Source organism: Pipra filicauda, unplaced genomic scaffold (genome assembly GCF_003945595.2).
Source record: "Pipra filicauda isolate LSUMZ 115617 unplaced genomic scaffold, ASM394559v2 scaffold33_size4404698_pilon, whole genome shotgun sequence".
Lineage (NCBI taxonomy): Eukaryota > Metazoa > Chordata > Aves > Passeriformes > Pipridae > Pipra > Pipra filicauda.
This window is the reverse complement of record NW_024104465.1, coordinates 459,292-578,956: the sequence shown is the minus strand read 5'-3', so window position 1 is coordinate 578,956 and position 119,665 is coordinate 459,292. Positions and strand designations below refer to the sequence as shown.

Sequence of the window (119,665 nt, the reverse complement as noted above, 5' to 3'; positions counted from 1 at the left end):
TTTCTGTCCCCTGGAATGTGCATGACTGTTATGTCTAGGTTGGATACTTTGTGATAGTTTGGGTAAAGAAAGTGGAACAAAATGTGCCAGGGACTTAAGGATTGTTTAGGTCCCATTAAGTGAAGGTGAGAGCTACCATTAGCAAGGGTTTATGACAGCATTTGAGTCAGCCAAATTTATTTGATTTTATTTGACTTGATTTGTTTTGATACAGAAAGTGGTAACCCAGCTGTGCTCAGAGTTAGGGCTGGGGAAAAAAACCAACAGAAGAACAGAAGAACAACAGAAGATCTTTTAAATACTGGTGAGTTAGAGAAAGGCATAGAGCTGATAAAAGATAATTAATTTTTTGTTTTTATAGAGAATTATAGACTAGCTATAGATTAACTGTGGTAAAGGCCAGCCATTACATTCAAGCAAAGAACTGCTGAAGTACTTGATGTATTTCTGGGGTCCACATGCTCTGGAAGCCTGGGTTGCAGACCCCAGTCTGCATGGGTAGATCAGATAGCACAAAAAAATAGTTTCTTTGGTCATGCTTAGCTCTCAGCACTGTGGTAGCACAAGCCCTGTTTATTACTTCCTGGCCACACAGAAATCCATTGGCATCCTGGGAGCAGCCACGGGTGTCTCACTGCTCCACAGATGAAGATATTTCGGAGTGATGCTGCTGTAAATACAGAAGTTCCCAGCCAGATGGTGTTGGGGGGGACTTGGCAGCTCTCTGCCCATTAAAATATGGTGAGGTGAATTTGAATGAGGATCTCAGTGCCAGGTCCTTGGCAAAAATCTGGTGTACCTGCGTGCCTGGTCTTTTACATTTAGTGTCTTATACCTCAGGCAAGCCTGAAGGGTGTTACAGTGACAAGTAATTTTGGGAACACAGTCACCTTGGAGCACAATCCAACAGCATGAGGGAGGAGAATTTGGGCCAAGGAAATAAAGGGAAACCCCTACTCTTATAATAAAAAAATGCCAAACAGATGGTAACCAATTCAATGCATGGTGAGATGTCAAAAACATGTTGAGCACCATATTGAGACCTGTTTAGGGAAAATCACAGAGCTATTTATTCTGTTATGCTTTTGAATGACCTGTTAATTTAATAGTAGGAATAAACCCTTGCTTTGTACAATTGCAGGTCTGCTGCAGATCCTTCAAGTTAAGTGAGGTTATTCTCAGGAGCAGCTGTCAAGATCAAGAAGTGATATGTAATTTGACTGTTACAAAGAACTGGTGTACTATGATTGCTCTTGATAAAAATATCAAAAGTATGAAGGAATCATCACTTTCACTCTGAAGACTTCAGATCACCAATTTAAAGAAAAGCAAAACACATGTTCTTCTGAACAGGTATGTTTTGGTTTTTTTTTACCTGAGACATAAGAAATGGGTACTGAGGTGTTATCACTGACACTGTACAGCCTTTCTCTCTCTCCTCTCCTCCCCTCATCTGCCACTTCAGCTTTTTTTCTTACATTAGATAACAGTTCTGGTGCAACTGTATTTTTATGCTACTCTTTCATTTTGCTGGTAGACATTCTTGTTGATGTGAGTCTTTTTACACAGCAACAGAGAAGAAAAAAACAGTAAGTGATCTTTTACTACGTGGCTGCTTCTAGAAAAATATGTATTTAAGGGCCTTTTTAAAGGGAGCTAATCTAACTTGAACCCCCATCTAAATTATGAGGAAAACCGTATCTGTCCCAAACAACAGTTTTAACAGCCAGCTTCCCTCCTTGCAAACACCCAACAGTATGCAAACAAAGAAATCTTTATTTGGAAAGAATGAATTATAAACCCAAAAATCATAGAACTAAACTGATGCCATTGCTGAAGCTGTTGGGCAGCTGAGAGAGGCCCATGGTCCAGCCAAGGCAGACTTGGTAGCCAAGCAGCTCACCTGGCTGGTCAAATTTGGGATATTGTGTGGGAGACCCAGAGCTGTTCATGTTGTAGAAGGGAAAGGGTGGCCTAATGTGTACGAGATGAAACCTTTAATGACCCATCTCCTCTCCCAGTTTGTGGATCAGCTATTCCACAGTGTCCTGCAGAGAAGAGGGAACAGCCACACCTTGTGATTTGAACACAACATAGAAATGAGCTCTCAAAAGGAGAACCCAGCTCTTCTGCTGCACTCATTTTCTACATCTAAACTAATGTATAGATATGGTGATTTCCCCAATGGAATTAGAAACTATGTGGATATTTAACAGTAATTTTGGCAGTTAAAAGAGAGAGGGTTAATGGCATCTGCTGAGGAGGAGATGGGTTGGAGAAAGCAAAAGGCAGAGGAGCCTGTAATTCTCTTCTTAATTTGGATGGCAGATAATAAGACTTGTCCAAAATATAGGAAAGGGCACCTTTAGACAGGATAAGGTTTCAAATGTCAGTGCAGGATGTGGTATTTTACTAATTTGCACTAGCATGAAAAGTGATCAGTTTATGCACAGGAAGCTCTTTACTGCCCTTCTTTTAAGAGCTGACCTCTCCCGGGCAATGTGGTTGTGGATGAGACACAGCCAATGACAGTGTTCTGAGTGGAATCCAAAAACCAAATTGGCAGTGCAGGTGGCGGACAATAAATTAGATTTTAAAAACTCTTTCAGGTTCAATAACTTGAAATGAGCCCAGATATATAAGTTTGAGACAAGAAATAGACCAAAAATATGTCAGTGTTCCAGAGGTGGTCTGAAAAAGGTGGAAGGAAGCACAAATCTGTAAAATGATTTGCACTTTAGCAGCCAGATGCCAAGCCAGTATTAGCGTCACTAAAATGAATGTTGGAGAGCAAAATATTTTATATCACTACACAGCAACATGGTTATTTTTGAGGACCCCACCACCGAGCATTTCTGTTACCAGCTCAAATCCTGCCAAGACACCGTGTAACAACGGGCTGTGCTTTGACGCTGCACCCCGTGTTTAACATTCACTGTGGTGCCTGCAGATCCCATGAGTGCTTTGTGCCCATGTTCTCCACGGGCATCTCATGGATCCGTCCTTAAACAAGGTCACGCTGCATCCCACTGACCGTCCCCATGGAGGCGCTTCGGAGGAGATGCCGAGCTGGAAGCTTTTCAGCTCGCAAGCTAATCACCCCGTATGTGACTAAAACGGCCATACAAAGAGGGTCGTACAGGTCAGACAGGGGGTTTACAGAAAGGAAATTTAAAGCTTCTGAAAACCTTTCCGTTTCCCCTCTGGCTGCCCGACCTGGCAGCGGCTGCTGCCAACTATGACGTGCAGGGCAGGGTCGAGCCAGCTCCAGTTCAGGACTGTTGGGAATGAGTAATTTTGTGCGCTCTAAGATTTGGCAAAGCAAAAACCAGACAGGAAAAAAAAATATAAAGAGGTAAAACACATTTCAAGCGGCGTGAGCGCTGTACGGGAGCAAACCGGCGAGAGCAGGTCCGCAGCAGCTCAGCGACAGCTCCCTGCAGGCTGCGCGGGTTCGCCGTCGCTTCCCCCGGGGAGGCCGAGCCGGGGCGGTGCCAGCCCCGCATCCGCCGGGTCCCCTCAGCGGCGCTTCCGGCCCGCCATTGGCGCGCGCCCCGTCACGGGAAGTGATGGCGGGCGGGCCCCGCCCCGCGCGCGCCGTTCAAACGCGGGCGGCGGTAAAGGCGGGAGCGCGCGGGGCCGCGGGGAGGGGGCTCTGAGGGGACCCGGAGGGGACCTCAGGGGGGGGGGGTGTGGGGGACTGAGGCCACCCTGAGGCCACCCTGAGGCCACCGGGGGCTCGGGGGGGCTCCGCACCGTCCCGCCTGCGGCCGTTCCCTCTCCGCCCCAGGGAGGTGGTGGAGCCGCCGTGCCTGGAGGTGTTTAAGGAAAGACTGGATCTTGCTCTGAGCGCCCTGGTGTAGCTGACACGGTGGTGTTCGGCCACAGGTTGGGCTCGATGATCTCAGAGTTTTCCAACCTTATTGGTTGGGTGATTCTCCACTCCTCAAACCCCCCCGTTCCCCAAATTGCCGCGACGCGCCAGGCGCGTTCAAACTTACCACTATTCGTAAATTTATTCCCCGAAGGAATATAAATGTTGCTCAGATTACGTCCGCCCTCATCTCCTTATTTTTAATTTAAAGTCAGCCATTCAAGTTCCTGCTGAATGTCCCTGTTCTGTTTTTCAGGTGATTGTTTATACGGGATAAGCTCGTACAAGTAAGGATGTTGAAGTTTAAATGCGGTGCCCGAAATCCGGTCGAGGCAGGAGCGATGGAGCCCATCACCAGCCGAGCTTCTCGGCTGAATCTGCTCTTTCAGGTAAAGAACATCTGGCCTGGGAGTAGCTGATCTTGGTTTTGTTCATGTCCACTCCCTGCATGTCAAAATACAGTCTTACTTGTTTGTTTGGATGCTCAAAGCGTGCCTGTGTCATTGTTTGGGGGAAGGGGTAAAAGAAGTGGATAAATAAGTGAAGTTCAAAGTGTATCTGCTTTGCACAAAGTTCAGTGGATAGTATCAGGTCTGATGTTTTGTGCATGTGTCAATGCTTTAACCTGATGGATTTTTCCGTGCAAAGATGAAATATTGCATTCTGTGCCCTGTAATCTTCATTTTTTCCATGGGTGATGTAGCTGTGGGTTTGTCCTGAGATGAATTTACCTAACCAGCTGCTATTTGATCATCTGAGGTTCAGCAGCTTTTCCCCTAGGGTTAGTATTGATACCGATTGCTTAAACCATTTGTACCATGAAAAAAACACACATGATACAATGTCAAAGAAAAATCCAGTCAGATCAGAGTCATCAGGAGGGTGTAGGTAGTTTCAAGAAAGCCGAGACTTGAACTTTAAAAATCATTAAGATTGCTTTGTCTAAAAGTAAAATACCTGTGACAGCTATTACAGATAGACACAGTGAGTTGATATATTTACCTCACACTTCTGTATCATTTGCCTAATTTCTGAAGAAGTGATTTTAAAATGAATAATATATAATCTGCTCTATACATCTGTTATTGATTTGAGGCTTTTCATTGTTGTCTGAGACTCCATCTGCTGTTGCTGCTTTTTTTTTCCAGGGGAAGCCACTCTTTGTGACTCAACAGCAGATGTCTCCTCTCTCCCGGGAAGGCATCCTTGATTCCTTATTTGTTCTTTTTGAAGAGTGCAGAAATCCTGCTTTAATGAAAATTAAACACGTTGGCAACTTTGTCAAGAAGTGTAAGTTTGTTTAAACTAATTTTCAGGTGTCATTTTAAAAGACAGTTCTTAGTAATCTGGATGTTTAAGTAATGCTTTAGTTGCTTTGATCCATTAATGAATGTAACCCAGGACTTTGAGCATCTGACTTTTTGTGGGCAGACTCAACATTGCAAAGGGGATCTTGGCAGTCTTAGTAAAGCTTTGTTCAGGTCCAAGATCAAATGCAAGTGGCTTTTGAAGTGCTGTGACTCGAATGTGCATCCTCCTTAGTCTGTACTATATTTACATCTGAGGAGGCACTTTCTTGGAAAGTGTCTGAGCACTTGATACAGCAAAGCTCCAAATGCACACAATAGAAGGATGTCAGAAGTTGAGAGCAGGGTAGTGACTAGAGGGATGAGAAAAAAAATTCAAGAAAGGAACTTAATAATCCTTGGCTCTTTCATGTTTTGGATTCCTTCTGTTACCTGAGTTTTACACTTGTAAATAGTGTTTCTGTTCTTTAAAGATCTAATTTCTAAAGGAGTAAATATGTTACTGATAATGTGCTCGGGTTCCTTTCAGGGAAGAGAGAAAATAAAAGGTTCATCAATTTTTCTGTTAAGATTTAGCAGAAAGCCATTTGGTTACAAGCAACGTGTCATGCCCTCTGTAACAGCTCCATCCAATGATTTCTAGATATTGTTATTGGACAGTAATTTTCTGTTGGTCTGAAGAATTTTTAGAACAGTTTCCCATGAGCAACTGAGTATCACCCTGCATGCTGGTCAGTGGAAAACTTGAGCTGAATATCTGCAATAAATGCTTGTTGGTTGTTTGACAATGGACTAGTGCCTCCCTCAGGCAGAGGAGCAAACCCTGCCCCTGGACTCCAGAGAAGCCCTCGTATTTAGGGAATACACTTTGTGTTGGTAAAGGGTGGCTGGAAAGAAGTTGGAAACCAAAGAGGCTCTCAGCCTCTGATGTTATGAATGGGACAGAATTATGGTTGCTATGAGAACTGTCTTAGCATTTCCTGATTCCTTTGTATGTACCATATTTCAGACTTAACTCTGCATCGATACATCCTTTTTCTAGTTCTTATGCATACTGTTATTTTTAAGAAGCATATTCTGGAAAGATTTAACATTTCTTGAGAATCTGGAACTGAATGTCTTTTTTTTTTTTAATTTTTTTTTAAATTTAATTTTATTCCCCAGTTTTGATGTCTTTTTTTTATGAAATGCCAGTTGGCCAATGTAAAAATAAGTATTTTATTTTTATAGATGCAGAGGCTATAGCTGAACTAAAGGAACTGCAACCCAATGTGAAGGATTTTGAAGTAAAGAGTGTGGTTGGCTGTGGTCACTTTGCAGAGGTCAAAGTAGTAAGAGAGAAAGTTACTGGTGATATATATGCTATGAAGGTGATGAGCAAGGAGTCCTTGCTGGCACAGGAGCACGTATGTATATTTGTGTTATTACAGTAGGAGGATAAATTGCAATTTGTTAAACACTTCCTTTTTGTCACTACTATTAGAATAAAGCTAAAAATGTATCTTGAGAAGGTTCATCTTACATTTCGGTAGAGCAATAAATCTGTGTGTAGTTTTGCTGTGTTTAAAAGCCATTGTCAAAGTCCATGGACTGGCTGAAGTGCCATCCTCAGGTGCTAAAACATGGCCCGTGTCTCCAAGAGCTTAACATCAATTGTAAGGCAAGAAAAAACAGATGAAGGGAACACTGAATCACTATTGATCTGCTTGTTGATGGCTTGCATTTTCAGGCAATCTATTCATTAAGGGTTTTTTTATTTTAAAGAGTGACGTAGAATGTCAAGAGTGGGTGTGAAGGCAAACTGGTGATTGGGATTTTATGGAGAGCCTCTTGCTACCTTGGGCAATGGGGTAATAGAGGTTGTTATCATAGTTTAGTGAGAAACAGAAGTTAATTCTTTTACTGACTTGAGATGACAAGCAGGACAGAGACACTCCATGAAAGACCTCTTGAATTTATGCAGCAATATCTGCATTAGTTGATCCCCATACGTGGTGCAGTTAGGTTGCTCCTGAGATTCCTTATAATTTTTTGTAGCTACTAAAAATGAAGCTAAACTAAAATTGTTCTTTCTATTGCATAGAATAACAAGAAAGCAAAGTAGGATACTACCCTTATATGGCATTTGCTCATTCTTGTTCATTGTGGGTCAGTGAAAGTAGGGAATGTTGGTCTAAAGAAATTTACAGTATTCTGTAATAAAATTAATTTCTTGTTGTCTGGCTGAACATCCGAACAATTAAATAGTTGCTAGAGGAGGATTTCATCAAAGCCTTGTATTTTAATGCCTTACAATGAATGTATTACTAAATTGGCTGTAAGATGCTACCCCATAATTGGTCCAGCTTCTTTTCTGCTTGTCTGATTCTTTTGAGATTAGTTTTATTTTATTGGGGCCAGTCCAGATGAAGTCAACCAGGACTGCACTCCAGACTGGTGGATGCTTCAACAGATTGAGAGGGAAGCTGGCCTTTGCTGCAGGGACTGTTCAGCTGAAAGCAAGCTAGACAACAGAGATTGGGAGGGGAACAGAAAACAAAAAGAAGTAAAATGAAATTACTTTTTTGAAGGTGTATATCACAAGGAAATAGCACTTAAAATTTCTGTGTAATTTTTTTGCGATGTGTGCCTTTGGCACAGACTCAAACTTTTCTCAAACTAGGGGATTCTAATGTATTCTAACTCCCTCTCATCATGATATAACTGAACACTTCTTTTTGTAGGTGTCATTTTTTGAGGAAGAACGCAGCATATTAGCTCAGAGCACCAGTCCATGGATTCCACAGTTACAATATGCATTTCAAGACAGGAAAAATCTCTACTTGGTAATGCCTGCTGTTTGTTTTTCTCCTCTGTTGAGCACTACTGCTGTTATACTAAAGAACAACGTGATGGTTGAAATGTGCTCATTTTCTGTTAGTTTTCCTGCACTACATGCCACTGTTTGATATGTGTCCAGTGTAATATGGAGGAGTTGAATGGAATATCTTTTGTGTGCGTGAAATATGTGTTCTTTTAAAATTTAATGTAGGTTATGGAGTATGAGCCTGGAGGGGACTTGCTGTCACTCTTAAACCGATATGAGGACCAACTGGATGAGAATATGGTGCAGTTTTATCTTGCAGAGTTGGTCTTGGCCATTCACAGTGTCCATCAGATGGGTTATGTACACAGGTAGGTAAAGTTTGCTTTGCAGAGCACAGATATGTTTAATCAGTATCATTCCAGAAAAGGTGTTCTGGAATGATGCATTCTTGTGTGATTTCTTTTATTTTATATTCTGTCCTCTTTCAGGACAGTATTTCACAAGCTGTATTGGAAGACAAAATTAGAAAATTAATCAGACTCCCAACTATAATTGTAGCTAAAGGCATTAACTTTGATGTAAAGTTCAGCCTAATATCAAGAAAGGATTGTTACATATATTTTTCTGGAGGCTCAGTAAAAAGAAGCCTTAATGTTGCACTATAAAAAATTTAAATCTTTTCCAGAGATTGCTGCTTTTGGCACCAAAGAGTGTGGGAAATCAGTGTAATTGTTAAAAATTGTTGTGTGCTGACTGGCGAACAGGGCAGTATAGGATGTTGGAGTAGTTAAATATCACAGTTTTCTCTCCAGGCTTGGAGGCTGATGTGTACATTTTCAAATCATATTGGTATTTAATAAATTTATTCCATTCTGAGGGTGTGGAAATTATTAGGAATTATTTTATGTTCCAGGAGGTGCAGTGGCTGCACTTAGAGCACAGACTGTGGCCTTCTAATGCAAGGTCACTGCCTGGATTTGGAAGATGAGCAGAATAAGTTGCAAGGGAATTTGGGAAGAAAGCTACCTCATACTTTACTGTAACTCACAGTGTGATGAGGGTGCAAAACCACCTTTCCATCTTCTATCAATAATTATTAACCTTCCATGAAATAAGGGGAACTTTAATACTTTCCTATTTGGTTGGAAACAGAACAGCAGTTGGAAATAAGGCTCCCACTTGAAAGTGCAGCTGAGCACAGGGTTGAGTGTAGCTGAATAGGGCTATCCTGTTATCTGGATGTGATAGTAGGGAATAGCATGGAAAGGTACTGATGGCTTTCTTCTTGCTTACAGAGATATCAAACCAGAGAATGTTCTTATTGACCGAACAGGACACATTAAACTGGTGGACTTTGGGTCAGCTGCCAAGATGACAGTAAACAAAATGGTAATAATGTGGATTTAAACTTTGTCTGGGGCTTGTTTGGATAGTCCAGTCAAAAGGGGAAAACTAACCTGGTATTTATTCCTGGACTGCACCTTGCTCTTCTGCCTCTCTTGTCCAAGAATCTGCTCTCAATCATAGTTTTCTATTTATGAAAGGCTTTTCAAACATGAGCTCGAGTATCTTTTGCAGCCCTCAGTAGATATATGTTAGCTTATTAAATACATATAAATACACAAGTAGGTTTAGACAAGACTACTGACTCATGGTGCTGCACTGTGATACAAAATCCTACTTTTAGAGGTTCTTACAGCTGTTCAATGGACATGGATTTATAATGGTTCATAATTTGAAGGGAAATCGTGTCTGTTGTAACTAAGGTGGCATAGCTTTGAAGACTGGGGGTCTCTTGGTTAAAATGGGTCACATTCCAGTGTTCTGGGCTTCACTCATCAGAAAGCACTACATTGAAATCTGAATCAGTGGAGTTTTTTATAAGTTCCTTGTAAGTTTTGGTAACTGCAAACAACTTTAAGTGAAAATTTAAAATTAAAATATATCTAAGTGAGAACATGAAGTTCTGCACCAGATTCCGGTCTTGTTTTACAGTTTTTCTTTCTTCATAGCATTTTCTTTTTGATGTGATTCTTACCATTCTCTTTTCCCTGTTCTTGCATTTTCAGTGCTTTCTGCATTGCATTTTCCTTTTAAGTGTTTTCTTCACATTACCTTTTCAGTCACCCTCAGGTTTTTAGCCTGCCTGCTGTTCTGTTTCATTCTTTATGCCACTCAGTGCAAAAATGATTGCAGTTTTGACTCCTGAATTACCTTTTCTAAGCAGTCCAGAAATTCAGATATTAGTACTCTGCTGATCATGAACATAAGGTAAAAAAGTAGGGGTGAGAGAGGAATGAGGGCAGGGAATATTTATGTCTAAATTTGACTGGTTTTGAAATTTCAGCTACGATATCCCTTTTAATACTACTTGAAGCAGTAGAGCTAGACTGTATTTTCTGCTTAAAACATCAGTTTAGTAATCCTGTGCTTTTTGAAATGGAGCTTTTCTACTTTAGGAGTTTGTACTTTCTAATAACAGTTGGCTCTGATGATTTGACTCCTTTTATACCAAATAGCTTGCTTTGTTTGTTTATCAGCAGTGTCCTTAATGTTGCACTTATTTGCCAAACAGCCTTGCTTAAAATTACTTACTTAAAATTCACTTGGAGGGCTGAAAATTATGCCTCATTAAAGAAATAAAAAAAAAAAGAAAGAAAGAAAGAAACAAGATGAAAATGAACAGAAAGTGCTGTAATATCACTTGGTATATCTTTGCTTCTAGGTGAGTGCCAGGCTGCCTGTTGGCACACCTGACTACATGGCACCAGAAATGCTGACGGGGTTGAGTGGGGATGGCAAAGCCTCTTATGGTCCAGAATGTGACTGGTGGTCCCTCGGAGTCATTGCCTATGAAATGGTTTATGGAAGAACTCCCTTCACTGAAGGGACTTCAGCAAAAACTTTCAATAACATCATGAACTTCCAGGTAGAGAGAACTCCTTCCCTGTTCTCGAGTAAAAAGGGTGTAACTAAAGGCTGTTTTTACAGTTGAGAAAAGAAGCTTTTGGATGTCTCTTACTTTATATTGTATTTACATGTCTCTGTAGTGTAGATATCAAGTAACTTTTTGTAACAGGTGTCATAGTCCCTGATTCAGAAAATCCTAAGCCACAAACCCTTGGAAGTTTGGGAGAATTTTCGGGGAAAGTGTCTTGTTTTACTCTTCCATCTGTGTGTGCCATTGGCCATTGCTCAGCATAAGATGGTGACCTGGGATACCATTGGCCTGGGTGGGAACAATTGTTCCTATGTTCTTATCTTTGCTGCAGTAAATGCATATAAAAGCCTATTTGGATAAAAAGCACCCTGCTTTTATTTGTGTGCTATAAATATTCATCCTTTGTGCCTGACATATCTCAGAATAATGAAACTTAATCTTACTGTTCTGAGCCTGTTTTCCTACTGAGCAGAAATCCATTTCTTTCTAATGCAGAGATTTCTGAAGTTCCCAGAGGATGTGAAAGTTAGCAGTGAATTTCTTGACCTGATCCAGAGCCTGCTTTGTGGGCAGAAGGAAAGGCTGGGTTATGAGGGTCTCTGCTGCCACCCATTTTTTTCTAAAATTGACTGGAATAATATCCGTAACAGTAAGTAGAATAAAGCTGTATTTATAAAGAATTTCTGATTCTTTGGTTAGTGGGAAAATTGGTACAATGTGAGTATTTGTGTGTTTGATTTGAATTATTCATTATGAAACAGGACTGTGTCCTGGAGCAGGTGCTTTTAACAAAACAGCTCATTTTGGTTTTTGAATAGGCTATGTTAACATCTCAGGTGAAAACTGTAAGGTGAGATGAGTTTAATAAAACTCCATATGAATTTCTGATGCAATTGCCATATTACTGCAGGCACTAGACTGGAAAATCAAAATGGTCCTTTCCATGTCCTTTCTCAGATTAAAATGCATCAGTAGGTTCATTCAGGCCTCTGCCACCTCAGTTTGCTTAATTTGGGCTTCATCTGCTTTTTTTTTGTTGTATCTTCAGCTTTCTCCTTCCTTGCTCGTGAACCAACTTCACTTTAAGGTTGGTTTATTTTTTGTAGTTTCTGTAGGTGATGAAATGTTCATGGCTGTAGGGCCATTGAGGTTTTCCTCAAAGTCAATGGGGGTAATATATCACTGGGGGTTTTTTGGTCAAAAATCTGTTCATTCAGCTAGGAGTAGAATAAAACCACTGAGGCAGATAATTTTCTGTGCAGAAAACTGTTTATAATACTATGTAAACAATGGAATTTTGTGTTTGGAAGTACTGAGGCTCCAGCTCCATGGCAAAAGCAAATATTTCACAGATCATCAGTGATCTCTATATGGGCGTCTGACTTGTGTTGGATAGTATTTGAAATTATTTGGACTGTAAGATTATCTGGGCAGGCAACATGCCTGCCTTATATTTTTTTATCAAATATACTGTAAGGGAATGATTGTGCTCCATTTTCCATGATAAATTGCTAAGCCCAGTGCTTCTCCATTTGATGACTATCTCAGCACTTCAGCTGTCAGCTCCACAGACTGTTTGCTCACTTTTCTGTTGATTCATTAATTTTGAACTTGTGGAGTTGCTGTTCTGTTAAATTCCATTGTTTCTGCCCTTTGAGAGCCATTGAGCCTCGAGCCCTTTTCATCATTTTAGCATACATTTCCCAGCTCACTCTGCCTTCTTTCCCCAGAGCCCTGCCTAAGCCACCAGTGTCTGAAATTTTTCTATAACATTTATATCATATTATCTCAGATCTAGAAAAAAAATAGTGCCATGTGAGCATCTGTTCTGGTGTTTCCTTACCAACTGCCTGTCTAGGATTCACACAACTGCACGAGTTCATTGGGCATTTTTGCCACTTCATGTAGCAGTGGTGATGCTGATGGGCAAGCTGGTAGGCAGCCCTGCTTGTCATTACAACGCTGAAATAATCATTTGGGATTTTAAAAAAATCCCATTTCTGCCTGCAGCTGGCCAGTGGATTGAATCACTCCCTTTAATATCCGGACCTACCTACTGTGCCAATTCGTGCAGTTTTGACCCCTGACTTCGATGTTGTGCCTCATGGTTGATAAACCCCTGCTGGAACTAGCACAAAACACAGCAGTCTTCTTGCTTTAAGCAGCAGATTCAATGTATCACCTCTTGCTTTGCTCTCGGCAGTGGCTCTCCTTGTGCTGGTTTTTGGGACAGTGGTGCTGTCATTCTGTCCAAAACCTCTGTCAGGTTTGACCTGGGCTATCTAAAGGCTAAAGATCTCTTTCTAATCTTGACCTCTGCTGATAGTACTGTTTGACTGGAGCAGTGGCAGCCTGAGAAAATTAGGAAACTAGTGAGTGCTGGAAGAGGTCAGAGGATTTAGGTTTGTATTAAAGAATCTCACTGCCTCAAGTTAATCTGGTCAAAGATTTTGGGGTTATGGAGTGTTGGATTTGGTGAGCTTAAGGCCTTTGCCACCTGAAATGGTTCTACGATTCTACGACTGTTAAACAAATTCTGTATCAGTACAATCAGACTTTTCTCTAGTCCATAAGAGCAATGATGTAATTTCTGTTTCAAACTGAGCAAGGTAGAGAAAAAATTGGTACCTTTGCCTTGCAGGTATTTAATTATCATGCTGAGAGCTCCAGGATAGCCATTCTTAATGCACTGATTTTAGTTAAGAATGTGTCATTAAGGGGTTTTTCAGTGTTACATTTTGTTGTTATGGTAACCTATGAAACACTTGACTTTTTAGTAAACCCCTTTCCTAAAGATTGTTGCCTCTAAAACAAGCTCTCAACTTCCTTGGGTTCAAGTAATGTGTGTCTGCAGAAGCAGCTCTTAAGTTAGAGAAAAAAGATCAAACCATTAAACCTAAGGTCAGTTTTAACTGAATTAGTCTCAACAGGTAATCTTCCCTTTCATTGGAGTATTATACTGAAACACACTTATGGATTTTGCTCTCTGTTGACTTCTGCTTTTTAATGACTTCTAAAGCTTATTAAAAAAAAAAAGGCACCCCAAAACAGACAACACCACACTTCCCCTCACAAATAAACCAACCCAAAACTTTCAAAAGTTTGTGTTGATTTACTTGACAGAATTTTCTGAAAATAGTTTGGAATTTATTTACCTGGAATAAGCATATTTCTACCTGTGTTTCAGCTAAATGATCAAGTATTTCACTGGAAAGTTGATAACAGAATTATTTGAGTACTTAATAATTATCTAAAATTAGAGATAGAGAATGGGGGGATGACATACTTGAGTTATCAGCAACAAGGCTACATTCTTTATAATTTGTGGATTTTGTTAGTTACCTTCTGTAATTTCAAATCCATAAACTGCATCAGCTTTTTAATTTGGAACCAACAAACTGCTTTGCCGAAGCCTAACTGGGAGATGGTCAGAAGACTTTTATTATTAACTAAGCAATATATATGTATAGCATAAAGAACCTTTCATTTTAAGAATTGCTTAGTAACTGCAGTCCAAGAGGTCTTTGAAAATGGAATGGCATGTTTGGACTTGCATGAGGAAACTGTATATATGAGAAGAAAAGAATTAATGTCTTGTGCAAACACAAGAACTTGTGAAAGTGTTGAAGACTGATTTTTAGGCTGTTTTCTGCTATTGAACAAGCAGGAACCCAACTCTCATTATTCATAAGTCTAAGACACTTCCTTATCCTTTTGAACCCCAAGCTGATGTTCAACATGTTAACAGTTAAACACTGGTGTTTCATGCTTGTCTTCAGAGAAATTTATTGACTTGTTTCTTGGAGCTCACTTTCATTTCTGCTTGGAGATCACTTCTGCTAACAGAAATGTATGTGTTGGATCCTTGTCTTGACAGAACAGTAGAAATGTTAAGACAATATTGTATAGATTGGTTGGAACTAGTACAGTGCCTTTTTTATAAGTGGTCTTAGAGAAAACATCCTTAAATTACATCACTGGGATTTTCTATTTTTCTTCCATAACACCTTCTCAAATAGGGCTGTTAGAGCCCCAGGAACAGTAATGCCTAACCTACTTAAAAAGGCTGTGGGGATGCTTTTCCTCGGGAAGCATTTATAGATCACCTTGTAGATCAAGAAAAGACACATTTTTATTCTTAAGAAACATTCTGTATTGCTTTTAAGTCTCCTATTTCAGTTGAGTCTCTCACTGTCCCAGGGGAAATGCAGTCTCTCTTTTCTGAATTTGCATGAAAATATTTTGAAATGATGGAAAGACCTGGTTAAAGCAATGTTCCTTGAACTAGTCATAAATACACACACTAACGCAGTGTTAAAAAAATTATTTCCATAAGAGACACTTTATCTAATCTTAATGATAAAGTGGTTAAAGTACTTGAGAGTGTGTGTGTGGTGGTTTTGGCTTTTTCTTTTTTTTTTTCCTTTTTTTTTTTTTTTTTTTTTTTTTAAACTAAGCAACCTACAACACCCCCTTTTCCTCTGAAAGTCATCCTTTGGAACAGATGGAAGAGGGTTACATCCTTCCACAAGTGGGGAGGTATCTAGGCAAGCAATTGGCTTTTTTAAAACATGCAGTTCTCTACAAGATACTTTAAATGGTAAACAGAACATGTGCCTTCGTCGTAACCTGTCAGAGACAAAAAGAGGTCTTTATACCCGACCAGTTTGCAGGAGTAGAAACATCAGGTTTTAGTGTCTTTTTGAGTAATAGTTTTGCCTCCCTTTTGAGTGAGCCTGAAAAAAGTGCAAATTTTTCACCTTGTCAGATGTGATGGCACCGTGTTCACATTTAGCTCTCAGAGGCTTGTCTTGACCTCTGCTAAAGGATTCTTCCCTTAAAGAAGCAACTGATAAGCACATCAGTGTATTTGCATTCCCCAGTCTTCATCTTGTGCTGAAAATATTACAGCTGTGTGACAACTTTCTGATTTTAAGCAAGAAATAATAATTTAACTAGAGATTATGTCATCATGGGACCCACATTTGAGAACAAAATTGCTTGTCTGTTTTAGCTTGTTTTTACAAGACTACTCTGTTTATTCTGTGGGTATTTTGGACTTCTGACAGAGGACTCAGTCTTGGACATAAAAGACTGTGAAGAAGCTACCAAATAATTAACAAAATCAGACAGAGTGGATCTAACCTTTTCTTTTTTTTTTGAAGTTACTCCCAGTTATTACTCTGGAGTGATTTTTTTTCTCCTGTGTTGAAACTCCTGAAGAAGTTCTGCTTCTCATTTTCAGTCACTATTGACAATTTCAGAACTACTTGACATCTAAGGGTGTTTTTGTTGAATGACTGTTCCAAGTCTCCTCTTCAGTTGCTACTGTTTCTTGAACAAATATTAGTGTTAGTATCAATACAAATATTATTAGCATCAAAGTTATACTGCAGAGTTGCAGAGTTTTTGGACTTTTAGTGATGGATTTTAGTGAATGCAACATAGAGGACAAAGGATTTTTTCATTCTTTTTTACTCTAGTGTTCACAATTTCTCTTCTTTGTTCTCATATTTTATTAAGCATTAGAAGAAGCTGCAGTGTAAAACACTGTGCTCTTTAAACTAGTTCCCCACCAGCCCCAAAGGTTTACTCTGTCTCACATTCAGTTTTATCTCTGTGCATCCATTGTGCCCCCACTGAGCCCTTTTCATCTTTTTATGTGCATGCATAGTTAAATGATATTTTCTTTTATGCATGTGGTTTGAGTAAGAATTCTTACTGTTGGTAAGAGGAAGGACTTTCTTTTTAATTGCAAGGCCTTCAAGATGACTCCTAAGATCTTCTTTGCTGATTTCTGATGAGAAGTAAGGCTCTAGGTCTCTCTTTTGAAGATGAAGTTATCTGTCAGGCTCTGGGAAGTGCATAACAGGGGGCTTATACTGTTATAAAAAGGCAACCAAGTTGGATTTTGGTACCTCTTTAAGAAAGATTCTAGACTTCCCGGATGAAGTGAAGAGTTTGCTGTTTTCCCTATTACTTTACCTCGTCTGTCTTCAGAAACAATGTTAAAAACCTCACAGCAGCCCCTTCCTGTAAGAGGATGTGCAGAGTTCTTTCAGCAAATGCCCTGAACTAAAAAATTCTAATCCTAAATTAATCCTCCTCTGCTGTGAATTAACTGTAACTTGAGGCTTATATTTGCATTAAAAATGAAATACTTACAAATTGTTTCCCGTTACTTCTCTGTTTTTAATCATTAAGAGGATATGGAAGAGTAGCTGGACGTTATTCTGACATTAAGTGATTTAAAAAAACCATACACAGCCTAACCAGCAATCTGTATTTCAAAATTATATTTATGTACATAAATATCAGCATTATATTGGATCTAAATTTGTATTATAACCAATAAAACAGAAGAAATTAATAAATTCATGATATTGACAGAAATTTTAAATCTTCTGCTGCCAGTAAATAAAACTGCTACTTACAGAACCTATTTAATTTCTGTATTTTCCCCATTTATCTCATTCTAATGGACTTGGAACTAGTGTACGTGAGCAGCATCCTATCTGGCTTCATGGAATTTCTTCTCACTCCCCTGCTTGGGAGCAGCGTCAGGATGGCTCCTTAGGGAGCTGCTACCAAAGCCTGTGTGTGGAGTTGGGATTTGGCAGTTCGTACAGACACAGTTCTTTTTTTTTTTTTTTTTGTCTTTTGGCTGTTCCTGCTGGTCTGGTGGGTACTTTCAGCTACATTTGTGTAGAGAACGAAGAGTTAACAGTGGGCAGTGAAGGGCTTTGGCAGCCTAGAGGGAGCCAGCAAGCTCCAGCCGCGCCTGGTTCTGCCCCTGTCAGTCCCGTCGGCAGCAGCATCTGTCACGATGCAGGCAGGTAGGGTTAAACCCCGAGCATGCAGGGAGTGAGGAGCAGGGAGCCTGCACTGCAGGGGTTGGAGTGTTTGTTCCCGGTTCTTCAATCCTCACCAGCCCTTCAGCTCCAGGAGATCCATACTGGATCCATGGTAACGGGTTTAGCACACTCCACTTCCATCAGCTGGTGACAATGGGCTCTTCTGGTTGCTGACAGAAGAGCTGTCTCCTTTGCTAATCTCTTTTTTAGCTCTGTGGAGTTGCAGTGAGTGGGGACCTAAGTGATGAAATAAATAAATAAATAAATAAATAAATAAATGTTAGAAAACGTGATTTAATGAGGCAGGAATTGCCCAGCAGGCTCTTGCATTCATTCCTTTCCCACATGTAGCCAAGCCAGCAGGTAGCTCGGGTGCTGCACATCACTGAGGAGAACTTGTCCTTTTGTTCCTTGGGTTAATTAAACTGAAGCTAATGTAAGAAAATCGGCTGAAATTAAACAACTGCTTGACAAGTTAAGTGGTACCAATTTAGAAATTATACTAAGAAATACATTGTAATTCCTGCTATTTATACCTCTCTTCAGAGCTGATTGTATCAGAGCCAGACTGCAGTGGTGTCCCGACAAGAGTTCCAGATCTTCAGCAAGCTCTTTCAGAGAAATAAAATCTTACTTTCTTCCTTTCCTAAACACCAGTGAATTTCTAGTAGCTGTAGTTTATTAGAACCTTCCAGGAGAAAGACCAGTTTGCTCTTGATTAGAAGCCCATGCTGGGAAGATTCTTGTTAGTGCTGAAGGGTAAGATATATCCCTCAGCTGACTGGCACAGGATCAGGCTTCATTCTCAGGTAGTGTCACTAATTGGACAGGTTGAAGACATTTTCCTTTTCAAGATGAATCAGAATTGACTGACTTTTAGCTGTATTACAGCAATGTTTTACTTAGCCTGGTGCTTTGATTTTATTCAATGTATGTGTTTAAAAAACCCAACATCCTAACCTGAAACAAAAAACCCCAAGCCCCCCAGTCTCAAATGCCCAAGCTAAAGCCCAGTTTGATGAGTGTGGGAGACGTTGTGCCTGCAGAGTGGTAGCCATGTTGGTGGCTCAAGGGTTAATCTCTTGTTGCTGTAATACGCTTTGAGAGCAGCAGCTCAGTCTGCTTGTGTTAGCAAGATTAAAAGCAGGAGCTGCAGTGCCATTGCAAGCACTGAATGAGTGGGACTGTTGCAGAGTGAACTGTAGCTGAATTTTGTCTTTTCTTCTTGCTTTTTTTTCACCAGCTCCTCCCCCCTTCGTTCCTACTCTCAAGTCTGATGATGACACCTCAAATTTTGATGAACCAGAGAAGAATTCGCGGGTTTTATCCTCTACGCGCCAGTTGAGCCCAGCAGGATTCTCGGGGGAAGATTTGCCATTTGTGGGGTTTTCATTCATCAAGGCATTGGGGATCCTCAGACCAGAGTAAGTAGGAATTATTGCTTAGGTGGATAGGACCACTGGAAAATGGGCAGGTTTGTTACAGTGAGGATGGTGTGTGTGGGGAAAAGCTGTTTTAACTGCTGTACTCTGCTGTAGGGAAGCTGCCAGATTCGGGCTTGATCTGTTGCTGCTGTGCCTTGTGCATGTCCTACCGTTCTGTGATTATTTCTGGGATGAAGGGGAGGGAATGGGATGGAAAGATTGATTTTAAAGCAGTTATTGTTGAAATTGTTGCTGAAATACTCTGAATTAGTTGTTGCTGTTAAGCAGGGAGCAGCAGATGATTGCATTTCTGGTACTGCAGATCCCTGCAAGAGGGAGAATACTGAGTTCGGAGATGGAAAAGGGGGGTGGTGTTATTTTATTGGGTCAGAGAGTGGGCACCAAGTGCTGGGGATGTGTAAGGCTGAATCAGTGATCCACAGAAATGGAGCTCCACTAACCTGGGAACGTGCAGCAATGGGTCAGTGAGCAAGAGAAGGAGCTGATGGCAGCTGGCTGTGTGCTGCTGGGTCAAGTTAAATAGGAGGACTGGGCATTGCTGTACTGTGTTAGGAGACTGGAGATTCAGGTGAAATATTCAGTGTGTGTGTGTGTGTGTGTGTAGGGATGTGAAGATCTAGAAGAAATGGTTTTCCATGGAAAGAAAACATGCTTTCTGAGGGAATGGAGTCAGAGAAAAAGAAGAATATAAGTAATGTGTTATAAACCATCTGATGTGGTGGGTGGTTAGTTTCTGATGACAGAGCTATTGAAAAAGTATTAGTGCAGTGCATTAAGTTGGGAAGTCCTTACCTTGGGATCTGGAGGCCTCTCAGGAACGCAGTGGCTTTAGCTGTGTTAGTGATTCAGTGCACTGAGGTGCTGTGTTTTCGTGTCAACCATCGTTCACTCCTGCTAGGTTAGTTCCCTTCAGGGACTTGGTTGTCAATCTGTCTTAATCAAGTTTCATTTTTTGTCATACTCGTTGTGATAGTTGCTCTGCAGTAAACGTGTCACCAAATCTGGTGATACTGTTGACATCTTTGATCTTGCCCACGCCGTGAATCAAGGTTATATGATGGTTATGCCAGTAATAAGAAGGGAATCTTTGGCTGTTCCTCCTCAGCAGAGTTGCTCTTATGGCAAAAGGGAGACAACATAAAAACCCAAAAAGTGTTCTTTTGGTGAAATGATCTAATATTGTCAGCAGAATTAGAAAAAGGGATTGTTAGATCTGTAGATACCTGGGGTTAAAATCTGTCTTAATTCAGGAGTGATGAGTTTAACTTAGGGTATTATCTTTTCTGCCTGGGGAACTGCAATCCATGTACCAAGGCTAAATGGCCATTCAGGTGACAGAAGAGCCTCAATAGTGACCACATATGTGTGGTAAAAATCTGTATGTAATCGGGCCCAGGACTAGAACTGAAGAGGAGTGTGAGGTGAAGTCTCAGAACAGTGGTGTAACTGTACTGGAGGCTGAGACAGCTGTAGCAGATGGATTGATGTGCTTCTTTTTTGGAGATGGTACTGAAAATGCATATGGAAGTTATATTTGAATTTTGGTAATAGATAGGAAAAGGTATAGCAAAAGAGTATAGGGATTAATGTCCTCTGGAGAAATTTTGACTGAAGTAAAATTTCTGTTTTGTGTGGCCTGTTTTTTCCCTGTACTGGAACAGAAAGACATCATATATTTAATTTTACCCCAAATAATTTTAATTTAGGTAGGTCTTATTGGCTTCTTTTTTTGAATGAGATCTTGATAAATGCACTTTGTTATTTTTAGCAGTTAATATTTGCATTTTGTTCTGAGAAGGTGATTTAAATATGGCAAAGAGCTTGCGGAGACTTGAAAATATATCTGTATTTAAATAATGCGGTGATTAGTTTATTCTCAATATCACTGCAGTTGGGTCCTAAAGATAACTTCTTACTTATGAGATGTTGTCTAGTGTGTGTTTTACTTGAGGAAATACAGTACTGTTTCTGTCCACACCAGCTTGAACATCAAATTCTAGATGCAGAACGGTAAATGGAGGGGGGGAGGCTTATCTCTTGTGACTCTCAGGACATCTTCTCTGGAAGGTCCTAAGTCAGGAAGTTGATCAGTGCAGAATTTTTGTTCTTAAAATCTTTCCTCTGAAAGTCCAACCTTATGGTTGCTAAGTGATGCAGATCTGTTTTCCTGTCTGCAGCACGAGCCCTCCAGTGCTGCTCGCAGTGAGCCCCGGCAGCTGCAGGGAGCCACTAACAAGGTCCTTGAAACTTTCGTGGCTTTTAATTTGAGGGCTGTCAAGCCACGAAGTTTGACCTTGTTCACTGGACAGTAAGAAGGTATGGCTGAGCTAGGAATTTCAAATACTTCAGTAAAAAGAAAAGGAAGGTAAAAGAAGTCCTCTTTTCCATTCTTCTCTTTCTCCCAATGACTTAGTGCTAGAAGGGTTCACCTGAGTCACTTAGACCTGTTGCCAGAAATTACATAGTTGGTGTGTAGATTAAAAGGGTTCATTGAATTACAGTGTTGCCCCATACCATGAGATTTGGGATGAATTTGTGACCCTCTAACAACTGTGAAATTTAACAAAAGAGCAAAAGTCATGACATTAATGTATTGTGGGAAGCAATCAGGAGAAATCAAGGGCTTAATTGCTGCTGCCATAGGTTCCTGTCCTAGCAATCTGCTGGATGATTCTAAGAGCTGGGTTGAGGCTGCAGAGAAAGACCAGCTGAGTCCTTCTCCCATCATGGCCTCTGAATTCCTGATATGGGGGAGAAGAGCCTGTCTGACTGCAAACCTGGCTGCTGGTTTGGCTGTGAGCGTGTGACTGTGACAAGATAAGAGGCAACTGAGGGTTTAATTCCATTAAAAGCCAGCCCCACCTTCCTGTCCCTAACCATGGCTGATCTCCAGTGCTTAGAACAAGTGACAAAAACCCTTGGGTGCCAAAAATATGCATCAAGTGGTGAAGGAAAATCGTTCTTGTCCTTTGCAGGTGACTAGCAGAAGCCTGAAGGCATAAGATAAATATGTTGTAAATCCAGGGTTAACCAAATATACCAAATTGCCTAATAAAAATAAATACCTAATAAAAATAAATGCCTAGTAAAAATCAATACCAAATAAAATGTACCAAAATACCTAATGAAAAATACCTAATTAAAAAATACTTTATAATGCAAATTTTTGCCTGCCCGTGTCCTCTCTGCAAGGTCCTAAGAAGGGGTATTTTCAGGATTTCTGGGCTTTTGTTTTTTGGTTTTTTTGGGTTATTGGGATTGGTTTTTTTTTAATTTTAAAAATTTGATATGGATTCATGACTGTCATTATAAAATACTGAGGTTTAAAATGGGCCATTCTTCCAAAAAGAAGGACTACTGATTTCTTCCAACAGTTTGTCGGTTCTGGTGAGCTCTTTCACCAAAGATAGATTAAAGAGGAAGCACAGGATGAGCATACCAAAAATATGCTTTGCTTCAGCAAGCTCTATTCACAGATTGATGGTATCACTGTTTGTTTTTGGTTGGTTTTTTTTTAGGCCTGAGCAAGCATTTAGGAGGGGGCGGAAGGTACAGATGAGTATAATGCTAAAAGGAATAGAGCATGAGGGATGGGGGACGAGATTATGGGCATGTTGTGTGGGGGCCAGGATTAGGACAGATGGTGCCAATCATTGTGAGAAGGAAGCAGCACAGGTGAGCTGGGGGTTTGTGAGAGTGGCACAAAAGGACCCAGGAAGTTACGAGGTGTGATGTGATGCATGGGGGGACCAAGGGACGTGTTTCATACCCCAGAGTCATCCTGGAGCTTTTCCTCTGCTAATGCTTTTTTCTTTTTCATCTCAGCCAAGTTGGAACTGGAGGAGCTTTTGCACAACCAGCACCATTTCTGATCATTCTGCTGGTTGAGGCTGCTGCTGATCTAGCTGTGAAATCACTAGTCAGCTGTAAGTTAACTTGGTTTTTAGTCATGCAGGCAGTGCTTCTTTGGAAAGTAAATTGGCACAGCCCCAGTGCTATCAGAGCTTGGTACTATAGACTTGACTTTGGGGTTTTTTTTAATCTTTTATTGCAATTTTCTTGTTGATGGATACTGGTTACCTTTTGTTAATCTATTTTTTCCCACTTCAGAGGAAACAGCAGAAACTGCTGTCGTGCTAAGAGAATTGATCCAGATGTAGCAGTTAATTAAATGAAATACTCTGAGATGGTCCTAGCCTGAATGATAGCTTTGCATCATGGCTTTTGATGTTGGATTGCGTGTGTTTAATTTCTGCAATGATGCTGACTGAGGAAGAATGTAAGTGCCCCAGAAATGTGGGTATTTTCCACCTTGTCATGCTCTGTTGAGAGCTTCTATCACCATGACAAGGCTTATTAGATTAGCCAGTATTCCATTTCTCTTGATTTCCTCTGTCTGCCCCTTTCTGATACTTTGAAGATTGTATGGATGTTCAGGAAGTTGTTCTAATACAATTTGTACACAGGAAAGAATTACTGGGAAAGCAAGTCTGTTAAAAGCTGCGTGTCCAGTGCTAACCAAAATCGGTTTCCTTGGGGATAAGATGTACTGTTTCCACGGCAGGAAAATTGTCCTGTCACCAGGACATATATTTTTAAGGAATTTCTTCCTTGCTTTGGACAGGAATGAGGAAGAAAGGTTGTAGTTCTAGTTTGTAGCCTCCTCTTCCCTTACAAAGCCAACACCAACCCTGAGGAGCAGCTCCCTCTGCAGTCACCTCGTGAAATGCAAACTTCGGTCGGTCTCCTGCTCTCTGTCCCAGCCCATCCCACCTGGCTGAACCACCTGTCCTTGCAGAGCTCTGCATCTCCTTCCCTGAATCCATCCTGTTCCTGCCTGGCTTGCAGTGCATATGGATGCTTTGAGCTGGCTTACTAGGAGAAATTTTTGAAAAGCAAAATAGTGCCTGTAACATTAGGCTCTGATTCTTTTAATAGCAAATAAAATAAATGAGCAAAAATAACAGATAAAATTAGCTCCTTTAGGGAGGTGGAATAGAAGCCACAAGTAAAACCAGGTTTGTGAGAACTGGCTGGAGTTTTCTTAGGTAATGCCTCAGGTTTGAAAAGGTGATGGCTAAGGCTGAAACTGTAATTGAAAAAAAGATTGCTTCAGCCTGTACAGTTCAGACCTGTAAAAATACATTTTTATTATAAGAAGATTTTCAGACTTGTCTCAGTACATATTTGCAGCTATTTACATATATTTGATTAACATTTGAAAGCAGATTCCTTAGTGTCTTTTTTAGTTAATGTGAGCTTTAATTTGTATTTTTAGACTGCTTTTCTCAACTATTCATTTTTAGCCTTGTTTGTACACCCAGCTGTTATGGAATTTAATATGCATCTTTCTCAGATGGTTGCCTTTTCTCTGTAGGAGTATAGACACGCTTTATAAATTGATTTTTAAATATGGTAATTAGACGGATCGGATTGATTGGACCGGGACTAAAGGAATGTTGTATAAAAGCATTAATTTTAAACATTTTTTTTTAGTAAGTCCTGATCATATCCGTATCATTGACATGCAGGATTCTTTCTTCTAAGTTTTTCCATATCAGGTTTCTGAAGAGATGATAATATTTGACCTCTCAGGGCAGAACTGGTGGATTTTGCTGTGTTTGTTTGCTGATATCAAAATGTTGTTTCCTAATGACAGCTTGGGGTGGTGGTGCTGACGATCTGTTTGACACAGAGATGTTGCTGCAGCATTTTCATCAAAATCCCCATCTCTCTGCCTGTGCCTGTGTTGCAAATCTACTTGGATTAAGGAGTAGATTTTTCTCAGAAAATGGTGGTGATGGAACGAAACTTTCCTTGGTGTTAAGAGGAGCCTGTGCTGCTGTGTGTGGGTGTGTGGCTATATGCAGAGAGCTGCTCAAAGCTCCTTTCTCTCCATGGGGATAGCTGGCTGCACACCAAACTGTGGCCAGGAGAAGCAGAAAGCAATGTGTGGGCAGCCCGTGTGATCTTTTATTAGCACCTTCATTGTGCTCCTGCGTTTTGATCTATCAGCTAACACTGGTTCCATCACTAACTGCTCAAATATCTAGTTTGAATCATTTGATGCGAGGGAGAATGTGATTTTTAAAATTATGTTTTGATTCGTGCACTTAATTTTTTGGTTGCAGATTGCATATTTAAGACTGCAAAGCACTAAAAATATGCTGCCAAACATCAGGTGGCTTCCTATCATTTTCTAGAAGGAATTTAGACTAGCAGAAACAGTAACTTCTTAAATGCTGAGTCCCAATTAGACAGAAAGCTTAAGAACAGGTAAATATTTCCCCCAGGTTTCTGGAGTCAAATTGTTTTGAACAGTACAGTTAAGTTGTGTCTCATGAAAAAGAATTACTTCTAAGTGGAACTCTGAAGTTCTGCAGTGTGACTAATCATATTGATATTGATTGAGTTTGTAGGGATCATATGAATCGGGTAAGGAAAGTTTCAATTTTGGTTCACAGAATGTAACTAAGGATATTAAACTCTTCTTCCTGTGGTGCAGATTATGAAATGTTGAAGTTTTTAGGGCTTTTGTAGTTCGATGATAATTTAAAAACCTGTTTAAAAATAAAGTACCAAATAAAAGGCATTTCTCTGGAAATTTGTTATCTTTCCAAAGGTTACTTTGGCTTTATGCTTTGGTTTTGTTGCACTTATAAATCCCTACAAATTATGCAATGCTGCTGCTGTGATTTATTGTTTTGCACTGTGACATATCCACTGATGGAAAATACTAATATTGTAAATAGAAGGTACACATGGATTCTTTAATAACGATATACTGTCATCAGCTTTTATGGTGTGTTTGATCTGAAATGATGGCTGTTAGACTGGAATTGCTGCACCTTTCTTTTATCCCGGGATAAGTAAGTACACAATGACTTTACAGAGGCTGCATGAATCAGATTTCTGTTACCTTTTGCCTATATTCATGTGCTGTTTGGCTTTGCTCTTTTAGATCTGTTTTTTCAAGTGTGGATTCTCCAGCCAAGGTCAGCTCCATGGAAAAGACACTTCTTCTCAAGAGCAAAGAACTCCAAGACGCCCAGGACAAGTGTCACAAGGTATTTATTTATGCGATTGGCCGTCTCCATTGCTCCAGGAATCTGCAACCACTGTATGTCCAGGGATCTGTCAGATGCTGCTGATCATCCAGACTCGTGGTGGGCAAAGTGCTTTTCCTTCAGAGAGGTGGCTTCCTGTCCAGTACAAAGGGAGATGAATTTAGGCCATGCTGTTGCTCTAGATACTTTTATCTTAACAAGAAGCGGCTCTGGATTTTAAACTGTCCTTTTCCCAGCGTTGACACAGACGACTGCTGCTTCCTGCAGGCCGTGCCTCTTCATCACCACAGTTACCCCAGTACTGTTCTGAGGGGCTCTTCCTCACTCATCAGCTCCTGCTTATATAACTGTTGTCACGTCACTGCTTATGGTGAACGTCTCATAACAGTTGCTGTGCTCCAATAAAGGGAACCTGGTGGAGTCTTTTAACACTTACTGCTTGTTTGAGACTTTTATGAGAGTTCCATTACTTTTCTCCCTGCTCTGTTCTGGATTTGACCATTTGCTCCTGACAAGGAGATGGGGGGAAACCATCTTCTGGTCCAGCATGGATTTGGGATAAGGTTAAAGTGACCCATCTCTGCAAGTCAGGTGAAAAATGATTGTGTCTTCTTTGCTAACTGGGGTTCGAAGAATGACTGAATATGAACAAGCAGCTTGAATGAATGGGGTGACTTAGACTTACTACTTGTCCTTAAGAAGAACTGTGCATTCCTGGAGCAGAGACAATGGTATCGGAATTTAAACACCATTTGGAGAAACATAGCTTAGAAGTCTCTTGGAGACAAATTCCTTACAAACAGAGCTCTGAATGTAGCAGTTAACAAAGCTTGTGAAGCCCCCCTTTATAACCTCTTGATATTTATTGCAGATGGAGCAGGAAATGACGCGGTTGCACCGGAGAGTGTCAGAGGTGGAGGCTGTACTTAGCCAAAAGGAGGTGGAACTGAAAGCCTCTGAGACCCAGCGATCCCTCCTGGAGCAGGACCTGGCCACCTATATCACAGAATGCAGTGTGAGCCCTTACCCCAGTCCTTCCAGAGCTGAAGGCCTGAAATTTGGTGGTCTTTGTCTTTCTCTTCCATCGTGCTTTCAGTGGGGTACTTGATGGAGAGAAAATAACGTGTGAGGGGATATCTGTTGAACATGGAGCCCTGAATTGTTTGCAAAAGCTTGCTTGGTAGTTTTATTCGAGCGCTGTTTCATGGTCATGTGCTTAGATCATGCAGGAGTGACTACTGTCCTGGTCTTGCTGAAACTATTTGTGATGTTTGTCTTACTGGCTGTGCTAGAACATGCTTGGGTTTGACTTCTTGCAGGTTTCTTAGCCAGAAGAGGAAGGGGCCTAATCAGTGCCTAGACAGAAATCTTCAGGAACAAATAGGATTAGGAAGCAGTGGTGTTGCCTCCATCTGTGGTGTCCTGAGTTCAGACTGATCCAGTTCCCCAGCACAATGTCAGGGAAGGTTGTAGGACAGGGGCTATTTTTCAGGTAGAATATAAAAATGAGACTGCAAAACCATGACTTCAAAGATCATTTGGCATTTTTCACGGGAGCTGGAATGTCTGCCCAGTTGTCCTGGCAAGATTCCAGTGAGGATATTTTCATTCTAGTCGATAGTCTCTGTATTTTCAGTTGGATATACAATTATGTTTCCTCTCTTGTACCAAGAACAGAAGTGCAGATAATACTCTCTTTCAGAGAATTGAAAACCATTTCTGATGGGTTGGTTTGTTGGGAAGCACATCTTAAAACGGGGCTGAGTTTTACCGTACCAAATGCTACTAGGTAAATAAATAAAATCCAGTTTATGTCTCTCTATTGAAGAATAATACTCAGTTGATAGGAGGACCATTCCACTGGTAGGTCCAAATTGCAGGTAAGGTATGTGGTGAGATACAGACTCAGCTCTTCTGTTCTTTGTAGAAGTTTAACAATGATTAAAGCATTTGACTCACTTAACAGCAACAAGAAAAATGTAAGTAACGTGAAGTTGAAGGATTGTGTCTAGGTTGTGAATTAATAGTCCTGGATAAAATATAGATAAATGCTGTCAATAATGGATGCCTTTTGTGATCTGTGTTTGGTTTTTGTCTCTAAACCTGATGTGAGGAAGTAGATATTTGAACCAAGATTTGAGTAAACAATGTTTGTAAAAATGGGCTGCTTCTGTTCAGATAGGAGCAGCACTGGCCATGAATTTCATTAGAGTTCCATCACTGGTGCCTCAATTTTTCTTTTTTTAATTTTTTTTTTTATTATTATTATTTTGATGCCTCGCTGCAGTCGAGGAGGCATTTGTGTAACTAAAGATCTTCATTATACAACCATTTGAAAAAACCAAAGACTGTGTATTGAACATTTTGCTTTCTGCAGAGCTTAAAGCGAAGCCTGGAGCAGGCACGGATGGAGGTGTCTCAGGAAGATGATAAGGCACTGCAGCTCCTTCATGATATCAGAGAGCAAAGCCGAAAACTGCAAGAGATCAAAGAACAGGTATTCCTGCTTCTTTGGGGAGCAGGGTGGCTGTCCACAAATAGGCATTCTTGGCATATTCTAGCTCTGGTGCCAGGATGACATTTGATGTTGGTAGGCTGGGATAACTCCCAATCTGTGTGTTTTCACATGGGTTCCTGAACAATATAGGAAGCAACAAAATTCCACTTGTGTATTTTGCAAGTAAGCACAGACTCCAAACTTCAGGTTTTTCTTTTCCTAGTCCTGAGAGGACTTTGTCTATAAAACTAGCTTAGGAGAAAGTTGCAATGCTTTACTAATATACTGCATTAGAAGTGAGCTATCCATTTAAAATGGTTAAGGTATGCAAATTTCACAACAAGTTAATGAATCTTCACCTGGGAGAGAACTGAGCTAACCTTTGTGTTGTTTTTTTTTCTTCTTTCTTGTCTGGCCATTTAAAATGCTTAATAGTCTTTCAAAATAGAATGTATGTTGCCTAACTCTTCTTTTCCTAATTTAATCTGTTTGCAAAGGAGAAATTAATAATTTTTTTGTCCACTAGAAGAATGTTCAAAATTCATTAATCCATATGGTTGTTCATAAGAAAAAAAAAAAAGTCAAAATTAAATGAAAATATGCCCAAATTTGGACATTTTTAGGATTTAAAATTATTTACAAGACAGAATGAATTCAGTTTTATGAATTAACAGCAACATGCTGCATTGAGAAAAAGAAATTGAAATTTGCTGTAGCATTCAAATAATTCTTTGCAACTATCTGTTGGTTTTCATCTTCAAAGCACTTTACAAATGGTAACTGACTCATTTCAAAGCGTTTGAGACAAGGAAGCCCAGAAACCTTGGTAATAATCCTCCAGACATAAGAAGCTCTTATGTAAAAAGTAATGAAATGCAAACTCAACCCTCTGGATGTATCAGGCCTCCATAGACTTCTCCTGCATTCTTCTGGGTGGTTGTTTTATGTAATACAAGGGATCTAAAGCTCCCTGCTCTCTGTTCTGGTGCTTTGCTTGAAAAGTTGCCTTAAATACTGAAATGTGGAACATTTTTGATGATTATAAATACCCATAAATTCTTAGGCAGTACAGACACATGTAACAGAGGAAACATAATGCAAGTAATTTTTAATCAAATGCTTTGTCCCAGAATCTCTTAATTTGGCTTGTGAAGATTCACAATGGCATAAAAATGCTGCTTAGGTCAACAAATGAATCTGTAATATCCTGCAGGCCTTCACATCTGGGGTGATCTTCTGAGCTTTCTGAAAGACAAGAGCAACAAAAAATGCTGAGATGTTTGTGCTGACTCATACGAGCAGGTGGATCTTGGCCATTAACTTGGACCATGATTTTTAAGTCAGAGGGAACTGGGAGATGAGATGAAAGAGTCCCTTTAGAGTTTTGCTGTTGAAAACCTGAAACCTGAGAGAGAACAAGTCAAATCAACAGCAAATCAGAACCTTCAAAAGTTAATACTTAGGCACATGGTATTTTCAGGGCAAGGCTGTAGGTTCAACTTGACCTCAGGTACTTGAATAGAAGAGCGTGGTGGATTCGTGGGGTCTTTTGTTTGTTTGGGGTGTGTGTTTGGTTTTTGTTTTGTTTTGTTTTTTTGTTTTAACTAAACCTGTGCTCTGGTTGTTACTTGATGAAGATCTGTATGAGCAGATGTACTTGCAACAGCTCAGAATCTCTATTTTTTTGAGAGCCCCACTCATTTGTATGTAGTTCCCTGATGTGATTTGCTTCAGGTACATGCCCTGAGCTTTGCCTGTCCACTAATATGCACTTAAGTACCTCTTGGTAGTTCTTAAACTCTGACCAGTGAATATCTGAGAGGTTTGTTCTGTGTTGCCTGGAGTGGTGTGGCCTGTTCCTCTGACCTGATCATGAGACTTATTCAAAGATAATCTTTCAAATGTGATGAAACAAGAAAACCTGAAATATCACTAACTATCTCTTCTTCTTCCTTCTTTTCTCCTTCCCCATTCTCCTCCCTTCCCAAACACTCATTGTCACAGTGGCAACTGTAGTCATACTTGTAATTCTTTGGTCAAGTGCTTACTGATATAAAAGCCCAGTATTTTAGGAAGTCTTAACAAACTGTACTTTCTGAGCAGGACATGTATTCCTTCAAACAGTTCTGCCTTTTTTATTCACAAATTTATTTGTATGAAAAGAATATTTGAGTAAATATATGCTTAGTTATTATCAAAAGGCTCTAATTCTTTCCAGCAAGAAAATAAGGTCATCCACAGGAGGCTAACTGGAAAGAACAGGTCCCTGTCTTCCTTACAAACTGGAGAACCAATTTTGGGATTACAAAGCAAAGAGCCATTCTGCCAAAGGGATAAGAAAGCAATTTGTTAAAGGCCCAGCTTCTTTAAATATCTGCATAAGCTCTCCTTGCTGGAGAGTCAGGGGCTGCCCCTGGGGTCAGTGTTCCTGCAGTCCCTTTGTAGCTGCAGGCAGTGCCTGTCTGGGGGAGCGATGACAAACCTGACTCTGTCACGAGACAGTTCCTCTTCTGCATATGGGGGTAGTCAGGCCTATTGTAAGGTATTAAAATGGAAAGAAAGAGAGACTCCCCCACTGTCAGTCCTTCATAATCTTTGTTCCTAGCTCTTGATGTGCTTGTTTTCTACTTGTTCTCAGCTTCATAAAAAATACTTTGGTTTTTTTGGTTTTTTTTTTCCTTTGCTTTAGAGTAATTTTATGAAATGTATACTTACAGGACTTAGTAAATGCTAAATAAACATGATTAAAATCTTTTTTCTCCAGTGAATATGTGAGAAGCAATCTCTTGAGCTAGTCTCAGTTTGAGTTCCCAGTGTCATTGAGATTGTCAATTCAAATTCTTTTCTTCTCCCATCTTCCCCATCCAAATGCCCTATCTTGTAGTCTCCTGCAAGGGGAATCTTTATTTCTGCCTATATAGAAAAATATCTTCTATGGGCAATGTGATTTATAGGTAGTTTTTCTAAGATGATATTTGATTTTAGGTTGTCTCCCATGCAGAGCAATGTGATCCTTTTTAACTCTGTCAAGAGAAAATAGCTGATGGCACAGTGTGCTACCCCTCTGCTTCTCCTTCTTTCCTTTTACCCAAGCTGTGCAGATCTGTGATAACTGTCATGTTATCAACCTGAGAAAATAGATCTTGAGGCAGCATCTGGGCATTTAGTAGAGACATCAACTCAAAGGCACATTTCTGTTTCAGAACTTAGAAATGTAAGTAATTTTTATCATTTGTGTGTAGATGTATCTGTGTGTTCCTGCACTCTTTAAAAAAGTCAATGCTTTGACTTTACGAGGTATTGAGTTGAAAATGGCAAGACTCAAACCAGAACACCATTGATGTTATTTTGTTTAGTTTTTACTGTTTTATTTTGTACTTTACCTTCCTTCCACATCCTCTTAAACCCATCTCTTGCCTGTAATCAATATTCTGGGATCTGCTGCTCCAAGCGTTTCCCCTCTTGCCTCTAAGACGTAATACCTTCTCCTCCCCTTCCACCCCAACTACAGGAATATCAAGCTCAAGTCGAAGAAATGAGGTTGATGATGAATCAGTTGGAAGAGGATCTGATTTCAGCTCGCAGGCGCAGTGACCTCTACGAGTCAGAGTTGAGAGAGTCCCGACTGGCAGCTGAAGAATTCAAACGTAAAGCTGCCGAATGTCACAACAAATTGCAAAAGGTAGTTTAGGCTTCGTGGGAGACACAGGGCTGATGCTTTCCTTGAATTCCTAGTGCTGTTTGACACTCACACATGAGCTGGGGAGGGGGATCCTTCAAAGATTACTGTGGTTTGTACAACTAGTGCAAAATGTTTTCCAGTTGTGCCCTCAAAATAGCGTGACTTCAACTTTGTGTAACTCCTAGTGTTTAAATACCACGATTGGATAGAAGCACAATGTACTACAGCTTTTCCTGAGATTTTTATGTATTTTATACTTAAGTTACAGGTTAAAGATCAAGGAAAAAATGAAGCAGGAGAGTTGTATTGCAAACTGGAGAAGGTATGTTCACTTCGGTGTCCTGGAGTTTGCTTGCTGGGTCTTTCATATTATGCATAGAAACCAAGAGTGCCTTTGGCTAGTCTGTGACATGCACGGCCTCTCAACCCTCCCTATTTCATCTCATTTCATTTTTTAAAATGTCTTTGTCTTGGTGTGATTCAGTGTTCTTTCTGATTTGATATAAAGCTGTCTCTGGATAACCTGTTCGTAATGGATTGTGTTCAGAAGCCAGGCAATGACAGGCCTTTATGTGTCATCCTAGTTAGGAGTGAAATTGGGGATGCATAAGGACTTTCTTTATTCATAAAGAACAGCAAATGAAAACCTAATAGAATTCTGCGTATTCTCACTCTGAACAATCTATTTGGTGACCAAAGTTTGACATCAGGCAGAAGTTAGCAAAGTGGGAATAGACTGGCCAAGGAGCATTTTGATGTGTTGGAATTTATAGGGAGAAACAAAGGTTTTTGGGAAGTGAATTAAAATAAATACAGTATCATCAGCAGAGAGCATTTTTTCCTTTTTGGTTTTATGACTGTTTCCCTCCATCTTTTTATTTAACTGCAGATCAATACAGAGCAGCAGGCCAAAATCCAGGAGCTGCAGGAAAAGCTGACAAAGGTAACATCTGGGTGGTGAAAGTGAATTTTCCACAAGACTTTCCAGTGAAACCTTAATGGAGAGGAGGGATGCACTTTGTTTTACCCTCAAAAATAGAATTAGTCATAGCATGGGGGATGATAAGGAAAGGGGGGTGGGAACTGGTATCTGAAATCACTGGTGTTTTCAATATGCTTTTGGCTCTTGAGACATGTCAACAGTGTTTATTTTTACAAATGAAGCTGAGTCAGAACTGGAGTAGTGTAGGGAAATTCTCATTTAATGGGTATGCCATGGGCTCCCCTGCTTCTGAAGACAGAGTTCAGCTGGTTTTAGCTCACTATTAAAATACATGTTGGACTTGGTTTAATTGCTTTAATTGCAAAGTCACTTAAGAGTTCAGTTATTCACAGTAAAAGTATTGAACAATAAGGATTCACAGCAGAATTTTTAAACACCTTAACAATGTATGCTGAATAATATCTAATGTTTGCTGTCATGGTCAGTCATCACTGTAAGAGCAGTCTTATTGGAATCTTTCAACAGAAGAGGAAGGGGTTGTCATAATAATCCCCTGAGCAAGCTTTTCACACTTGGCACCTCCTGAGAGGGTTATTATTCATGGAGGCCAAAACTATATAGAAACAGTACTTGTAATATTTCAAAACAATCGTGTTTTATCCTGTCTTCTTCTCTCCCTGCATTGATGCTAAGGAATTATCTTTAGGCCGACAGGTTATTCTCTTGATCTTTTAGTAAGATTATTTTGTGAGTTCTTTCCAAGAACTTGAGCTGAACTGGGGGGTAGACTTTACTGTCAAGATATAGAGTCAAGTAGAAACTTGCAGTATAGCAAGTTTCTATATAGTAGAAAGTATAGCAAGTCTTCGATAAGACAAACCTGTGCATCTCCTGGATTTTAATTTTTTTGTGTGTGTGTGAAACAGAAATTAGAATTATGTTATTGAAGTTAGAATTTGGGTTCCCACACATGTTTGTGGTTGTCTTAATTTAGACAGTTAGGCCAAAGTTCTGTAGTGGATTTATTCAGAATGTTGACCATCTTGAGGTTATGAAGCTTTCACACCCCAAATTTTTTGTGTGTGCTTTTCATATAATACCTTTCTTTTCTTTTCTTTTGACCTTCAGGCTGTGAAAGCCAGCTCAGAGGCAACTGAGCTTCTGCAGAATATCCGTCAGGCAAAGGAGAGAGCTGAGAAGGAGTTGGAGAAACTGCAGAACAGGGAAGATTCTAATGAAAGCATGAAGAAGAAATTACTTGAAGCGGAGGTGAGCGGAGAATGTCTATCTAAAGTAAATTAGTTATCGGGATGTGCATCAATTTAGGAACCCTCATCTGGATGACTCTGAACAATGTGTATTCCTGTAGTAATTCTTCAGGGGAAAGTGTTAGACATGAATCCATTTTTAATTAAAAAAGATACATTTCTTTGAAAAAAGCTGAGAGATTTTTTTATTTTGAGTGAGGAGTCAATAAGGACATGTGGTTACCGAAGGGATTTGAGGCATGATGAGGATTTAAAATACAGAAGCCAACCATGTATATTGACTGCTTCAGCCTAATTTTTTCTAGAAACTGCTCCTTGCTTTGTGCTAGTGCAGAGTTGAATAGCCTAAATGGCAGCTCATAATTGCTCTGCAGGAACGGCGCCATTCTCTGGAGAATCAAGTGAAGAGATTAGAGACTGTGGAACGACGAGAAAACCGCCTGAAAGAAGATATTCAAACTAAATCTCAACAGATTCAACAGATGGCAGAGAAAATTCTGGTGAGCAGAGGTGAAAATGAAACTTCGAGCGTGAGAGTTTGTAAGAAAGGGGGAGGACAGAATCAGAAGCCGTAGAATTGCATCGAATAAGGTGGAAATTGTTGAATAAGGGGATTTCTTTCTTGTATCAGTCATCCTGGAGAAAGCTTAAGGACTTAAACTCTCCTTGCACCTGTAGTTACAGACTCACTCCTGTACTTTTAGTCTTAATACTTCTTCAAAATTGTAGTTGTCTCAGGGGGAGCACTCTTAAATCAACATAGTAATATTTAAATTATTTTACCTAGTGATTGTTTCAGAAGTAAAACATTCTCAGGACAAGATACTACGACAACAAAACCATTAATATCTATCTTTTAAACTAAATTGTAGAGGAATTTAGAGGTCAGATCTATTTGAAATGCTTATGTTTTGAAGCAGAGAGAAATTAGTCATCTAAACTATTCATCTCCAAAGATAATATTTGTCAGGAAACCATTTTCACCCACATGTTTCTCTGTTGGCAATTTATTGTTTCTCTCCTGCTTAAACCTATTAAATCTTTATAGTAAGTTAGTATGTCAGTCTCCAGTGAACCAAGCAGAGGGTGTTTCTAATACTTTTGCTTCCCTGGGACAGGAAGCATAATTTTATAGTGGAATAATTAAATTTACTTTGCGTTCCTCATGAGCTCTCTTTGTGTGTTGCCAATATGACAAGGAATAAAAGGATGGCATTTTATTGGTAGTAATCCTGAGCAGAGACACACCCGAGGAAGGCCAAATGGAAATGTATAAATAAGCATATTTGGAGTCAACAGATGACCCAGGCTTGTTCTGGGGATGTAGACTTTAACACCAGAATGCCTGATTGCTGTCAAAAAAAGGTAGAATCGGTTCTTTAGTAGTGCTGTTCCTTTCAAATTGTTTTGATAGCACGAGTGCATGGTAAGTGGGAGACTATGCTGGGCACAGAGCCAATTTTATGTTTAGAAATAGTGTAAAACTTTGAATTGTTTCATAAGCCTCCTGTGTATATTTGGGAATTGTTCCTTGGTTTTGATTACATTCTCTGTGGAGGAGAAACTGGAAGGGAATGCAGAAATATCGAGTAATTGTTTTACACCAGGGGATATGCTTAGCTCTTCTTATAGATAGTTTCCATGGAGTTGTGACACAGTGTTGGGGAGGCACAGAAGTATTTTATGAAAAAGTCAAAGAGGTGTTGAAGAAATATTCCTACAGTCTTTCCTAGTCCCTTGCAACTCTGACCTGGGAGCACAGGGTACTGGTGTTCTTCTTTCTGTACTCCTACCCTGTACCTCCCCTCGAGCTGATCTTTTCAAACACTTGACTTTTCCTGGTATAGAAAGTATAGAAAGGTAAGAAGGGAGTTGAAGATGCAGAGTTGCATGGAGTAAGGTGGATATTGCTGAATAAAGGCATTGTTTTCACATACACTCATGTAGCAGTATCAGAGAAGTACCAGCTCATCTGCCTGTAAGAATTGAATAAGAAGCAAGAAACAAGTCAGAGAAGATACTTATTACTGTCTGAACGTGTAGATCAGTGCTGTGATGCCAAACACAAAGTCAGTGCTACACAGAGAATAGTGAGTGAGAACTGGAATGGTAAGAGATTTACCTTTTTGAGCCCACTCTGGCTGTTAAGTGCCACTGCAGGAACTGGTGAAGCTTCTGCCACAGTATGAGCAGTCTGATGCTGGTGGCTTTGAAGCTGCTGCTGCTCTGGTTGTCTGATTCTCTGCCAGGACCTGAAACGTGTGGGCTTCTGGGGGAGGTGAGTTGTCCCTCTTGTTGCTGGGAGACACATTTCAATTGCAAAAAGCAGCAATCTCCATTCCGTGCAGAAGTGTTGGGACTAGGCACTGGAGATGACCTACTTTTGGTGAACCTCCTCTTTGATTCTCACTTCTGGAAAAAGAGGTCTATGGCAAATTACTGCAAAAAAAAGTCGTATCTTTTCAAGATGAGGAAGATCAGAAAAGAGAATATGAAATTAATATGAAAAGTGCTAAAGTACACACATATATCAGGAAATTTTTCTGTGCTATGCAGTAATGAAGGCAGACAGGAGACCTGGATGCAGCCCAACACCTCAACTTGTCTATGCAAGAGTCAAGCCAGTGGTAGTGAATGACAGACCTGGAGCTGCTCTTGTTCCAGGGAAATCGTTGGAGTGGCAAATACAACAATGAATGAGCATGAAGTTGTAAGCCCAGCTCTTGTGAGGTGTCCTGTTGAAAGCTGATTATAGATATACCCCAAATAATATAGTCAGACAGCAGAAACAGCTGATTTCTGAGTTACAAATGGCTTAAATCCTTGCTGTGCACAGCTGAAACTATCTTATGTGAAACAAAGAGGTTAAAAACATTCTGGCATGTTCCACCACATGTCTTGCATCCTGCACTTTTCATTTTCCAAGCAATTTATAAATAGTTGTTCTGACAACATTTGTCTGAGGAATATAGCAAAGTAAATGCTATTCCCACTCTGAATGCAGAATGAAAAGCATTGACAGCAGTAGCCCCTTATTGAGGTTTTCTGTGAGAAAACAAGTGAGAGACCTTGGTAAAAATAGATCTGAACTTCCTGTGATGCCACTGCAGCTATAAAATGTTTATAACTGTGTGTTTTCACCAAATGTCCTTGGCCTATCTTTGAGAATATTTTACTGGGAAATGGAGATTCTTACCATGGAAGTAGAAATCTTTGTCCTTAGCAGTGGACCTGCACTGCAGTAGGTCAGCAGCAATATGCAGAGCTTAAAGGAGAAAATGTGCAGTTTGTTTAATATGACAGCCCTGGTCTTGGGGTTTTTATAGTGTGAAGTCTTAAAAAAGAGAATGAATGAGTGTTTGATACCTGTGTAACACATACACACAGCACCTACTATTTCTTTGTGTCTGAATATGAATCTCTGCTGCTTTTAGGAGCTGGAGGAGAAGCATCGTGAGGCTCAGATCGCAGCACAACACCTGGAGCTGCAGCTGAAACAGAAGGAACAATTCTATGAGGAAAAACTCAAAGTAAAAATATCTTATCTTCCTACAAGCTTTTGTGGGTAGAAGGAGTTCAGGGAAAAACCGTTGCCTTTAGGCTCTGATTGTTTAGTCTTAGGAGTAGCCTTCTTGCTCCCCCCTACTGCAATGTGCAGGGAGCTTAGTGGGATCTCAATCAGTTTTTCTCCCAGTCCCTGCCATTGTACCTTGTCTGTCTGGAGCACTGCATTAGGACAGCTGGGATTGCAAGTCAGAACTACAGGGAGGCAGTTGGTGATTGTCATTTGACTATTGCTGACTCAGTGATACTTAGTGCTGTTAGATCTCACACCCTGAAGAAGCTTTCAGTTCCTACTGGTGATTTTCTGTGAGTGTTCACTCAGCCTACCTGCAAGTTTGAAATGCAGCAAATACTGGAGCGTTTCTGAAATTCCATCCTCTTGGAGCTGTAACATCTGCCAAGAAGCCACAGAAACCACCCACTTTGTTTTTGTCTTTTCCAGGGTAGCATTAACAAACAGAAATAGAATCATAGACACCATCTAAAATTAGGAAAAACAAGCTGGGAAATAGGAGTATATGCACTGGCTATGGTTTTTTCTAAAGAGCTTACAGTATGACAGGCAGTAAATACATTTTGTAAGAATCTTTGCTAAACCAGGTTATTCTTAGTAGAAACAATCTTCATCTGGTACATTTAACTAGGACCTTAATTCTACATTTTGGCTTAAATGTGAGAGGACATAATGTTTAAGAGGAGAGAAGAAATTTCTGTGGGAGAAATATGAAGGAAAAAAAGAGAAGTAAAGATTTGTTGGCAGATCAGAGCATCTGGTAATCAGCAATGAGAGGAGAGTGACTGATAGAAAGCAGGAAGATCAGATGTAGATGTTGGGAAAGGAGAAGTGGTGATATAAAAGCTGGAAAAGAGAATAGGCATTAGAAAATGAATAAAAAGAAAAAGAGAACCGGTGTATTATGGGGACCTATGTCAGAGGCTTTAGGAGGAGAAATCAGGAAACCAGATGAAAAAGGTTCAAAGGGATGAAAGAGGACATGGGGTTTTTGTAATTGGAACAGTAAAAAATATCCTGTGGTGAGCAGAATTTGTGCCTTCAAAAATTTCTTTGAAGGGAGGGACCTTTAGTTAACAACTGATTTAGAGCTCTGGACATGCATACATGACATGCATTTTTTAAAAAAGTGTAGCAATTAATTACTTTAGTCCTGTTCCTGATGACAGGTATTTGTGTCACAAAAATAAGTTTTTTACTTAGCTGTTAGATTTGGTGCCTCTGACTAGAAGAATTCATGTGGTTCTCAGTTGCCTTTCTCATCCACACTTATGGAACTCACAGATTCCTTCTGAACCATATTGGTAGGGCAGCCAAAGGATGGGCACTTTCTTACTTCCCCTATTGTACATATTTTGGAGTAGACAGTTTTTCTGGGGTTTTTTTGCATTAGTCTGGAACTGTTCTTGAACAGAGTTTATATGACTTAAAGTAATAATTTTAAAAAATCTGTACTGTCTCCCTGTCTATAAAATTCCATCATCAAGTTCAGTCTTCAACCATAATTGAGGGAATGCTTTTTTCTGGAGTTTGCTCTTCCATGGATTTCATGCAATTGCATCCTGGGTTTAATTTTGCTTGAGATATGATCAATTGCTTAAAAAATAAATTTCTGTCTATCTTCATGATTTTCTTTCTGCTTGCCCTTTGCCCAGTGAAACAGATATAATTTAGACAAAAGAAATGTCTTCATTTAGGTGTTGGAAAATCAGATGAAGAAAGATCTTGCAGATAAGGAAGCACTTGAGAATATGCTCAGAAGACATGAAGAGGAAGCACGTGAAAAATGTAAAGTCCTGGCTGAGCAGAAGGCGGTATGTGGTGTTGAACTGGAAATCAAAGCAGTTGAAGAGCAGCTTTCTGACACTGATTTCAAGCAAGATAATCTTGTTTGAGGTTTTGTAGAGCTGCTGAGCTGCTTTGAAGGAAATTCGTTGATTAATGCTAATTTTAAAAGACATGATTTTTTAATTCGGCGTATCCTCAAGAATATATCCTTAAAATTAGCCATGCAGCTTGTTGTGTACCCCTCATTTTGATAATGTAATGGTTGCTTTTCTTCCTAATATTAAAGCAGCAAAAAGCAGTTGTAAATAGCTCCAGGAATTGCATCTTTGATGCTCCTCTGGCCATTTGTTCAGTCCTCTTTTAGTTCTTCTTGTTTCTAGAAAAAGCTCAGACTTTTTATAAACTTTATTTCTATGATCACTTGTGTTTCAGATGATCAATGCAATGGACTCAAAGATCAGGTCACTGGAACAGAGAATTGTGGAGTTGTCTGAGGCCAACAAACTGGCAGCAAACAGCAGCCTCTTTACCCAGAGGAACATGTGAGTGTGGCAGCTGCAGTCACTGCTGAACAGGTCTCGGGAAGGTGACCTGAAGGTCTTTCCCAATCTAAATGATTCTCTGATTCTCACTGTAAAAGTGGCTCTTTCTTGCAGGCCTGCTGTGCTCCCTGCTTGTTTTTCAGTGATATGCTTTCAAAAATGTGCTTGTTCTTCACATACCTGTGGCTCACTGTGTATTTTGTGTTTCCTCAAACCTGACTGGGAAAATTGGTTTGTATTACAGTGAGTGTTTACTTTGGAGCCTTTCCTGAGGCAGATGATTTGTGCTGGTTTGCCAAACATGTTAAATGAATACTAATAATTTTAATATCCAAAATACCTCTGGAGAAGCATATATTCCATTTTTGAACATAAATATTGCTAATAGATTTTATATTTTCCCTGGTTGCTGTGACACATGGTGTTGAAATTGAAAACTTTAAATACCTTTCATTCACAAACATCCCATCCTGCGTGGATTATTTGATACCTCCTGCAGGGCAAAGCTAAAGCAGTTTATGCCCTTACTGAGTTCAGAGATCCACCAACTTTGGCTGTTTGCACAAAGGTTTTCTGTGTCCATCAGCTGCTGGATGCAATGTCAGGTGGTGCCCTTGTGGGAAGCACTTGGATAGACTCCCCTATAATATTGAATAGAATCAGACAGGGATGAGTTTTGGCAAAGAGCTGCCTTGGTTTTATTCCTTTTCAGTGGTGATTATGCCTCCAGATATGTAATGGCTCCAGTTTTCGTTGTATTTCAAATATCTGGCAAGTTATTTTAGCCTGACCAGCCAAAAATATTGACAGAAATAACTGAGGAATTAAATTGTGTTGCTTTACGCTCCAGATGACCTCTAGTTAATCACCCAGGAAGTTTGTTGAGGCAACAAAAGCCATAATTTACCTTCAATCTGAAATAAAACATAAATGTTTTCCCAACATGTACCTGGGAAGCATTTGGAAGATGAAGTGTCACAGTCATTGGTCTGACTGAGTGTAAGAACTTAGCTGAGCTGGAGGCACCCTCTGAAAGCAGTACACTTAACTGAAGAGCCATAAAAACCAAGGAAAACGTGTAATAACATTTTAACATATGACTTAGAATAGATTATTGAGAGACATACTGTCAAGTGACGTAACTTTGCAGGATTGGTAGAAGATAGGACAGAATTAGCAACATTTTGAGAGAAAACTGCTTTATTATGCATGCAGATAGTTAATGATTTTGTGCTTGTTTTGTGAATTGGGCTGGTGAAAATGCATAAATTGTTGTTGGACTGCATTTTGAATGCACAAAAGCTGCAGCTAATCTGAGCATTTATCAAGAGGAGAACTAGTGATTAAACCCTTCAGAGGAGAGGGGAGCTCTGCAAGCTCTTGTTCCAGCAGTATCTGAGGAAACCAATGATTATCAGGTTCCTGAGAAGATAGCCCAGTAAACAGTAGGAAATGAAATAACACCATTTGACAGTTCTGGCTGACAATACTCTGTAGAGGTAAATTAAAAGAAGAGAAAAGGTGAAAGGGTGGTTTTGCTTGCAATGCACAGAAATGTGAGTCAGAAGACTAAAGTTCTATTTTTAGTTTTGTTAAGTCTTCCTATTTGATCTTGGGCAACCCACATAATTTCTCTGGGATAGGATTAATAACAGCTTATCTCACAGTGAACTTCTTAAAATATTAATTCATTAATATATGGAGAGCTTTGTGAGGCTTCTAAGTAGAAAGCACACTATGAGGCAGAATTTTCCAATGCATGATAACATGATTCCAGGAATTGTAAATAATGTAGAAAGACCTTTTTTTTTTTTGAGAGTATGCATTTCAAATGGTAATAGTTAATCATTGCCAGCTCTCAAAATTCTTCTGAACACAAGTAATTGCTTTTGTTCACTTTGTAGATTAAGAATTTGATCAAAGACAACAAAACTTCACATCAGTGTAGGTCAAGTTCTAGATCCATTACAATTTAAAAAAGACCACAACAAACAGCCCCAAACACACTACCCCCTATCCTGCAGCATCTCATCCTCTTATCTCATGGAAATACATTGTGAGAAAGCAACTCTTCTTAGCATTTGTTTTTCCTGCATAGAAAAACACGTAACAAGGAACTGAAGAAACGAGGAGAATGAGCTGTAACTCAAATATTGTTGTAGATTACCCTGTACAAGATCCATTTGCCTGTGCAACTTGCAAACATGGCATTTTAGTGCTCTGGGCATATGCTGGTGAATACACTAGTATTTTTTATGTTTAGTTGGGATGTAGAATTTAAGCTGTGAACTGAACTGTTCTACTTAACAGGAAACTTGTGTTCTTCCTTATTTCACCCCGGTGAAAGGACATATGTTGGGGACATTTTGGGTTTGTCACTCGTGCGTTTCTCCCATCAGGAAAGCCCAAGAGGAGATGATTTCAGAGCTCAGGCAACAGAAGTTCTACTTGGAAACACAAGCTGGAAAGTTAGAGGCCCAGAATCGAAAATTAGAAGAACAATTGGAAAAGATGAGTCACCAAGATCACACTGACAAGAACCGCCTGCTGGAGCTGGAGACACGGCTGAGAGAGGTGAAAACTTGGCTTCAGTCCCTCCCAACAAACTTTCTTGAATGCATCCCATTTTGAGTAATGTAGTGAGAACTAGAATTAAGTTGTTTTAGTGGTATTTGAAAGTGTATTAATTTAGTTTGGTCTAACAGTACTTTTTTCCCCCCCCTAGTAGTAAAAAAAAATAAAAAAATAAAAAATTGCTCATTAGAAGGAGAGAAAAGTAGTTATTAAGAACTTGTCATTCTGAATATGAGATTTCAGATCATCTTGCTTTCTCAGAATCTTATTTATGTGGGGTTTTTTCTACAATATCTTTATAGTATTGTCTGAGAATACTATAGAGAATAAAAGCTCAGCTATGTACAATGATCAGATTAACCATAGCCTTAGAGTCTACAGCAGAGAAAGCAAAGGACACAGCAGAACTGCTGTAAGAAAACAGGAGACCTGTTGCTTCACACACATTTTTTTGAGGTTTTTTGGAAAGAAAACCTATAGTAATATGAAAATATAAATTTTTAAAGATTTGTGAGCTGTGCCTCATTTTTAGTTTTGTATCAACTAGTTTGGATCCACTTCTGGTCTTCTTTTACCTTCTCCAGTCTCTACTAATTTTTAGCTAAGACTGAAATCTTGCCTTTAGCTAAAGGGGTTGGAAAACCATGTCCTTGTTTGACCAGAAGCTGGTTGGGACCAGTGTAAGATTTCTGACAGGCTTGTCATGCATCTCCAGCACAACAGACAGATTCCCTTGGGATAACAGACAGCTTGAAGAAGGTGCTAAAGTTTGGAATTGATTTTGAGCATCTGAAGGCTGTTCTGCTGGTGGTTCATTTTTTATCCATGAAATGACATGTTTATTCCTGAGTATGTTGCAAGAAAACCTTCATCAGAAGCCACTCAGGTAAACCCAGAGCCAGATGATCTGGTGGCTTTCTTTAAAAGGAATCTGAAGGGAAGATGAAATATGAAAGTCAATTGCAAAATGTATATAACATTTGCATAAGAATAAATATTAATATGGACATTTATGCCTGGAGCTTCCCAAGTAAAGATTTTTAAAGACTCTCAGTTTCAGTGCAGAAAGTTCATCACAAACTTCTTCAATTTTTGTATCAACATTTGATATGTGAAGTTCGAGTTACAGCTGCAACTATTCTTGTTGTCTTGTTGTTTCAAAATGACAGGTTGCTTTTCACCTCTTTCCAAGCAAACCAGTAGTTTTTAGGGAGTAGACAAAGCTGCATCCTTGACTTTTCAGTAACTGAAACAATCTATAAGGACGTGATTTTTGGGACAGACATGGCACTGGCATCTTAAAGCAAGGTCTGAAATGACATTACATTACCTGTCTCTTGTTTGTTAGTAACTTATATTCTACTTTTTCTTTCTCCAGGTTAGTCTGGAGCATGAAGAGCAAAAGCTGGAGCTCAAGAGGCAGCTGACAGAGCTGCAGCTGACCCTGCAGGAGCGGGAGTCTCAGATCACTGGGCTGCAGGCGGCACGGACAGCCCTGGAGAACCAGCTCCGCGAAGCCAAAACTGAGCTGGAGGAGACAACAGCTGAGGCAGAGGAGGAGATCCAAGCCCTCACGGTGAGCCCTGAAATCTCTGCTACATACAGATAAGAATTATGGAGGTGCATGTTTCATAGAGAGGTTAAAATTAACTTATAGTGTTAAATTTTTAATTTTCAGAATTGGATGTGAGTTGTGCCTTGTGTTGATAGAAGCAGGAATGGCTAAAATGCCAAGTTATATCTTTAACCACATGAATACTTCTTAGTAATGGTTCATTGCTGCCAAAACTGATTGATGGCTTGTAGGAGCTTTATTGCTTTTGTATTGAGGTGAAGGTTGCATCTAAAATTGGTATTTTTAGGAGCTTTACTCTGTGATATACTTATTTAAATGATAGCTCGTGAGTTTAGAAGTACTTGATGATCATAAATGTTTTGATTATTTTTTTCCTATCAGTTACCCCTGCTTTGAGGATGCTTATTCAGGGGGGGAGAAAAACCCCACCAAATTCCTAGGAAAGAGTGTTCTTAGCACATAATGCTTGTTTCAGTAGAAATTGTCACACGTGTCTTGCAGTCTCTGGTGAGGTGTGTGAATGATAGAAAGGAAAAAAAAAAGTTCAAGTCTTGCCACCCTCTTCCACCCCAGCCCCCTGTAAATGGAATTCTAGATTATATGTTGCTGGTTGCTGTCTCTTGAGTACAAAAGCATTCTTTCAAACTGTTTGATTCTAAGAAATATTTCCATCACAAAAGATTCCCAGGGTTGTGGGGTAGAGAGTGGAGATGACCTGCTACCAGCTAAACCCCCTTGTGCAGCAGCCTTTAATGACCTTCAAATCCTGTTATTTGGAAGTGTTGAAAATGTGCATTCTTGTGCTCCAGTGGCATTTAATCAAAGAACTGTTCCAAGTATTCCTGCCATTGCTGTTTTTTAGAAGGGGTGGTGGGCTCAGCTGACGTGGGTGCTGGAATTATGCTGATGCTTTGGGAGATGAATGGGAGAACCATTCCCTCAGTTCTAAAGTGGGCACAAGCTGGGCAAGTGCAGCAACAGCTTCGAGGCCTAAGAATAACTGAATAGAACACGGCATCGGGTTCTTTTCTGCTCAAAGCTGAGGCAGTCCCCTCCCAGCTGAAAGCTTTGCATAACAACTAACATCACTGCCAGTGGGCTGGTGATGTGCTTGATATCTTTACCCAACAGTGAAACAGATGAATATTCATGGCCTGTGTTCACTCAGTCATTGCTTCAGTTAATTTGGCAGAGTGGTGGTGCTCTTGGAGCAGCTGCTGTGAGACAGTCCAGTTCGGTGGGCTGGGGAGTATTCCTGTCATGGATTTTTTTATATACTTCTTTTTTTTGTTTTTCACCTTGCCCATGGTGGTGAGATAGCTTTTTAGCTCTCATATTTGACTTCTGCTGAACAGTTTTTTCCTGTTTAGTCTCTTGGCTCTAAGGGAAATGTTCTGAATGAAGAAAGGTGGCTGGATGTGCTCGTGCACTAACCTTTACACAGGTTACCTTTAGCACATGACATTAGACACTTTTTAAATCCCTTTCATGAATTTTGAGAGAGGCCATGAGGCTGAAACAAGAACTTTTTGCTTTGTCATGCTTTGCTTGTAAATTAGGGGGTAAAATGGTGCATGCAATCCTGCATTCTTTAAAAAAAGTGTTGGCACTTTTCCATGCTTTGGATGCTGTCTTCCAAAGAATTGATTATTGTGTTTTATCACTGCTTTTTAGAGAGGCTCGGGATTTAAAAGGGACTTTGTGGTAGGATTCAGGTAGATTGGCAGAGCTGTTTGGGATGGCTTGCATACTATATCATTATAGCTTTTCTTTGCAAGCATTAAATTGTATGCAGTATTATTTTCTATGAAATACCAATCTGGATATGGAAGTAAAACCAGCTCAAATTATAATGTCAAGAATGTACAAACTTAAAATGGGATCAACAAGTCTTCTGCTGACCACTTCAGAAGGAACCTGTTGTTACATAATTCCATTCTTGAGTTTGTACATTTTTCTAAAGCAGTTCAGGACTGGGAGCCATAAGTGTATTTTGATTGAGTAGGATGTGACTTTTGCTAATCAGTTCTTTGCCACTGCAAAGTGCTTTCATACCCTGCAGCATCTGCCTTCCAAACTTTGCTTGCTGGTAGATTGTTCTGCAGTTTGTTTAGCAACAGCTGTTGGATTCGAATTCTAATGTATGAAAAATTGATGATTAACTTCTTACCTCCTTTAGGCACATAGAGATGAAATCCAGCGTAAATTTGAAGCCCTTCGTAATAGCTGCACAGTGAGTATTAAATACAGATCATTGAATTATTTTGAAATTAAGGATAATGAAACAAACAATTTCCTCCTTTAATCCTTGATGACACTAGTTCCTAATGTGGACTTCTGGCGTCAAGGTGTTAGTAGGACCTGGATGGATTGGATTTGATTTCTTTTAGGTTTCAGGTAAACCTCAATTTTGAGGTTTTAGTCTGATCATGAAATTGATACTATTCTTCTTTTTGGAGAAGAAAGTAAATTAAAATATCTCATTGCAGTGCAGCTAATAAGAATGGTGTAGCAGCTGCAAAAAATGACTGTAGGTGCAGGTCTTTTCTGCTCACAAGAAGAAAAGATCTACCTGTCCAAATCCTGAGCTGCATTGTAGATCTAGGCCAGAGTGGGTTTTAAGGAGGATTTTGACACTATTTGAAGAGGCAAGGAGTGTTAAGGTTCTAAATAATACATTGACATGTAGTTGTCTGCTCAAAGTGCAGAGAGGACTCCAGGATCTGAATTTTCACCTTGAGATCTTTGGCATGTTTTCAGATTCATTTCATCAGTCCAGGACAGATGTCCAAGGGCTTTGTCTATCCACAGGGATTCTTGAGGTTTAACAATCTTCACACTTGTTTATGATGGTTGATAAGAGGGCATCTGCCTTCCAATGACATGAATTACAGAAGTGTTGGATGAGCACCACAGTCCTCTGGATCAGCAGCGATTGCTGATCCCTCTGGGCTTTTTCTCCTTCCCCACCCTGTAAGCAGGGCTTAATCCTGGGATTTTTTATCTTGATTGTTTCCCTACTACCAGTGATTTCTTCAAATTCAGTTTTTCATACTGTAGGACTTAGTATCTGTACAAGTTTCCATCTTCCAAGAATACCTTTTCAAGATGAGAGTCATTCCGTTTTCCTCACTCTTTAGCACTTAAGCAAGGGCATTCTTCTGTTCATAAAATATCCAGAGATGAAGAAATCCTGCACAAGAATCTTTACTTTTTGTTCCCTTCTTCATTTTCTTAGATTGATCCTCTAGCTCCATGTGTGTCATCATATATCTTACATCCATAGCTCTCTTCTTTTGCTCTATACCTTGCCCTTCATTCAGAACTGCAACTTTCTATGCAAACACTTATGTGATCTCCATGGAGGCAAAAAGCAGATGTGGAAGCAGTGGCTTCTGTTCTCTGCAGGGTTGGCTGCCTTGCAGAGTCTGTAACTCATTATCCAGTAACACTTTGTCTCTAAGTGTGGTGAACAAGCTCCAGCAGTAAAGAGTGACCCATAACATTTCCAGAATGTCGAGAGCTTCAAAGGTTCTGCATCAAAGGATTTGTAAAAGTGTTGTGCATTGTCAGGCCCTTCAGTGGGATAAGTGGGATCAGACATCTTCATCAATAAGAAATTAATTAAATAGTTCCTAAATGAATAATACATGCTCATCATACATTCTCTTTCCAGCCCAGGAGAATGCCATGTATAATTTAATTGACCATGGACAGAAACTTTCCTGTTCTGTGTTATGACTGGTCCTAGCTGTCCATCCTGTCTGCTGAGGAGCACTGAGAGGAAATCAGGGCAATCTTCTCCTGACAGTGAGGGTCAGGGGACACTAATTATGGTGCCTTCACCAGATGTTTCAGCCTCGTGTTTATCTGATGGTAACCGGTATGATACAGGCTGTGCTTTTTGGTGACCACGTGATTCCACTTGAAGGTGATTAGAATTTATACTCCTTTTAAAATCAGACAGCACTCCAAGGGAATAACTGTAATATGCTGCTACTTATACAGCATGACAATGGATGGGTTTATTCTTTTAGCAAGTTCTCAAAAGATATCCTTTTTAAGCTGATACAAACTCCTTGAACTAGTCTGGCAAACTTTGGTAGGGAATTATTTTTATTTGATCTTATTGAGAAGCCTCAAACAGCATAAGAATTATGAAAATAAGATTAGACAGGAAAAAATATTGAAATATTGAATTACTTCAGTACTTTTGTAGTATTCAAAAGATAAATAAAAATACTTAATCTACTTTCTTTGGTATTTTTTCTGTCTCTCTAGCTTCACAAAGGTCACAGCTTCTGATTGGAGGCTTAACTCAAATGTGTGTCTGCTTTCCTTGTATGCTTATTGCACACTTGTTATTCCTTTTGCTGAGGTCTCTGTGCAAGGAGATATCTTCTTAGGTTCTCCTGTTTGTTAATTTTAAATTTGCTGGTTTTGGGTCAGAGACACAGAGACCATTGCTGTGGTGTTGGTCGTGCTTTCTGCCTTGTTTGTGAACTTATATTCAGTTGCTCTGATAGCTCTGCATTGTTTCCCCTTGTGACATCTCTCAAAGAGATGGGTCAGAAAGAAAATGCTAAAATTTGCTTTCTCTGTCTTTCAGTTGAGCAAGAAATAGCAGGATACCTAATTACAACAAAAACTGTAAATTGTTGTACCTGCTGCACACACAGGGCTTGTGGGCACACACAGAGGGGAGTATTTTATCACAGACTTCTCACAAGGATAGCTCATCCAGCAACTCTGCTGAGGGAGAAGAACTAGTTCCCTACATCAATTCTATCAAAAAAATGATCCATTTGAAGTATTGGAAGTTGGAAGTATTTTTCAGGCCATCAGAGAAAGATCTAGAAATAAAAGGCATTTTTAAATAGGAAAATTTACATATTTGTCCATTGTTTCCAGATGCCTCTGAATTATGGCTTGTTCTGGGATCATCAACATGTGTAAAATTAAAAATACAACTAAGTTATCTAAATAATACTAGAAATGTTTCAAAAAGAAAACATTCAGTGAGCAGGAAGTAAAGTCTTTAAATATTTAGAAGGAAAGAATCCTATAAAGTATTTACACTCAGCTTAGCAAAATACTAGAGAACCACTATCTGAATCTTGTTTTTCAGATACAGACTTACTTTTACTCTAGCAATGAGAATTTCTTAACACTAATTGGATGTTGCATTTCCATTTATTCAAGTTTTCTCCACTAAAATAAAGGTTATCTTCTCTCCTCGAGTTTCTTTTGTCATCTTGTGTTCCCATTTAAGCATTAACAGGCTTGATTCTGCACTTGCCCATGAGATTGGATATTGAGGCAGTGAGTCTGTGAGCTCATCAGACACGTGTATCATTTTAGTCATGCATGAAGTCTTGCTGACTTCAGTCTAAGATCCTGATTCCACATTGGCTCAATGAGCTGGCATACAAGAATAGTCTGTGTTCTTGGCAGCTTCCAAAATTATATCCAAAGATGTTATGTACTATATGCTTAATTATGTTTCAGAGTAAAGGGATCTTGCCCACTGTAACAAGGCTAATACCCAGGCAAAAACATAAATGGCTTTGTTAAATTTATAAAAAAAAAAAGAGAAAATTGCTGTTGGGTGGGAGGGGTTATTCTGATTCTCATTTCACAGAAAATATGATGGCACATACCAGTTACAGGCAGAGATTGAACTTCTGTAGCTTTAAAAAAGTCAGAGACTTCTGGGGTGTTGCTGTGAAAGAGGTTAATGGGACCTACACCATGGACAGCATCTTCATAATTTCATTTGAGGATGAGGCTCCTGGTTGGTAGAGGAGTCCAGGGACTGTGTGTTTTAATCCTGGGTTGGTGTGGGAAGGAGAGGAATGCAGACAGTGCAGTGTCCTCCTGCTCTGCAGCTCCCAATAAGAGCAATGTCCCTCAAGCCATGATGGGTTTTTGGAGACTGAGATCCCTGTATAAGGTGTGTTTCAAGGCACAGATGTTGTCTGACTATGGAAAGGGGAGGAAAGTGAGGGATTCATTGTTATAAATGATCAAATGGAACAATCTCTCTGCAGCTGTTCTGGGTGCTCTGCTCCGTTACAGTGCTGGGATTTCTCTGTCTGAAAAGCTTCATCTCTCAGGTCCAGATGTGAGACAAAGCAAGTCTGATGTCTGCTCTTGCTTCCTCCTCACAATAATTTGGGGCTGAGAGACAGCTTTTTATTGTTTCCTATTTACTTCTGACAGGTAGCTTTCTAGTAGAGATTAGTGGGGATGGGGAGGACTGGAAGTGGATAGAGGGAAAACTATTAGTCTGGAATTACGTTAAGCTCCAAATAACATACTGCTGAAAGCATCCCAAAAGAGTTTCCCTTGCTGTGTCCCTGCATTTTTCTGCATGTTCTTTGGTGGCATCTGAGACATCTTTATGAAGGAATAAGGGTATGGAGAAGTTTGCAAGCTGCAGTTACTAGTTCATAAAAAAACCTCCTTCTTTTTCTCCTTTTCCTCGTTACTTTGCCTGTGGTTTTGCTACGTGGAACACGTGGATTAAGTTCCGTACCTTGTGTCTGATATGCAAACCTAATCACCATGGCCCTGGCTGCTTGTTGCTCTGATGTTTAATTTGATCTGTGGCTGCAGAGGTTTGTAGAGCCAGGTATAACAGCTGGGAACGTGCTCAGTCTCACTAGAGGAACACCCTGCTTTCCTCAAACCGTGCAACGGGGAAGGAATTGTGCAGTGTGTGGTCCCTTCTGCTGAGGAGCTGCTCTGCTTGGGTTGTTTTGTAATATTTAAAAATTAGCAGAGTCTTCTGCGTCTGTATAAAGATAAGTTGAGTGCTTAGATGTGGCATGTAGTGAACAATCTGCCAAGATGAGCGTGGTGCAGTTAGGTGATATCTCTGTTTTAAGGATTAGTTGTGATGAAGATGTGCATAAATTGAAGAGAAAATTCCAAATGCTCTGTGAGTGATGATGCAGTGGCCTAGATGGTCTAGGATTGCTTTTCCAAGCTTTCAAGTGTTTAGTTGTTTTATAAACTTTAAATATGAAGATTTTTATATTTATATTATGTGTTTCTAAAGGATTTAATAGTGTTTTCTTGCAGACTTTCCTTTCATATACTTCAAATTTACCTTCAGAATAGCTTAGGGTTGGTTGGTTTGGGTTTGTTTTTTTGGTGTTTTTTTTTTGCCTGGGGATTTCCTTAACTGAAAAACAAAAATACCTAAAGCTATTAACTCTTTCCAGGTGCAGGATTCTGGCATAGGTTGTGTCTATGTATTTATGCCTAAGACAACACTTCCAATTAAATGTGGGTTTTTGATTTGTATTTTCTTTTTTGTTGGACCCCAGGACAGGCATTTATATCACACCATGTCCCATTTTCCTGTGTCAGTATTACCCATTACTCTTTAGGCTTTATAGTATTAATAAACTCTCTCATTCTGTTGGGTTCTACAGAGCTGTAGATAGCTTTTAAAAATTGGATTTGTTAACAGATTCCTCCTTTCCCCATGAAAAATGGAAAATTGTACCAAGAAGAACAAATTTTCTCTAGTTAAAAAAAAATTAAATCTATCAATCTATATGGATTACATTATATAGGTTATCATAGAGTTGGAATTGTCAGTAAATACACACTCAAGAAAGGAGATCAAATCACTTCTTCTGGAACCCTCCTTTCTTAACTGCTTTATTTGTCTGAAATTTTCCAGAAATATCCTACTAGGTAAAATGTAGCAGTGAAATATAAAATGATTGGGTTTAATTTTAGTTATATTCAGGGAAAGAAGTCAAAATCTCAGAACACAGAATAAAAGAAAATGGGAGCTCAACTTCTAGCCCTTAAGGAATTAAATCAACTTGAAATGCAGCCAGTTTTAATAATTCATTAAGTAGTTTGATACATTAACTCTGCATGTAACTTTATCCATTTTGTGTTTCCCTCATCTCTTCTTTCTTGTACTTCAAAGCTAGTTTAATATTTTTTATAGAAGTACTTGTATTAATATATAAGATAGATGTGGAAGAAACCATGGATATATAAAATACATCTTCAAACTGTTTAGATACCTGATGTAGTTAAATATAAAAATAAAAACAAGTGGAAGAAAAAGAAAGTTTCTTATCTGGCAGTTAGCTGAGATCTCAGCTGTTGGAAGAATGGTAGGTAAAACACTGTAAAAACATGTTCTTTTGCTCCTTTTTGTTTATACAAATACATATCTAAGTTCTTATCCTGGTAGCAATACAAACACATCCTTCTGACACGGGCTGCCTTCTCGGAAAGCTTGATGCAAACAATCCAGAATAAAATGGGGATTTTGAACAGGGCAGTGAGAGTGCTCAGGAAGGAGCACACAACCAGATTCTCATTAGAAATGTTGTGTTGTGGAGTGTGAATCATCTTCATTTGACCCTGAACATATGGGTGGCAGGAACTCCCCTTCACCCAGCAGGGAGTAATGCCTGTTGGACTTTTTCTGCTTACAGTTTAAAAACCAAATACTGTTAATTTAGGTCTAGGAGAGGCATGGTAAAAGGCTGCCAAAATCTGTGTTAGAGATTCTTCAAAAAGAAGTGGCTGTCATATTTCCAGAGAGCTGAGAAGAGCTATGTGCTCTATCCTCTGCTGCTTTAGATATTTAAGTCCTTGGCTTGTGTAGGAAATTGGAATATTTAAATTTGAATGTGTGGCCAACTGTGCTCTGGGGTTTTATTATTTTCCCATTTAATGAAGTGTCTTATTCACTTTTCTTTGACATCCAGGCAAAAAAGCCTCTAGAACATATTTTTGAGAGTTGAATATGAATTGTATGGAGTTAACCAGTTTCTGAAATTCTTTTTATGAAGCTGATTTCAAGATTATACTGAGATTTCTTTCTCTTCTGTTGTGGTGACGTTGGTTTTGAGTTAGGAGGAGGTACATATTCATCCACCCTGTGTTCAGGCCTTTCATTCATAAAAATCAAATGTGAAAATGGCCCACTGTTGTTTATATTTTTCTTTAAATTTAAAGGAAAAGTGGTTTAAAGTGTTAAGTGGAATGCTGTTCTGATTAAACAGTGTTTCCACTTCACCCAAAGCCATTTTTTTCTTTTCACTGGTTTTCTGTTGATCTGTTGTGTTACCACAGTAATTTCTTTCCTAGTGGTCCCATCCATAATGCTGCTACTTTATATTCCTTAAAATTTCTCTGCCTTTCCTGGTTACACACAGTGTTACATATAATAATACAAGCAATTCCCAGGGGTATCCATCAGGTTTTAGTGCCTCCACTGCACCTCTCAGTCAGTTTTCTTCAATACCACTCTTTGAAAGCCTTCCTGAGAGGTATTGACCTCATTGCTCTTAGGGGAAATTGAGGCAAAAAAAAAAGGAAAGTGCTTTGGCAAAGGCACTGTAAGTCAGCAGCAGGGCTGGGAATACAACCAGAGCTCCTGACTCCCAACCCAGTGCTTTAGCTGTGACAGTTCACTCATATAATAAATTGCATTGCAGCATATTTGTACTCTGAACCAGATTAAAAAAAAAACCAGGTTATTTTCTGTAAGAAACAAACCCCTCTTCCTAAGTGAAGTACACTCCTATGCATAAAAATCTACCATTTACTTTTGTTTAAATTTGAAAAAAAGTGTAAAAGCTTGGCAATAAATGTTTGTGTGCGAGAACACTTATTCACAAACCTGTGCTCACTGACATGTAATTTAATTTGTTTTTCTTTCCAGGTGATTTCGGATTTGGAAGAGCAGCTGAACCAGCTCACTGAAGACAATGCAGAACTGAACAACCAGAATTTCTTCCTGTCCAAACAACTCGACGAGGCCTCGGGGGCCAACGATGAGGTTGTGCAGTTGCGAAGCGAAGTCGACCACCTGCGCCGAGAGATCACCGAGAGGGAGATGCAGCTCACCAGCCAGAAACAGGTGAGGCTCTCCAAGTCTGGGGCATGATCTCTTGGTGATAGCTGGCTAATTATCTGAAAAGCAAAAAAATTCTTTTAAATCTGGAAACCTATAAGGAATGAATAAGCTTCCAGACCTGTAAGCCTCCCTTCCCAGAGCTGTTTTTAGTGAACGGAAATTTTTGGTATTTCCCATTGTGTTTTTACAGAATTTTACTTAGAAATTTTGCACTTTGAAGATATTTAGCATATAATTAAATATCTGAAGATATTTAGAATTATTCATTTTTGATTCTGTGACCCTGGAAATCTCAAAATGTTCGTCATGAGACCGAACTGACATTATCGGCGATCGCGAGCGAATGTAGGGGAGCTTTGAAATAAATGGGTTGTGATTTACCAGCTTATGTTTGCTGCCAATTTGCATGTGCTGTAATTTAAATGGTAAGGCTGAAGCTTAAAGTGCACGCTTGATGTGGGATGTGAGAATTGATAGGAGGATTTATTTTTAGACTATGGAGGCCTTGAAGACAACATGTACGATGCTGGAAGAGCAAGTAATGGACTTGGAGGCCCTGAATGATGAACTCCTGGAGAAAGAGCGTCAGTGGGAAGCCTGGAGAAATGTTCTAGGGGATGAGAAGTCCCAGTTTGAATGTCGAGTTAGAGAGTTGCAGAGGATGCTGGATACTGAGAAACAGAGCAGGTCTCTCTCCCCTCCTCCCCCTTTTATTAACTTTTATGAAAATGCTCTATAGAAGCTAGTACAAAAATTATATTTAGCATAGGATATGGGAGTTGGAACTAAATATAAAATCTTGTGAGGTAGTTCTAAAAATGGTTTATTAGTTAATAGTCATTCACCAGTGATATTGTTCCTTTTGTTTCTTTGCAAGTGAGAGATTCATGGGGAGTGGTATTTATCACTGTAATTTTTAAAATGTCTTGATTTATTATCTTCTACTTTATTATATGGAAAAATAGTCTTTGTTCCTAACTCTTCCTGTGGGGTCTTGAAATTTTAAGGCTGTAGTTCTAGCAGGGGCAGGAACAGAGTTATATAATATAAAAGTGTTGCAGCAAACAGTCTGGCTTCATAAAGTAACGTCTTGAATTTGAGGCAACCCCTGAAAGAGCTATTGATGCCACTGCACACCAGGGAGAGGTCAAGCCTGAAAGGAGTTAGGTAACATTATTTTCCATTTTAATGCAGAGTGAGAGCAGATCAGCGTATTACTGAGTCTCGCCAGGTGGTAGAACTGGCTGTCAAGGAACACAAGGCAGAGATTCTGGCCCTCCAGCAAGCACTCAAGGAACAAAAGCTCAAAGCAGAGAGCCTTTCTGATAAGGTAACTTTCAACCCTAGACTTTTATAATTAGATGAAATACTTTTCTGTTGATATTACTTGTAGAAATGTGGCCTCGAGCAGCTTTTTTCAAGATGTTAAAAAAAAATAAAAAAAAAAATGGAGGTCATAGAATAGAATTCTATCTTCAAGCCAAAGACCTCAGATTATCTCTGAAAAAGACTAAAGCAAAAGCAGCCTATGATGCCTGGAATGATGAAGTCCTTCAATAACTTGGTATCTGCATTTGAACACTCCAAAATGTCATTTGGTTGGTTTTTTGCAAGTAAGGAAAGGATAATTATGTCATTATTTATCACGTGCTTGGTGAGGTTGGATTTTAGGATTGTGGAATGCTCTATTTGTCAGTGTTCAGTGTTATCCTGAGCCTCTATCCCACCTGCCTAGCTCAATGACCTGGAGAAGAAGCATGCCATGTTGGAGATGAACGCTCGCAGTTTACAACAGAAGCTTGAGACAGAAAGGGAGCTCAAGCAGAGACTTCTGGAGGAGGTAACCTTGGAGACTCATGTTAGAACTTCAGAAGGTTCCACATCTTGAGGGGGGGAGGTTCTGTGAATAAGTGTTACACATCCATCCTTCTCCTGTATAACTGGGGAGATTAATCAAGGTGGGGGAGTTGTTTTTACTTAAAACTTTGCAGAGTGTGTGGCTGTGTTGGGGAGCAATAAGAGTGAATTGCTCCTCAGGGGAAGGTGAGCTGGAAGCCAAGGTGGGGGCAGCACGTCAGGCAAGGACAGGACCTTGCACCCAGTGGGCACAGACCCACAGAACCAGAACGAGAAGAGCAGAGCAGGTTTGGGGAAGGTACCCAGGTTCAGTGGTGGCTCAGTGATCATTACAGAAGCCTGTAGCCATGGGGCACGTCCTAGGCCAGGTCTGTGCCCAGGCACAGCTCTGACCAGGCCAAGTGCAAGGACCACAGCTTAAAACCAGCTCTTTAGGCAATGTGCTGGGAGTGCAGAGGTGGAGGTCACAGGAGAGGCTTCTCACAGCCCTTTTTCATCATTAATTTGGGTCACAGGAGTCAGATCCAAGGTCACACACCTGCACTGTATCAGGGAATCGTTGAACGCAGACAATGAGTCCCGGGTGGTGGGGGAAAAGGGTGCAGAGGAGGATTTCAGGGGAAGGGTGGTTATGGGCAATTAGAGTCTTCTGGTCTTCTTGGGGTACTGTCAGGGTACCCCAGAGCTGAGAACTCCATTATGCATCACAACAGAAGATTTCTGGCTCTTGCTTTATTACATATGACTGTTCATGGTTTTCCTTCTCAGGGACTTTCTCATCAATAAAGTGTAAACCCTAAAAGAGCAGTTTGTCATGTGCCCTTTTCTGTTGTTAGTTAGAGACAAAGATGTAAACAGTTGGCCATAATTTTCCTTATCTCATGTGACTATGACTAGCCTGGTTTACAGTAAAGATTATTTTTTTAATTTATTATTACAAAGTACTGGGATGGCTCCTGGTGGTTGTATAGAGAGCTTGAGAAAGTGGTATCAAGAAACTCTTCATGTGCAGTCTAATTAACAATTCTGTATGTGCAGTCTAATTAACAATTACAAGATTTTAAGTGCTCAAAAAAGCAAATAACTTGAACATGCAGTTGAAAGAAATGGCACTGCCACAGATTAATATAAATACTCTACATAGAAATGCTTGTTTAGTTTTAATGCACTCTGAAAGGAAGGGAATCTTCTAGAATGTTGTAATTTTCCAGCTTTTAAAGAGGTGTCTGTTTACTTTAAGTTCTGCAATGATGCTTCTTTTACAAGGAGTGGTAATACTTAACTTGTTTTACTTGTTTTACTCACAAACAAGCAAGCAGCAACCCCAAAACACTGGCCTTTGTTTTCCTATTAACAGCAGGCAAAGCTGCAGCAGCAAATGGATCTGCAAAAGAATCACATCTTCCGCCTGACTCAAGGTCTGCAAGAGGCTCTGGACCGAGCAGATCTTCTGAAGACTGAAAGGAGTGACCTGGAATATCAGCTGGAAAACATTCAGGTGAGGGTGAGGAAGCAGGGCAGGACTCTGCCTCGTTCCCTCTGAGGTTTTAAATGTTCTACCGTTTCTGTTTGACACTTTCCTTACACTGTTTTTTAGCTCTGTTTTGCTATTGAGTTATCTGTTTGTTTCTTCTGATAAGATGAAATTTCTTACACGTGTGTGTGGTTCACAGGTTCTCTATTCCCATGAAAAAGTGAAAATGGAGGGCACTATTTCTCAGCAAACTAAACTCATTGATTTCCTGCAGGCAAAGATGGACCAACCAGCAAAAAAGAAAAAGGTGGGTGAAACAGGTTTAGGAGGCATGGAATTAAATGGTTTTGTGATTAGTTATGTGCTGTGTATTCTTAATATTCTGTTTTATCTTCCTTTGTGTAACAAAATGTGTCCTCATTTAAGACCACTCCAAGTTGCTGAATGCAAACTTCACTAGGCAGAATGTGTTCTTTGTGGCCTTTCCTGTATTTTGTTATTCCTACAACCCAGTAGCTCCACCTCAGTGAGGCTGTGGGAATATAGAATTTTAAGCATGTTTTTATTTTAATGGTAAGTATTTACATGTGTATGAACTTAGTGTGCATCTAGAGTGGTTGTCTTGTAGTCACAGCATAGGACTAATTAGTCAGGTGATGTGACTTGTGTCACATCCTTGTCATAAGCTGTTCTGTCATGTTGAATTAAGTAATTTAATTTTAACCACATATTTTGAGATCCTCTGTTTAGATGCTTTCGGAAACTCCAGGTGTGAGTACTGACAGGTAACGTACGTCCCTCTTTAAATGAATCCATATCTCAACATTTTCTCTCCAGTGCCAATTTGAACTAAAAATCCATCCTTAAGCATAACAGAATTGCCATTAGGCCCTCTGGCCGGACTGACACTAGCCAGTGTCACTTTGCCTAGTTTAAGCCATCTCTTGCTAGGAGTTAGGAGTTGTCTGTGTGTTTCTGTTGCTAGGGCCTGTTTAGTCGGCGGAAAGAGGACCCTTCTTTACCCACACAGGTTCCCCTGCAATACAATGAGCTGAAAGTGGCACTGGAGAAGGAGAAGGCTCGTTCTGCTGAGCTGGAGGAGGCTCTTCAGAAAACACGCATTGAACTCAGATCTGCTCGTGAAGAAGGTAGGGGTTAACAGAAAAGGTGAATCTGGAAGGAGACACACGTTTTTGGTCTGAAAACGTGCCTTTAATTGTGTGCCACTATAGCAGTAACTCGTGTTGTTTAATCATTATCCCTCTTGTGAAGATGCAGTAGGGCTACGCTTTGTTCTGCGGGTTGTAACTCCGAACGGTCGCACAGAACCACTGCTGTGAACGGGTGTGTCGTGTGGGTTGTGTTAACTGAAGTGGCATTTATCTTGTCTGTAGCTGCTCATCGGAAAATATCCGACCACCCTCATCCATCCACTCCAGCCACGGCCAGGCAGCAGATCATCATGTCTGCCATAGTCCGCTCCCCGGAGCACCAGCCCACTCCCATCAGCCTGCTGGCTCCTCCCTCCAGCCGCAGGAAGGAATCCTCCACACCAGAGGGTAGGCTCCTGGCCAGCTTCTTCTCTCTATCATGTCGATGCTATCTCTTTATTTTTAACTCCAAACCCCGTTTTTTTTTCATTGTAGGGTTATTAGATGATGAGTTTTGCTTTTATTTTTTTGGTTTGAAATTCTGTTTGGGTAATATGTTTCTGAAAACTTCGGTAAGGAAGTAATTATTAGCATGAATTGTTTTAAGATCATGTTTCTTTCAAAGGAGTATGTTTTCTTCAAAGGAGTGTGTTTTCTGTTCTACTCCCTGCATTGACAAAAGGATTTATGGGTGTTTTCTTAGCAGTTAACATTTTTACTTGTCTGCAGATTTTTTCTGCTAAACAGAAAGTTTCTATCAAGACTTTTGGTAAAGGGAAGAGACTTGGGTCAGGCATAAAAGGGAGATACCAGGTCAAAGATGGCATTAGTATCCTATTAACTAGAAAAAGATGATATCCTTCCATATTTTTGAGAATGAAGGGGAGAGGATCACCAGAAAAAAGTAAGGGATTGAGGGCTCTGCTCATTTATTCTTGGTTAACCAGTGTTCCAGAGAGAGACTCTGAACTGAGACCTCCAGCCTTTAGCTGGAAAAAGCCAGAATCCACAGACTGGTCCAGCCCTGGCAGAGAGCTGGGGAGGCCCAGGGTGCTGTGAGGGTGGGTAGCATTGCCATGGGGAAATGTCCTCAGAGGCAGGTCATGGGCAGGGAAGAGAATCGTGTTCATCAGTAAAAGACAATGCCTTGAAGGATAGATCCACTAACAGGGATTTAAGATGCTTTATGAGTGCAGGGGCTGGTGTTACAGCCTGAAGGCTGTAGGAAGAAGTGTACTGATTACCCAGGATAGGTGTGGAAGGGTTTGTTAGCTGCGAGCAAAGCAGAGAGATTACTTTAGCACATCCGAGTGCAGGCTTGAAATTTAGGTGGTTTGATTGACATAACCTTGCTGCACCAAACATCAGCTGTTACAGTTCTACAGTCTGTTCTACAGCCTGTGCACCTGTATAAGGTAATTCCTGAGGCTGTAACGTAGCTTAAGATGTGCAAACTGCAAATGAAAATAGCGTCTGTGTCCAGCAGGGCCTTCACAGATAAATGGTGTCACTTTTTACTGCCTTCGACTGCCAAAACCTCCTGTAACTTTCCCCTCCCAGTGTCCCCCCTGCTGATAAATGTTGTCCCTTCCAGAGTACAGCCGCCGCCTGAAGGAGCGAATGCACCACAACATCCCCCATCGCTTCAACGTGGGGCTGAACATGAGGGCCACCAAATGTGCCGTGTGCCTGGACACGGTGCACTTCGGCCGGCAGGCGTCCAAGTGTCTGGGTGAGGGGGCAAACACGGCGGGGCTGGGGGGGGAGGCAGATCCACAGCCAGCTAGAACAGATCTTCAGTACAAGCTGAAGAAAGGACCGATATGAAGGCTTTGAAACTAGTTGGTGCAAACGTTCTACGTTAGAAATCATCTGGTGGTTTAGCGTGGAAGGAGGTTCTTGGAGAAGCCGGGATTTGCGCGGTAGAAGTTGAGGCAGCTGTGTCATGATTTTTGTGTCGCTTAACATAAGTTTTTCCCTGTCCTTTTTGTCAGAATGCCAGGTGATGTGTCACCCAAAATGCTCAACTTGCTTGCCAGCTACTTGTGGGCTGCCAGCAGAATATGCCACGCACTTCTCCGAAGCGTTCTGCCGGGATAAAATGAATTCTCCTGGTCTGCAGCTGAAGGAGCCAAGCAGCAGTCTGCGTCTCGAGGGGTGGATGAAAGTGCCAAGGTATAAACAGGAATCTTGGTGCCATATCAGGTGCTGAAATATTTGGAAGAGTTCCTAATATTATCCTGGCTCTTACAATGAGATAATTGGTACGTGCCCATTGCATGGGCATTACAGTTACCACCTCTACAATTACAATTGCTGCACTGAACTTTGTAGGAGTTGCATGCTTGTTTTATGTAGGATCCGAGCAGAAAGTCCAACATGGCTTTGTGCTTATTTCCTTCAGGAATAATAAACGTGGGCAACAGGGCTGGGACAGGAAGTATATTGTCCTGGAAGGAACCAAAGTGCTCATTTATGATGCAGAAGCAAGAGAAGGTAACTTAGCATTTCTAGGAAGAACCTATTTTTTAATCTTCAGATGTTGTTTGGTGAGTTGAGAGGCTTAAAGATTGTTACTGTTTGCTATGGTCATATCTAGTTTAGCTAAATCTCCAGTAATAAAGCAACATCATTGTTTTTCTAGATCCTTAACCATTTTGTTAGCTGGCATGTCATAATAATTCAGCTGTGAAACATCCATTGTGCATCCACTTCATTTTGCTATCACAGTTATTTTCTTGCTACCTCTTTGTTCATTCCTAATCTGTCTCCCCATTCCCCTGCAGCTGGACAAAGGCCTCTGGAGGAATTTGAGCTCTGCCTTCCTGATGGTGATGTAACTGTTCATGGAGCTGTAGGAGCTACTGAGCTTACCAATACAGCAAAGACAGGTGAGAATCTTACGTAGATGAGGTCAAATGGATTTCATCTGGCTTGCCATCACTTAGCCTTCTGCTTGGCTGAACAGAATATTCTCCCTTTAACTTCCATTCTGTAACTCTGTAATTTTGAGGTTACCTCTATCTGAACTGGGGGAATAGCTCAGCACTCTAGATCTGGTTACATGCAGGCCGTTGCTTCTGTCGTGGTAGTTGAACTGTGGTTAATATGATCATCCACCCAAATGGAAGTAAATTCCCAGAGATCTGTAGCGTAAACACTCGGTTTATTTAAATTTCTTCTCTATCAAGTGTGATGTGTCATACCTCATGCCACCATTGTGCTCTCACCAGAAAGCCATTAACTTAGAAGTACTGTGGGATGTATAGTCTCTTATTATGAAAAAAATGTTGATGTGTTGATTTGTATGTACTGAATAGAACTGATGATAAGATTCTGTATGTCTTGACTTTGACATTAAAGGATACAGATTGTTAAAAACAAAGGTTTCCATAACCAGTTTTTACAGATTTTTCTTAATCAGTACAGGGAAAACTTTAGTCAACTGGCTGGTTTTCTATTTATTTTTTTTTCCCACAAAGGAATTTCTTTCTCTTTTGAATAAAAGGCAAGAAATTATTTTTGTTTAGTAAAGAGAGCATTGTATGTATGGATTGCATACATCCAGCTAATATTTAGTTGTAAGTAGCTAGCCTGTGCAGGACCTGTAAAGGAGAAACCAGTGTATCAATTGCCATGGTAACATGTCATGATAAATACAACTTCTCTCCGATGAGGCTGAAAGGTGTTGATTTTAAGTCCACTGACAATATTCCAAAAACTAATCTAAGTCTTATTCTATCTATATAACATCTCAGATGTGCCATATATCCTAAAATTGGAGTCTCATCCACACACCACTTGCTGGCCTGGTAGAACACTCTACCTGTTAGCACCCAGCTTCCCTGACAAACAGCGCTGGGTCACAGCACTGGAATCAATAGTGGCAGGTGGGAGAGTTTCCAGAGAAAAAGCTGAGGCTGATGCTGTGAGTATGAAAGTTTCGTTTAATAATAAAATATTCTGGGAGGGAGCAGAGTTTTGAAAAATATTTTTTCACTATTTGACGTACTGAGGTTTAACTGAAGGTAAGTTATTGCTTCTGCCTTATGAGGTACAATGTGAGCACCAGGAACTAGTTCACTGTGAGACTGATGCTTTATGTTACAATACCCTTCAAAGACATGGGGAGTGTAGTAAGAGAATCCCAAAATATCTCTGTAATTCCAGCAAGGAAGAAAGAGTGGTTAGCACATGGTTTAAATCCAGTCTCATGGAATGAGCAAAGAAATAAAGAAAGAAAGTAAAAAGCAAAAACTTATGGAGTCAGAGGTTTTGTTGTTTCTTGACTGTGGGGGAGGTGTGTGTGTGTTTTTAAGTTTGTTTTACTCCTAATAGGAATAAGAAGTTAAACAGATTTGTTTAGGTTTTGGATAGCCTTTTTCACATTGTGTACCAGAAAACTCTATTTTCTGGTAAAGGGAGATTGGATTCTATGGCATCGTGTAAGTGAATGTTAACTCTGGAGACAGGGAATATCTGACTAGCAGGAAATTCTCTTTTTTTTCTCAGGCTCACATTCCTTTTGTCTGTGAGAAAAATACATGCTCCCACCAACATTTGTACTTTCCTTAAATCCTTCCCCTCAGAAAATTCCACTGCTCTGCTGTAAGAGGTTGGGGGAAATGGAAAGGATAGGGGCAATAATGGGTTCTGTCTGAGCTTAGGATAATCCTGATTGGTTTGCCTTACTGTGTGTCAGGTAGATAAAAGTCTACTAATTCTTTTGTAGGAGGCATCCCTGCAACTTTTAGCTTTCTGAGAAAAAGCCAAGCTTTTTGCCTGTCTGAAATGATGACCTTACGTTGTTAAAATGCTCACAGATAAAGAAATGAAGATTAACTCAACAAGAAAAAAAAATATCTTTTTGTCATTTGCAGAAACTGCTTGGAAACTCCCTGCTGAAGCTGGAGGGTGAAGACCGTTTGGATATAAATTGCACAATGCCCTTCAGTGACCAGGTAATGATGATGTTCAGTGGGGCCTTTCTGAGAAGTGGAAATGGCAATAGGTGTAATTACACACTTGCTTGTGGGTTTGGTTTTTTTCTCTTCACTGCCAACGAGTGTCATCCAAGTTTGCTCTTGGAGCATTCCTTGTTCACCTCATGCAGTGCTGTTTTTTCCCCTGTTGTAGGTAGTGCTGGTGGGTGCAGAGGAAGGTCTCTATGCCCTGAATGTCCTGAAGAATTCCTTAACACACATCCCAGGAATGGGTGCCGTCTTCCAAATTCACCTCATCAAGGACCTGGAGAAGCTACTCATGATAGCAGGTACGGGGCTGGGTGTTACCACTGGCCCTGCAGGGAGTAGATGGGACTGGCTTTGTGCTGCACTGAGGTGCCAAAGGGCCCTTTGCTTTTGGATTCATCACAGGCTTTTGTCTGGTGCTTTGTTAGTATTTGCCAGGAGTCACTTACTGTGGTTAACACAGCCTGGTCTGAGGCTGGTGAATGGATATGGGCAGGAAGGCTCAGTTAAACCTTCCAGAGAAAGTGATTTCTCTGTTTCCAAAGCTGAGGGAGAGAAGAAACAGAGAAAAAACATTTCCAGGTTAGAGGTCAGTCATCATTGCAATTCCAATTTGAAAAGTGTTGAGCTGATTAGTGAGCATCTCTCCTCCTAATCACTGCATAACCTTTTTAATTAACCGTTTGAGGACCACGATGTGATCACTGTGGCATAGGGCCAGTAACTCTTAACCTCTCTTGCCCTAAATACTAATCCATGTAACAAGACTGGGACTTCCTGTCATGATTTAAGATTCCCTTCTGAAAGGAACACAAGTTTTAATGTCTCCATCTGTGGTTTTCCAGAGATAATCCTTCCCACACTGATGTAGGCATGCTGAACATTAGGGTGTATCTTAAGCTGAAAGCCCAAATTATCAAGTGTCTATATGACATTTGTAGGGAATGAAAAACAAATTTCCTCTCTTGTTCTGTTTGTTCTGCATTTTTCCCCTTGTAAGGATTTAAGCTGTCCATGCTTTATTTGTGTCAGGGTGGTACAGAACAAAGCAAGTCTCACACATAATGAGGAGAGGGCTGTGTTAGTCTGTTGCTGGACTTCTGAGAAGAATTGTGTTTGGGCTATAATGCAATTTATTAGGCCACTTCTTGGAAGTCCCTTGCCAATTCTCTTGGCACAGAGAGGTTAAAACATCTTGTACTTAAAACATCTTGTACTTTAAGAAGTTCTGAAGGGTAAAATAAAACTTCCTGGCTAATTTTGAATGGTGTCCTAATGAGGCCACAGTCGCTGTGATCTGCTAGACCTTAGCAACACTAATAACTCACGGAGGGAATGGTTGTTCTCTCAGTGGATTTACTGCCTGTCGTGGGGTTTGGTTTCTCTAAGTTTTCTGTTTCACTTTGAGTAGGAATAATATGGGATGAATTCTACATGGTACCTTGTGACTGTTTCCACAGTAACAGCCTGTAATGAGGAGCTGCTGCTTAGGTTACAGGACAGACTTTTGTAGAGAATAGGGAGCCCTCCCTTGATGAAATGCAACCATTTTTGTTTCCAGGAGAAGAAAGGGCTCTGTGTCTTGTTGATGTAAAGAAAGTGAAGCAATCTCTAGCCCAGTCTCACCTCCCAGCCCAACCCGATGTCTCACCAAATATCTTTGAGGCTGTCAAAGGATGTCACCTTTTTGCTGCTGGCAAGGTAGGAAACAGCTCCCTCGTGCCTCCAGACCTCCCCTTAGACTGCTCTGAGTTTAATATTAGTAAAATCAGCATCTTTATTCCACTGGCAACACATCCAAGGTCTATATTCTTGTTTTAAATATTTTTCTTCAAATAAGAAGAGTGTATGGGCTGAAGAGAGGCTGAGCTGGAGACAGAATGGGGAATCTGCTACTAATATGGATAAATTTAGCCAGGATGCCATGGTGGTGTAGCCTAAACTGCTAGATAAAAGAAATCCAGCAGAGCATAGTACAACTGCCTCCTCACCACTGACTGTAATTTTGAGATTTATAATTAGTGAATTCTCTCCTCTGTTTGTTCTTTAATGCCATGTTCCCAGGCCAGCAGATTTCCTTAGGTGTTTGCATCACTTTAATTCTTGACATTTACATAAATTACTGGTTTTAGTAATGGAACATTTAACCATAACAAAAATACTCATTAACAACTACTTCTATGGAGTACTTTGCTAACAAACTGAACACCATTCATTTCAAGGTGATGTTTAAGATAACAGTTTCAGGGATTGAAATGTAGACCTGACCTATTTGAATTTGTTAATCCCTTTCCTGTGGAAAACCTTCTAATTTTTTATTAACTTCTTCCAAGTATAAAGGAGATCATAGAAGCCATTTAAATTCACGTTCTTTTTTGAGAATGTGAAGAGGCTTTTCATTATTCCATGAATTCACAATAATTACCCTTTTAAAAAATTGTACTTGCTTATCTCTGCAAAGCTCTTTTTGTGGCAAGAGGTAACTTGGATCCGTTTCACTTGCTCAGCAATAGAATTTGCTCTGTGTTACCATCCTGAACTGTGCTTGTTATCTTCCTTACAGGTTGAGAACACTCTTTGTATCTGTGCAGCCATGCCCAATAAAGTGGTGGTTCTGAGATACAACGAGAGCTTGAGCAAGTTCTGTATCAGAAAGGTGAGCTTAGTAACTCCCTGCAGTAGCTGAGGTAATTCACAGAGTGCACTAAACCTTTGTTTAAAACAAACATCTAGAACCTTTTTGCATGCATGAGAACACTTGTTTGCCAGCTAAAATGATAACAAATTGCGCTGTGCACTGACTCAAAGTGGAGTAGGCAGCAATTTCCTTTAATAAGAGTTGGCATATTTGGAGAGATGCAGAACAGAACTGTGACTTCTTGAGATATTGGATTCAGCTGTAATTGTACCCTCAGTTATTTGGTCCCAAAAAAGGCTTTCTTAATTATCCAGCTCTCTTAATTATCTTCACCTCTGTTGTCTTTGGAGAAATCCATAACAAATTACTTCACTCTTCTTTGCAACTGTGGAAGCAATGGGTGTCTGAATTTGTCCTACTGCACAAGTGAAAATTGAGGGGTATATTGGTGTTATTCCATCCCAGGACAGGCAGCTCTTTCCCCTACTTATCCTGGTACATGTGTACTTTCTCCTGGCAGCAAACAAGGCTGTAAGGTGTGGATCTCTCGTGGCTGTGTGTGCCCTCCTCTGTACAAAACCCCAGCCACCTGCAGCCCCAGCCCTGGGTGGAATCTGCACAGGTCCTGCTGCTCTCTGCCATGCAGGGAGGGAAAGCAGAACTGCTGCAACTCCCCTCAGCCAGCGGCAGGCAGATCACACAGAGCATCTGACCCACTGCTCCTCTCAAACACAACTCCAATGGAATGTCAGGAATAAATTTTATATGCTCATACAGAACCAGAGGGAAGCCTCAAAATAATAGGGATCTCTCCTCAGAACAAAGAGTTTAAACAGCCTTATAAAAGGCTGGCACCCAGAAACTCATGTCCTCTCCAATTCACAAATTAAGGGATGTTCCAGTCGAACTAAACATCCCTGTGAGGTTCTGCAGGTGGCTTTGAAGGCACTGGTTCAATTTACAGCCTGATTGAGGCTGTTATTCCCACCAAGTGCTACATGGGCACTGCAGGAGGGAAGCAGTGGGCACAGTCATGCAGATCTGACCTCCTAAGGAGGAAAGACGTGTCTTGGCACAAACAATGCAAACCTGGAACATCTACAGGCATTGTAGCTGATACCAACTCCTGCTCACAATGGAGCAGCAGCCAGCAGGATTTACTGAGGATGTACAGCCCTGTCCTTTGACAAGGGAACATGCAAAGGCGTGTTTTTGAAGGCAAGTTTTCCTTATCTCCACTAATCCAGACAACTGAATTTAGATCCTAACAAGATGGCAGCAAGCCCAGAATATGCTCTTCTTTTCTGCCAACTAAATTTCCAGATAAGCTAGGAATTATGCAAGGAATCTTGTCCTCAGAAGATCTGGGCATCTGTGTGTTGTGTCAGGCTAACCTGCAGAGCTATCCTAGCTGTGCAATCACAAGGCAGGTCTTGGACAACATCTCTGTGTAATGTTGTACAAAGAAGGAAGGAAGGAATGTTGTTTATGTTTGTCTTCCTTAAGGAGCCACCAAGGTGATCTCTGGAGTGTTAACAGCCAGGATGCTTTAGGGAGCTGATTCTTGCTCTTGGGAGGATCATGGACATGCCTACTGACAAGAGTTCTGCTCCATGGGTTAGAAAGAGTTTGGGACTTGACTGGGGTCAGTCCTGCTGCAGTTGTCTGGGCAATTTTGTCTGCCTTTCCAGCAGCTGCCCTGATTCATGGTGACTTCCAGGCTAGGAAGTGATTGTTCCAGCACAGCTACACTGCAGCTGGGGCAGTTCTGACAGATCAACTTCCCAGTGACAAGCCTGTCTTACAGCCCCAACTGCTCAGTCCTGGTCTTACGTCATCTCCAAGCCCTGTCCAGGCAGGCAGTCCTTGGCATGGCTGTCACCTACTGTAAGCAGGGAGCTGCTCCCTACTGCTCCAGAAAACTGAGCTGCAGAGCAGACAAGTGTCTTCTAGAACAGCATATTCTTCCAAAAGGAAGAGGATAATATTTGGCTTAGCACCTGGAGCTGAGCTGATATGCGAGTCTGTATTCAAGCAAGTATCACTTCCAACAAAACAATTCCTTTAACGAGAGGTTTTTTTCCATATGTGTTTGAGACTCTGACATTGCCATCTCTCTCTTTATAAAGACTTATGTGGCAGTTTACAATCTTCCAGACTAAGCATTATCTGTAATCTACTACAGGGAACTAATATCTGTCCATACTGTCCTCTTTTCCAGGAGATTGAAACCTCGGAGCCTTGCAGCTGCATCCATTTGACCACTTACAGCATCATCATTGGAACCAACAAGTTCTATGAAATTGAGATGAAGCAGTACACGCTGGAGGGTAGGAGACAATTCCTGAGGAATGCTCCAAGTGGCTCCACAGATTCTTTTGGTGGGGCTGCTCTAAAACAGTTCAGGAAAAAGACACTGGTGTCAATCAAGGTGTTTTTCTCCATTCTCTTTGCAGAGTTTCTGGATAAAAATGACCACACTTTGGCCTCTGCTGTGTTTGCTGCTTCCACCAACAGTTTTCCAGTCAGTATCATCCAAGTGAACCCAGCGGGGCAGAGGGAGGAGTATCTGCTGTGTTTCCATGGTAGGTGGTGGATGGCTGTGCAGGTGTTGCACTACACCTGTTCTCTGGCACGTGAGCTGCAGAAGTGCTGCTGAATTTTGGGCAGCCTGTTTCTGGCTTAAAAGTTCTTCCTGCTGTGGATCAGTTGCTGCACGTAGACTGTGCCTGAAGGAAGGACTGCAGCCAGTGGTGTTAAGTGCAAACAAGTGTTTGATTATCCTGATAAATGTTCAGGGGTTCTCAGACCTGAGCTTTGTCTGGCTCCCGTGCAGACAGATGAGACTTTTTAACCTTCATGTGATGAAATAAGAGAGAGTGTTATTTTTTTTTGATGAAATAAGAGAGGTTTGGTTTTTTTTGATGAAATAAGAGAGGGTGTTATTTTTTTTGTGTAACTGCTTTTGTTGCCCTCTTGGACAGTGTCATGGCAATGCACAGGAAGTCTTCAAAAGCAGTAATTCTGGGTGACTAATGGTAGGAGTCTGCAAATTGAATAATAACCTTACCTTAATGAGTACAGAGAGCCTCAGAACTGCAGCACCTTTTGGCCTGACAGTACTCCTACATCTCACCAATTCCATGTCAATTGGAGTAATTCACAACACTCCAGGATGTGCAAGATAATCTCTGCACCTTGTCCCTGACAAAAAGCCCGGGGTAACTGCCTTTGTCCCTTCAAAAAAAGGGAATAGAATTCAGGCACATGCTCATGACATGACATGACTTCTCTTGGCAGAGTTTGGTGTCTTTGTGGATTCCTATGGAAGGCGCAGCAGGACAGACGACCTGAAGTGGAACCGCTTGCCCTTGGCTTTTGGTAGGTGAGGGGGGGCAGTCACTTGGATTATGGAAATTATTGAAGCATCCTCGTGGGATGGGTACTCTGCACTCAGCACTTCTGTTTCCTTCTCGCTTTCCCAATTCTATCAGAAACTATGGAGATTTCCCCACCATTTAAGCTCATCCAGATGGCAAAACCTTCTGAAGTATAAGCAATTTAAGGGAAACTAAAGCAAAGTTACATTTCCTTAATTTTCCTAGTCTGACACTGACTGAACTGGCTAGTGCAATTTCTGATGATGCTTGCAAGTTTCTGAAATAGTCAAGAACATATGATGGCATTGTGGTTCCCTCAGGCTTTTCGTGCTGCCTAATGGGATTTTGTTCAGTTAATAGTCTGTTTTTAATGTCTTTTTCATGATACTTTGGTTAGTAAAGTCCTTGAGACACAGTTTCAAAGCAACAATTCTTTGAGCTTGCATCTCCCCCCTTAGTGATAGTGTCTGTGTCTTATTACAGAAAATGTATTCCTCAGTTTTCCCAGAGGGCTGTCAGGCTCTCTTGTACTCACTGATGTGATTTAGAAGTTTTTAATAGAGAATTTATTTTGTGTTTTTTCCCGTCTTTGTGCTGCTCCTGCAGCCTACAGGGAGCCCTATCTGTTCGTGACCCACTTCAATTCCCTTGAAGTGATCGAGATTCAGGCACGAGCTTCTCTAGGGTAAGTTGTTCTCTTTTCACCCCTTTGAACAGCCTGTGGTGCAGAATATATGGACTTGCCAGGAAAAGGCAGCCATTGCCATTGTAAAGACTTTTCCTGCAATTTTACCCAGAACTCCTGCACGAGCCCACTTGGAGATACCAAACCCGCGGTACCTCGGGCCTGCCATCTCCTCAGGAGCCATCTACTTGGCCTCCTCCTACCAGGACAAGTTAAGGGTGATCTGCTGTAAGGGCAATCTGGTGAAGGAGACCAACAACGAGCAGCAGCAGCACCACAGAGGCTCCTCTGCCACGCGCAGGTACGGTGACATCAGGGGGTTACAGTCCCTGACGAGTAAACCTCACCCCTGATGTGGTGGAACAGATTCCCTTGTTCTGTTCTTAGAGAAGGAGGCTGGTGATAGCCTGTTACTGTAATGCTGGAGGAGAGTCACTGATGTTTTAAAACCCAGAAGGGAAAAAACTTCATCTCTCTAGGAAGATGGGGATAATCTCCACAAATGCTTTGTGATCTTCTGCTGGTTTACTTTGATGTTGTGATCAAGCTCTGACTTTGAAGCTTGGTGACCTCAGATGCTGTTGATATGACACTAGACACGGGTTGGCTGTAACAAGCTCTAAAGCAAGAGCCCCTTCCTGTCAAATAATGAGTCTGCCTCAGGGAGACAGCGTTGGGAAGTTGTGATATGATACAGCACAACAGTGATACTTCACACAAGTGAATAAATAGTGGGGCTGGTAGTGCCCCTCTGCACAGGAGACAGAGAAATCGAGGCTTGTAGCTCATCCCAACCTGGCCTGAACATCCCAGAAAATTCTGAGTGTGAAAATGCATATATCAAACTTCAGTGCATTTTTATATAAGAAGTGTATGGCTGAAGTGTACAAAAAGATGTCGTTTTCTGGCCTGTTCCACACACCTGACTTACATCAGCAATTCCTTAGAGGCACTTGACCCGTGTGGCTCATGTGATGGATACTCAGCTACCAAAGTATCTCTGCACTGAGGGCTGATGCTGACGCTTTGCACCTGAGCGCTGCTGGGCGTGTTATGGGGGAAAGTTACACTTTTGCCAAAAGAAAATGTAACGAGAGGTTTTTGTCACTCAGCTGTTCCTGTCCCTTGTTTTTGAATGACAGCAGCCCCAACAAGAGAGGCCCCCCCACCTACAACGAGCACATCACCAAGCGCGTCGCCTCCAGCCCGGGCCCCCCGGAAGGTCCCAGCCACCCTCGGGAGCCAAGCACACCCCACCGGTACCGCGAGGGCAGGACGGAGCTGCGGAGGGACAAGTCCCCTGGGAGACCTCTGGAGAGGGAGAAATCCCCAGGGCGGCTGCTGAGCACCCGCAGGGAGCGCTCCCCGGGACGACTGTTTGAGGACAGCAGCCGAGGCAGGATGCCTGTGAGTGGTGCCAGAACTCCTCTTGCTCAAGTCAATAAGGTAAGTCAGAAGCCTGGAGACTTCTCTGTTCTCAGGACAAGGCTTGTATGTACTGCAGAAGGGCTTGGTGGGACTGTGAAGTACAAGAGCAAATCAAATCTCACCCCTCTGCTCCTCAAATTATGTTAGAACAGAGCCCACATGGTGTCACTCCCTGGCTCTGTGACCATCTTCCCTGGGCTAGTTTTGTGACTGCAAATGCTGCTTGACTCTAGAACAGGTGAATTTACTGTCAGAAATCAAGTGATAGAGGATTTGAAGGGGGTTAAGGTCTGGGCCTGCTGCGCTCAGTGGTGCTGACAGTGCCTGCCTGTCAGTGCTTTCGGATGATGCCCCCTGGCAGGAGGCAGGACTGTGTCCTGGCTCCATGGGAGCAGCAGGTGATGTTCTGCTGCTGGCACCTCGTGCCTGGGGAGAGAAACATCTGTGACTTGTAACTGTGGTTTTATTTCCCTGCCAGGTCTGGGACCAGTCTTCAGTGTAAGTCTCAGCTAGACAAAGTTACTCATCTTGACCTGCAGGAAAAAAAGGAAATATACTGAGTATATGCACTCCATCTGTCTGCTGCCCAGTTCCCAAACAGCATTCCTGGGCCAAAGCTCGCTCCGCAGCGGGAGCCGTGGCGCTTCTGAAGATCCTTCGCAGCTCAGTTGATTTCTCCGCACTTTCCTGCACTCCTGTTTTTGCACTTTGTACTACTGTTACTCTTTCAAGCAGTTCATGAACTTTTTGTATCCACTTTAGTCCCTAATAGATCATCAAGGAAATGGGACTAATGTCCCGCCCCAGGTCGTTACTGTGGTTAGCACCCCTTACCAGAGAGTTGGGCGTAGTTCTGAGACGTGCTGGGAGCCCCTGATGGCCTGGAAACAGAAGGGCCAAGGTGAGTGAGTCTTTCAATAGGAGCTGTGGTTGGATGTTCTCCACAGAACATGAGAAAAAATTACTTCTGATTAGTCTGTTCACCTGCCACTTCTGAAAGTTATTTTGTTCTCACTAAAATTGCTCTAGAGCAGCTCTGATGGGGAGGGAAGATCTCTGCTTTAACCGACCCCCCTGCCCGGCCCTGAGACAAAGTGCATTACCTATAAGCTACTGGGTTGTAAGACTTTATCCAGGTCTTCTGCATGACAGTTCACTGCATGCTGCTGCACCATCTCTGGCTGCTCTCTCCTTTTAGGTTGCTTTGCTGAGTAGTGTATTGTACCTCACTTGTAAATTAACCGAAACCTTTAGATTACGCTGCAAAATAACCGTTACTCTGGAAATTTGGCAACGAAGAGTTAACAAGCCTTATTCTATGACAAGAGTTACAGTCACACCTGTGTTCTCCTCTCAGCACTGGACACGGTCCCTTCAGCAATGAGTCCTGCCAGCCTCAGCTCCCTGAGGGAGCAGCCCGGGCTGGCTCCTCCCGTGAGCTGTAGCTTGTCCTACAATAAGATGCGTGTGGTGGCACAGGACACTCACAGGGAGCAGCTCTGGCAGGTGCTGACACACCTTCGCTGCCGCCTGTCCGACCTCGAGCCTTTTATTGCTTCCTATTCTCTTTTGCTGTGAACATGAAGCAGAGAGCAAATGATTTTCAAAGCAGGTTTTTGACCATTCCCTCTGCAATAGCAACATCCTAAGTGAACAACCATGTTCTTTACGACTGGGAAGAGCAAAACTGCATCCAATCTTCCCTTGGCACCACACTTAAAACTTCTGCTAGTCCCTTGCAAGCCTATGCTAACCTGTTCTAGAAACCCATCAAAATTCCAATGCCTTGTCAGTGTCCTTTGGCGAGTTTCATGGATATTGTATTCAGTTCTCTTGTCTGTTGGGTTATTTTCAATCAGATGATTTGGCAGGAAACTTGCTGAAAGTTTTTGTCTCCTGGTCTGAATATTTCGAAAGGTCACAGAGATCAGTCTTTAAATCTTTGCATCTCATGGAAGATCTTCAAGACCTCAGAAATGGGCTTGTTGAGTCCTGAAAGTGTATATCTTGTGTCTTGTTCGTGAAATGCTTCCTGCTATAGAAATAGCTCAAAGGACTGTACATATTTACAAGAATCTTTATATTCGTAACAAAAGGGAATTGAATTGGTTTCTACTTTTTTATTGTAAACTGTGCGTTTTTCAACACTAGCTTTTTGTTTTACTGGTGGTTGTGGACAGCCATCTTCAGACACTGGAGGGCCCTCAGCTCAGTCCTCCTCGCTCCCATGAAGAAATATTGTAACATTAAATTGCAATTGAAGCTTGTTAGCATAAATGAGGTTTTAGGTCTCTAAAAGTACAGGATTTTTCTTCATTACCTTTTTATTATTGACAAGGGAGGGAACCAGAGGGCCAGTTCAAAGCTCCACCTGGAAAGTATTGAACTTTGTTGTTGAACAATAACCAAATAAAACAAATAACTATCTTGACTGGCATGGTGAAATGACGGCTTCCTTCTCCCTGGAGTCCCCCTGCCCATCCTGCCCCCTCCCAGCCCCGGGGCTGGGGAATCCACGGGTGTCACAGCTGACCTGAGACCTAACCCTGGCAATATTTAACATTTAATACTCATCATTCCCTGAACAAGTAGCTGTAAGTGGCTTCACCAACCCCAGGCATGTTCACATGAACTACAACAGGTGGATTTATCCAAGTCCTTTACTAGAGCAGCAGTCAGCTGCAAACACCTACAGCTAAATCCTGCCCTCGTGTGCTTCACCAGGGAGAGGGGTAGAGGTAAAACATGTGTGAGTATCTGGGAAAACAGTCTTGCCCTGGTAAATGACCCCATGCATCTTGAGCTGGAAAAAAACCATCTTAATTAACAACAGTGTGATCTAATGTCAGGTTTGGGATTTATCCCAGCACCATCCTGGTAGCAAAGTGGACAGAGACAGTTCCTCATCCCACTGCTGTAACATGCTGGTGCTTTAAGGCCTAATAGCTGCAACTTTAAAAAAAAAAAGACCATTCACAAATCCAGTCAGATTGAGTACAACCTGCAGAGTTACTGTACAGCTCAACTTACACCTGCTGGGAAAACTTGCTAGATCAGACTTAAATGTAAATAACATCTATTTTTAACTGAACCAGTTTTTACAGGGTCTGAAGTATTCTTTCACAGGAAGAGGTTTTTAATATTCACACTGCTGCCTACAGTAACTTAATTTGTCCTCCTACTGTTCAGTGTTTTTGGTTCTGTGCACATACCCACCCCCTCAGCCCTGACAAAGGGCTTGTTGGAGGCTGTGGGGGTGGGTTACCAATGGCTCCTCTTACGTTTTGGTCTACATGACATTCTCCATGAAAAATGCTCTACATAAACCCCGAGCTGCTTGATTTATCTATTGTGCCTACTATGATGTATATGATGAAATGCTGACTTGTTCAATGTTCCTTTATTTCTTTTACTGTGCACAAAGAATACTTATTTAAAGCTCATTGTTGCAGTCCTATGATGCATGATCCGAATTGTAACAAAACTAAACTAATCCAGAAACTGGTGGAGTAAAAAAAAATTATTATTTATCGAGCCTTTTGATTCCCAAAAACCCTGCACAAATCCATGTCAGCTGGACCCCCAGAGGCTGTGCTGAAATTCATGGGGTCGGGGAGGGCAGGGAACTCTTGTTATTTCTGTACTGGTTTACTCCAGAGTCCCCAAAAGTGACTGTAACAAAAGTCTCTGCATCTACCTTAAAAAATGTGCTCTCCTAGCAACAGCCAAGAATAAACATAACAGCACAGACTGTGAGCTGTGGGTGGGGAATGTAAGTGAGCTAATAAATCCAACTCTTGATCCAGCTTTTGCCTTTGGAGGGAATTGATTCATCCCATTGCAATAAGGGAACACAGAGTGATTAATTCATTCACCCATCAAACAGAAAACAACCTATCAAAAACCAATAAAAAGACCCCCAAACCCACCCCCCCAGCAGAAACCAAAAATAAAAGCAGCCTTTACCTCTTCCTTCATTCGCTCTCCTACAGATGTTCCTGGGGGAGAGAAAGGGATGGGGGCTCTGAGGGGGGCTGTGGCTTACCTGAGGAAGGGTGTGGCTGCTGGGAATGTCACTTGAGGCCACAGGTACCAGGGAACATCTCACCTCCGTCACCTGGTGCCCCTGACTGGAGAGGCCCTGGGGCCTGTGGGCAGCTGGGCTCGCTCATTCCAGGGGCAGGGAAGGGTGGAAGTGGTGATGGATCATCATTCCTGTGGGGCAGCAGCTGGTCACACAGCCTGGGCCCCCCACCCTGGGCTCTGAGTTCCCCCTACAGCTTTTTTGGGGCTGCAAAAGCTGATGGTGGCTGCAGCCCCTGTACCCAGTGCTCTGCCAGCTGAGACAGGGCAAGAGGCTGCAAAGCAAAAATTAAAATTAAAATTAAAAAAAAGAAAAAGCAACAAGCTTTTTATAAAATAATTGGTTCCATGCTGTGGTTCCCCCACACCAGCACTGATAAGAGCCTGGAGTGAGTCATGCATATATGGAATTGGAAAAAAAATCCATAAAGCTTAGCCAGAACTAATGAGCCTGAATCCCTAAACGCTTCAGTCGTGCATGCTTTCACCTGCCTTTCTGTTCTCCATGTCTCAAGGTTTCAGCTCCTTTAGTCACTGACATGTGAAAAATTTCTTTTGTAACTAGGAAAAAAAAAAAAGAAAAACCAACCCAAACTTATTAAGCTACTGCTAAGCTTTTCTTCTAGCAAAAAAAAAATTAGTTCAGGGTCACTCAAATAAGAAACTTGTGCTGTCATTTCTCTGCAGGCACTGAAAGCATTTAAGAGGCCTCCCTGCAGGACTTCTCTCTGCCAATACATTCTCACAGCCACTTTCTGTGAACACAGCTGAAAAAGTTCCCCTACATCACAAATAAACACCAACACCTGTGTCTTCACTAAGTGCAAGTGGAGAAAGTGTTTCAAGCTGCATCTCTGAATGAAAAGCTTGCACAACCCACTGAGCCATAAAACTGCAACCAGGCAATCACAGGTTATAAAAAAATAACAACTCATGGAAGGCAAGGTTTCCAAAGATGGGAAGGGTAATAACAAAGCAAGTCACCCACTTCTCTTGAAAATGTTTTATTTGTTTCTAAAGAGGCTGAAAACAAAAGCAATTCTGTAGTTCAGAATACCAAATACTATCCATAGCACAGAATGAAGAAAAGAGTTTTCAGAGAAAACCATTGCACTGGACCCAGGTCTAACTCGGCTACTGGAGATACTGCAACAAGGCTGGTGAACAGACCCCAGGATGGCAAACCAGCCTCCCTCTGTGGCTGGTCCACTCTGCTGCAGCTCTGGCCCCACTCAGACTCCTCACAGATCAGTGCAGGGTGCTCTCCCCACAGTGGGACGGGGCTGGTTATCATTGGCACAGTCACGGTGCCCCAGGCACCAACACAAGCCAAGGGAAGGGCCCAGCAGGGCCCATCCCAGGCAGGCCTGGGGCACACTGGCAGCAGGTTTGCATTAATGTTGCATTTGTTTTGGGATAAAACAGGCTGTGAGTATCGAGTACAGGCAGCCTGGCATTACTTTGATCACTCAGAAAACAGAAACAGAATAAAAAATTGCCCAGTTCCAGCCCTGGCACAGAGGGCTGCGGTGCTGCTGCAGCCAACACGCTGCAGTGCGGACACCGAGGGGCAAGTTTGGCCACTGGGACACAGGACACTTACAGTCACCTTCAGGCTCTTACTGAGGAACTAATTCCTAAACTGAGTCCATCCATTTCCTTACAGCTACCTATGCCAGCTTAAGGAAGTCCTCATCAGTGACAGCAAGAGAAACCGGTTTCAAAAAGCAGATTACTGCCAAGACACATTTACGATTTACAGAAAAATCCAGCCATTAAAAACAATTGTCTTTACCAGAAATTCCACAGGGGAAAAGTATTTCAGTTCTCCTGAAGAGAAAAACTACAGAGCTATTCACAGTAGAAACCGTGCACCCCAGTCTACCGTAAAATAATAACGAGCTTGTAGGTGATTATGTTGCTGATTTTGCCCAGAAAAGGCTGCTACAAAAACAGATCATCAATATTCACACTTACTTCAGCCACGCAAGTTTGGAACTTGCTACTGAAATGATTGTGTTTGATGAGCTATGGAAGCAGTAATAAGCTTGCTTTTGCTGAGTGTTATGCTCAAATCAGATTCCACAAGAATCCTGAACATTCTAGACTTTGGGCTGACAGACTCAGAGCCTGCCTCGCTGCTAAAGCTCTTTGATCTGCTGCTGCCCTCACATTTTGCAGCCTAATTAAGCTGGTGGTTTTTTAACTGAGCTGACAATGGGCACTGACACCTTTGCCACCTGTCTAGTTGCCATGAAGCTGCCATTTCCAAGAACTTCCAGGGTGGTACTAGGAAAATAAGGCAAATACGGGAGAACCTGGAAGTCTCAGAAACAATATGAAATCAGAGTTCATTTGCTACAGCACAGAGCAGAAGTATGTTTGGTTAAGTGAAGCATTTTTTTCTGAGACTGCACTGGCCCAGAACAATTGGTCACAAACAACTACGATGCTCATATTGGCTTGTACAGCAAAGTAGTCACGTATTTCTTCTTGTAACGATGTGTAGCACTGAGCACCATCACTCCATCCTACAGGAGATGGAAAACAAGTGAGCATGTGACACGGATAACTAAATCTACCCCCGTGGGGAACATGCCCAGGCCTCTCACCTTGATGGAAAGCGCGTAGAGGTGGTTCAACATGACGTGGTTGGGTTCAGGGAGCAGAGCGGGATCGCACTGGGAAGGAGAGAAAGGGAGACAGTGTGAAAATAACAGAACTTACAGTTCACTCACCACAGCTGATGGGTGACAAACACCGTCTGTAACCAGCCATACCCCCAGTACAACACTGCTGCTTACCCTGAGCCCACCACAAACACAGTCACTGCTTCAGAACAACCCAGGACTCCTCTGGGTGAAACCCTCTTCATCCTCACCATGACCATGAAACAAACAGCAACTACCTCTTATGTGCTTCTGGCTTCTTAACAGTTCAGAAGATTAAGGTTTTGTGAAAAAAACAGCAATCTAGTTCTCAGTTTTGAAGAGAGTCAAGTAGAAAAATAAATTTACTTCAGATGAATCCATCTGGACGTACATAATAAAAAACTTACCAACGTGGCAACTATCCGAAGGTTTTTCCTAAGCTGTCTCCTGTCTGTTCCCAGATTTTCTCCCCATCTGTTTCCACTCTCAAGGCCATTATTCAGCAAAACAAGCTAAAGTACTCACAGAAATGCCTGTGTCCTTGTTCAGGATGACCTGCAACAGGTGTGGGGGGAGAATAGGTGGTGACTTAAAGCGCTCCTCTGCCTTGCAAACATAGGGCTCCTGGTGATATGGTCCTGGGGGTGAACTTGACAGCTCTGCCAGAGAGATGGTAAATATTTAATCTTAAATAGTCTGTAAGAATATCTGTTCTTTAGAGGTACCGAAAGAAATCAATGGCACCTAAGTACAACAACTGCAGCCACTGGTGCAGTGCCAGAGGATCAGTCACTGCCCAAAAGGAGATTTAAGATGCCAAAGTCTGACTTGAAACAAGCTGAGGATTTGGGCAGCAGAGTTCTGAGGGCCTGACTGCACTCCAGAACTCCTCTGTCATCTCTGCCCAGCACTTCTCCAGCAAACATTCCATAGTGCACAGGCTGCTCTGTGTTACCTCCGGGGGAACCACAAAACCAGGATGTACCTGTGAAAGGAAACTGCTACTCCTGTACAGAGACAGGGTTATGGAAAGAGCTCTTCAGAGCCTAAACCAGTCTAAGGAAATGCTGTTACAGCACATGCAGGGAAGGCACCTACTAGAATCTCCTCCTGGCTTTGTCTCACAAATAACACTTTCTCCAAAAAGGGTTTGTCCAGGGCAAAAACCAACCAAACACACCTCCTGCCTCAGGCTCAAAGGAAGGTGTAAGGTACTGCTTCAGTCATGGTCTCCATCCCTGCAGAGCTCTGTAACAAGCAGGTGGCAAGGCTGAGTTCAGACATGGCTCAAGCTAAATTCTACCTCTCTTCTGTTACACTAGAATATGAAACTTGAGACAAAAAAAATGTTTGTATTATTCTAAGATACAGATTATTTTTATTACACTGTGAGAATATGATACATTCCCAAGCCTGTGTTAGCACTGCTAAATGCACCTAATTTCTACCTCTTAATGTGCAACTTCTGACCCCCTCAGCCACTTCCTTAGCAGAGGAAGATGGAATTAGGAGCAATGTAGGCTGTCAGCATTGGTTTAATGTGGTAAAGCAGAGACTGGTCCACCAACGAGTGCCCCAAAGCCAGCCACTGCACACTGCAGGGGCAAAGAAACAGTTACTAAGCACCCATGAGCCCCTCCTCATCAGATCCACAGTGTTCCTCTGTCAGAGGCTCCCTCTGTGCATTCCACATTCTTCCTTTGTGATTTGTGATTCCTGCTCACATCCACAGGGCCTGACACAAGTGTGGATTAATCTGTACTGGAGCTTTAACTCCAGATAAAAAGGAAAATGAAATTTTTAACAGCTCTAAAAAGTGTGACATAAAATTACCAATAAACTCATACCAGACATGTCTGAACATTTCTGGGAGTCCACCATCAAAGCATCAAATACTTCAAAGTCAGTTTTCTTCACCTGGATGATGTTGTTGACAGTACCAAGCTGGCTGGTTACTACTGGCTGGGGAGAGGTAAGATACAAAAATCAGAATTAAAAAAGCTTGTAGGACTATTGGATTCTCAAAACTACACAATCAGCATTACCAAGGATGAGGTATATTGCTTTTAAAATACAATGGAACCAGACGTGAAAAGAGCTCAGTTAGTTTTATGATAAGAGCAAATTCAGGATTAAGGACTGGGAGGGGAAAATGCCCGTGGAACCTGCCAGGCCCACAGCACTTGGTCAATTCTTGGGCTACAGACAAGGAGAGGGTCAGGTCTGGGCTGAAGCTACCAGTGACACCAGGAGCTAAGTTTCACTTCCAGCTCTACAGGGCTTATGGAGCCAGGCTCAGACCTGCAAGGCCTGATGTAGGATGCAGCATGGCTGGTACTGCTGGTCTGCTACAAAGCTAAGGCTGGAGTTCAAGGCAGGGGGTTCCAAGAGCTGAATGTACTGTAAGGTAAATTCTGTAAGGTTTGCCAAGACAGCAAGAAGGAACCAGCAGGTGTGAATGCAGACTTCTGAAGCAGGTGAGGACTGCTGGGTGGGCTGGGGTCAAAATTCATTTTATAGCACAGGAGGAAGAACAGGCCTGGTAGATTTTGGCACAATTACTGGACTACTAGAGCAGCAACAGCAACATCCTGGCACAGACAGCCAGTGCAGCACAGCGAGACCTGGGCTCTCAGCATTGCTACAGTGCTCTAAAAGGCAGTTTGGCACCAGGCAAGAAAAACTTGGCACTGCTTATAAACCGGTGGCCAAGAGATCCTGTCCCTCTTTTGTTACATCTCCTGCCTTCTGTGGTTCAGTCTGATGCTGCCACTACTCCAGCTGGGATCAGAAACCTCTCTCTCACAGGCTTGAACAGCCAGTTTCTGCTGTTAACTGATGCCTTCTCTCTGAAAGGACCAGCTCTTGGGAGAGAAACCAGCCAGTTTCTCATCCTCAGGTGCATCAATCAATAAATAGTGACTCAAAGCAAACATTACCTCTGCAGGATCATGTGTCCACTGCCCATCCACAAAGAACTTGTACTGGTGCTCTCCTTCTGGCAGGTCCAGGATTGCCACAAAGTTATTGTGACTGAAATTTAAGACAAACAATCAGCCCCGAAAGGCTCTGAAAAGTACATTGTCTATAAACTGTGACACACAATGTGACACAGAGCACAAGCCTCTGTAACGTGCAAAACCTTAAAAAGGCAGTGCCACATTTAAGAGAATCTCTGCTGCAATCTAAAGGTAAAGAATCAATTATCATTGATGATAATTTCCTCAGTGACAGTAAGTTCCCCCACACTCCTGACATCAAGTAACTGGCACTGAGCTTTTGTAAAGTCACCCTCACATCTTCACGTTACTTGTTAGTACACGAGACCTCATTTTATCTGTGAGACTCCTGCTGATGGAACAAGATCAGCTTTCTCCTATTTCCTTCCCTTTCAGTATTTGCCATCATAAATTGCATTTCCCAAATGCCTAGGAAATACATGAACAATGATTGGATAAAAGCAGCAACTCGATACTTCTGAGTTACTCTGGGGCTGAAGAGCTGCTGCTTGGCAATCTACTCCTGTGCTGTGAACTTCCTGATTCTTCAGAAGGCTTTACCAGCATCTCAGAAAGCTGAGAAACAGTTGATGCTCAACTGCCACTTCCCTTCTGCTCAGGTATGGAGTGCAAGCATCCCACCACAGAGCTGGATGGGAAATTTCAGTTTGGAATAACAAGCACTCCTACTTGAGTGTACTGGGTTCAGTAATGTGATTTTATCCAGCCTCTAAAGAGGCATAAACACCCCTTTCCCAGAATGCATAATCTGACAACAGAAACAGAACAAACCTGTTTTTTTTTTTCTCTTTTTGATAAAGAGATATTTTTATCCTTCTTCCATATTCATTTCACCATTTCCTGTCTCCCAGGCTTTCCACTTAAGAGTATGACAGCAATACTGATGTTCCACTGGCCTTTCTTCCAGCTCCTCTCTCAATAATTTATTTCACATGCACAGAACAATTCTCCCATGCCATTTTATCAGGCCACAGTGCTCCTCCCTCAAGTTTCCTTAGAAATTAAGACCCTTCTGCACCAATGACAGTGCAGGCAGCCACTCACTGAGATAAGACACACCAGGACCTGGTAGATCAGTCACTGTTGACAGACAACAGGGCTCAGATCAACAGTTAAAACTCAGATTCTCTGCCATACATTAAGTTTTAAATTTTTGAAAAAAACCCACATTGGTTTAAATGAAATACTTATTCAGGTACTGAAGAAGCAGAGCTCCAGAGCTCTCTGGTAGGAAGAAGCAGTTGGGACCTTAATATGGATTTATTCTCTCATTTGTGCCGTGTCCCAGGCTCAGTTTCCCAGACCCTTTGAGCTGGAAAAAAGCCACTGATATGGCAAGGACATACAGGTGTCATCAGAGACACTGTGCTTAGAACCAGCTTTCCCACCCCAGGCACAGACTGCACAACAGGGAGTGCTTTGGGTCATTCCTGTGTGGTGCCCAGTGAACAAATCACTCCTTTAAAACTGACACACAGCTCAGCTTCCCTCCTGTGCCACCCGAGAATCAAAAAGGCAGGTTCTTATCACAGGCTTAAGGAGCAGTAAACCCAATCCCCATCCATCCACTGACCACCTTTCTCACAGCACTGAGCTCTCCCAGTCCCTGAGGAGCAGCACTGCAGCAGCAGTTTGTTACCTCCTTGTCAGGGGAATTTTGCTCCAGTTGTTGAAGGACCCTGACAGATAAACTTCTTTCCCTCCTCCAGTCCAGCGAAACACCGTGGGCCGAGCCTGAGTGGGGGTTTTATCGTTCACCTCCAGGTCCTGCTGCCAAGCCAGAAACTCCTCTTTCTCCAGTGGAGCCTGCAAAAACAACGTCTGAATCTGAAAAGAATTCTTTCCTGGAACACTTAGGCAACCTGTGTTGTACTGAAGGCTTTTTCTGCCCTCAGGCATAATTCTCTAAGGTAAAAGTTCTACAAGTAGTTTTTGTCAGATGGGGAATATAAACTGCACTTCTAGATGCAGTTCACAAGTTCATTTGTACAATTGTGCAAAGATGCTAAAGCCTTCCAAATTTGCAGAAAGAGTGGAAGGCAAAACAATGCCACTGCCTCCAGCCCCAATTAGGTTAAAAAGAAATTACTTCAGATCACCAAAGCTTTCAAAATACACAGATATAAGAAGAGGAAGAAAAATAAGGAGAAATACTTATGAAGCATTAGATTGTACAAATACTGTAGGCACAGAATTAGAGCTGGCAGAAAGACCATGAGCTGCCTGTAGGAAACAGTTCTGTCCAACAGCCAAAATCTAAGTGTAATTTTCTGTTAGATGTTCTTATGAAACACGATATGCAGCGAGACACTTCTAACAACCCATCTAACACTGAATAAAAAAAAATAACAGATCTTTTGATATGGAATAGACAGGTAAAATGTCACTGGTAACTGCAAAGGCCTTAAGGATTCAAAGGAAGCTAGGGGGGGCACTGTCCTTTGAGCCGGCTACTTTTCAGTTTTTCTACACTCAGTTCTTGCTGGAAACCATGCCATTACACTCCTTATCAGTGCCCTCTCTCTCCTTGGCATGGGAAGCAAGGGGGATGGTCTGTTTGGTGTAAACTCAACAACAGAATCACTGCAGGTTGGTAACAAACAGCCCCACAGCTGGCAGCAGCGCCAAGCCAGTAACGCTGAAAGACAAGAACAAATCACCTTCATTTCCTCTGAGTGGAACAAGTCTGCATCCTCAGGGCTGTCCATGAGGATCTTTGGCCGGTCCCCCTCCTTGGTGGCTCCTCCTGCGCCGTCCCCTCGGGCTCCTTTGTGCCCATGGCGCTCCAGCCCCGCCCGCTCGCTGCTCGTGTTCCCCATTTCCAAGGATCTAAAAGAGCAGGAAAAGCCTGGTTAACACAGGTTACTTTCGAAGCCAGAACATCAGCAGGCAGGAGAGCGAACTCATCAGTGGGCTTGGGCTGTGTTTCTGAGTTGAAGATCCCACACTCAGGACAAAGACACTAAGTGGCAATGTTAAGTACTCTCCATAATGTGCTACAGCTCAGTACCAGCGCACCTCTGCCAGGCTCACTCTAGAGGGTGGCCAAGCCGGTCTCTGTCAGCAGCACAAAAGTGTTGTGTCTTCCCAAGCCAAGGGCTTGTTCTTTGCCCTCTGCACACCCTGCACACAACGCTCCACCACATCGGCAGAAACATCAGAACTTTCTGTCAGAACGCCTCGAAACCAACCCAACAAAAACGTGACTTCACCACAATAACGTTATCTCGGGTGTCACCCGCCGGGGGTGCCGAGAGCAGCTGGGAGGGGCTCTAAACACAGAATACGCTGAGTTGGAAAGGACCCACCAGGCTCATCGAGTGCCCTGCACACCCCAAAATCCCACCATGTTCCAAGAGCGTTGGAACATGAGCTCCCTGAGCTCTGGCAGCCTCGGGGCCGTGACTACTGCCCTGAGGAGGGAACAGCCGCTCCCTCCGGTCCCCGCTTTTCCCCGGGAGAGGCAGAACGCACCCGATTCCCAGCCCTTCCTCCCGCCCCACACGGATGCGCGTGGCGCGTCCCCTCGGGCAGCCCACACGGCGCGGCTCCCGCAGGCGCCCAGCCCCGCCGGGGGCGGCACAGCCCGGCCCGGCAGCCCCGGGGCAGGGTCGCCACAGCCCGGCCCGGGTCCCCCACCGGAACCCCCCGGCCCGGCCCCGCGGGCCCCGCACCCACCGCCCGCCGCTCCCGCCGCGGCTCTTCCGCTTCCGCCCGGTCCGGCCCGCGGCTGGGAACCGAGCCCGGCGCGGGGGTTCCGGTGCTGCTCCGCCCCCGGCTCCATCCCCGGCTCCCTCCCGGTGCCAGGGGACGGCTGCTCTCTCCAAGGAGCGTTGTGGATCCGCGGGGGAATTGCGTGTCCCCTCAGCGCCTGGATGGGCGCAGAGCCCCGCGGTCAGGGCGCGCTGGGACCATCGGCCCGCGAGGAAGCGCCGGTGGAGTCTGAGCCCTTAACTGATGAATGTTTCCCATATGAAATAACACTTATATATTTCTCTAAGAATTCCCAATCACACAATCTCGTTTTACCCTTTGCTCTTCACCAGCTGTCGCTGTCTTTCTTCTGCTTTTCTAACACAGCATCAACCAGGTTGGAGAAGACCGCTGAGGTCACCAAGTCCAACCTCTGACCCCACACCACCTTGTCACCCAGACCATGGCACTGATGCCACATCCACGCTCTTCTCAAACACCTCCAGGGACGGTGACTCTGCCACCTCCCTGGGCAACCTGTAAACCTGAGCAGTGCACGTGCCCTGCATCACAGCTACTGAAGCTGCTTTTTCTTAATAACCTGCAGAAGCAACCTGCAAACAGGCAGAAGGATTCCTACCAAGTCGAACTGTGTCCCGGTGGAATGCTGTTACACCGTGGGAAGAATTCTGTCGGGACAGACAGATTTGCTCTGCCCCACAGCGGACCCAGGGCTGGCTCCTGATCTGTCTTTGGTGTGTCCAACACCCCAGGCACAGGATAACCTGCCAGAGGGGTGCAAGGGCAACTTGTGCAGGCAGCTCTTCCCCAGCCCCTGCAGAACAGCTCCCTGATATAAAATGCAGCTGCTGTTATTTGGGTATTTCACACAGCTCAGTGCTCCTAAACTCCTGGTCTCCAAACTCAATCCTTGTGTTCTCCCCAAGTTCTTTTTTTGGCCAGTACCAGTGCACACACCTCTGTGTGTGCTGGCTGTGTCTGCAGTGCAGGCTCCATCTCTTGCCATTGTGATGACCTGCACAACAGCCAGGCAGGCAACAGGACCTTCACTTGGGGCCTGCCCTTATTTCTTTGCAATAGTTATTGATACTTCTAAGAACCACAGAGAGATAATAAACTGCAGGGTAAGGGCTGCTAATAGCTCACGAGGCTGTGGTAACCAGTCTGTGGTAGGTTACAAGCATTATTCAGTTTAAAGTCTGACATTAAAATGTGGTGGTTCCTCCCTACACGGTGATGGATCTGTGTTGTGCTAAGTGCCAAAACCTTTGGGAGTCGCCTGCGTCCATGGCCTCTGTCCTGTCCACAGCTATGTCAGCCTCTTGCTGGCTTCTCCTCCCCCTTTTCCCCATGACTGGTCCCTTTTCAACCCCGATTCTTGTCTTCCCTCGCTGTGACTGGTGGGTGTGGGTGTAGCACAGTCCTGGAGCAATCAGCACATAACTCATTTTGTGAGGTGCTGGTCCCCGTGAATATCAAGGGCGGGATGAAATTAGACCATGAAAACTAATTCATCCCCTGCCTCCTCACGGGCACGTCTGCAGGCACAGTCCTCACATTCACTGGGGTGCTGTTTTCTCCCATCAGCTTGAGTGGGAGCCCAATTCCCTCACAGCTGTTAATGCAGGAGATGTGGGAAGCAAGAGATTATCTAAAGACATGCCACAAGGCCCTGGCAGAGCTCATCCACCCACTGATTTTCTGGAACCCTGGAGTTTTCCTTCTCCCTTTAACAGGATCTATGACTTTTTGCCTCCATCCATGCTTTCTAGCCTGAAAGGCATAAAAACTCCACCTCTTCTACTGCCTCCCGGACCATCCTCTGTGTTCCAAAGGAAGACTACAAAATATCTTTTCTACCTCTGCCCCTTTACATACCTGTCTTAACCTTCCTTCTCTTAGTTCTAGATGAGGATGAAACAGATGGGAAGCTGGTTCACATTTTTCCATCAGGATTTCCACATGTGTCACAGATGAGGCTCCTTGTTAACTTCCCTAGTGAGAACGTCAGAGTGTCACTTGCCATTGAAATAATTTATCACGACAACTCTCTAGTTTTCTGAAATGCCACATCTCTCAGATGGGAGACACAGCAACAGGCTACTCAGGCTTAGCCCCCACTAAGCACTTCCAACATAGGGGGGGTAAAAGGATCAGGGGGGAAATGTAACTGAGTAATTCTGAATAAGAAATTCCCTTAAAAAAAAAAAAAAGCACAGTCCACGTTTGGACTGTTCACAGCCCATAAATCAAGATAAAACTAATTGATTAAATGCTTTATCTGGTGTCATGACTGTGCTACAACACCTCCTAGAGCCATGTGGGGTTTTAAAAGCAGATGCAGAATACGAAGAGCCACATGGTCTCTGTTAATTACCACAACAGTAGCCACAAGCAAAACTCAGCTCCTTTTTCCCTCACTCACACCTACCCTTCTTCAGTGAATATGAACTAGACCTGGCCTGACTATTAAATCTTACACAGAGCATCTTATTCAGAAATTAATTTTAAGGCAATTTGGTTCCTGGCTCGTAAGAGGATGAGATTCAGCAGACCTGGTCAAGGTTCTAACAATCATTACAGAGCACTTTTGGTGCTGTATGGGCTGATGGGTCAAGTGAAGTGACAACATTACTACTGAGTCATTCTACCCCCTTGGAGATATCACTTACCATCTTTCTTCATCAGCTGACTCATTTTAAAAGAGAGTAAGGACCAAACAGGAGCTGAGGTCAGGAGAGATCTGTTTCGGGGAATGCATATCTTGTATTAGATGGGGTGAAGAATGGCCTTACAGACCCTTCAGGCACAAAAGTGAGGGATGGCACTCACCAATCACTGTGCTTTAGGCCAGAATCTCTCCTTTTCACTGTTGGGATTATCTCCTGCAGTTGATTAAAATCAAAAAGCAGTTAAGCCCTCACTGAACACTGGTTGAAATGTGAAGAAGGGGCTGTCATGGCTCACTGTAATCACACAGCCTGCTCTGGTGCGCACCCCTTAATTTCAGTGGAGTTTCCCCTTCTCTTACCTCAGAGTAGGCATCAAAAAAGAAATGCAGTGCCCTAAAGCCTCATACCACACAGTTTAAAGTCCTGAAGAATCAGTTGATATCTGGCATAGTTCTTTTTCCTTGCCATGATCCAAGCTTACTTAGCCAGAGAGAAGTCTCTGCAAGTGAAGTGAAAGCTGACTCAGCCCTACAGCGAGATATGACAAACCCAGAGGAGCCATCCTCAGACATGAGCTGGTGGATCAAATTCAGACATGCCATCAATCACATTTTACGGGACACATGAGCAAGTGCTTCTTGTAGCTTCTGTGCCATGGAGAGTGAGCTAGGTAGGAGCAGCAACAGAACTTACCTTGGAGTTCAAGACAGGATAAATTTAACTGCAGAAACCTTCTGGTTAAATTCCTTATTATCATATCCCATTTTACCTTGGGGTTCCAGGTTTGTTCCTCCATTTTTACACTGGCCCCCTCCTCATTCCAGGTCACTTCTGAATTTAGCCCACTTTGCCAGGCTGCCAGGGAGTGCTGCAGAGGAAGTCAGGCAGCCTCCTTAAAGGCTCACTCACATTTCAGGGACGTTGCACACACTTGGCTGTGCGTGCAGAACATGCTGTTGTGCCTGGGAGATGGAAAACTGGGAGCACACACAAAAATCCCTCCCAAACCACTGCATCCCTTCCCTACTCCAACACTGCACACCTTCCCAGACCTGCTAGTTAAAAATGAGGTTGGAAATGGGAGGATTACAAGAGGGAACCAACATTCAGGTAGTGTTTCAGCCTGAAGGGTTAAAGCCAGCCAGAAGCCTGTGCCTTCTGGGGGCTCTGACTCTGCATGGAGGTATCTCCTCCAGAGTCAGGGTAGGTTCCACATCTGTTCAAGGATGCCTTGGAGAATTTAGTCCTTTAAATGCCTCATCTAGTGCACATGCACACACTGTCACACAAAGTAAAAACTAACTGGGTAGATGACCCTGTCTCTCCCCCTACTGAGGCAAATCAGTGGCAAAATCCCTCTTAAATAACTGGCAGACTGAGTTAGGCTCTGTTAGGGGAATGAGCCTAGAAGAGATGCTTGCACACTGTTCCAGCAGATGTACCTGGACTGAAGCTGGGAGTGATGGACACTGGGGCAGCAATCAGATACCACCTATCTCCAGGCTGAAAGGCAGAACACAGGTCACACTGTGAGCCCATATCCAAAGATACAGGTACAAAACAACAGCTTCTGGAGCCTCGCTGCTTATGGATTCTGGTTGCAACCACATAAATTGAAGAGCCAGTGCTGATCTTCACGTCATAAGCTGTAAACTGCTGGGTGTGCCTGCAGGGAGGCACACTAAGAATTTCATTTCATATTGTCCCCTTGATTTTTTTTTTGCCCTGCAATCTGATGAAGCTCACACCACATGTTGTTTAAGTGTCTGGCTGACTCCCTTCACATGACAGCAAAGAACCCCCACTTATATTTAGAAGGCCTCTTCTAGGGTTACATATCAAGATACGTGCATGGTGCTGTTTTACAGAATGCAGCTGCCCCCTAAGAAGCAAAAGATGCCAACATGATCCAGGAGCTGAGGCCAGCAATTTCAAGTTTCCATCTGTCTCTGCCTGTAATATGTGCAGGAGAGAAAAGAGAGCTGGACTTCAGGCATTAGCTGGTGCCTTCATCCTGCAAGAACACTGCATCGAAAATGTTGCCTGAGGCAGCTTTGTGGAAGGAAGTGTCTGTTCACTTGCCCAAGACACACAAGTTGAAATATGTTTTACTGCTTCCCAGCTCCCCCTGTTTAATCAAATAACATCATTCAGTACATATATATGAGAGTTGGTTTTTTTCCCACCAAAAAATGGCTGGTCAAATGCAGAATAATGGACCAATAATCCAAATCTAGATGCATGACAATGAAAAACAGGGAATTTCCAGAGCCTATCAGAGATAATGAAATTTGTATATATGCCCCTCAAAATATGAAACAGGCACTAATTCCTCAGTCAGACAACTGCCTTCCACACCCATTGCTGTCACCAGGGCTTTGCTGTTTGGGCAGTAAAATGTCATTTAGGTTCCCTATGTTTGATACCTCCTTTGTATGGGTCTGTCACACCTATAACAGAATGGTGTGGTTGTACAAGGACTATTTCCAGCATAAGCTGCACTTCTCAAACATGGTTGAAAATTTATGTTAATGTAAATAAATGAAGAGAATCGGTACCAGTACATTAGTAAAACAAAAATAAGATTACCTATGACACAGAAGCACTAAGGACATTAGAGGAATTGCTGCATTCTCCCTTCTCTGTCACATTAAGTGGTTTAATATAAAGCCTTTATTTTTATACCAATCAATAGCACTGTAAGGTACCAACATTTGTCTTCAGAAGCACTGAAGATACAATGGCTCAATTCTCAATTATATTAAGAGCAAGACTTCAAAGATATTTATGAGCATCAATATGCAAGTTAGATTTCCAGTATGGTTTTCAAAAGCCTCTGAGCAAGTCGGGTGTCTAGCTCCTATTGATCTCAGTCCTCGTTGGGCACTTTCAAAAAATACTTCAAGTTGCCTATCCCTATCCTCTAGTGCCCACATAACTTTGGAAATCGTCCTCCCCTCTCACACCACCAGCTGTGGTTTAGTTTACAGTAATAGGGTTTAATATTCTGCAGAAGGATCAAACTTTTTATGCACGCTTTGATTTTTTCATATGCTGATGGAGAAAAGTGTCTCTGCAGCAATGCAGTGGGGTTTGCTTCGATACCAGCAACTCAAGGTGGTGGAGATCTGACTCTGTAACCTGCTGAGAGACCTCCTTTGGTGACCTCCTTTGACCACTTTCCCCTCATGGCAGTAAAGTCCCTCAGAAACCACTGAGGGACCATTTTGAAAAGGCCTCAACACTCTTTCTGGATGCTATTTTGAAAATGAAGCAAAGAGCTCACCTTGCTGGTATTTGAGCATTTCCTGACCTCTAGCAACTCCTGAGTGTACTAGCTGGCAGACTGGCTGTGTGGTATCATGTAGGCCAGAAATCTTCCTCCTTTCATTTTATCTTGAAACTGTCCAAGGGGTTAGAAAAAAGGGATATTACTCTTTCAAACAGAAGAGGTAACCAAGCTTAGGAAAATCACTTCCCACATACCAGAATGGACGTGAATTAAAAGTAATTTTATTCCACTTGTCAATGACATTTCTATCATATCTGATAATAACGCAAGCTACTAAAAGTCCCACAAGACATATCAGACCATTGAAATAGTGTTCAAGAACCAAAGAGGAGTTCACAGAACAGCCAATTCTTGGGATCATCAAAATCAGTGGCAAGATTCCCACGTGGACAAATTCGATCAGTTAAATGCTGAATAAATCAACTGACTTCACCAGTGCTCCTGAAGTTTTATAGTGCAGTAATTCAGGATAGAAGATGCTTCACTGACTTCAATGAAAAACAGAATTTGGCAGGAAGAAAAGCAAAAAAGCACATTGAAAGTAAAATATCAAGGCACAGAAAATACATGCTACTTCCAGGCATACACTTTAACAGGTAAAGGTTTCTGGGGGATTTTTTTTTTTTAATAGGTAGTTGTACTCCTGTCAGATGATTCTTCTCTCACCTGCACCTGCAGAACTCCCCAGGTTTCTGGTTAGTCACTCCAGATTGATGTTTGTGCAAGGACAGGGAGTATAAGTTGGCACAACTTGCTTGAAGGTATAATAATAAAGAAAACAGAGCAACAGCCACTGAAGATGTAGCCATGTCTTAATGCTCACCAGAACTTACTCCTTCTAACACGGAATATTTGTGTGACAAAACAAATGTATTCTATGAAACAGTTTTCAGCTAATAAAACCAGTTGTCCCATGCTTAATTTTCATAATGTATCAAGAAACTGCAGTAATTTAGAGGCCACCAGTTCTGGAACCTAAGGCTGTTCACTGAGTGGTATCTTAGGATCAGGAAGAGTGACTGTAAGTAGGGAAGGGTGCAAAAGTCTGTCCATCTCTAACTGCAGTGATATATAGAGTAGTTGTAGCAAGATGAAAGGATGAGCTAAACAAAAAAGACATGAACAAAGTAGAACACAATGAAACTGTGAGACTTGCTAGAGGAACAACAACAAAGGGATGAAGAAGAACATCTATTTTAAAAGATCATCTTTTGTCAGATTAAAAAAATAGGAACTTTTTACATACATGTAGTTTAAAGAGGAAAATATGATCAGTGCAACTTTAATGCAGGACTGGAGCTAAGTCAAGGGAGAGCAACAATGAAAGACAACAAAACAAAACCAAATCATTAAGAAAAATACAGATGCTATGGAAGAAGAGTCTCTCTTAATAATCAAGTGATTGGAATCGGTCCCAGGTGGTTAAAAATCCAAGATAAAGATCTAAAAGCTGAGCATGACAGAAGAAAGCAGCTGCTGAGTCAGAGTACACCCACGGCATTATAAAATCACGTAGCAGGATAAAATCACTAACCCATGGTTACAATTGTGTTGAGACTATTTTAAAGTAATAAAAAAATCCTTCATGGTCTGATCCAAAACCCACCAGAGGTAACAGGAGTTCTTCTACTTCAGTGGGCTGTGCATCAGATCTTACATCGTGCACTATAAACAGTCTAGATGTGTTGGCTTTGGCTGGCTGGGGTCAGCCAGGGAACATGATGGATCCAGCATACATTCCAGGGAAATGAGAAAGAAAAGGGATTATTTTTAGGGCAAGATCTCATTATACGTTAGGGTGAAAGAGAAAATGCTGCTTTATACTGAGATTTCTTATAAATAAATGATTTTGAAAACCTGGTCACGCCATGCTGATTAACTAACTGGACTATCAGTTCATTCACCAGCAACATGCCTCTGCAGACTTGTAGGGTCAAAGCTAACAGTCTGGAATGGTTTCCATCTCTTCTTTTTCCCCCTCCAGAGGTTTACATGTTCATATCCTCCAAGTGCAGTCCTGGTCTTCAGATAGCATACTGCAAGGACACAGAAATAAGTATGTTTAGAGGAGGAAAAGACAGAGGATTTGCCCTGTGAGTTTAAATTATTAATTCTGCAGACCTAATGGATACATTATGCCACATTAGTGGTACTTGTTCTCTTAACAAACATCCCTCTAGATTAGTGGTTCAATACAGGTTTGAATCAAAGAGCTGAGTTTCTAATGGTATTGGTCATCTGTCAATCTGAACTGAATTTTTAAACTGGGTTACCTGAATCAATGCAAGTTAGGACCTTTCATTGCCAGGAAATGAGCTCTTATTTGAAAGTTTCATGAGGTGAACAGCATCTGTGCTTCTTGGAGTGGTACATAAAAGAGTCAGGCAAGAACAACACTGCCAGTAATAGAGAACTTGGTAAATACAACAGCAATACGTGACAGACATTTTAAACTGGGTAACCTCTCTTGTGCATCTGCTTTAGGAGAGGAAGGAGCTGAGAGGTTCCCTCACATTTCTGGGTAGAGGGAAGGTCTCAGACATTACCCAGGGATGTACAGACCTCACTGGCTTGTCCCTGGATTGTGGGCTCTCTGCCGGACTCTGAGATATCTCCTCCATCAAGCAGCCATGCTTAGCAGTTCCTTAAAGAGGGATTTAGAACACGAGGCTCTACACAATAAATATATCCTTCAGACAGCATTAACTCCTTTGCTGATTGTCTCCTGGATGCTACTCAAGACTCCAGTGGGCAGAAGCCATTGTGGGAACATTTCCTGCATGTGCAGATGAAACAGCTGGACCAGGATTTCTAATGTGGTTTGCTAAGGAAACGAGGCTGGTGTGGTCACAGTGCCCCTGTGCATCTGCACGTGCCTGCCACTGCTCAGCCTCCAACCTGACTGAACTCTTCGACAGACAGATAGAGGACTTTAGGCTCTTATACTTTTACAAATCCAGTAAAATGAGGTAGGCATAAAGAGATAATCAGTGAGAGCCCTTACCAATAGAAAAGCAGCAGGATAAGCTCACTGGCTGGATGGACACCAAGAATTAATGTAGGTAAAAGAACAGGAATGCCCTGACTTCAGACTTCGAGTTCTATCAGTTACTGGCAGGTCCATCCCTGCAGCACAAGGCAAGTTGTATTCCTTGAGTTGGGTTTGGGTTTTTTTATGGTAAGGTACAGAGGACAGAATTGTAATGTAAGGATCTGGAGGCTGGCGTGTAAATTCCTGTCCTCATGCTGGCCTTCAGTTTATTCTGTCTCTGAAAGACAGGCAGTCACTTAGTGACTGGTTGCAAAGGCTTCTGAGAGCCTCAGGAAGGGGACAGCAGAGACATTAAAAATAATGTTGCATGCCTTTTCCTCCTGAAGGAGTATTTATAACTTAGTAAGAAAACTGCATTACTCTGTATGTATACATCTGTTGCTGGTGCCCAGTCTAAATCCTTATTCCTTTTCCTTCTACCCAGAATTACCAGTGCTGCATTACTGCACCTATGCTTGATTTAAGACCCTTCTGGTTATGAAGCAGTACAAGCTGGTGCTTTCCACACAGCCTGGCTGTCTCTGTCTTCCTTCAAAGCCATGCTGACAAGTGGTATTTCTTAGGTCAAGTTCTAGATCGAGTGAGATTAAAGAAGGGGTCAGAAGTTCAGGCTCCTCTACAAAAGCATTAAAATATCATAATGGTTTTCATAAAATTCTGAACTCAAACATGAGTACCCTTCCCACGTAAGTTATTACCAGAGGATAGCTCTACCATGCCTGTGGCCCTGGGTTCAAGATAAACAAAGACAGTGAACACTTGATGTGAGTTAGAAAAGTCTCCCACGCTGGTCCACTGGCAGGAGTTTCTTGCATTCCATCCCTGCTTTGGCTGCCCTTTCTTGGATCAAAACAGGCTCTGTGTCAGTCAGAGCTCTACAGAAAAGCTTGAGTCTTTACTCCACTCTAAAACCTCTCACTCATTCTTTGCATTTCTACTTGACTCACTCCCACTTGCAGAGAGTCACTAGAGAGGGGCACAGAAGACTTGGGCTTTATATAACAAGCTTTGTGGGTCAACAGGGTGGCAAAACTCATGTGAACTCTAGTTCTGCCCTGAACAGCATTGTAAAGTGTCACTCAGACACTAGAGATAGGCTAAATGTGAGTCTAAAAATCTCCTGTGAGAAGCTGAATATTGTTCCAGACTATTCACAGGTTATGTAGCAAACCCGGGAATGGGATAAGAATCCATAATTCCTATGGTAGCATGAAGTAGAACGTGACTGTTGAGATCCAGTTAAGAAAAGGGTTTGGGATCCCTGGGGTCTCCTTCACTTACATAAAGGAGGATCCAGCCCAGGATTTTGTTTCCCTAAACTCTGCCAGTGGAACTCAAATGAAATCCAAAGGCACTTTGTGTCCTGTGTCATCAAAAACCAAAACAAAACAGAGTTTTCAATCTGCTTCAAAAATTTCAAGGCTACTCTGAAAACACAGACTGTGAATGATTTGAGAGCCCCCATTGACTGACAAATTATTACCTTTTACTGAACAAAATACTCAGAGACAGGAAGGCTGACTCCAAGAGCAGCCAAGTCAGTGGAAAGGTTACTGACAGGCTTCATGAAGGATCATAAGAACAGCAGCAGTGGGTTGGAGCAAACAGCCACCTTTGCAGCATCCCACCTCTGACAGTGACATGTCACAAACAGCCAAAGGAACTGCCCTTCTCTTTTTTCCTTTCTTTCGTGTATGTGTGTGTACCACATCTTTCTTAAGACAAGGACATCAGAATTAGAGGCAGGACTCAGGATGTCTCACCTGTCATCAGCTATCTTGCCATTCCCTCTCTATCCAGGCATGCTGCAGCAGACCAAGGCCAGCCAGGCTATGGCACACAGCTCTGCACTGTTTCACTTCACAGTGATGCCTCCTTATGGAAGGCAAATATGTCCCTTTTCTCACTGCAGCTCTTGATGGACAACATGCCTAAGGCACATATGCAGGGCCAGACTCGCTGGTGACACAAATACTGGCTTCAGTTACATCTGAACAAGCAGTGGAAATGTAATTCAGTGTTCAGGACTGGCAAGGCAGGAGCGCAGGAGAAGCTGACTGGAGGGGGTGAAAGTGTATGAAGAATGGAGTGAGAATAAATTTGGCCTAGTGTGGAATGAGGGACAGCCCTGATTTGGCACACACCACAGCTCTGCACTCAGAGATTCCTCAGCATAATGAGGAACACTGTTTACACTGATCAAGACAAGTTTTATTGCTGAGCTGTTAATTCCAGTGATGCAAATGATGGTTTCCCCTTCCCTGCATTCAGGGTCATGACTGCAAAAGGCAGATGGTTCCCAAATGTTGAGTGGGCCCTGTTCCAGGATATTGTATATATAGGTATCACTATATATCTTAATATATGTTTGCTAAAGATAACATGCCAATGTTCAAGACAAACGAGGCTCTCCAAGGCAGCAGGAGAAGCCCTGAGTTGACTTAGCACCAAGTAAAGCTTCAACATGAAAAGTCAAGGCTGTTTCTTCCGTACTGACGTAGGTGTTGACTGCTGTTATTCCTGTGCTACTGTTACTCTGGGACTGAATAAGCCAGAGAAGGTGCTCAGGGATGCCTGGAGGTAGGGATTTTCTGAAAAGTGAAAGGGTCTTCCTCTTCTCAAGTCTGCCAGTGTTATTAGGTACATTTGGGGGTGTTATTTGGGGTTATTTGGGGTTATTTGCTGTTTGTTCAAAGCAGGAATTCCTTGCACATCCTTTCTCTGCAGCTCCCATCATTCCTACCCTTGACACCCCTGACTCGATGTTCTTCTCCTGGCTGAGGCATGTGGAGTTGTTTTGAAGGAGACTTCAGAGCCAGCTGAGCCTGACCCAGGTTCCTGTACCAAGAGGAAAAGTTGTGTAACAACTAGTAGAGATTCCCTCCTGCCAACCTGACTTGGATGCCTCAGTTTTGTTGCCTTCCAGAAGCTCTGACCTGGGATGCTGTGGAAGAACTCAAGTTCTCATTACACCTGGTATCTTTGATACTGGCAGCAGGGCTGTGGATAAATCAGAATTAGCTACTTAAATGTATGAATTTATGAAGAGTTTATGAACTCGAGTGACACCCCCTGTGAGAAGCTGTAGCAGTTCTGGGAGAACAGATAAAGTACTAACACAGATTAGAAATGGGATGGTAGGATGGTAAACAACAAGCTCTAAGGCAAGATACCTAAGAATATGGTAGGAGAATACCAAGGGGTTCTCCCAAGGGTAATTTGCAATGAGACTTGTTATCCTTTGAAGACCAAAAGGAATGTCAGCAGGAGCAACTGGCTGCTGTGGTAGCTGATGAATTTCATGTGGATAAAACACACAGTAATGCATCCTGGAAGGTCAAGATTTTCATACATATCACTGAAGTCAGAATTAACTTTCAGGGAAAATGCATGTGTAGTCATGGAAACATTAAATCTCTACTTAATGGTAATCAAATAAATCTGTTGTATTACTCTATTAAGGCTATTTTGTGCTCTCTTACTAATACTGAAACATATATTAAAGTTGGCATAGAATTAATTTACAATCACTTCACTTCAGCAGAGGTAAAATGGCTGTTAGCAAATAATCATGAACAAGGTACAAATGGATGTGACATAACTGCATGGAGTGTGCAATACATTCACACCAGTGGCACACCAAAATAAGTATAAAATATAAATGTACAAAAGAAAGGCAACAAAGGGGGCTCAGGTAAGCACGGAGAGTGGAAAGCCCAGTTGGGTCCTCCTGTTAACTTATTTTCATGTCAAAAGATTGTTATTGCCATCAAATACTTCCTTAGAAGCAAAGGCTTTTTGGAGGGTGACAAGTGAGAGGGAAAAGGGGAGCAGTAAAGACACTGGGAAGCCAGAGAACAGGGTGAATCCAGTAAACCCTGAGCCCTCACAAAACTCAAGGCCAAGAGACCTCTACAAAAACTATATACAGAAATTAATATCCCAGCAGTGTGCTGAGGGTTCCCAGGCACCTCCCCGTGCTGCCCTTCTCTCCTCCTACTTTGAAAAAAATATTGAGCTGCTCTCCTTGCCTGAGAAATGATGAGTAAGGTGGTAAAGGCGCTCAGAGGAATTTCCTGCTGCTGTCAATTACAAAACTTGGCACCCCCTGCCTGAAGTGACTCGGTTTTAAATCTGTGAGGGTTGAACAAACTGAACACAAGCTGAAACAGAGAGACTCATGCTTGCAAAATGCATAGAAAATTAATGAATACACAGGAAGGTTCAGATTCTGTGGCACCATCTAATAATATCCCACAGAACCGGACTCCATCTCCACTAACTTTCCTGTAGTTCAACATGGTGCACTTCAAATTTTGTCTGAAAATGCTGTACATGTTTAATCAGCTACTCCATTCCACTCCTCAGAGATGTCTGCATTTCAGTGGTGCATGAGGTGATCTCTGTTTACAGTTTATGCACAAGTTTGTACAGTGCATTGAAAGGCTCTACAGTCAAAACAGCCAATAATAAATTCATTTAAATTGGTTATTTTAATGGGAACTGCACAGTACTATGGAGAAAATTTGTTGCACAATTTTAAGAAATGGTACCAGTAGCCTCATTACATTTGTCCTCTTTTTCAAGTAAGCTTATAACCCATCTGGGTAACCCTTGTGTTACAGAGATTCACTCACTGAGCTTTGTCACTATTGCTGCAGGTGTAGCAAGGCAGGACAATAACACAGCAAGGAGAAGGAATGGCCTTACCCCACAGAGAGCCAAGTCAAAATTACATTTGTGGTCACTTTTGATATAGTTGGTCACCTGTTTTACTGTCAAACAGTAAAAGAGCAATTGAGTGTCGTGTTCTCCTTACAAAGTTGAAAGATAAAGTGGCCAGATTGTGAGACTGAAAATTAGCACCTGGGGACTCTATTACCTGAAAGCTAAGGATCTCTGTGCAGTTGGTCTTGCAGATGGTGAAAATGAGGAGTAGAAAAACCAAAAAGCAACTGGCCAAAATTGGAAAAACCTATTGGAGCTGCAAGAGTTTCTAGAAAACCCACTGCTCATTTGTGCTTAACTACAGACAACAGAATTTTCTAAATGGTAAAATACGTAAAAATTGTTCTTTGGGAAAACATGCATGCACCTCTAAAGAGATAAAAATAGATAGTTTTGACAATCTTTAGTCTGTTGTTCTGGAGCCCATGCACAGGGAACTGCTCATAGCGCTTCCTTACCGTTGTGAAATGAACTATCCCATAGATGCCAATGATGACAAGGCCAATGATAATCGATGCAACAGAAACCCAGAGGGCATTGCGACCCAGTCTTTTTGATCCTTCTATGTCTCCTTGATTATAACTGTTTAAAGCCTGGAGAAGAGAAACAGAGAATTTACAACTTATTGTAAAAAAAAGCAGAACGCCGAGTCCAGAGTTCTTTATCAGAGTGCTCTTTTGCACTGTCCCAGCATCCTTCCTCAGGGAATCAGATTAGTCATAACATGTTCTTTAGTATCATATATGTATTCCAGGAGGTATCCCAGAAATGGGAAGTGTGCGAGGAGAAATATGAGGACCTGATCAAATGAACTGTTCTGTGGACCGAAGAATTCAGATTGTGTTTAGAAAATGACTTCACAAGGTATCACCAAGCGTTATAATGAACAGGCTTCAGTTATAAATCAGCTTTTGTAGCAAAGACAGGACGACAGTTAATTCGAGTAAAGATCTGAGCCTGTGGCGAGCAGGAAAGGGATGAAGTTCATCAGAGGATACCAAGCATTGCTGTAGAGCCATTTCTCCCAAGCAAAAAAATAATTAGGGACATTATCTGTGTGTTCTGTCGATTAGTGAGCACACAAAGCTAATGGGCTTAGATGCTTTCTTGGTGTTAGCACTGCAGTAAGATCAGTCCTGCCAAGACAGTCCCAAAGCAATGAAGCCTGTATTCCTAGAATTGCAGCTCAAGGATAAGTGCAGGTACTTATTCTCTGGTGTCTAAGAAAGGCTGAGATGCTGATGCACTCCTGTCCTTAAAGAGAGCACTGATACATTTCTTCTCTTCCTGGAAGCCTACATGCCTAAACATTTCTCTATTTTATGTCCCTAAAGAATATCACTAATACCTCTGCTCTGCTGTCAAATTTTGTTGAGGTTGACTAGCAGATGGAAAGGATAGAATAGGGGAAAAGGGAAGAGATGGAAATGATAGAGGGGAACAAGCACATAGTCAAATAGGACAGTGTCACTTCTGATACTCCACCAGTGCAGCCTCCTGTTACAAAGGGGGGGCTGGCACAGTCTTCTCCCCTAAACTACTCTGCTGTTTCCAGCAGTCCTGTCTACAGGAGAAGAGCTTTCTTAGGTTTTCTTAAAGTACAATTGGGAAGGTCATTAAAAGGAGTACGAGGAGAAACATGGCTTGGCTTGGTCTGGAGCAGGCTGACCTCCTCCTGCCTCTGCCAGCAACCTAGATGTGACTGTGGCTACAGGGGGAAACACAGGGAAGCATCACTGACCCCCTGGCCTTTGTCCTCCACACTTATCAAAGCACTCCCTTTGCATGGCATCTTACAGTGTGGTCCTGCAAAAAGCCTAAACTCGGTCCCCCAGACATGAGGTCTCAAAACTGAGACAGAGTTGTAAGCAAGATGTCACAGCACCAGCTTGCAGTTCTGTGCCATTTTACTAATGTATTTGGGAAGTCTGGAAAATGTCCATGTGATTTCTGCAGGTACTGCATAAATAATTCACTATGCAAACTTTAATAAATAATGGTGTTTTAATACAAATCCACGATGAAGAGGAGGAAAACAGCATTAACAATACAGAATAGGATTTGGGAGAGACAGGAAGGAGACAAAAGTTTCCTTATGAAAAGGTTTAAATTAAATGAAATAACTTATATGACATTCATGAACAAATAAGAGGTTTGGGGGAGTGGCTGGGGTCTGACACAAAGCTTTTTGAACTTCATTTACTTCCATCTGCTTCAAAGGGTTCCTGGTCAAGCTTCCAGTTTTACACATTAGACATAGATAACATTAACTGTTTAAGCCTTAAATATCATATCTGTTTTATTTCCAAGGGAAATATATATATATTGAGAATACAGCATCTGTATGAGACATGTGGTCTGTCCAACTTTTGAAACAAATTTCAGCCCTTTTCAACCTAATACCATCTGATTTCTCAGATTTCTGCTACCTCGCTCCCTATGAAGTCATAAACTAAATTAAAGTCACAGTTCTGCAGCTGTTAATTTACTTGAGTAATCTCAGTGACTTCACCAGGTTCACACACATCTATTTATAAAATATATTCTCAGTTCAATGATAAAGTAACTTAACCTCATGTAAACAGAAATTTGATGAATTAGCTATAAACTTCTAATCCCTTTTTACATATGTTTTCTGTTCCACATTCCCAGAGCACTGATCATGGCAAAACCAGAAAGAACACTGAATTACTTCAGAAACCCTCCTCTACCTCTCTCACAAGTCTGGGCAGACCAGACTGAGGTTCTCTGATCAGCATTTTCTAAGCTCTATAAGCCAGGCTGTGTGAACCTTATTTGGCTGTGCCTGGAAACGAGACACTCTCTAGTTCAGTCCTAAGGAAGAGTGAGATGTGCTGACTCAGTGTGACTCCTCAGTGTAAGAAAGCTTCCAGGGAAAGAGAAAGAAGAGGGGGGACTTGGGGAGCAATTCAGAACCAGGCTTGATCTCTGCTTTTTGGCAAACAAAACAGGCAGGTGCTGAGCAGGACACATGAAAGGGGTGTTGGTTCTGCAGGCTGTTGCAGAGGAAAAACTTGCCAGTTTTCAAAGATAAGGGCCATGTAAAAATGCCTAAAAACAGGTGCTGAGCCCTGTTCTTTAATATTCCTGAAGTAGGTACAGGCTGTCCCACACAGTGTTAGATGTCCAGGTACCTACAAGCTACTTAAAAAAAAAGATGTATAAATAATAAACTTTGGAAATAAACTTACTAACTACAGGCACACTGGTCACTCTGCTAGTCACTGACCTGACCAAAGCCAACACACTGTATGTGGTTTGTTAGGATGCCAATTAGAAGAGGTGACTCCCTCAGAAAGTAAGTCCCATCCTTTGCTGTCCCATGACTTCTACCACCCCCTCGTTCATTGTCTCTGCTTAAGGAAACTCATGTACAGACAAAGCATCTGAATCCAACAGCAACAAATGCAGAAAAAAGAACTTGTTACTATCAGAGGCAGATGAGCCAAGATTGTCACAGCTTGACCACATATGTTGTTTGAAGCATGTAAATGATTAAACAAAAATGTGTCAACATAAAGAGACAGTTAGGAGCAAAAATCAGTGAGAAATAGCTTTTGAGAGACTGTTTGTAAGTTGTTACAAATCCAAGGCCCTATGGAATTAGATGGCTAGTCTGACATACAGATCTTTGAAATAAAGACAACTGAACGAGGCATACTGAGAAAATCCAACAAAACATGTTCAACTGTCAGACCTCAGTGCTGGTATTGGAAATATCCAATTCATTTCTCAGAGTTGTCCCACAGTCTCCCTCTAGCTCTGATCCCATGAGTCAGATCCAGCCAGTCCACACGAGCCAGCTCACAGACACAACTGGCAGTTCACTGCCAGCCGAGCGCTCCTTGGGTTCACCATAGGGGACAAGACACCGCTGCAGATAAGGAGCCAAAGTGCTCAGGGACACCCTGCCTAGCCACCAGAGAAGTCTCTTCTGTCACATAAGCTCCTGACTTGGTACCTCCCCCACACTACTGCCCCTGATGCCTTTCACCTATGTAAGAACAGGGTAAGTCTGAGCGAGGCACCTCTGGGGTAGAGCGAGCCAACTAATGGTACAGCAATGCAAATAGAGCTGCTGGAAACAAGAAGAAGCAGAATGGATGGCATCTGGCTGGAACCACAGAGGAGCACTGAGAACAGTGATCCTACAGCCAGGAGTTCTGGTCAGGTCCCTGAGGAAAACAGAACTCCATTTGCTAAACATGCCGAGCAATCCTCACACCTCCAAGTGACCAGGGACTCGTTTGAGGGGGTTGCTCTTGTAATGCCAATACAGTGTGTTACTGATGCCATTAAGGGACCGTTCTACCAGCTGTCCTCTGACCCCTGCCATGAGAAACAGGTAGGTAAGGAACAAGAAAAGGTTGTTATCGCAATAGGGAGAACTTGAGAAAGGTTTAGTCTAAAAATATAGTCAAGGAGGTAAGATCTGTAACGGTAAGGTTTGTGCCTCCAAAGGTGAGAAAGAAGTGAGGAAACCAGTGCTGGAGTTGTAAATGGGGCAGCAGAAGAGACTGAAGACAAATCTGTCATTTATTTTGGGGTGTGTTAGAGCCTAGACTCTACTTTTAGAGTGAAAACACTGTCTGAATTTAGAGCAGTTAAGGAGGACATGACACAGGTACACAGGGTGCTGAGCCATGCCCCTCTATAAGCCAATAGGACTTTCCCTTCAGGCCCATTCTAGGAAGTGGAAATTTGTAGAGAACTCTGGTTCTATGGGCCTTTATCTCTGACACAAGATCTCAGGCAAGCTCTGCAGACTATAAGGTACCTTCTGTAGGAAAAGAAAATAACCCGCTCTTGTATCTCAGTATTAACCCTTAGCAACTCTATCTGAAAAAGAGAGGGAGGATGTAGGTCCCAGCAGAAATAGAAATAAAACCAGCACAGGCTAAAATGCAGAACCTGCAGCTGAGGATAATGGAGCAGTTACAGGTTGCAGCTCTGAAAGGCAGGGGGATCAGAAAAGAAGTTGGGTGGGTTATTTTTAGGGAAAAGGACAGGTTAGAGGTGCTGTTGAAACAGAAGGGTTTCACAGACAGTGGAGGTCACTGGTCTGGTTTTTGTTTCCCCCTCTAAGGGAGTGGGCAGCTGAGACCCGCACAGACTGTTTAGCATTCAGGAAGTGCTCTTCTCACCCTGGCTTCTACATATCCCCTGGTGACAGTTACTGATGCCTGACTCCAAAAGCCTGCGTGAACTTCAACTAGGCCGTGGGTGGAGATTTCTCCATATGGGGTGCAAAAATCTTGAGAGGCCAAATTCTGTCCTTGACAGATAACTTCTGTGCAGCCCCAGTGCCTTGGTGAAGGCACTGTCACAGTGAACAGACACTCACAGCCCCAGATCATCAGCTCTCATTACTTTATATAGCACCCTCAGTGTCCATGGACAGAAGGGATGCTGGGTACCAGCAGAACCAAGTCTTCCCAAAAGATCACATTGTATAGTTAAGGTAACAACAAAGAAAACAAACACAGAAGGGGGAAAAAAAAGGGAGCTAATACTTAACTGCACAAAATAGTTGGGAAGATGGCTTTGGAATAGCTCCTTTAAGTCATTTTCAAGCCTAAGCAATGTGATTTCTAATCAATCTTACTAGTTTTAAAAGAGCGTGCTTTAGGATATTTTAGACATAGTTAACTATTCTTACACTTAATTGCAAAAAGAAACAACTATACTTACCTTTTCAGCCTGTCAGAGAAAAGGATGAAAATACACATGTTTTAAACTTTTTTCAGCTCCTAAACAACAGAAATACATTGCAGTATTACTGATAACACTGATCATGTATACGACTAGAAAACTCTGGATCTGACTCTGCAACTTTTCACTGAGAGAAGGAGGTTCTGTTCCAACAATCCTTCTGAAGTTAATGGGATTGCTGGATTATTAAAGAATATGCATATCAATTGCAGCTTGTAGGAGTAAGGCTGTTCTCTCAGTGTATTTGATACTCAGTTTAGAAGGGGTTTTGCCGACAACCAACAATCTTTATAGTTGTAATATTCTAGTAAATAGTATAAAAGAACCTGTTTACTGGAAAAAAATGTGCTCCTATCATATTTGATTAGCTGAAGCAGAAACCAAATCTGATTTCTGTTCTCCAGTTGCCACTTTCACACACAGACACTGTGTCCAATCCAGCGTGCAACTTATTTGATGTAACAAATCCCATTAACTGGGATAAACCTGCTTCCCCTTACCATAGCCTGAGAGTGAAAACTTGTTTGAAACTGCCTTTCACTCCACGTTTTCCATCTGCTGGTGGGACAGCTCGGGTGGATCCCCTGGCTGTGCCTGCTGATGCTCCCAGGCTCGCTGCCTCACCCCACTGTGCACAGGCTCCAGGGACAAGCGGTTCAAAGGAGGCTGGATGCCCCTTTCCCGGACGGCTCCTCCAGCCCCCCCGGCCGGGAACGCCGTGGCCAAGGCAGCGCGGAGCCCCCCGCCAAGCCAGCTTGGACCCCCATCGGGGCTCTACTCACCATGACGGCGAAGACGAAGGCGACGATGTTGATGGGATAGGCGGGACAGAAGCAGGAGAGGATGCTGAGGAGCAAGTAGTTCTTGGGCCGCGGCTGCGGCGGCTCGTCGGGCAGCTCATCCTCGATGTTGGTCTCGGGGCTGTTCTCCAGAGCCCGCTTGATGTCGGCGCCGGCGGGGAGCGCGGACATGGGGCTGCGGTGCGGAGCTGCGGGCGGGCGGGCGGCGCGGAAAGCCCAGCGCCGCGCTCCGGGCAGGCGGGACCCGGCGCGGCGCCGAGCCAAGGGAGCCGCCCCGGGACGGGGCCGGGCGGGGCGCGGGGACCGCGGGAGCTTTCAACTCGTGAGCGAAGTTCACGGCGGGGATCGCAAAAACACCAACTCCGAGCAACAGCCGTCGAGAGTTCCCAGCGCCGCGTCCCGGCTGCGGCGGGTCGGGGGAGCCCCGGGCTGTCCCTGCCCCGCTCCCCGGCGGCCGGAGGAGCGCAAAGCCTGCGGTTGTTCCGGACTTTTTGGAACTTTTTGCTGTTAAAAGACTTTATGCCAGTTTGCATGACCCCTGTGAAGAGTTTGAGAAGTCTCTCCCGCTCCCCTCGCCCCGGAGTTTAAGAACTCCGCCGCGTTCTTAAACTCGCGTTTCCGATGTCTGAGCTGCGTCAGCAAGTGGGGTAAAGCCTGAAAAGGCATTTCCTCGGGACTGGGATGAATCCGCCATCTCCTATAACTCCAGCGACTTGTTAAACTTAGGAAAAGCTTTGAAGATTAGCAGAAAATAACGAATCGAAAGGATTATGGCCAATTTCTAGCAAGTGATTCAGTCCTTACCGAACATAACACCTGTAAAGTGAAATCCACTTTGGGGGATGCACAAGAAGGAGCAAAGAAATTAATATTATTTCCAAACACTAATATTTGGGGAAAAAAATTCCCTAACAACCACAAAACAAGTAAAAAAAAAGATCTGCTTCCGTCATGGTTTTCAAGTTGGTGAGAAAAACTATGGCAGCCTGCACTTAGAAAGGAACAGGCTCTGTTTCTGCCATGTGATATTAGAAAAAAGACTTCATACCTGCGTGGAGCTTCAGCAAAATGGAGACTTCTGATCAGATGAAGGCTGAAGCTGAGATTTTGCTCTGTCTGACTCCTCTTGAGAACATTTAATTAATTAAAGTTACAAAAAAATAGTAAGATGTGCTTACAGCTTTATGAATGAGACACTTTTGTCACTGGAAGCTTTGCCATTGACTTGAATGGAGCCACGTTTCCCAGTTCTGGATGTCATCAAACAAGATATAATGTAACACAGTAAAGACAGAAGAAATAAAGGTGCAGTATTTTCACTTTCATAGACATTAATCATCACTCAGCTGCATGCCTGGAATATAACATGGAATGAGAATCTGCTGATCTATCAAAATGTCAAAAGAAAAGATGGTGTATCTTGAGGAAAGAGTAAGAAATACCAAGTCCCTCCTGCTTGCCAACGTAGCCGTTAGTGTTCGGGCACAAACTCTGTGTAGCTGTAAAACCTCTGATCTGTTTCTTCTCAAGGGGCTTTAAACACAGTCAGCAGACAAGCTCAGAAAATACAGTTCACATCACACCATACAATTACTGTTAAGAGTCCATGGACTCCATCCCTTTGGAAGGGATCAGCTTCCAGGGCCACTCTAGCCTTTAATCCACGAGCACAGTGTCAGGGGACCATTGTCATGGCTTAGAGTTTGAGTTTGCCTGCTGGTAGTTGAAACACTCACAGGCAAATAAGAACCAATGAGAACATCCAGCTCACTTAGGGAAGTTTGAGCCATTAATGGTGACCATAAACAAGCACAAGACAAACCCGTGGCGAATCAACGCCACGGAGAAGGCACAGTTCTGTGCAGAGATCAGCCAGGGAGACTTGAACCTCGGGTGTGAGGAAAGGATGGAGATTCTTGCACTCTAACATCAGACATTTAGTTTAAGTGCCTTTATAGGGTGCTCCGGAGTTACCAGTCACATCAACAACCTGCAGTAAATTTTTCCCTGAGGATAATGTAGGCCTCTGTTAAGTTGGACGTGTGACTCCCTTCCCAGGTCCCTGAGACACAGACCTAATAGAAGAACCTGGGGGTCCTTGTGTGTTTCTGGAAACAATAAAGTTTAATTGTTCAAATGAGGCTGCTAACGGATGCTAATGGATTGCAAAGAAAGCAGGAGATAGGAAGTGGTGAGAGATTGAGGGGCAATTTGTGCTAATGAGAGCTCATTAAGAGGTTCTGGAGATAAAGGTTCTGTCACGAGGCAGTTAGTGTAGCTGAATTTAACCTATCTTTTACATAAACCACTAAAATTCAAGAAGTATATCCTGTTAGGACAAGACTGATTAAATTTTAAATAGCACTGACTTGGAGCCACTTACTGAGGTGAAGAAAAAGAAGGAGGTACTCAGCCAATAGTTTGCTTTTACAAGCTGCAGGGATGGAGAGTAGTTACATTCCCGAGAACCTCAGAAAGTCTCTAACTTTAGAGGGGAAAACCATTGTGCTGAGACGACTCAGCAGAAAGCTGTGAAAATCATTTAAGAACACGAACTGAGAGTTTTAAGATGTAGTTCCATGAACAATCATAAAAATAGCCCTCCAAGAGAATGAGTCAGAGTACCAATATTCCCGCTTACAGCCTTGCACTTCAAGCTGAGCCCTGAAAAAGAAACCGATTGCTCTGCACAGAGAAGTGATTTTCCAAGGAATATGAGTAAGGCAAAATGCTGGATAAATTACTGCCATGATGGGCAAAGCAGATGGGCTGGAGACGTGACAGTTTCAAGATACATATTTTTTTAAAGGTCTTCTTCCCCTGATTTCAGAGAGTGCTATGGCTTGACAGCAGGATTCCTTACAAGGCAGAACATGCTCTCCATCACACTTTGCTGTATTGCTGGTAGGACTCTCCTCAAAGGCCTACAGCAGTTCTGGGAAGAAGTTCCAGTGTCTGCACACAAGTCAAAGTCCACATAAAGATCAAAAATGGTAGTTTAATGCTCAGAGGTTGTTTGAGACTAACATGTACGTCTACACAACATGATACAAGGAGTTTCCTCACTGGTCCTCCACAGCACTAAGAGCAGAGTCTCTGCAAATCCTGAGCACTATAAACTCTTCTCATGGGTAGAGTTGCACCAGAAGGAGCTGGTGGGACCTTGTACTGGCCTGAGAGACTGGTCAGATGGGCTCGGCTTTCCCAGCTCAGTGCAGGGTGAGGGAAGCATTTCCAGACCCCAGTTCATGTGGCAATGTGTCCCCAAACTGGCCTTACATAGGGCTGTGTTTGATTAGCACAGTCAATCACTATACAGCAGAGCTGGTGGCACTCAACAAACATTTCAGATGATGTTCTCTCTATGGCAAAAATGAGCACACTGGTCTTTCCCAATTACTCTTAGAGAAAAAAAAAAGAAAGAGTAACTGAAAATTTTTAAGTGAGCACAGTGTGCCCAGTGTTTGCCAGGAGTGCAATGTCTTTGTAAAACAAATTACCTATGATTTCTCAGTATGGCCACACAACAGACTATTATCGCTTCTGTTTCCAACCCTTCTGGATTATTAAGCAGAAAAAAGGATTACAGAAATAGCAAAGGAGACCTGTGAGCAACACTTTCATGCTTTTCCCAAGAACAGTTTGTTCTCTGGCTATATCATGGACTCAGACCTTTCTGAATACAGCAGACAAGGTGTTCACAGGAACTTTTCTCCACTCAGAATTAAACACTACTTTGAGGGAAGGAGGTCACAGTAACAGTCAATGGCCATGTCAAGCTCCAAACTGAGTTCTACTTAACCAAACAAAAAAATCCTCTCAAGCATCTTCCAGGATTTAGCCATGCTTTATCCTTCCTGAGGGAACAGCAAACCTCACTGCCTTGTAATACCAAGGGAAGAGAAAACTATGAACTGGAAATGAAGTAATTCAATGTCTAATATTTTCATACTGCATCCATTGCACAGTAATTTAAAGTTCTTCATATACTTCATCACACTATGTCATGATAGTAAAATCCATCTCTGTTTTGCAAATGGAACAAGGAAGCCCGTGGGTATTAAACTATGTATACACAGCAGCACTGCTACTGCTGTTACATTGTTCAGTGTTCTGAGTCTTCCCTTTCCTCAAAAGGGGGATCACCTGCACACGAGAGGAGGCCTCCCATATTCCAAAAAGTAGTATTTCAGCTTGTTTACATAAATGCTTCTACAGAAGTATTCTACAGGGAAAACTAATCCACCCCTCTCTTTTCAAAGACAATTTTTTACCTGGTCATTCTGGTCTTAACAAGTGTGTAGGAACACCCTTCCTCTGCTGGCTGTTCATCCTCATGACTGTCAGGCCATTCAGCAACACCGAGTTGGAGACTGTGACTATGAAGGAACAAAGACAGACCTGCATTATTGGTTCTTGGTGCTATGAAGTTATGAAGAAATCTGTGTCACCCAAGCAGCCACTGGAGGGAAATGACTCCCTGTCTATTCCCAGGCAGCAGTGCCAAATGAACTCCTGTCTCCAGCTTTTCATCTTTGCAGGTCTACTGCTAAATCAGTCCTTTATTCTGTACATTTTGGTGTCCAAATTTGCTTTCCACAGATAGGTCTTTGCTTAGAAGTCTCTATTTATAGTGAACTGAGGTGAACTGTCCTTTTTACTTGTGCCTGAACTTCAGCTGCAGAAAACATTCTATCCTCCCCCCCTTTTTTTTTTTTGAGACTTTAAATCCAAATACTTCCACGGATTGGGGTTTTCAAGTTTTGGACCAGAACTCTGTACCTGGTGCTTATTGTTGAGAGAGAAGCCATATTTTTGATTCTCTGTTGCCGTTAGAGTTGAATAGAAGCTACAGAGAATCCTGAATGGGGATATAAGAGAAGAGCTGCCCTGGTTGTTATTGATGTTCAGATAATCCTGTTTAATCTTATTTGGTTTGCTCCTTGGAAACTTCCTATTACAAATACAGAATGTTCATGTGAGTGTAACATTCTGCCCTGGCCTCAGAATAAGGAATAAAGTAACTCACAATAAGGAATAAAGAAGTAGCCTCAGTGGGGTGGCAATGAAAATACTACTACTAACCAACATAAAATTTGGATAAAAATGGAGATTATGTTAATGACCAGAACAGATACAGCAAAGGACTAAGCACTACTAAGGAATGCAGGACTGTTACAGGTTCAAGAAGTGCAAAATGAAATCTATTCTAATTCATTGTGTTGGCCCCCACACAGCTGTACCATGGAGGTTTACTGGCAGGTTTTGGGAAATAGCCATTATGCTTTTGATTTTAGATATTTTGGTATCTTTCAGCTGCTGTTCAGGTGATTATGTTGTTTATATAGTGGAGCTTGTAGATAGAAGCAATTGGTAGATGCATGTGTAAACTAAATTTACTTTAGTTTAGCATTAAACTTACTTTAGCATCAAAAGAAACGAGAAGGGAGAGATTTGGGAGGCTGCCTGGGTCTGCTTACTCTACCTATCATTTAGGGATTCAAAATGAATATTTGGATCAAACTATTTGTCAACATTATGCAAAAGAAGCAGTTGTAATAAGCTGTCACAAAGACAGTTGTTCCTAGCTCTGGAGTAAGTTTGTCTATTGACAGTATCACAGAATGTTCATAAATTCCATTCAGGCAGTGCTGGATAATGACAAACTAAAATCCCTTTATACAGGAGACAGAAACTAAGCTTACTTGATGGCCCTTAAATTCCAGTTGAATCAGTGATAGCCTAGCAAAGATGTTATTCATTTATGAGATTGAATCAGATAGGTTCAGTTTGCTGTCTTCAATACATTTTCAATATCCTGACAGTTATACTTTTCCCAAGACAGGGAGCTGCTGTATTATTTAACTGAAAACTGTAGTCAAGAAGTTACAAGAATAATTTGGATGTTGATTTCTTATGAAAGGCACAGTAGTGGGTGGACTTATAAAGAAGACAGAGATTACTTGTACCAAAATTATTTCTTTCCCATGAGAAACAGATAAGGGTCAATATCTGCCCTTTAACTCTCTGCCATAAATAAATGAGAGCATTCAGGAATCAAAGGCTAAATTCATGTTGGCTTTTTTTTTCTTTTTGCCAACTTGCATATATTTGCATTACATCAAACTTCAAGAATTAATGTAGACCCTTCCCTAAATCTGTTCCTATCACTGTCATTTCTTCTAGAATAGAACTAGTTAGGGCACAACAGGGGCATGGCTCATTGTTCCTGCTTTTGAAGTGGACAGAGTTTAATATGTGGCATATCAAATAGTAGAAAGTGTAATGACTGGAAGGATGCACATTCCCTTCCTTAAGAATTCTGGATCAGGACTGGTTTTGCTATTGTATTTCTGTGAGCATTTGTGAGTCAGCAGTGTCTGTGGGGCTGATGCATTAGTCTCCCACTGGGATCAGTGTACACTCCTGCTGTAATAGGTATTGTGAGAGAAATGCCTTCCTTAGCTTAAACATAACTTTGCAATTGTACCCTTGCAGCTGTATACTCCCATTTTTCACTGGGGACTACAGCTGTGGGCTGTGGCTTCGGAAACATCAGAGATCCGTGATGAGCTGTTAACTTTGGTAAATTATTCATGGGAAATAAACATGTGAACAGGGAAATGTTCAGATAAAAATGAAAGTTTCTTTCATAGTCTGAGATTTTCATTCACTGATAACCTTCTAAAGTACTACCCTAATTTGAAGCCAATAAACAAGTCGACCGTGCAAGCCTGCTAGCGTTCGAACATGTGGGAAGATGTCCTTGTATGTTTTCCATGGTCTGTCCTTTTCCATTCTGTCTCCTGGCTTCTGACCTGTCTGATTCAGTCATATATCAACATCAAAGGATCTGTTACAGCAGCTCAGACAGCAATGGGCATCTGCTCAGTGCCGTGGGTGATCTGGGCTGGGCTGTGAGGAGCCCTTGTTTTATCTCAGTGTTCCATTTCCCTGCAAATGAGTTCATGTTCTTGGAAGTTTTCCTCCTGGTGACTGGCAAGACAGGCTGTTGTAGCAGTCCTTGGTAGCACTGAAATAGCAGGATTTATCTTACCTCAGTTTAACACTCTGAAAATAGAGCTCAGCTCAGTTAAATTTCCTTTAGAATCCAAGTGGAGAGTTACTACCAGGGGGTTTAATAGCAGGTCCCTTCTTGTTTATATCTTTCTTTTAAACTGGACATCTCATTTTTCAGATTTCTTGCTATGAGAATTCATTTCAGATGTGGCTGTGCAATGCAGTGCTGTAAATTCAGCCTTTTGGAAATACTAATGAACATTTATTTTCTAGGAGTTCCTGAAAACATTTGTAACAAATTTGTTAGTTTAAGAATTTGAACAATTTTGCCAACTTGAGTATTTGTATTATCAAAGAAATTACAAACTAATCTGTACTAGCAAATAACTGAAAATTGCTGTTTTGAATATTTTTCATAAATTCAAGTGCTTATGAAAACATTTTGGGATTATTTAAGATTATTTCATATTCTATTAATAAAGGTATTTGGTGCAGACAATGAATTCAATTAGTTCTCACTCCACAGTCAGTCTGGAATCTCTTCATGGACTTCTCTGGATCAGCTCCAGTTTCCCACAATACAAATAACAGGAAAACACAGCCATGGTTGTGCATGTTCTGGGGTTGGATGAGGTCAATTATGTTACTTACTGGCAGGATAAGGCCTGAACCAAAAGGTTAAATGCATCCATTAGGGAAGATCTGGATCTGGACTCAGATCTGAACTTGTGGGATAAGCTGAATACTAATTGTTCTATGAATATTTAATACACTTAGCACTTTCCCATTGTGTACCATCCCAAAGGGACCATCTTTCCTTCTCTCACACATATACACACGTACTCTTCTTTCATTAAGGATTCCCAAATACAGTAATTAGAACAGTCATCAAATTTGGATCTGACTGATCCAAAATCCAGCTTTTTTCAATGCAGTTGCAGTGGCTCAGAGTGCACTGGTGAACATGGCCTGGGACTCAGGTTACTGTTATTCAGGAGATCATTTAGTGAGAACATAGGAACTGAGACTGTTTCTGTTTCCTCCTGTTTCCCAGCAGGAAATAACCTGCTGGGAAACATAACAGGACAGAATTCTTTTTCCTAACTGATACATTACATTTATCACAGTCCTAAAAAAAACTGTTCAAATGTATATACTCAGTGTCCACTTTTGTCCTGTGACACCAGGACAAGCTGCAGAACAGACACCAGCATGTCAGACTGATAAATATGCAAATATTCTACTTTGTGTTGTTTAATAATTTCAGTGTTTTATTTTTACACTTTGTGCATGAGAAAATCTGGTAACACTGTTGTGGAATTTGGAGAGGGCTTTTAAAAAAGTTCCCTGCTCATGTCCTGGATTCTTTTTATAAGCCTGCAGAAATCAAGTCTATTTTTTTTTTTACAGGAGCAAAAGCTTGCTTTTTTGTCATTTTTATCTCAGCCACTCAGATTATGTGGGACACAGTTTTTCCTCTTTTCCTACAACAAATGGGAACAGTTGGACATTGCAATCTTCCCTCCACACTTTTTATGCAAAGTTTTCATTACAGAATACACATATTTCCTTTATCTGCAACCTGCCCTACTTTGTAAACATGGTTTGAAGAACCATAGGTAGAAAAGAGCAGCCTTTGAAAGGCAAACATTTGCTAGAATATTCTGAGAAACGTTCTAATGAACTCTCTGTGCAAGACAATGTTTTGATGACTGTTACAGTAATCTGGCACTAGAAATAAATCAGATGTTGTAGTTGTGTCAACCATGACGTGTTCTTTTAAAAATCCACCACAATTTATAGCACAATGACTAAATCCATCATACATAGTTGGGTGTAATTTACAATGTAGTGTACTAAAATACAGCCACCCTAATAAAAAAACATATAAATCACATGGAAAAGAAACAACCATTTGCCAGGTAAAAGAAGGGAAAGATAAGTCAACAAAGAGAAAAGGCTTTTTTTCAGCCTTCCCCTACTTCAGGGTCTAATCTTGCCCCTGTGAAGTGCACTGCAGAAGTCTAGTTCAACAACAGAAAATCAGAATCTTGAGAACTGACATTGTTAATCAGGAGTGACACCACTAAAAAGGATTCTATTGTGTGGGGCTGATGCAGTCACCAGTCCAAAGCCTGCAGGAGATCTGTGTAGCTGGAGCATGCCAGCTCCTCTGGAAGGCGTGTTCTGATGGGAAGGAGTTAGTTTTGAGTTTGCTGTGCCTCCAGTGGAATACAGCCTTTATTTCAGAATACACCCTTTAATTCCCTTCTTGGCTGCAGAATAATCTAGGATCTGACTTTCTTACTCACTTCAGTAAGAAAATGGCCACTTACCACCAAAGAGAGTCCCAGTGGGCTGTGGTGGTCCCTCAGAACATGGAACTCAGAGGCTGGTTCAATGGGCTGAATGCTGCTGTGTCCCTGCCCTCCTGGCATGGCATAAAAGAGCATTCCTTGCCCTCACTGTTGAGAGGGCTCCTGAATTAACATCCTCTCTGCTTCCTGTTACCCTGATGAACAGAGAAATACAACTTCAAACATGCTACAATGACACTGGTTTGTTGGACTGTTATTCAGCCATCTCAACTTTTCCCTCCCTCTCCAATTTTGTCATGAAACACAAACATCAAGTAGACCAAAATGCATCTACATCCCTTTTTTGATGCTGGCCAGTCACAGATGATTAAGAAGGGTGATTTCAGGGTGCTTCAGGCCCTGGTATGTCCTCTCAGCTTCTTGTGATCAGCTGTTTATGATACAAAATTAGGGAAATTAAGGTTGAGGCATCTGAGAATTCTTCCCAGCTATGTTTGGTCACATCTTTTTCTCTCTTCGACCACTTTCTTTTGGTGGTTGGTCAGTTTTCCTACTGGGAATTGGACTCTTATTTTGCTGGTCACAAGATCAGCCATGGCATTTGTAATAACAACCTGTTCTGATTTTACAGTCATCAACACTCAGCAGGGTCGATAACAATCTTTCCACTGACCTTGATAGAAGCTGGAGCTTATCCCAAATATCCTGGGGTTTGTTAGGCTGGGTTTTTATCTTCTGCAATGCCACAACAGTGGTATTTATCAAAATTTAGCAGAAATAATTGCTGTTATTAGTGTGCAGGGCTAAATATAATTTCATCTCTTTATCATGCTGGTGTGGTCTTAATTTACAGGACAGAAGAATAAAAGGGTGATATGTAAAGCTGAAATTCCAGTTGGGAACATGTACCTCAATTTCTGAATACCCCTACAATGAGTGTGACATTTCTTTACAATAAAACAGCCTATTTCCAAGAAAGACAGAGATGTTTATTTTATAATCCCTATTTATAAGATGTTGCTTTTTACGTCCAATATAAAACAGAGTGGGACTATTGTTGTTGATATAATAGGATGATTGGCTTCTTTTCCACAATGCTGAAAGCTTTCCTACAAGAAGAGAGTGGAGATGACAATTCCAGAACCACTGTGAAGCGGAAGGGAAGAGTGAATGGTGAAAGAGGCATCATTCACTCTTCTAATTGACGAGTCTTCCTGTAACAATTTCTAGCCTAATATCCAAGCAATTCTCAAGCAACCATAACTTTCTGCCCTGCTACCAGTGACACCCAGCAAAATGTTCTTATCTCAGCTTCACCTGAGGTGTGTGGGGCTTGGATGGCACTGGGAACACATCAGGCAGCAGGAAACAGGATCAAGAATCTCCAAGTTCAGTGTCTGAATCCCCCAGACATCCACTCCAGAGCATGAAGCAAGTGACCAACCCAAGCTCGTGTGGCTTGTTTTGGCTAATACATTTGTGAATGACTGGCCCATTAGCTGAAATTTAGAGGACCAGAACAGAATGGGAAGATGAGCAGAGAGAACACTGGTCCAAGCAGCTCTACCACACTCTGGAGACCTTCAGCAAGTTGCTTGGACTCTTGGTGCACCCATCTCCGTGTGTTAAATGGGTTACTCTGAACCTACCCTGCAAGGGTGTATTGAAGCAGCAATTCTGAGACTGTGAGATTGTTTGTGGAAGTATTTGGGAGAATCCAAGATATCTGCAGGAAAAAAACCTTAGAAATTTAAAAACCTCAAGTCCTCTTTTACCTCAGTATGGACCTAACACCTCTTTGTTTTGTTTTAGTCCTTTAAGTTGGCAAAGACTTGAGCAGGGCTGAGGATCTTGCCTGAGGAAACTGCTTGTCAGGAAGCAGGAAAAGGAAAGCTGCTATTTTCTCCAGAGGAGCTCTTTGCCACTTCAGAATAAAAGAAGCAGAATTTTTTTTCATTAGGCTGATGCTGGAGAAAAAAAAAAGACAATCTATTTTCTTCTTAGAGGAGAAACTCCTTGTTACCTGGTGGCAATAGGAGAGACAAGAGCCATCATAAAACAAAAGCATACATAGGATATTTCATAATCCCATGAAAACATTACAGACTCCTAACATTCACACTGGCATCCTGCTTTGGGAGCTCAGAGAGCTGCTCAGACATTAGCTAATTACATTTAGCACAATCATCTCATCTTACATGAGGGCAGACACATTAGGTCACATGCTTGGCTGGTATAAAGTTTGGATTTTGGCTTCATGGCTCATGCACTCCAGCTGAGGACAAACCCCTTTGTTCCTGTTTCTTGGACGTAAGGAAATTTCACAACCTTCTCTCTGCAGTTCCACAGAGGGAGGAAGGACCAAGATGAAGGTTCCACCCTGTGTAACCACAGTTCCACCAGGAGCTCCCGAGCTGCTAAGTTTTCTTTTTGTTTGCCACAGGGTAACACAACAGCGCTGACAATGAAACTTGACTCAGATCATGGTGATATGATCCCAAAGAAGTGGAGAACTGGAGTCTCTCAAAACCCACAGAGGGCTGCAAGGAAGCTAAAAGAAATGGAAGAATACAGTGAACAGTGCACTTGAGGTCTCTGAGGTCAGAACAAGACTTCATCCTGCTCCTCTGGCAGAAGCACTGCCACTTATTTCTCTGGGCACTAGGTCAGCCCTCCAGAGCTTTTGGAGAGAAGTTTTTCACTGGATTTTGAGATGGAGGACAAGAAAAGCATAGAGAGAGGAAAATATGGCTTCACTACTTGTACAAATGCTAAGTTATCACTGCCACAGATAGACTGAGAAAAGCAGGAGCACAACAGAACTTTAAGAGCTTACTTTTTTCTTATGTCTGTAAGTCAAAAAAATCTGGCTCTTTTCACTGAAAAACAATTACCTCTTGATATTGAGGGGAGACAAAATGAGGCCATTAATCAATAACATATTACTCATCAGTGGTCACTCTACCCACCTGGACCCTAAGCTGGCATTGTTTCCCCTTATTGTGGCGGAAGGATCAACAGCATTTCTCCCCAGTGGGTCCTCTGGAAGCTTTGACAGGCAGGGAAGCAGCTCAGTAAGATCATCAGCTTAGAAGGTCACTGGGTCACCAATTCCATCACCCAGCAATTGTGACCCACCAGGAAATACGTGGCTGAGCCCAGACAGGTTCACAAACATCACATATTTATCACTGTCTGTGAGTTCAGGGGTGTCATTCTACTGTCTTACCCTGCACAGTAATGGCAAACATATGCTGAGGTAATGAGGGGAAAACGTATCTTCAGCTGGAAACCTGAGAAATGTGCCTAAGGATGCTTGGCTTTTCAGCACTGATTTTAATAAGGCAAGAATTAATCCATAATCATACAGTAACTACAGGATAAACTCAATGCAAAAATAAAACATCTGAATTACAATAGAAAGAATTAATGCAAAAAAAAAAAGATTTGTCTTAAAGCTTAAAACTACCCTGTGCTTGGGCTGTTTTTCATAAAGGAGATCTAAAATGAAGAGCAGATAGAGACAATGATATTTAGACATGGAAATCAGTATATCTGTGCTGAGTAGATGCTTGTTATACTGTAGGTATTGTTAGAGGAATGTCTGAAGAAATTACCTGACCTGTGATTAAGAGGTGAAGGACTGTGCTACTCATCTGAAACCACTCACTGAAAACCTCTGCTGGCATCTGCACAGTACTTTCATGTACAAACTGAAACAAAAAAAGGTTCTTTCCTGAGCTTTTGATTTATGTGTAAGAGAAAGATAACATGTGGGAAAATTTGACCATTGTGACAACAGACCAAATATAATGGCTTTTGCAAACAGTGTAGTGCTTCGTGTCACCAAAACATTCAGAGCGTTGGATATGCTCTAAAATGAACTAAAAGGAAAATCCTACAATTTTCATTGCAATTTATATCCTGAATCCTTCCAAGTCAAGTCTTTGTGTTTTAAACCTGCATCTGTCTTCTACCTACCATCAAGGCACTTACATTAAAACAATTTGGAGTTAAATAAGAACTTCATCTGGAATCTCAGCCAGATCATATTCAGTGATGCTGCTCCTTCTAAAACACAACACTTTCTTTCATCTATTCCTGTCAGAAGGAGCACCAAGGTCCTCCTTCCTCTGTGGCTATTTTTGAAGGGTGTATAAAGAAACAGACAGGAGATTCAGGTATGCTCACATGTTTTTCCTCTATTACTGTTGCACAAATATGAAGGATCAAAATGCAAAGGAAATAGCAAATAAATAGATCTAAACTCAGCAAGCAACTGAGACTTTTCTATTGAACATTAAAGCAAGGCTGCCTCTCTGGTTAGTGACTATGCAAATTAGGGCACAAGACA

At 42.0% G+C, this 119,665-nt stretch overlaps 3 protein-coding genes and 1 long non-coding RNA gene across 13 annotated transcripts; 1 reads left to right on the top strand and 3 right to left on the bottom strand.

The window, feature by feature from the left end:
* Window positions 1-1,273: 1,273 nt before the first annotated feature.
* On the top strand, window positions 1,274-76,033 carry CIT (citron rho-interacting serine/threonine kinase). Of its 7 annotated transcripts, none has more exons than XM_027714129.2 (48): window positions 1,274-1,353; window positions 4,131-4,263; window positions 5,023-5,164; window positions 6,412-6,587; window positions 7,905-8,006; window positions 8,213-8,355; window positions 9,283-9,376; window positions 10,713-10,916; window positions 11,424-11,577; window positions 19,026-19,206; window positions 26,189-26,294; window positions 27,166-27,309; window positions 28,672-28,791; window positions 32,303-32,473; window positions 32,742-32,795; window positions 33,363-33,416; window positions 34,545-34,685; window positions 35,059-35,184; window positions 38,119-38,214; window positions 39,959-40,075; window positions 40,482-40,591; window positions 42,991-43,165; window positions 44,544-44,741; window positions 46,921-46,974; window positions 54,451-54,648; window positions 55,139-55,332; window positions 55,840-55,975; window positions 56,381-56,485; window positions 57,860-58,000; window positions 58,176-58,283; window positions 58,962-59,124; window positions 59,371-59,535; window positions 60,722-60,859; window positions 61,122-61,302; window positions 61,532-61,623; window positions 61,914-62,018; window positions 62,886-63,055; window positions 64,008-64,088; window positions 64,264-64,399; window positions 65,659-65,798; window positions 66,661-66,753; window positions 68,957-69,065; window positions 69,192-69,320; window positions 70,036-70,116; window positions 70,722-70,800; window positions 70,913-71,101; window positions 71,943-72,246; window positions 72,707-76,033. In XM_027714129.2, the coding sequence occupies exons 2-48, from the start codon at window positions 4,168-4,170 to the stop codon at window positions 72,728-72,730; spliced, it is 6,219 nt and encodes a 2,072-aa protein (XP_027569930.1). In that variant the 5' UTR covers window positions 1,274-1,353; window positions 4,131-4,167; the 3' UTR covers window positions 72,731-76,033. The 7 variants fall into 7 exon arrangements, with proteins under 7 accessions (XP_027569930.1, XP_027569927.1, XP_027569934.1 ...); XM_027714126.2 differs by having other exon boundaries at window positions 32,736-32,795; XM_027714130.2 differs by having other exon boundaries at window positions 1,279-1,353; window positions 71,946-72,246.
* A 1,266-nt stretch (window positions 76,034-77,299) lies between these two features.
* Window positions 77,300-91,739, bottom strand: PRKAB1 (protein kinase AMP-activated non-catalytic subunit beta 1). Of its 4 annotated transcripts, XM_039384159.1 has the most exons (11): window positions 91,655-91,739; window positions 88,529-88,867; window positions 88,369-88,439; window positions 87,575-87,691; window positions 84,643-84,811; window positions 83,622-83,788; window positions 81,902-81,995; window positions 80,810-80,924; window positions 79,488-79,621; window positions 78,924-78,992; window positions 77,300-78,842 (listed from the first exon to the last, which is right to left on the bottom strand). In XM_039384159.1, the coding sequence occupies exons 5-11, from the start codon at window positions 84,799-84,801 to the stop codon at window positions 78,765-78,767; spliced, it is 816 nt and encodes a 271-aa protein (XP_039240093.1). In that variant the 5' UTR covers window positions 84,802-84,811; window positions 87,575-87,691; window positions 88,369-88,439; window positions 88,529-88,867; window positions 91,655-91,739; the 3' UTR covers window positions 77,300-78,764. The 4 variants fall into 4 exon arrangements, with proteins under 4 accessions (XP_039240093.1, XP_027569939.1, XP_027569938.1 ...); XM_027714138.2 differs by lacking the exons at window positions 87,575-87,691; window positions 88,369-88,439; window positions 88,529-88,867; window positions 91,655-91,739 and adding an exon at window positions 85,661-85,721; XM_027714137.2 differs by lacking the exons at window positions 87,575-87,691; window positions 88,369-88,439; window positions 88,529-88,867; window positions 91,655-91,739 and adding an exon at window positions 85,457-85,597.
* Window positions 91,740-91,861: 122 nt separating this feature from the next.
* TMEM233 (transmembrane protein 233) lies at window positions 91,862-106,240 on the bottom strand. The gene is made up of 3 exons (XM_027714141.2): window positions 105,956-106,240; window positions 99,899-100,033; window positions 91,862-93,696 (listed from the first exon to the last, which is right to left on the bottom strand). Exons 1-3 carry the CDS (start codon window positions 106,142-106,144, stop codon window positions 93,685-93,687), a joined length of 336 nt encoding a protein of 111 aa, XP_027569942.1. The 5' UTR covers window positions 106,145-106,240; the 3' UTR covers window positions 91,862-93,684.
* Window positions 106,241-106,244: 4 nt separating this feature from the next.
* On the bottom strand, window positions 106,245-115,477 carry LOC120323767. Its single transcript, XR_005564594.1, has 3 exons — window positions 115,330-115,477; window positions 110,248-110,352; window positions 106,245-106,705 (listed from the first exon to the last, which is right to left on the bottom strand). It is a non-coding gene; the product is annotated as an uncharacterized LOC120323767 (long non-coding RNA).
* Between the last annotated feature and the right edge of the window lie 4,188 nt (window positions 115,478-119,665).

What these genes read in the sequence shown, in the direction of transcription:
- TMEM233 (XM_027714141.2), bottom strand. Translation starts at nt 106,144, where the DNA reads ATGTCCGCGCTCCCCGCCGGCGCCGACATCAAGCGGGCTCTGGAGAAC. An exon ending in CCTTCGTCTTCGCCGTCATG is followed by an intron (nt 100,034 to 105,955) that starts GTGAGTAGAGCC and finishes TCTCTTCTCCAG; the next exon opens with GCTTTAAACAGTTATAATCA.
- CIT (XM_027714126.2), top strand. Translation starts at nt 4,168, where the DNA reads ATGTTGAAGTTTAAATGCGGTGCCCGAAATCCGGTCGAGGCAGGAGCG. An exon ending in AGGAGATCCAAGCCCTCACG is followed by an intron (nt 44,742 to 46,920) that starts GTGAGCCCTGAA and finishes TACCTCCTTTAG; the next exon opens with GCACATAGAGATGAAATCCA. An exon ending in GTATCTGCTGTGTTTCCATG is followed by an intron (nt 69,321 to 70,035) that starts GTAGGTGGTGGA and finishes TTCTCTTGGCAG; the next exon opens with AGTTTGGTGTCTTTGTGGAT.
- PRKAB1 (XM_039384159.1), bottom strand. Translation starts at nt 84,801, where the DNA reads ATGGGGAACACGAGCAGCGAGCGGGCGGGGCTGGAGCGCCATGGGCAC. An exon ending in ACAAGGACACAGGCATTTCT is followed by an intron (nt 78,993 to 79,487) that starts GTGAGTACTTTA and finishes TCTCCTTCCCAG; the next exon opens with TGCGATCCCGCTCTGCTCCC. An exon ending in TCTACGCGCTTTCCATCAAG is followed by an intron (nt 78,843 to 78,923) that starts GTGAGAGGCCTG and finishes CATCTCCTGTAG; the next exon opens with GATGGAGTGATGGTGCTCAG.